Raw genomic sequence first — 135,077 nt, 5'->3', positions numbered from 1 at the left:
CAATATTTATTTGGATTAATATATTAATGAATTCAATATAATCCGAATCATTTTATAAATTTATATTTAATAAATTTTAAATGATTACAAATGCCCCCTGCTTCAAGTCTTGTCGAGATATTTTATCTTTTAGAGACTAGGCTTGAAGCATTAACTGATTACTAAATTCACCTTAGTTAAAAAATGAATTATAATTGAATTAACAATTGTAATCCTACTCAATTTCATATTCATATATATGTTTTATTGTCCAAGCCAAAAAGAAATTGTAATTGAACTAGGAGAAGGATTCTATCCCACCACATGACATCTATAAATAGATACACTGTCTCCATAATTTTATCTTCAATTACAGATTGTGAGCCTACGACGAAAAGGGCATACTCAAGGTAATTTTCCTTCTTTTTTATTTATTTTCGTCACTTTTTTTTACTGCTTGACATGTCTGTCGTAGAAAATTCATATCTCATTGTAGAAACATCGAAATCATGAACCGTTTGATTTTTCAGAAACTAGACTTTTAGATATCCAACATACCCGAAATTCAAAATTTAATACCTTCAGAATCTTTTTAGATGATTTTTTGAAGTTAGGTCTAGATTCTGTCATGCTAAAAATTCGTCACTTTTTTTTATAGCCTGACATGTTCATCGTAGAAAATTCATATCTCATTGTAGAAAAATCAAAATCATGAACCGTTTGATTTTTCAGAAACTAGACTTTTTGATCTCTAATATATCCAAAATTCAAAATTTAATACCTTCAGAATCATTCTAGATGATTTTTTGAAGTTAGCTCTAAATTCTGCCATGCTAAAAATTTTCAGATTTGTGTGACTTACTAAAAATCTCGTGTCTTGACGTTGGAACAGCGAAATCACAATCCACTTGGTGATTCCTAATCTAGACATAAAGGTCTACAACACATCCAAGATTCAAGATTTAATACCTTTCGAGTCTCAAACATCTTGACGGGTAACAATCTCTCCTTCACTTGTATTTCCCTTTTCTTTTCTTTTTTTGTAGATCAGCAAAAGGAATTTTATATTTTATGGAGGCTATATAATGGAAGGATTTATCACATAAAAATGTGCTTAACGTCCATGCCTTAACAAAATAAATAAATAAAACTCTCAAGGTGTTCCATGGCCCCGAATGCTTAACCAACTTGATGCTTTACTAGAATACCGTGTAATGCTCCCGCCTTGAAAATAACCTCAAGGTTTGTCCCGAATGCTTAACCAACTTGAAGCTTTTACTAGAATACCGTGTAACGCTCCCGCCTTGAAGATAACCTCAAGGTGTTACAAGGTCCTGAATGCTTAACCATGAAGCTTTACTAAAATACCGTGTAACGCTCCCGCCTTAAAGATAACCTCAAGGTGTTACAAGGTCCCGAATGCTTAACCAACTTGAAGTTTTAATAGGATACCATGTAACGCTCCCGCCTTGAAGATAACCTCAAGGTGTTACAAGGTCCTGAAGGTTTAACCATGAAGCTTTACTAAAATACCGTGTAACTCTCCCGCCTTGAAGATAACCTCAAGGTGTTACAAGGTCCCGAATGCTTAACCAACTTGAAGTTTTAATAGGATACCATGTAACGCTCCCGCCTTGAAGATAACCTCAAGGTGTTACAAGGTCCCGAATGCTTAACCATGAAGCTTTACTAAAATACTGTGTAATGCTCCCGCCTCGAAGATAACCTCAAGGTTTTACAAGGTCCCGAATGCTTAACCATGCTTTACTAAAATACCGTGTAACGCTCCCGCCTTGAAGATAACCTCAAGGTGTTACAAGGTCCCAAACGCTTGACCAACTTGAAGCTTTAATAGGATACCATGTAACACTCCCGCCTTGAAGATAACCTCAAGGTGTTACAGGTCCTGAATGTTTGACCATGAAGCTTTACTAGAATACCGTGTACTAAAATACCGTGTAACGCTCCCGCCTTGAAGATAACCTCAAGGTGTTACAATGTCCCGAATGCTTTAACCAACTTGAAGTTTTAATAGGATACCATGTAACGCTCCCGCCTTGAAGATAACCTCAAGGTGTTACAAGGTCCTGAATGTTTGACCAACTTGAGACAGGATAAACCCGTGAAAAGACCAGTTTAAGGTGCAAAAGGACAAATATTGTCCACCTTAAGACATGGAAATTTAAAGATCCTTTTAAAGATAAATCCGTCGAAACTCTATCTTAAGGTGCAAAGGGACAAGTTTGTCCACCTTAAGGTATAGAAATTTAAAGATTCGTTGAAGGATAAGCTCGCAACAAAGCTAGATTAAGGTGCAAACGGACAAATATCGTCCACCTTAAGGCATAAAAAATTTAAAGATCCTTTTAAATATACACTAGTGAAAAACTCAACTTAAGGTGCAAAGGGACAAGTTTGTCCACCTTAAGGCATGAAAAATTTAAAGATCCTTTTAAATATACACCAGTGAAAAAGTCAACTTAGCGTGCAACGGGACAAGTTTGTCCACCCTGAAACATAGAAATTCAATGATCTATTGAGGGATAATCCGCAACAAATCTAGCTTAAGGTGCAAAGGGACAAATCTCATGCACCTTTAGGCATGGAATTCAATTACATACGCATTTGGAGACTTCTACTTATATACTTGAAGTCTTACCTTCATACTTAGAGTATTTGAATACTTCAACCTGTATACTTAGAGAATTTGGATACTTCAAATAATAAACTCGAAGAATATAAAGACTCCAATTTTCATACTTGATCTAATTTAAAGACTTCCACCATACTAATAAGAGATTCATATTTTGTAAGGGTTTGCCCCTTTCATAGACCCATCAATACTTCGTGCAAGTCTTAAGTTTGATGAGACAAAAGATAAAAATAAAATATATATCGCTTTGACTTTCATGCAATAGATCAAGTGCGAACATTTTTTTTGACACTCATGCAACTGAACTTAGAATATGGTTCTAAGCGCCTATGTACCTCAATAAAGAGGATCAAGTCACAACGTAGTTCTGGGGATTTGAGTGATTATTCTTTTTTTTAGTTGTGCCATACACAGTTTATACTCTTGCGGGCCAGGAGTGACATGCAGTTTAGGCTCGTACCTTAAGGAGCATCATCTTCCTTCAAGGATAGTGTCTCTTTAGAAATTTGGCATTAATAGGACTGATCCTTAAGCCATCAGCATCAACAAGCTTGTAAGCACCATTTGAATATGCTTCTTGTACGACATATGGTCCATCCCACTTTGAGGTAAATTTGCCCCCAGACTTGTGCGAAGTAACGATTGGTCTTCTTACCGCGTGAAGTTGATCTCCAACTTGAAAGCACCTCAAGCGAACCTTCTTATTAAAAGCACGAGATAGACGAGCTTGATAACATTCAAGGTTTTGTTGGGCTTCTAACCTCTTTTCCATCAAGTGTTTCTAACTCAGCAAGACGCAATCGAGCATTTTCTTTCTCAGTGAGACCTTATTGAATAGCAAGTCTTAAGGAGGGTATTTGATGCTCGAGTGGCAGGACTGCTTCAACTCTTAAAGCAAGTGAATATGGTGTTGCTTGAGTTGGTGTGCGATATGTTGTCCTATATGCCCACAAAGCTTCTTCCATTCTTTCATGCCAATCCCGTTTGGATTTGGAGACAACTTTCTTGAGCAGGTTGCATAGAGTCTTATTGAATGCTTCAGCAAGACCATTAGCAGCAGCATGGTACATAGAAGATTTATGCTGCTTAAAGTCAAAAAGATCACAAATCTTGTTCATTAGCTTGTTATCAAATGGTTTGCCATTGTCTGTTATTATATATCGAGGGATGCCAAAGCGATACATAATATTTACTCGGATAAAATTTGCAACATTCTCTTTGAAGACTTTGGTAATAGTCCTACAATATCCAGTCCCCAAGCGTCAAATGGCCAAGATGCGATGGTTGGGTGCAATACTTCGGGTGGCTGATGAATGAAATTCGCATGAAATTGACAAGCATCACATTTTCTAGCATAATATAAGCAATCTTTCACCATGGTTGGCCAGTAATACCCCATCCTCTTTATGTGAAAATGAAGTTTTGGTCCAGATTGATGTGATCCACATACTCCTAAGTATGCTTCTTGCAGAGCTTGAATCGCTTCTTCCTCTCCCAAACATCGTAATAACATACCCTCAAATGATCTTCTATATGATGTATCCTTGTAGTAAAGGAAACGAGGTGCACGACGACGTATATTAGTTCTTCTTCTTGGATTTTCTGGAAGTATCCCATAACATAGGTAGTCAATGATGGGTTGTCTCCAATCTTCCTTCGCAGCTTCAACAATGGCGACGATATGATCAAGCTTATTTTCGATATATTCTTCCTCATTTGACGGTGGTACTATCCATTTTTGACAGACAGTTACTTGCGTTTGATCAGGAAGGGTTAGCGTTGAAGCTAAAGTAGCCAATGCATCAGCTTTCTTATTCTCTGTTCGACGCACATGTTGAAGGGTTACATCTCGAAGCCATCTTATCAACTTTTGAGCATAATCATGATAAGGTCGCAATTCAGGCTTTTTTACCTCATAACTTCCTAAGAGTTGATTAATCACCAATTGAGAGTCACCAAAGACCTCTAAATGTAATTGTTTCATGTCAACGGCCATTTCAAGTCCAAGTATCAGTGCTTGATATTCAGCGACATTATTGGAGCAACATTGTTTTAGAGTAAAAGAGAATGGTAGAATCTCTTCTTGTGAAGTGATGAACACCACACCAGCACCAGCTCCGCCGCGATGTGCAGCCCCGTCAAAGTACATTTTCCAAGGAGGTTGAACTTCAATTAACATTGCATCTTCATCAGGAAACTCATCAGTTAACTCCCAATCATTTGGTATAGGATGGTCTGCTAAGAAATCCGCTAGTGCTTGTCCCTTCACGGATTTTTGAGGGATGTACACAATCTCAAATTGTTGGAATTGGAGGTACCATCTTGCTAGTCGGTCACTAAGGACAGGTTTTGACATAACAAACTTGATGGGATTTGCTCTAGAAATAAGGCGGACAACATGAGCTTGAAAATAATGCTTCATCTTTTGAATTGAGAAGACCAGTGCCAAGCATAACTTTTTAATTGGCGAATAATTTAGCTCATTTGGTGTCATCGTTCTACTTAAGTAATAAAGAGCATTTTCTTTGCCTTCACTATTCTCTTGAGCTAACAGGGCTCCTACAGACCTTTCTTGTGCTGCAATGTAGAGTATCAATGGTTTTTCAGGTATAGGGGCTGTCAAAATCGGAGGTTTCGCTAGATACGATTTGATACTTTTAAAGGCTTCGCTACATGTTTGGTCCCAATTAAAAGGAGCACCTTTCTTCATAAGATGACTGAATGGTTGACATCTCCCCGCTAGATTTGAAATGAACCTTCTCAAGTAGGCTAACTTTCCTTGGAGACTTTTTAACTCATGAATATCTCGAGGTTCAGGCATCTTTGATATTGCATCGACTTTGGCTTGATCAATTTCAATTCCTCGATGTCTCACAATAAAGCCAAGGAACTTGCCGGAAATAACTCCGAAGGCACATTTCAATGGATTCATCCTTAGTTGATATCTTCTGAGTAACTCAAACACCATCCTTAAGTCTTTCAAATGATCACCCATCTTTCTCGACTTTACTACCAAATCATCAACATAACATTCAACATTTTTATGGATCAAGTCGTCAAAGATATTTTGCATAGCCCTTTGATATGTGGCGCCATCATTCTTTAAACCAAATGGCATCACTTTGTAACAATAAATACCTTTTGGCGTGCGAAATGCAGTGAGTTCTTCATCTTTTGGTGACATGCGGATTTGATTATATCCAGAAGAACCATCCATGAACAATATTGCCTTCTAACCAGTGGTGGCATCAATCATCAACTCTGGAATGGGAAGAGGAAACTCATCTTTAGGGCATGCATTATTGAGATCTCTAAAGTCAACGCAAACTCGAATTTGACCATTCTTCTTCCTCACAGGAACAATACTTGAAATCCATGTAGGATATTTGACCTCACGAATAAAGCCTGCCTCAATGAGTTTGTTAACTTCATTTTCTATCAACGGAATCAAGTCTGGTCTAAAACGTCTTTGAGCTTTTTTAACTGGACGAGAACCATTTTTGACTGCTAATTGGTGGACCGCTACTCTAGGATTTAATCCAAGCATTTCTTTGTAACTCCAAGCGGATACATCTCTATACTCTTTGAGTATATTCATGTAAGCGACTTCTTCATCAATTTCTAGAAACACACTCAAGTAAGTTGGCTTCGGATCTTCATTAGTGCCAAGGTTAACTTCCTTCAAAGGATGTATTGTGATCTTTACTCCTTCTTCAAGTTCTGGTGGAGCATCTTTAGCATCTTCCTCTTCCACAGGATCATTGTCATTGACTGATATATGACAACACGAGACAATATCTTCTATCTCTTCTTCAATCTTCTTTTGAGGCAAAGAATCATACTCATTTTGGATTGTAACATGATTTAAGGAACCTACACTTTCTTCATCTTCCTCGGGCTCTTTGGTGTAAACCACAGTATGAACCTTTGCCTTGAGTTCCTCCTTACAGGAAACCATAAGTTCCACTCGTCGCGTCATCCTAGAAGAAATCAAACTTCTGAAATCCTTTCGAATCAAATGTGAAGTAGGCTTTGTAACTTTCAAATAACTTCTCAGGTTCTTGTTATTCGTCTTCAGAGGACCTAACCTCTCAAACACAGAAATTCTTGTTGTTGCTTCACCAAGTTGATCAAAGACAGAAGGACTTTTATTGGGAGCAGTGACGTCATCTTCAAAAGTTATATGATTATTACTGGCCCTTTTTATGGAAATGCGAATTGGCGGCGGTTGGCTATAACCTAGGCCTTCACGCGCTTTCCTAGTTGTATCTTCTGATGGGAGTTTCCCTAGCGCTGATGGCTCACTAGGGTTGTATCCTATATTCACAAATAACTTGTAGGCATTGGGATCAAAACCTTCTCTTGTGCGCTTTGTAGGGAGAGCCATATCTAGCACTTGATCTTGAGCGACCGAATTCTCTGGCAACTTTGAAGACAAGTTTATTGCATCAATCTGTCTGATAGGAAGAGCTAGCCCTCTTAATGCATTTTCTTCAAGGTTAGATGGTTGATCTTGTTCTTTCTTCGCTTTTAGAACATAGCAAATCCTAGAAGTCTGCTTTTTCTTTGAAGACAGGATCTTCCCTTCATTAAGAATGGGACAAGAGTCTTTGGTGTCAATTTTCACCTTTTCGATAGCTACATCAATTCTTTTGCTTATGATATTATCAATCTTGATTGATTTGACGTCATTGGATTTGACCCCTTTAACAACATAACTTCTCATATCGAATTTCGCATCCGCAAAGTGTGTCTCCACTTCGGTGAAAGGATTATCATCTGCAACTATCTTTCTTTCAATTCCACCTTTTTTCAAACATTGATAGTAAGAAGATGAGACAATTCTATTCTCATGTACCCAAGGCCTACCAAGTAATATATTGTATGATGTCTTTGCGTCAATCACATGCATCCATGCGCTTGATCGCAAGTCTCCCATGTGGATCTCTAATTTAATAGAGCCTATGGACCTCTGCCCGCCTTGATTAAATCCTTGTATCAACAGACGACTTTCACTGAGTTCCCCAGTCGTGATGCCAAGTTCCTTCAATGTGTGGATAGGCAAAATGTTGACTCCAGATCCTTCATCTATTAAGATTCTATTTATTTTCTTCTCTAGCACATGGCCCACCATATACAAAGGACGATTGTGTAGTGCTTCACCAAATAGAAGATCGTTATCTGTAAATGTGATTTTAGTATCACAGACATGTGCTTCTTGGAAAGAAAGTTCAATAGATTTTTCAGAAGATGAAAGAGATATCATTTCTGAGATTTCCCTTGTTTTTTTTTCTTCTTCCCCAGGAGACACTTTTGGTGAGGATTCACTCGTTGTTCCTTTTTTTACAGTAGGAGGCACCTTCATTGTTTTTCCTTTATCCACATTGAAACATGATGCCTCGACATTGCCTTGAGTAGACTTTGTGTCGAACGAGCTTGGCAAGAATTCCTCTAGAGTCACAAGACGTCGAGGTTTTTGGTAGTGATGCACTTCAACCTTTTCCCTTTTGGGGCGCTTGATTGATTTTTTCTTCTCTAATTTCTTCACCATTTTTCCTCTAACCGGTTGCTCGGATATTTCTTTTCGTAAGCTTGACTTGTTGCGTCTTCGCCTAGTTACAAAAATCCAACCCTCATCACCATCTATGTCAACGTCCTGGTCTACTGGCTCTTCTTTATGGTTTTCAGATATATATATTTGGACCGGATCCAGTGACCTAAACGTGATAGAGGTATGGTTAGAACTAGCCTTCTCATCATCAAGGATAATTTTATTTTCGTTAGCCAATCACATCACTCTATCCTTAAAGACAAAACATTTTTCAAGAGGATGACTCACAAGTCTATGATACTTGCAATAATTTGGGTCATCAGTTTTTCCAGCTTCATTGGGTCGCTTCATCTCTTGCAAGTCAATGAGCTTTAACTCAAGCAATTCATCAAAAATTTCAGAAACGTCAGAATCCAAGAAGGGATACTTTTTTCCTTGCATCTCCCTTAGCATCGACTTTTGATTTGAACGTGCTTGGAAAGTTGTTCTCACATTTTGTTTTACGCCCTCATTCGTGGTGAACTTTGCGGGTGACACATTTACACTCATGGATTCTTTATTGCCATTTCTGGGCAGAAACTTGCTCCATCTTTTGGGTTCCTGCTTGTCCCTTCCTTTGCGAGGATCATGGACAATAGTCATATCTTTTCCGGCAGATGTCATGCTCAACTCCATATCATGAGCGCGAGTAGCTAAATCCTCGAAAGATTTTGGTTTTATTCCTTGCAAGATGTAAAGAAGCTCCTAGTGCATTCCTTGAATACACATTTCGATTGCAGAAGCTTCACTAAGCCTGTCCTTTCAATTTAGGCTCGCGTTCCTCCATCGATTTATGAAATCTATGACCGGTTCATCCTTCCTTTGGCGAGTACTCGTGAGTTCTACCATGCTCACTGTGCGCCTTGTGGCATAGAAGCGATTGAGAAACTCATGTTCTAGTTGCTCCCAACTATCAATAGAGTTAGGTTCAAGATCCGTGTACCAATCAAAGACATTTCCTTTTAGAGAGCGGACAAACTGTTTGACAAGATAGTCTCTATATGTTCCAGCATTATTACATGTCTCCACGAAGTGCGCGACATGTTGTTTCGGATTTCCTTTTCCTTCAAATTGTTGAAATTTGGGAGGTTGATAACCAGCAGGCATTTTAAAGTTATCAATCCTAGCAGTGTATGGCTTAGCATACATATGAGAAGACTTGGTGGAGACTTCATACTTATCTTTGATAGTTCCTTCAATAAACTCCTTCAAGCGATCGAGTGGGATCATTCCTTCAGAAGAAACTGGCATCTCTTTAACAAACGGGGCTTTCATAGCAGAATCTTCGATTTCTTGAACTTCAATGCCCTTTCCAGGTGCATGGCTCACATCTCCATCTAAAAGTCCTTCTATCTGTCTATCAACTTGTCAATTCGAGATTCTTGGTGTTGTACATGCTTCGTTAAACCTTCAACCAACTTCGTCAGATTTGCGAGTTGTTCCTCGGGAAAGGAAGCAGCAGTCACCATCGTTTGCATGATCATCAGAGATGCAAGAGAGTAACATGGATTGTCGCGTAAGTTAATTTTCAGTGGACTCACATTACGCAATATACGTGGAGATGATTCACAAGTTGAATCACAGTTCTCCCTTGTGGTAGAGTTCTTGGAACCAGATTGCTCAAGTAGAGCCAATGTCTTCTTGATCATTTCAGCAACACTACTTCCTCCTTCTAGAGAATTTGTGGAGGAACTTGCTCCTTTTGGAGTCGAAGACCCAAAAATAGGAGTTGACGCACACGACATTGAAGCGTTTGTTGTCCTAGTGTAGCAGCCTTGCTTCTCGTAACAACTACAAAACTTCCAAAGGTAACACCAAGGATGTCTTCAACTTCAGTAGAGAACTTGGAGCTAGTGACCTTAGAGGCGGTTGATCGAGAGTTGTTGTTCATGGAAGTCATCTTGATATTCTTTGACGTTTGAAAAGTTGATATGAGAGGTAGAGATTGTCCCACTGGGCGTGCCAGAATTTGTAGACAATAAAATTCGCGTCGAGAAAACAATAATTAAGAGTGGAAAATTATAGCAACAATCAATTTTATTATTTCAAATGTGAGTGTTACAATCTCTATAATTCCTCTGAATTCGCCTTTTCAAATATAAATTCAAGGGCTTTAAAGTTTGTTCTTGAATCTACGATGAACTTGAACTTGAACTTTATCTTGATCTTGACTTTTATTTGAACTCAAGGGCTTCGAGCTTGTTCTTGAATTCGGTGGTCTTGATCTTGATCGTTCTTGAACTTGAATGCTTGAATTCTTAAACTTGTAGCTTTGTAGAGAATTAAATGGCGTTTGTACCAGAGTTTCTCTAGCTTCTTGTTTAGAATTTTCTGTCTCTTTTCTGAATTATGAGGACCCCTATTTATAGTTTTAGGATAGAGGAGTTGCGATTAGAATAGGATTCCATTCAGCCAATCAGATTAAAGTGACATGGCATTTGGGCTTTATGGAGCGGGCTTGTCATCTTTGACACATGTCATGATTCTATTGGTTTTCTTAATTGACTTGGCATGCCACATCATCTGCACACGTGGCGCCAAGATGGGCTCTAGAATGAGATGAGATTGGGTTTAACAAATTGGGTTCATCCAATGTAGCCCAAATCAATTAATTTAGACTTTAATTAAATCCATATTTATTGGACTTAATATTTAACTCAATTATATCAATCCACAATATTTATTTGGATTAATATATTAATGAATTCAATATAATCCGAATCATTTTATAAATTTATATTTAATAAATTTTAAATGATTACACTCACCATAAGTATACATTTTAAATAGTTAAAGCAAAATTTTAGTAGGTGTTCGGACATGATCTCAAATAACACTGATTTGAAGTTGAAATGTTGTTTGGAGATACAATTTGGCCTAAAAAAATATATACTTTTCTCATAAACATGAAAAATTTGCAGTGAAAATTATCAAAACTTTTCAAATTCTTATTATCTTTAAAAATAAATCATAGTTCATAAATATACTCTCTTCGTTCCTTTTTAGTTGTCATAATTTTCTTTTTTAGATGATATGAATTTCGATTAGCTTCTTAAGATATATTTTTCATCATATTGATATGAAAAAAATATAATTTATAATATTTTTTGTATAATTTTTAAATATCTAAAATTTTATTTAAAAATATCTAATTATTCTAATCTAATTTAATTTTATTAATTAATCAAATTGACTTTCAAACAACACAACATAATAACTTGAAAAAACGAATTAAATAAATCAAAATATAAGATGTCTCACTGGTACATAACATATGCATCCGTATTTCTTTTATAATATAAATAAGGGCAACTTTCACATATAGCAAACAAAAAAATCATATTTGTATAATATAGCAAACTTTGCATAATTGCGCTCCATAGCAAACATAAAAACTGAATAATTCGCTATACATATAAAAGTGTATAATTCGCTGGCCTAAATTGTATAATTCGTTGGCCTATTTCGCTGCAATTGTATAATTAGCTTTGCATACAGTTGAATCGAATTAAAATGTATGTATATTGCATAATTATAAGTGTATAGCAAGAAGATATATGTTTTTCTCGCTTTATACAAAAACAGAAACACAATATATACACTTCTGTTGTATAAAGCTAGAAAAAATTGTATTTCACTGCAATTGTATAATTCTCAATTGTATAATTCTTTGGCCTTTTTCTCTGCAATATTTGAAGTAAAATGTTTGTAAATTATATAATTAAGTGTATAACACGAAGATGTACATTTTTGCATGTGTATATAATTTTCTCTCGCTTTATACAAAACAGAAACAGAAATTATACACTTCTGTGTATAAAGCGAGAGAGGCGAGAATGGGAGAGTGGCGAGCGAGACTTTTGGGAGAGAGACGCCTGGCAAATTTTTGCCAACGTTTGCTATGGAGCACAATTAAATCAAACCCTAGCTATTCCATTTAATTTAGGTTATTAGTTTGCTATTTTATACAATTTTCCCAATAAATAAACTTATAATTACAAACTTTTTCTTTTTCTTTTTATAAAAGAAATACGATTTGCAATTACCGCCCATTATAAACTTTGCATATTAATATTCCATCCCAATAATTTGTATTAATTTGAGTCTACAAATAAAAATATTAAACATAAGATGACAATCGAGCGGTATGAAACGGATTATGCTTAGCTTATAAAATTTTTAATTTAATCTGTTATACCTCTCTTAATAACTTTTTTTTTTATTTTCAAGCCGCCAATCACATAATTATTTAAATATTTTTTTTCTAGTTAAGTTTGATATTAAAAATAAATTTATTTTCATAAAATTGTATTAATCTTTAATAGATTATGACTTAAAAATTTATTTTGTGTTAATTGAAAAATATATAAGAAATTGCGTTTTTTTTTATATTGTCATTTTCATTTAATATTTTAAATAGTTTAGTTATTTTAAAGAAATTATCTTAACAAATAATGACTTATCAGTCGTATAAAAAATTAAAACTAAATTTAAACTCACGTAAAATTTTAAAAATCCTACTTCAATCCAGTCCATCTCCCACATGCTGAGCACAACCTTAAACCCGCCGCGCCCTATTTTCATCGCGAAATAAATGATATTGGACTTTTTCTTCTCAATAGGTAAAAATTAAAACGACATTGTTTAGAGCTTACTACATAAGTTTGAACCGGGTTACCCCATTTAGCTACATTCGCGAGAGGAAAATCCCAATTTAAGAACCCTACACTTCCCCCCAAAACCCCAATAGACACAGAAAGAGCACTTCACAGATCCATCGGACGCTGAATCAAGATGTATTACAGAGGGTAAGCACCTAATTCTTCTTGTAATGTTCCGTTTTTTTGTTGGGTATCTGTAATTTTGATGGAATTTCTCTTTAAGGTTGTATTTTTTTGTGATTTTTGATTGTTTTCTGTAAGTGGGTTGGGAAGTGTAGGATTCACTCTTGATGCATTCTAGTAAATGAAGGGCAACCATGAGATACCCACTTTGAAATTTCCCTTCTTTTTTTGGTTTTGTTTGTGAATTTACGTTAACATAGTTGGCTAAAATGAAATTGAACGCTTACCCACCAAAAAAAGAGATACTTTTTGATGCTTTTGGTTGTAAAAGAGAAGCTTATATATGCTTTTTGTATGTATACACCTTTAGAGGTGGATAGAGTGGTAACTGATTGATACATGTAGTATGATAGTGGGTGAAGGGTTTGGGTTTTTAAGTGAAGGGAAATCAATTTTATCTTGTGATGCTTGTTTGACTTTTTTTTTTGGTCTATCTGCTATGTTGATTGGTCTATCTTTTTTATTTTTTAAAAATGGATAGGATAATGCCTGTTTTTATTGATTTTGAGTTGGATACTGACAAAAGGGTTGCTTTCATTTTGATTTGATGAAGAAACTACATGGACAGTGGTGATGCCCGTGAAATGGGCTTCAAAAGGCAACGCATAATGGATCAAGGTTCCTCTTATTATGCTACTCCTCCAGGGTCAAGTTATATGTACAATCCTCCTCCTCCTCCACCTCCACCGTCATACTCTTACCATGGACAGCCTCCACCATTCCCTGTTGTTCGACTCCGTGGCCTCCCATTTGATTGCTCAGAGACTGAGATTGCTGATTTCTTGCATGGTTTGGACGTAGTTGATGTGCTTCTTGTCCACAAAGGTGGAAGATTTACAGGGGAAGCATACTGTGTTTTGGGGTACCCTCTTCAAGTTGATTTTGCTCTTCAGAGAAACAGGCAGAATATTGGAAGAAGATATGTTGAGGTTTTCAGAAGCAAGAAGGATGAATACTATAAGGCTATAGCCAATGAAGTTTATGATTCTCGCGGTGGTTCAGTTCCGAGGGCTAGATCTATTGATGAAAGCAAAGACCCTGCAGAACACACTGGCGTATTATGGCTGAGGGGATTGCCATTCTCAGCTACCAAGGAAGATATTATTGATTTCTTTAAAGATTTTGAACTTGAAGAAAAATCAATCCATATAACAGCTACTTTTGAGGGTAGACCTACAGGGGAAGCATTTGTTGAATTTGCTAGTGCAGATGATTCAAGAGCTGCAATGGCGAAGGACAGGATGACAATAGGGAATCGCTACATAGAGCTTTTCGCTTCATCGTCTGAGGAGTTGGAGGAAGCAGTTTCAAGGGGCAGGTGAGTACTCAATTGTGCATTTTAGATTAGAATTTAATATGCTTTATCCTCTCCATCTGGTAATGTCATGTCTATTACCATAATCACTGGTTTAGTTGCGGGATTTCTCTTCCTTGCCCCCCCCCCCCCCCCACCCAAATACTGGTAGGAAAAGTAGAGCAAGAGTCATTGTTCTACCATGTAGTGTAATGCAGATCAAAACCTCCACATCCATTTGCTTTATTTTTACTGTACCAATTATAGTTTCACTACCACAAGATGAAATGGTAATCAAAATGTTACACTTGTTGACAGGTGTTTCCTTAAACTTTGTTGGATGTCAAGAATGTTGTCAGTTGCATGTTTTTTGAAAAATTCACAGTTAAGTAGGCCAATAGGAAAAATAAATTGTACGTCTTTGTTTGAATGGAAGTGAAGTTAAACAAAAGACATTATCTTCCTTAAAAATTTCTGCAAGTTTTGTAGTACCTATTTTTAAAGAAAGACTTTTTTGGTGGAAAGTGGAGCATGTCTTCTAGAATTTTCTAACTTCCTATAAAGGAAAAACAATTACATGGAAGTTAGATGATTGGTATTTCCCTATGAAATGGTGCCAAATTCAATATTTTTAATTGTTTTAGTTGGAACATAGTGGATTGAGAAATGCATGAGGATGCTTGAAGAGTACATCTGCATCACTCCATTTTATACGGCACTCTTTCCATTTTGGTTCAGTTAAATTTTTTTGGCAACTTTCTCATTATATAGTAAAAAGGGAAGAACGAAAGAACAGCAAAAATAAAGAAAAAGAAAGCCTGATTGTCTCCTTTCTATTGACCTACTTTTACAAACTCTTCATTTTAGCGTTCACATTTTTTGCCTAATGACACTTCTTATATGGATGACTTGTGATGTTGAAGAACACAAGATTCTCATGGTACATTCAGTAGGTTTGGTAAATTTTTTTAGCTTATATGTTGAATTCTTTCTTCATTTTTTTAGATCCAGGAAAACACTGCCATATAAGATGAACTGGGGGAATACATTTTGTGCTTTTATAATTGGAGTACCCTTTTTCCTTCACTTGTCACTTCACCTAGTCAGTTGCTCTGGTTTACAATAAGGAAAGATAAATACTCTTCACCATGAGTGAATTGTCTAGTAGTTCTCATAATTATTAGTTTTCCTGGATGTCAACCCGTACATTTATTCTTCTTAGATAATGGAGTATCAGCTGTCACATGATTCGAAATTCGGTGGATAATGAGTCCATCCTATCCTTGTCCACTTAAATACCTGTATTTTGTTTGTTGAGCGTTCAAACTTGTGACATGCGCCATAGTACACATCACACACTGCCTTCCTACTACTTGAACAAATCCTTGGGGACTCTGCCTTTTCTTTTCTATTAGTGCAACTCTCTAAAATTTTAAAAATGTTCTTGATAGCTGGAATGGGTATATGTGAAGAAGACATCTCTGAAGTTTGTGTCTTGATGGAGGACTAAGTAAATGAGACTAATAAGTTTAAGCATTGGGTCAATGGCATTCTCAACCAGTCACAACCAACAGTCAACACTAGGACAGTCAAGTAACCGATTGCAGTTACCAGTAGACTTAATGTTGAGCTTAAATTTCTTGTAGTTGGTGCCAACTTTTGTATCTCTCTGTTGATTAATGTCCCTTTGTATCTAGTGTTACATTTTACAGAGACTATCAATATAGTAGAGTGCTATAATAAACAAATTGCTAATATTATAACTAATTTAAACTTTTCATATCCAGAATTCTAATATTAATTCAGCTCCTCAAATTGAGATTCAAAGAATATGTTGCTTTTTGTTTGGATCATTTTTGCATTGTTATTCGGAAGGCACACTCTTTGAAGTGCAACATTCTCCACTCATGAAGTGTTAACCCCTTATTTTGCATGGCTTCATTGCTTTTAGCATGAAATGATAACGCTATTAACAGTGTTCTCAAGGGCACAATTTTTTGTAGAATCAATACAAGGACTCCAAACCCAAGTGCATAAGGCGTTACTTTTCTTGATATCAGTGTTATGCATCATAAGTATTCTATTGCAGTGTTACTAGCATCAAGCAATAAATTGAGTGGCAAGCCCTCTAGTTCTCTTCTACTATTTCTTGCATTTGCTGGGATGAACAAAAGAAGAGTCTCTTGACATTAGCAGTTAAAGAGACTTTGCTTCATTGGCCCTGCTGTATCGAATTAACTTTTTCATTGTTCCCATGTTTTATTCACTAACAAGCACTAAGGAAGTACAACACAAGTTACTCATGTTATAGCTCCAAGGAGCATAACTAAAAGGACCTCTCATATTTATCTTTTCCTTTGATATCTTGTACTTTAACCAAAAATTCAGAATGTTAAACAAGAAGAATTTGTATAGTCAAGTGTTTTTTTTTGTCCTTTAAAGCATCTTCCTTTTCTGTCTTTCCTCAACGTCGAAGTTATACACTACACTCTATAAGGTAGCTGCACAAAACTTATTTACTTTCTTGTTGATGGAAATTATATCCCAAACAGGAGACTCTACTGATCATAAATTGACCCATTTTACTGAACAGTGAAACAAAAATTGTCCATACTTCTCGGCTCCAATGATGAAATAGGTGTTCAGTTGTTGATTTTTTTTTGGGTAGGGGGTAAACTGCCCTCGAACCCTTAGGTTCCTATGTGTGTGTTCCCTCTTTCTCCTTTTGGTGACTCCATCGCCCAGCCTTACGGATGCACTAGCAGAGCTCTCATCCCTAGAACATTTTTTTTTTGAAATAGATGACTTTGTATTCACACAAAAGAGCTCATCAAGGAATTGATGAGGAGGGATTCGCAAACCCCCAGGGGTTGCCGTCATTCTCGAATCCAAAAACAATTCAAAAAATTTACAGTTGGCCTATAAACTCCTCTAAACTATCTACTTCCCCCACTAAATCTTGCTTACACCAAAAAAATAGAAGGCTAAGACATCTCATCTTGATCATCTGGGAACTACTAGTCCTCCCTTCAAAGCACCTTTCGTTCCTTTCTTTCCATAGTGACCACCAAATGCAAGCAGGTACATATTTCCACCAATCTTCCTTTGATCCTCTTTTCCCAATTCCTTGCCATTGTGTTAGTACCTCAAAAGGGGTTTTGGGCATTGACCAATTGACCCTGTAGCATACAAATGAACATGTTCCACAGATCTGTAGCTATCCTGCAATGCAAAAATAAGTGGCCATTTACTTCAGCCTCTTCTTCACACATATAGCACCTCGAGCAGATCTGTATACCTCCTCTTTGTAGTACTTTTGGGTTAGACAAGCTCTTCTAATTACCAACCAAGTGAAGCAAGCAACTTTTAAAGGAATCTTAATCTTCCATATTAATTTCTAGGGCCAAACTCTCACCCCTAGAACATCTCTCTCTTGTCAGTGATTCATTCAATCTTCAACAACCTAGATACCTAAATTTTATTATTTATTGGTAGTCCTATGTCACTACAACATTGCTTTGTTTTAGAGGATTTAGGTTGATGTACACACCTTGTGAATGCAAAGAATTGATTGTTGAGTGGTGAATGATTGACCCATTTTAACTCTCTCAAGTTCAGCCCAACCCACTCATTTGACGCCTGTGGTCTGTCGGAGCCCTTTAATCCTTTGCTAAACTTCTAAACCTTTTGGACAGTAATCATTTTTTATGTAATCCGAGGTTCTTTTCCTCCAATGCCCCTTCTGACACTCCTCTCTAATCCCCTTCCTTTTCTAATTGATCCATTGTTTACTTTTAACGACCCAACCAAATAATGTTTTGGTTTATCCATTCCCTCCATCTTGCCTAAAGAAATTGCTCTTTATTTGTCATATGTTTCGCACATTAGAAGGAATGGGAGAACAAACACAAAATTTGGTAACATGAGAGTTCATCTCTACAAATAGTTCATTATGTTGTTTGTTTGAGGTGAGTCTCCTAAGTTTAGGTTAAAGATTAGGGGTTTGAAAGTTTCTAGTTATTAGTGTGATGAAGCGAGTTGAGAAGGAGCAGAGTGGATATAGATTATTCATACAACCTATTTCAACTAGTTTAGGATTGAGCATTATATCCGCAGTCCTCAACCCATGGCAAGGGCCAATAGTGCCTTTTCCCTACCATCTTGGTCACTCAAATTCTTAACCTCATGGTTGGAGGAGAAGGGTCCTTTCCCGTAGGTTCTCTCTCCTCTCTTGGTTCCATTTTTAATTTATTTTTAACCATCTTTGGGTGGACAAGATACAAAGTTATATCTGATAACTCTTCTAGTTTATGTATCTGATAGGGTTTGTCATCAAGCCGTCCCCTTCTGTATTTACTGTTAGCATGTTCTTTATGCAGATGCTTTTTGAAGCTTTATTTTAGTTGCAATGATACATATATTAGTAGTGATACTCCATTTTGTTCATGGTCAAAACCTTGGTCTGTAGACTGTATGTACAATTCCACCGAAATAGTTGATAATTTAATTGATAAACTACCCTCGTGAAAAAGGGGATTAGCCATGTTGATTTTCTTGTTTTATCATGTCTGCAAACATATACATGACTTCGATGATCTTTTAGCTGTTTGCTTTCCCTGACGAATGCACATCTTGTGATGGAATTCATTAGGGAGAAAACTTCAGAAGTGAATACCATGACAAACAGGAAGATACCTCTTAGCTCTGGTTGATGGGGATATGGGTTTCTGTAAATTTGGTTGACCACCCATCGCTTATGATGCTAGTTAGGTTGTATAATCTTCCTAGCGCGGACCTGCTGCATTGCAATAGTGAAGACATGTCTATTTATAATGTGTCCTACGACTTTGGAGAGCACTTTTCTTAAGAAACGGTGGGAAACTTTATGAAATTTGTATGTATGAACTTGGAATATTTTAGTAGCATCTATCTGCATTTTTTTCTGGCGTTAAGAAATTGATGACAACTTTGAAGGTAGGAGTTAAGACCCTTCACCAAATCTATCTGAACCACAATATAGGCGTAGCTAAGGGAAACCATGTGAGACTTTGAACAGTGAGGAAGGAAATGGATCCATTTCTGAGAGCAATTGGTGGATGATGCTCCATCTACATGTTGCTCACGTTTTCCCCCTTCTGTACAGCGTGATGGTTGTGCATGTGGAAACAAACAGACTTATCTCCTTTGGAGCTCATTAATGAGTTGGCATGTCGGAAAAATTGAGAGAGCGCTCAACATGCTTGAGCCTCCTTTTTGTTTGATTTTTGTCTTGCATTTTGCATTTCTCAACTCTTTAGAATTCCTGGAAGTGGATAAATTCATTTTTATCCAATCGTCATTTCTCGGGTTAGCCCCCTCCAACGCACATCAATTTTGAAGATTGGTCTTGGGGTTTTCTGAATTATTTATTGACCGTTTCTTTTTTTGAAAAGGTAACAAAGAATTTTTTTTTTTTTGACAAGGGAAACCCGCAGCCGCTACCCTTTTGGGTGCGCACAGGGTACAATCCCGCTCCTATGCAATAGCTCGCAAACCACATAGGAAGGTAACCGCACCAGGCAAGCCTGGTGCGACGAGCTTGATCCAGAAGGCAAACCCGTTGCTTTTGCTGGCAAGAGGTTTCGAACTTGAGACCTCCAACATGGAAGTCCCAAGCTCAAACCACTGGGCCACCCCGAAGGTAACAAGGAATTATTGTCACTTTTGACTCTATTTGGAGTCTCTGCTGCTTATCTGTTCCCCAAGTTTTACCCTCCTTGCGCTGAACTTCCAAAAATGTAGTTTGTGATTTCTGACAAGTGTGTGCATGTAATCTTTTCAAATATCTCAAGACATCTTTTTGCACAGTATCAGAATCAATACCTGCATATTTTAATGAAAGCATCAGAAATGCTATTTCACTCTACAGGCAGAAAGTTTATGAGTTCTGAATGATTGGGATCAGAGATGACTCAGCCAACTTGTCAACTTTCCCAGTCCTTGCTTTTGTTGTACCTAACCTTCTCCACACATTCACCATATGTTCAAGGCTTCAAGCATATTTCTTGGTGGTTTTACTGATATTGTGCTGTTGGAAGTAAATGAGAGATTATATAACCTCTTGTAACATGCATATGTGTTGATATGACTATGTGTTTAACATGCAAATGTATTGATATGACTACGTGTTTATCAGAGTACTGGACAAACCAGTGGATGGGAGAGACCCGAATGAAGTCACGTCTATTTTGCGGATGAGGGGTTTGCCATTTTCTGCTGGCAAGGATGACATCTTGGATTTCTTCAAAGATTTTGCGTTGAATGAGGATGCAATTCATGTTACATTTCTTTCTGATGGAAGGCCAACTGGAGAAGCTTTTGTAGAGTTCGCAAGCACCGATGATGCAAAAGCAGCCCTGGCAAAGGATAGGATGACACTTGGAAGTCGTTACGTTGAGCTTTTCCCATCTTCAATCGAGGATATGAATCACGCTGTATCAAGGGGGCGGTAATAAACTTTATTTTTCCTTGGTTAATAATCATAATGTTGTAACTTGGGGATTTCGTGGTAGTTTTCTGCGAGAAGGACTCTTTATTTTTCACTACAGGAGATAGAAAGAACTTCAGGGAACTTCTGCAGTCATCATCTGTTTGCTCTTAGTTTCATGAGTTTATGGTGTTACTATTTGTGGAAAGTACTCATTAAACCTTAAACAAGAATATGTTTGCTGCTTGGTACTCTCATGAGTCTTTTTTGATTCATATTTTTTTTAGTGTCCCACTATTTTTGCCTGAAACTCTCTGATTTGACAAGAATAGGTTGCTGGAAAAATCAAATTATCAGTTCTCTTTTCTGCAGATGCTATTGAGAAGTTGATGAAATGAAAGAACTCAACAATATTGGACATTCTAGTTTTGAACTTTTCTAGTGCCTATTGGGCAACTTTAGGAAGTGTTTAGGATGTCATGGAATAAGTTGCAAACCTATAATCTATATTTCAATAAAAATGCTTTTAGAAAATTAGTAGCAATGGGGAAACTTTTAAAATAGTGATAGTATGATGCAATTACCTAGCATAATGATAGATTAGATAATTACCAAATATAGCAATAGTTTTCAAAATTTAATCTATAGTAGTGTTACAATAATTTACTCTGTCTCAGTGATACATCAACAAATATGCTAACTATGGGTCCAGAAGTAGGAATCAGTATGTAAAAAAATTTTAGGGTTACAAATTTCTTATACTACCATCAATCAATAAAGCGGAATGACCAGAAAAGAAGTTAAACTAGAAAATTGTATGAATGGTGGTAACTATCTTGTAGGTTCAGTGGATAAGGATGGAAGTGATCAACACTTATTGCATGACACGTCAGTCAATTGCGTTGGACATGTTCTAATGGTCAGCTTCCTTCTTCTTCAACAGTTCAATGATTCAATAGAAAAATGACGTAATTAAGGTATATGAAGGAAAAAATTCAATAAATTTAGGAATCTATTTGTAAATTCGATATATTCAATTTTACACATGTTTTACCCAAGCCCATTGATCACAACCTTGGATGCTATTTTGACAATTCAAAAAAATAATAATAATAATGTATTAAGAATTTGTGTGTTAGCATAAAGACAATGAAATCTAAACACTTGCATGCATACAGTTGTGGAAAAAAACAAAAACATGAGACATAGAATGGTATCAATTTAATTAAACTTAGTATCCCAAAGTTTCAAATAATTCAGTGAAATGCACGTGTGCCTACATTTTTAACATTACAAAGTAAACCTAAGATTAGCCTGACATTAAGGGGTATCCTAAGTAAAATCTGTCCTTTCTAAATCATTAATTAATTTAAATAGTGGCTGACAAATTAATAAGTGTTCTTTTATTTCATTATTATTCCTTCTTTCATATTATTTGATCTCTATTAATATGATCGATACCCCATTAAGAAAAGCTCTAATCAAAGGTATTTTTATTAATAAAAAAATAGTTTTTTTTTAAAATAAGAAAAAGAAGCTCTTTTGATTTGCTAAAATAAAAAATAAAACGAAATATGTATTTTGATATAAAGGTCAATTAAAATGAAATCAGATGATCAAAGGATTAATGATTTAAAATTGAAAACATGCCTTCAACGGTCGATTTAATATAATTTCATAAGTAGAAAAATTTAAAGATAATAAAGTATAATAAAATAGAAAATAAAACGAAATATACATTTTAGATATAGAGGTCAATTAAAATGAAATCAAAGGATAAGTAATTTAAAATTGAAAACATGCCTTCAAATGTCGATTTAATATAATCTCATAAGTAGAATTTGAAAATAATAGAATATAACAAACCTTATAACTATTCTATTAATTAATTATCTATCATAATTTTCATTTCCTACACTTTTTATTTAAGATCATATTTTCGATGAGTTAAAAAAATGTACTTGTCCTTTCAAAATAAATTAATTCAATAGTGGCTGACTAAGTTAATTTTAAATTTAAAAAATTCCTCCAAATTTCACCGACAAAGATAATTACTGCCACTTTAGCTACTTGTATGATATATAGTAATATAATACAATTTGTTATCTTATAATAAAAATATTTTTGTCTTTTTGTGTTTAATTAATTTCTATTACATATTATTGTATGTAATATCTATGGATATGAACGAATTGCCAGCAATTGTCCTATAGAAAATTGGACACACTTGTCAGTGACCTTATCAATATCATAGGGACTTTATTTTATGGATATAAACAAATTACTTTTAAATAATGTCTTTCCAACTTTTTAAATATATATATATATATATATGTCAAAATAGAATGATTCATTTTCAAAAGAGTATAATACTTGAGTTTTTGAATTCCAAAATTTAAAAGATTATTTCAAAATATACTATTTTTTTAATTGTTTTCCTTTACTATTTTGGTTTCACAGTGGATTAAACAAATTATTTATTTATTATTGATAAGAACATGGGAAAGCTTAAATTTTGGCTAATAAATAATACTCTATTCACTCTGAAAATCATTAATTTCTTTAAAAAAAGGTTTAGTAGCTATTTTTATTGATATTTTAATTGAATTTTACACGAATAAACTAGAAAGCTTATAAGTATTTTAGTAAAAATATATTTTCTACCATTCGTTTTATCAATAAATTAATTCGATAAATACATGAAAAAAATTATATTTTATAACATAAATTTCTAATTAATTTATGGTAAAAAAAAATCTTACTTTCTACTCATGTAAATTCCTTAAAATAAAGTTGTGTAGTGTTAGGGAAATAAAACCTCCTAAACATACGTTTCGAATTTAAATACTAAAAATAAAAAGGTTTTTGATTTTAACAAACACTTATTTTTACTTATTCGCTGTAAATCTAAATTAATTAGAGTTCAATATAAGTCGAGCATAAAAAAAAAAAAGCAAACATCCAAGTACATATATATTCTCTTCTTAGAATTTAATTTAAAAACAAAAAAAATTTTACACTATTAAATTCTAAAAATTAATTATAAGTAACAGTTTTTGCATGATCATTTCTTGGTTACTACTTCAATTAATTTTTTAATAACCTAGAAATGAGAATGAGAATGTAAAAGGAGTTGGTTATGGGATCATGGGCTTACTTCAACATGCACTATTTTAGAGAAACAATATTGAGATTAACGAGGAACAAATAAAATTAACTAAATTTACTCACACTAATCATAATTATTTTAGCTAAATCAATGACCTTTTCATTAAAGTATGTTAACTTAACCGTTTGACTCATCATTAGTAACATTAATTATCATATACACATATAGTAGTAACCAAATTAATGTTTATCTTGTTAATTAGAGCAGTACTCATTATTTTTCTATTTATTTTGAATCTTGAGTCAAATACATTGAACATGACGTAATAAATTTAGTTTCAATTTATGTGACATTGTTACACTCCTGAACTTTGATTTCGAATTCAAATATAAGAAATTTAAATTTTTTAACATAGAATTTGTATATTTAAAAAATTATACAAAAAGTATTTTAAATTATAATAATTAACATATTAAAATATGTTAAAAAAAACATATAAGCAAGACTCAATTAAAAACACTACTTGATTAACTCTCAAAATTTTATTTGTGAATCAAAAATTAAAATGGAACGAGTATTTTTTTTTAATTACTATTATCTAGAGAAAAGTAGAATTAATTTGAATATTTAGTTTTTTTTTTCGATTTATTTATATATTAAGCTTGGGATTCTTTGATAAAGGGAAAGAAAAAGTGTTTCTAATTTGAAAATTTGCTTAATTTAAGGTTTCATAACCATCAACTACCACCATGGGCAACGGGCAGCCTGCCCCAACGTCACCTTAATTTGAAAGTTCACATTTTGCTTGTGTATATAATATAATCATCAAATTCATTTAAAGTGAATAATAAATTAAAAATAAATTGATGTGTATATATATATATATATATATATATATATTATTATCGAATTTATTTAAAGTGAATAAATTAAAAGTAGATCGAAAGAGTATCATTTATCAACTATTTAGAGTCAAAGGAGTGATTTCTTAGGGTTTAATTGGTATGAAGGATTTTTATTCATTCTTAGAAATCACATTTTTTTTTTAATTTGGTAATTAGTCAATAGTTATTAAAAGTATTTTCTTTATAAAATTCTTTTCAAAACAAGTAATTTTTCTGATGAAAGTAGAAAAAACAAATTTACTAAGTAAAATTTTTCTCTTTCCAAAGTCTAACGCCCTCCGCATTGCCACCTCTATCACCTCAAACCCCTGTTAGCACTCTGGTCATTATAACGTTTGTCTAGATTGTATATAAATATTTTTCGTAAAAATAATTTTTCCTTTGATAGTATCAAACACACCTTTAATACTCAATCACCAATATGGGCAACGGGCAGTCTGCCCGAATCTTACCATAATCAATATATAAAACCCTAATCAAAATCACATGTAAATAAATTCAAATTCATTTTTATCTCCTTCTTCCACATTTCTTCATTAGGGTTTTCTTTTCAACTTCTTCAAAACTCATTGCAACTCCATTTCATTCTACTTAGTTTTTTTTTTCTTTTTTATCATATATAAATATTTATACTAGCTAGGTATAATATAAATGAAATTTGATTTCATCAACTCAAGTATTATAGTGCAAGTTTTCCTTTTGTTGAGTACTTAGTGTTCCTAAAAAAGATAATTTCCTTCCAAAGAGGTATCCATCATCCCACTAGTCTTTTCTTTACTTTTTCAGTCAAAAATTTTAAGTGTCTCTTTATAAAGTATAGTTTTCCCAATCTTTATATATATATATATATATATATATATATATATATATATATATATATTAGTGGTGGTAGTTGTGCTCTAACTAAAGCACTATACAACTTCCCTTTGTATTACAAATTGAATCCACCCTTCATATATAACCACCAACCATTATATCTACGTTTATGATCTCGTATATTTAATTCTACCTCATGATCTATTCGTATATTTTGCTTCTCTGACATTTCTACCTCTAATCGAATATCATTTTTCATACAAATAAATATATCCTCCCTCCAATGGGTCCTTCTAGTACTAGAAGAACAAGAAGTAGAAGAAATTCAACAACGACAACGACAACAACAACGAGAAGTTTAAAAAAGAAGCAACAAGAGAAGAAAAAGAAGAAGAATAAAGAAGTGATGATTAAATCATCATCTATTATTAATAATTCTTCTTGTAAATCTCCAAGTAAAGAATCAACAAATTCATTGAAGAGATCATCATCATCATCGTTATCGTTATCATTATCATACGACGATGATAATATTTGTTCAACTCCAAAAGCTGAAAGATTTCGAATTCCAGAAATAAAAACATGTCCACCAGCCCCAAAAAAAAGAAGAATATTAAATATTGATTCAACAACATCATCATCATGTCATCATTCATTGAGAAGAAATCCAGTTACTTTTTTTGCTCCACCAGATTTAGACTTATTTTTCTTCTTAGCACTTGGTGATATTCCAGTTTGAATTAAAGTAAAGTTTGTGTAGTCATCATCATAATACATGTAATATGGAGAAAAAAGAGAAAAGATATCAACTTTATGTTGATTACTTTTTTTTATATTTGGTTTTCATATGATCTAAGAAGTATGTAACTTTGGTTAGATCATCAAATATGGTGAGTTTTGAATTATTTTTGAGTGACTATAGTGTCTAGTTAGGTAGCACCTAGGTTTTTTAATTTTAATTTAAACCCTTTGTGCTAATTATTATAAGTTTGGTATTGTTTTGTTTGTGTTATTTTGTAATGCAAGGCATGCTAATGAATAGTTAAATATAGTTATGGTTTTGTACTATATTTATTTGTTCTTTTTATAATTATGTAGTTAGTTTGTTGTTAATTAATTAGTCAAAGATTTAAAGTTAATAATGGTGGTGTACTAACTTTATTTAATTTGTTGTTGAATTATGTATTGCTGACTTTTTTTGGGGTTTTCAAAAAAGTGGAATTATAATTGTGTGTGTATGAATATAGTTTTTTTTTTTAACTAGAAGCCTAGGATTCTTTACTTTTTGTTGTAAAGTCAGCCAAGAACATAAAGGGGCCGTTTACCTTTGCCAATTTCTTATAATATTGAATATAATTGTAGTTTTCAAAATGTTAAAAAAAGTCAAGTTTAAATGAAGTAATTTCATATTTTTAAAAATTTATACACAACAAGTTAAATCCATATGATAATAGTAGTACACTTTTCCTACATTTATAGCCCTAACTATTATACACCGGAGATTTACTTAGTACGTACAAAATACTCGTCGTATAATATTCACCCGAAAGATAAAAGTTGTAATAGAAATTATAGCAGTAGCAAGTTATTCTGGGATTTAAAGAATAATTAAAAGTTTAACTTTCATGTACAAATTTTATGATCTGGTCACTACTAGAAAATAAGATGTTAGCGACAGATAAATTTTATAGTTGAACAATAAAAATCTCATGCTAATTTTCTTTTAACCATGTTTTTTTTATATAAAAAATTTAATTAGCTAGGAGCAATTTTAGCGACGAATTATCAATAAATTCCATAACTAATTTCATATTTTCTAACATTAATATGATTAATGATCTCTTATTATCACTTTGAAATTAAATAAAAAAAATCCTTTTCGAATCTACTATATATAAAGAATAAGAATTTCTTAAAATTTGAAAAAACAAAATCTATAATAAAAAGACATAAAATAAAAACTAAATTTATTTGGCATTACAATTTGAGGGTGTTAAGATAGGAAATGACGAAAATCCAAAAGGCACACTATTTCTTCTCTGAATTTCATCATCTATTTTTTTTTTTTTGAAGTACGTACCCCATATCATATGCACGATTTTAATTTGAGTAGTCAGACCATTATTATCAAAAAAAAAAAAAAACTAAGATTTTACATATTTTTTAATTAATATTTATTTGACATTATTTCTAAACAATATTGACTCATTATACATACATATTAAATTTGGATATGATGAGTTATTTTTTTTTCTTTATTATAATATATAAGCAAATGCTTTAGGATATCTTTGAAAAGATTTCTATAAAAGGGTCTCTTACCATATTCACTTTTAGAACAATCAGTAATAATAAAAATAAAATACTTCTAAGGTAAGGTATCTCATAAATATTTATATATACATTCTTGAAATTAACTTCTTTATTTGAGACATGATTTAGGAGACAACATATATAATAATAATTAAAAAAAAAGGAACTGTGAAAGTAAAACTGAATTAATTGGCTTCTTTAAAGTACTTTTAATCAAATCAGAAGAGTAGCTAAGAATCAAAATGTTCCATATTTTCAACATTTTGATCAAACAATGTCTTTCAATTTTTAATTGGTCCTACCATTAATTATAAATCCTTTTTAATTCTAAAATTATTTGATAAATTTAGTGTCTTTTAATTATGTTTAAATTTCACATTCAAAAACAGTACAAGGAAATTATATAAACAATACTTTTTTATACGAATAAAAAAGAAAATTATGTCATATCATTACAATAAAAATGATCATTAGCGACATTTAATTTTTAATTGCTGCTAAATATGTATTTTTAGAGGCAATTGTCATTCTTTGTATATGTCCCTAAAGTCTTTAGCGACATTGATTTTAATGATACTTGACTAATGTCGATAAAGATTTTAACACTTTTTATTAGTGTCAATATTTAATATTACTAAAAGTTGTTTTTGTTGTTGCGTATAAATTATTGAGACAATGAAAATATTAAATAAATAAAAAAGGATATGATTGTGTCAGATTTGTGGGTATCTGTGTGTCTGAGCTTAGCCAACACCATTTAAGGGAATCCAATGAAAATTACTCGTGCGGCTTGTCATTATTGTTATTCCCTAAGAGAATCATATTTATTCTATGCTATGCTTTCATATTTTATTTTTTAACGTAAAATATAAAAAAAAAATTAGCTTAAACATTCACTAAAAATGCATAAAAATATCATCCCTTTTGAAATTAACCAAAAAAAAAACTATCATAATCCTATAAATTGAGTTAGAACAAGGCAAAATATTTTTTTATTAATTTAAGTAATTTTATGTTTCAAGTATTAGACCGTTAAAATAAAATCTTTTGATTTTTATTGAGTTTAACTAAAACTCAAATTATATTTATATATATATCATGATGACGACAACTTGATGAAAATTTATAATTTCCTTGTTATTATGTTATGCATGTAATCATTTATCAAGCTTGATGATAGAAAATTGAGTGCATATATATTAAGACCAAATAATTGTTTTTGCTGATTTGCTATCACACAAGACTATATTCTATATATTCAGGTGCTTTGAATCATATGTGAGTTGTTTCATCATAACAAGATTGTGTTTTGGAATCTTTTGATTAATATCATTTTAAACATTACTATAAGTTTATACTTCTTTTATCAAAAACATATATATAATACAAATTTTATCGATGAATAATATATTTTAATATTGTTATAAAATATTGTGTCAATTTCTTATCAAATAAATATTGGTCAAATACATAAACAGATCCCTAAACTTGTTGCGTGTTTCCCCTCAAGTACCTCAACTATGATATTTTCCTATGAACCACTCTTAATTCGAGAATAATTGTGTTTTATTCTCGCATCTCAGAAACATACTTATATTACCCCTGAACTTATTTTATAAATAATTTTGTGACACTATCTTGTGGCCCAACGCGTGTTGACATTTTTTTCAGGCTAGTGTCACATAAGCCAAAAAGGGATTGAAAATTATTTATAAAATAAGTTCAGAGGTTATATAAGTGTGTCTGTGAAATTTCGATCAGCTTAGTCAGCCTTTATACAATATATAAGGAAATTTTTAGGATGAATGAATAAGCCTTTCCAACCAAGAATTTCTCCATTCTCAAAAATTTAAACCTAAAATCATTCATTAATAAAGAGATCTCATCTATTAAGATAGTTGTTGTCTTTCTTTTTTTCTTAATGTGTTTTAGATTTTCTTATTGCAAGACACATGGATAATTGAAGTGGTTGAGTCATGGACCATTATCTCAGGCTTTAGTTCACTCTTATCAGTTTACCAATCAATTACAATTACAACATTCAAACTCATCAACAACTAGAATCATTACAAAGGATCAAAGTTAGTTTTGCCATTGATATAAGATGATCCTGAAAAAGGGATAAATCATTGTCCCACACTAAATAAAAAGATGAGATGATACAAGGAAAAAAACAATGAAGCATAGCATCTAAATTATACATAAAAAATAAAAAATAAATGCTTTTTTTTTTTTTAGAATTTATGATTACAGACAGAATATGTCATGAGGGGATTGTACTTAATAATTACATCTTTCTTCTTATTAATTGATGTACATCCCTCCCTCCCTTATCTTCTCTTTCCACATTGTTGTGGACCCTAAAATTTGTTGAACATAATCCATTGCTAGCTTGTGTGCCCCCCCCCCCCCCACACACCACCACCACCACAACAATTGGTTGGCGTAGGGGGGTGGGGTGTATTATTGAGTTCATTAAAGATAGAATATAATGGAAGTTTGATTAAGAATATCAAATTAAATGCAAGAAAGAATAATATTGAAGTACAAGATCAGTGTTTATGATGTGATCATATACTTTATTTTGTCTAATTTAATGTTTGGTTATTTTTTAAAAAGAATATTAAATTTTACAATAATTATTTTATTATTAAATAAGATAATTTATAACTATACAAATAACTTTGACTTAGTTTAAATTACAAAATATATATAAAAAAATCTTTCTTTCTATTTTTAACTTTGTATTAATTAAATTTTATGTGTTATAAAAAATCTTTCTTCCTATTTTTAGTTTTGTGTTAATTAAATATCATGATATGAATTGAGATTGTCACGGTATATTTCAAGATTGAATAACAAAAGTTGAAGCAAATGATATAAAACTAATTATAACAATGCAATAAATTGACAATTGTATTTTTAAACTACTAGAACAACAATACTATAAACAAAAAAATTTCCCAAAAGTTCAAATGAATTACCATAGTTTTAGTTGAGAGAGATAAAAAGATTATCAATATCTATTCATTTATGCTCATTTAGACTGTTTAAAATTATTACTTCCACTAATTATACGAGTTCAAAGGTTGGCTAATCAAGAATTCATATATTAGAGAATGAAAATAGTGGAAATAAAAATATTCAGATAAATGTGTGAGAATATTAGGTGAAACGTGATTAAGAAAGAAGACACTATTAAAGCAATAGATTTATCAAATACAATCTCTCTATCTTCACGAAATAAGAACAAAATTGCTACAATCATTTTCTATGTATCCACTTATAAAATACTACTAAATATGTTGTCGTAATTTCTACTTCCACAAGCCAATATTTTCTTCTTGTGCTTTAGAAAAAATGTCATTTTATTATTATGAAATATTAACCAAATTTACTTTCTATTTATAATTAATAAGTAAAATTATATCCATTTTAACAGAAGTTTTTATGACTTACTAGAAAAAATCACAGATTTAAATTTTTTATTTTCTTAAACATCAGATTCAGTCAAAATACCTAATATAAATTGAGAGGAGGAAGTAATAAAGAAAAAAATGGATAAATTTACACTTTTTTCTCAAACGGATTGGTTCTACCAAAAAGAGAAATAATTATGAAATAAATAAATAAATGAATTTAAAACTATCACAAGGACAAAACAAAAAGTAAAAGCAACAAACAAAAACGGAGTCAAAAAAATAAACGCGTTAAATATGATTGTTAAAATTGTTGATTACATGAAGTTAAAAAATTGATTGAAAAAAAGTATTAATCATGAGAAGCAACTTAATTACTGTATTTGATTGCATAATTCAATTATTATTATTATTATTATAATAAAATGTTTTATTTACTTTCGAATTTCCCAAGGTAAACAAACTCACCCACCCCACCATACCTCATAACAGATAAATATTATGCTTTTATATATTGATTCTTTAATAAGATAATTAACTATCAATCAGAGTTATTGTGGGGTAATAAATATTTTTGTATTTTTAATTAAAAAAATTTGAGTTTAAATCGCCATTTGTTAAAGAGTATTTTACCTTTAATATTAGGCTTCTCAGTGCGAATTCAAATTAAATTGAGTTTTTCTTTTTTTTAATTTTACATATAATGACACTAAATATATAAAGAATTTGAGAGAAATTATTAATTGAAAATTAAAATTATCACTATTCTTAATTTTTATACTTCACAATTTCATCATAAGAGTGTGAAGTACATATAAATGGATTTGTGGTCCATGGGATTTTTTTTAAAAATTAAAAAAAAATATTTTTTATATTTATTTACCTTGATTGATTTTCAAGGATTTTTTTGGATCAATTACTAAAAACAATGTTGGCTAAAACTTCGCTTTTTTGGGTAAAAACTGATAATATTTGGCTAAAGATTATCAAATTAAAGCCAAATGTTTTATAAATAATGTCTTGAAAGAAAAAATACATTGTTGAAATAAATAGTTATTATAATTAAAGTAAACATAAAAAGAAATAGACAGTTATAATTCTATTGTTATGGTTAAAAAACATTTTATTTGACTAAAGATAATGAAAACTCTGAGTTTTCTTTTAGTGACTTTGAAGCAAAAAAATTACACAATTAAAAAGGAATTAATCTCACCCCTCACTTTGAACAACTACTAAATTACCCCCTTTATTCTAATTAAGTTTTTAAAATATTCATTTTATCCTTTTAACATCAACTTTCTTTCTACTTTTTTTTGGATGGTTTTTTCTACTTTTTTTTTTAAAAAATCATGATATTTTCAATTTTTTTGGAATTAAGTAACAAATCTTTCATAAAAGCATAAACATTATCTTTTAAAAAAACATGAGAATTATTAATTAAGTATATAAGCTAATGATGTTCTTAATTAAATTAGCATAATGAGAAAATGATTTTATTAACAATAATTGAAACTTTAATATTTATTTCTACAATTGAAAGTAACGGAAAATAATAACCATACAAATATATATCAATGTAGAAAATACAAAATAACTAGTTTAATTAAGGTCAAAATTCTAAAAAATTGTATTTATTTACGTTTTAAATTACTATGAACTGTGTAGTAAATACCCCCATGAATAGATTAGAGGTTTACCATGTTTAATATGAGCAACTGTTACAATAAGGAATTAAGTATATACGCATTCATAGATATTCTGTTCTTTAATTTATGAAATATGTTAATTTAATGTTACGGTATCAACTTTTTAATTTGGAAGATAAAATTTGAAAATAAATGATATGGAACAAACTAAAGTACTTATCCGTACGAATTTTCTCAAGATATAACGCTTAAATTCTGCCTCTAGAGCTCCAAATATGATAAAAATGACAAAAATAAAAAAAAATTCGAAATAAGAGATGTTTCAATAAAAAATAGCATGTTAACTGCGCATTGATCGTGTATATTATTATTTAATTAACCCTAATCCCAAAAGATAATTATTTTAATTTACTTATTCAATTTATAAAATCAGAAAAAAAAATTAATATTTTTTATTTCTACCCTTTAGTATTAAATAACAGGATAAAAGATAGTAGCAGTTGAATTAAAAATTTCAAAGCATTATAAATAATGTTAGTTTGGTAAAATCCACGTCTACTTAAATTTTTGTAAGAGAGTTCAGAAAGACAAAAATAAAAACATGCATACATATACACATGCTTAATACATATTATATTAAATTTTGTGACAACGTCATAAAAATATTATTTTAATTACGGAAAAAAATCAAAAATATTCTTAAAATATTAAAAATGATATAAAGTTATTCTCCATTCATATGTTGACTTTAAAATGCCTTTTTCATCCATTTATTGGCTCCAAAATACCCTTGTAATTCATCTATGGGTTCAAAATTGACCAATTATCTAACGGTTTTAAAATTAAACTATTTAAATATTTTTTAAAAATACTTGGCGCTCAACTATATATTGATTATAATTTAGTTTATTAATATCATTTATAAACCACCCCACTACCCACTCATTACTAATTAAATCTCACCCAATTAATAAATCAATTATAATATTAAAATCGCCCTAAGCACTACTAAAACATGATGAAATTACAGATTTTTAAAAATGACATCCAAAATTATCCGAGTTTGAATCGAAGCCCCAATTAAATTCCGGTTGATCCACTTATTGAGGAGGACACTTCCAAAAGGATTCTCTTTCAAGCTTGAATTCAAAATTTATTATTAAAGGTAAAGAAATAGTACATCCGAATTAATTCATGCACTTTTTAATACAATTTTATAAATATTTATGATTTGTAAAACTTTAATATATTATTTTTAAAAAAAATTATCTATAAGTTACATCACATAATTGACACGAAGGAATAATTAAGATGACTATAGCCAGCCTTTTAAGTTTATCGATAATTTTATTTAAACCCTTGAATTACGATAATTTTATTTAAACACTTGAATTATACTATGTTTTGATTGAGGACTTGAATGTATAATGTACTTTTATAGATATTTTCATCTCAATAGTTTTTCTGTTGTTGTATTAGTAAATAGGCGGGTTTATTATTATTAATTAAGTGGGGTTTGATTAGTAATTGATAGGCAGTGGATTGATTTATAAATTATAAATATTAATAAGTTAAATTATAACAAATAGTTGAGCGTCACATATTTAAAAAATATTTAAATAATTTAAATTTAAAATCGTTAAATAAGTGGTCAACTTTGAACCCAGAGTTAGATGACAAGGGTATTTTGAAACCAATAGATGGGTGAGAAGGATATTTTGGAGCCAATAGATGGATGAGTGGAAATTTTGTACCATATTGATACTTCAAATATATTTTAGGTACTTTTTTATTATAATTATAATGTTAATAAACTAAAAGAAAAAAGTTATCAATACCTAATTAAAAAATAAGTTATATGTAAAATAAAGAGCTATCACATATATGTGATATAACAAAAATAAAATGGTCAATGTATAAGTTAAAGAGGAGAGTTTGATTATTAAAGTATTAAATTTTGAGGGGAAGTTTAATTTTTAAAACAAAGTTGGTCAGAATTGAAAACAAATAAACTCGTTGAGAAAGATGAACTACCATAATATATAAATATGGTATAAACACTGTTTATTAATGTATATAAATCATTGATATATAGTTATACATTAAATATATATACCATACAATATTATTTATGCCATATCGATACATTATATAATTTATTATATAATATCATCATAATATATATATATATGGTCAAATACTTGATTTATTCGGAAAAAATGTGTAGGATAGCAAATATTTAGTCTATATTAAGTATTATAGCTACATTTTAAGAAAATTGTAATTTGTGATTTAAAAATTATTAATTTTTATTATTCGCCTGATTTGTATAATTCGTTTGATTTGTATAAATTCAGAATTTGTATAATTTAATTCTTGATTGTATAAATTCAAAATTTTGTATATGCTTACCCTAGATATTTATATACAATTTATAAAAATATCATAACAAATTAACCTGCTTGTATATTGACAAGCGAAATATATAACGAAGTTGTAAAAAAATTTCTAAATGTATAAATATAAAATTTGTGTATACGTATTTTATTTGTATATTTCCAAGCGAAATATAGAAACGGACATAAATATACATATTAAAGCCTCCATATATAGAAAAAATATTATAGATATGGAATCAAAACTAAGTTATATATAAAGGGTGAGCGTTCGATTCTTCAGTTTGATTTTATCTAACTTTGATTTGATTTTTTGGTTCTTCAGTAGAAAAGTATGGGTTGTACGTGGAACCAAACTATCCAGTTTGGTTTGGTTTAATTTATTTTGGTGTTTCTAAATTGATTTTTTGTACAAATAAAAAATAAAATAAGAATAAAATCAAAGTGTAAGATACTTAAAAATTTCTAAGTATGTTAAGGAATGATGTATCTCGGCATAAAACACTTATTGTGTTAACTAAAAGAGTATATTGAATTGCACATTTGCTACTATTTGTCCAATGATTAAATTCTTAGTTAACTCTTTCTTTTTAGTTAAGAGAAAACACACACATACACACATATATATATACTTATTTATTTATTTTTTTAAATTTTATTTTTTAATAAAAATTCAGCTTTTCGGTGCACCAAAATTCTGATATCCTAAAACCAAACACCGAATCAAAAAATTAAACTTTTAAAAAATAACACCGATATCAAATCAAAAAACTTCAACTCAATGTTTTGATTTTATAATATTTGCGCCCACCTACCTCATTGTGTCTATTATATTTGCTATTAATAATTTTTTTCCTTTTTTCACTTGAACAATTATATAAGAATCCCAAACAAATATACAAAACAGAATACGATAAATGTAAATATGGATTGCATCAAATATTATATATTATATTATTTAATAATCTGAAGTTTAAAAGCAAGATACTAATTAGAATTACTATAAAAACAAAGAAAATAATTGCATAATAATAAGCACAAACATCCAAACAAGCTGAGGTTTTAAATTTTTCTCAATATTTTTATATGACAATTGTAATCAAATTTTTGAGTATTTTGGATAATTAAAAGGAAGGGTTCTGATACTACATATAATGAAAAACAAAGTGGTAAATGAGAAATTATATTTCAGTTGGGAAGTGGGAAATTCTTGGAATGAGGATTGGTTTCTTTTGTCTATAAAGAAAGCTGCATATGGATTGATGTCTTTTTAGTAAAGTTTTTCAATTCCAATGATGTCAAAAGTAAGTAATATATATCAATTAAATATTTTTTTAAAATAAACTACATTATAACAAATAATATATTTAATGTAATTTCATAAAATAAATTGAAAAGGATAAAATATACATAGATCTTATTACTATCTTAAAAGTAGAAATGTTGTTTCTGAAGACCTTCGGCTAAAAAAAAAAACAATTCATAATAGTATGAGGAATAAAATAATGTAAATAATAGTAATCATAACAAAACACTACAAACAACCCGACAAATCATTCTAAAAAAATACAATGATAATCAAAATGTAAAAATCACAAATAATAATTAATTAAACTCAAAGGACAAAGACATAAGAGTAATACATCGCTCAACTAACTTACCACCCTAATATGTCCTCTATAACCTTCTATCTAATGTCACATGGTCATTAAGTTAAAGTTGCGTTCTGCATGTATAATCACCTTTACCTTTCTTGAAATCATCCGTACATTTTCTTTACACATGTCCGAACAATCTCAACCTCGACTCATTATTAGATACATTACTCTAAAACAAATTACATTATCAATAATTTAACTTGCAATAATAAACAAATTAATTATTTTTTATATCAAATTACCAATTGAAGTGATTAATATTTATCATAAGGATTTCCTTGACCTAATTATGTGAATAATTTTTACACTATACTATCTAACATCAATATACATTTGAAATGTAATCTTATCGTAACTGATAAATTTATTATCTTGTGACTAAGAAATTACGAGTTCATATTGTTATACATTCTCTTGAAGAAAATGTAGAATAAACGCCGCAAGAGTGCATTAATATAACAGACCTTTGTGGTTTAAGGGCCCGTTTGGATGAGCTTAATAAAAACAGCTTTAAAAAAGTACTTTTGAAAGTGCTGAAACTTATTTTTAAAATAAGCAGTTATGTGTTTGGATAAAAGTGCTGAAGTTGCTATGTCAAACGTGACAATGGAAAAATGGAAGAAAGAGATGTTAGGTTATGTTGGTAATTTGGAGATTTTATAAAAATATTAAGGGCAAAAATATAAAAATGTGGTCAACTTAAAACAGCTTATAAGCTAAAAAAAAAAAGCACCCCTACCCCAGCTTTTAACTTTTGGCTTAAAATAAGTTTTTTTTAACTTAAAATAAGTTATTCTGTGTATTGCCAAACAGCTAAATAAGTCAAAAATCAGCTTTTAAATCAATTTGACCGGCTTTTAAGCTGAGCCAAACTGGCTCTAACTCTTTTCCAAACCCCATAAAATGAGAGATGAATACACCATACTTTTTTTTTTGTTCAACATTAGTATCTTTAGACTATTTAGTTTTAATATGATTGTTTTTATATATATATATTTAATATATATATATATATATATATATATATTTAATATATATATATATATATATATATATTAGAAAAGAAAGAAAAATAAGTATTTTTCTCACTGTGGCAAACAAAGTACTTTTCTAGAATCCGAGGTTGCCTCTTCTTTCACAAAAGCTTCAACTGTTTAATTTCTTTAGCTTTTAGGTCAAACTATTAAGACAACAACATTTTTTTTTTCATATATAGATGTTTTGATGAATTTATTCTTCAAATTATAAGGAAAATTAATCTAATTATATTTCATATTTTTATTTTATATCCGTTATATTTTTCTTACACTCCTACTTTGAGTGTTCGTTTGAGTTGAGATCTGAAGATCTATCAAAAATATTATTTTTTTTACTCTGCAAAGATAAAAATAAAATATGTGTGTATCTTACACGGAATATGTTATTATTGCTTATTTTATTATCTCATGTATTTTGCTTATTTAAGTCTTTTTATTAGACTTCTTGGAAATTATTTATTTATAAATCCTTTGAAAATCTGAAAATTTAATACATTAGATTTTAATTTTGAAACATTGTTCTTTTATACTATTATATTATTATGATAAAATTGATACTTATACTTTCTCCCCCATCAATTCTATTTACACAACGAAATAAATTTAGCTTTTTGATGAGAAAAAAAGAAAAGAGCATATTTCTCTTTTTCAATGAACTAAACATAAGACAAAAAGTGTATCAAAAGGAAAATATTATACACCTTTGGTGGGGGGTGGGAGATCTAAAAAGTATATGCATTAAAAGAATAATTTTCATTTGTTTGGTGTATTTTTAGAATACAAATTAAAGAGCTTTACCATCTAAAGGAAAAGTGTTTTATTATAATAAGTCTTTCGAATGAAAAGAAAATGTCCTGCGGTAATCTTTACTGTCACAAATTAAATATATTTATTATTTAAGAAGTGCCAAAACAAAAAAAAAACCTCATTTTACTTGATTGTAATTGTTTTTAAAGATTATAAACATCTCAATTATATAACATAAATAGAATAAATATTAGATAAGTAAAGATTATTCTTAAAACATAAATAAGGTTCAATAATAATAACAACAACAATAATAATATCATGTTTAGTGAAATTTGATAAGTGAGTTTCAGAAAGATCAAAATATATACATATCTTATTTTTACCTCGCGAAGATAGAAAAATTATTTCCGAAAGATCCTCAAAAGAAAAAACCTACTTACTAGAATAAGACTAATACTATAACAAACACCACCAATTTATAGCCCAAATCAATGGACTGGTCCAATGAAATTGGACTTTAATAAACTAAATTCATATTTATTGCGCTTACTTAAAGATTATAATTAGTCAAACTATACAAATTCACAATATTTATTTGAATGAGTATATCTTAATTTTAATATGACCCATTTATGAATTTGTATCAAATAAATTTTAAATGATTACTTAATCATAAGAAATACCATATAATTTTAGTCATGGTAAAAAAAAGATTTTGATATCGATATATTTTTGTATCTATCATGTACCATGCCCACCCCTAATTGGTACACAATAAAATCTACAAATATTGAAATTAAACTTTTTTTGCATTATTTTCTTTTTGTTGTTCGAGAGAATGTACTTTCATAAGCACAATTGGATGTGTACATAATCTGATTGGTTCAGATTTTTCAAATATCATATTAAATTATTTGTGTAAAATATTTAAAATTTATAAGTTAAACCAAACTAATAAAGTTGAATTTTTTTAGAGTTTTTCAACCTCGAGTTGGTTCGGGTTTTTCAAATACCAAATCATTGTGTCGAATTTGTAAATTTTTAAATCAAAGCAAACCAATAAACCTTGGATTTTTTTTCAGGTTTTTGGATTTTTCTGATAAAGTATGCATACAAACATATAATTGACTTGTGCTACAAATATTTCTTTAGTCAAACTAAAATATAACTATCTAAGGTGTTTTTTAAGAAAATAACACAAAATATGAGATGAATGATAACACTAAAACATTCAATAAAAAAATAATGAAGTCATCATATAAAATAAATATTGCAAAGTCATAATGAAAATGATCATAATTTAAAAGTACTAAATATTGCTAAAATAAGTCCAATAAGTATTAGTTACATGATTAAACATTAAAGAAAAATTAAAAACTAGATTATATATTTTAAATGTCTAAATCAATGTAAAAAGAACAAATATTCAACATTATTGTCATTCTTGTTGTTGAATTGATTTATTTTGTTAGCATAATATTGATTTGATTTCGAATTGAGATTTATTAGAGTTACTAATATCTATGGATTATAACTTTTATTGGACCATTCAAAATTTAAAGTTTCAAAAAAATTTAAAAATATGTTAAAAGATAAAGATTGTGAAAACTTATAAGTAATAATTAGAAATCACATCAAAGTAAAAATTTTTATGTATAAAATAAATTTAAAAAATTATACATATAATGTCAGATTGATTTGGTCTAGAATTGACTTTAGTTAAAATCACAACCCAAGTATAATCGATTTACATAGCTACATGTAAATGTAAATATGTAATATATATTCATATATTATGAATAACTTATAATTGTGTATGTATAACGTATAACTGTGTATCAGAAATGTATATATATAATATATACATTGTTGTACAATATTCATTTTTCTTTCTTATTCTTCCATGGCTGCTTTTCTATTTCTTATTTTTTCTCTCCATATTATGCTTCACTCAGCGAAACCCACAAATAAGATTAGGTAGTAACATTTATGGTGAAAAATTAGGAAATAGAAAGGTATACAATACCGACAAGTTATATATGTCAATATTGCTTAGGAGCGGATTATTAGACATATTCTAGTTTGTAATATCATAAAATCTATCAAATTTTGGTGCGTCCAAATACATGTATCACGGGATACACAATGTCAAAATTAGGTGTAGTTTATTCTAGATACACTATGTCCAAGTGCATTCACGTGTATCATGGATACATAAACAAACTCGCTCGTATACCTCTCTTCTTGCTTGCTTCTCTCTTATGTATACGAATCATACTAGATATATACGTATACATGTATCTAATGTGTATGTATTTGAGATACATGATTATCTCTCTCGTGTATCTGGTATTAAACATGCATGTATCTATGTATCTTGCTCAATATGAAATATAAAACTCTTAATTAATGGTAAGATATGTAATTATACAAACTATAAATATAATTAGTATATACGATAGGAATGTACATCTAACAAGGTAATTTATAATTAAGTTATTTTGGATAAGAAATTTTGAACAAATAAATATTGTATCTGATTTTCCATTGACATACAAGTAACCAACAATTCAAGTTGGTTTGTGATAGCCTAGTTGCAAATGTGAAACATATAATGCAACTTTATAATTAATTCAAATACAATAATTATGCCCCAATATCAAATTTTTCTAGTTATTTCACTTTTCAACACGAGCCCAATACTCTTTAACAAGCATTCTAAATAATGATCCCTCTTTGTTTATCAACTTCTTTGGTTCATCAAACTCAACTAATCTCCCTGGAAAATAAAAAATGTGGGAATTGTAAGTTTCAACATATTATGAAGTAGATACTTTCTTTGTATCATCGAGGTTATAGCGAGATAGTTAGAATCCTTTCATTTTAATCAAGTATCTCGGAATTTGTAATATTGGTGCAAAAATTTCATTGTGGCACCACTGGAATTTTGAGATTCATACTTTTAAATATCGACCGTGAATCCGGAAATAGATGTCCCATATTATTATTTTGGAGTGTGACATAATTGTGACAAAGGAAGTGTGATATTATTGTTTGAATAAACATAAGTAACTCACCATCACTTATTGCCAAAACTTTAGTGTAATCCATAACTGTTGGAATTCTGTGAGCAACTGTTATGACTGTGCAGTCTGCAAATTCTAGCCTGATTGTTTTCTGCAGAATTGCATCTGTAGCATTGTCAATGGAAGCAGTGGCTTCATCTAACACTAGAATTCGACTCCTCTTCAACAACGCGCGTCCCAGACAGAACAATTGTCTCTGTCCCATGCTCCAGTTTGATCCATCTTGTACAACTGAAAGTATTGCACAAAACAGGAGTTGTAAAGGGTGATGTTGAATTTATAAAATGAGCTATATATATATGTTTACCTGAGGAATCTAGTCCCCCTTCTTTTTCTTGGACAGCCTCTCTAAGCTGACACTTATCAAGAACCTTAAAACAACAAAACTCTGTTAGAAACATTAGCTATGAGACAACATATATATATGTATATGTATAATGAACTTACATTCCATATCTGTTCATCACTATATTTTGATAAGGGGTCTAAATTGTATCTTACAGAACCTGTAAAGAGTGTAGGATCTTGTGGAATAATTCCAATACGCGACCTAAGGTCATGAAGCCTAATCGTTGAAATATCACATTCATCGATGATGATCTTGCCATCTGTAGGCTCAACTAGTCGAAACAATGCACTGATAAGAGTTGTTTTCCCACTGCCTGTTCTACCTACAACTCCAATCTTTTGTCCCCCTTCAAATGTACAACGAATACCTTGAAGAACTAATGGAGCATTTGGCCTGTACCTCACCTGTTTCAAAACAAACTTCCAATAGATTAGCATTGTTTTTGAACAGATTGACGCTTCTTGCTACTGATGAAAACACACCTTTAGGTCGCGAATTTCCACTTTGCCACAGGTAGGCCAACCAGGTAGAGGGTGGTTTGTTTGCACTAGTTCAGATTCTTCACTAGGTATTCTCATGTATTGTTCTAGCCTTTCTACAGAGATTATAGAATTTTCTAATGTGCATTGACATTGAACACACCAAACAAGTATTGCATTTAGTGATAGGCCATAGGAGAATGCCATTCCAGTAAGTCCTGTTCAGCAACAAGGTAATTCAATCTGTGATTTTCTGATACGCACAATTAGGCCTTAGATAATGTCATATATCAAAGCATAAATGGAACAAACCAGAGCTCCCGCTATGAAGAGATGTCATGCCAAGCATCCATGAGGACATGATAATCGTGCATATTGTCTCCAAACGTAGAATTAACCATTCAGTTGCTGAAAATGTATGGAATATTGGCCTAGCATTTTTATCGATAAACTCCAAGTTCTTCAAAAAGAAACGGCCTTCCTGTCCAAAAGCTCGAATAGTCATTATCCCAGAAATGCTTTCAGCTAAATGATTGGCGACTAAAGACTTTGTCGTTCCACTTAATCTCATCAGTTCTTTAGCAGAAGCATTATAGTACCTCTGCGAGATAAAATTACACATTTGAAGTAACTACTAACATTTGAAAGCTACAAGAACTTAAAAGTTATTACAATGTCTATTACCTGAACTGATATTGTTACGTAAATCATAAGCACGATGATCAGCAGGACCTCTGGAGCGAAAAAACACAGGATGGCATAGGTAGAGTATGAAATAATGATTGATCCAACAGTGTAGTTCAGTAAGAAAGGCAACTCAATGTCAACAATGCTCAAATCTGAAGATACCTGCATAAAAAACAAATAGATCAACCAAGTAAAACTAAGATCAGACATAGGATGATTGATCCAACAGTTTAGTTCTTACCCGACTAAGCATTCTTCCAAAAGGCGTCGAGTCAAAAAAGGACATTGGTGCAAAGAAAAGAGAGCTTGACAGTGTAGTGTAAACTGATTTTGATGCACCAAGCCCCAGCTTTACCGCTAATACGGATCTTAAAATCAGAAAGAGTATTACACTAAGGCCAATGACTGTGTAGACCCTGATTAACTTTAATCTGCTAACACTAGAATCTTGAAGGTCAATAGCCAACTTGTAGCTCTGTATATATTGCCCAACTACAAACATTGAGTGAACAATGACTGCCAAGGAGAAATACAAGAATCCTTTGTTATGCTTTAGATATTGTATGTATGGCTTCAATCCAGCGTCTCCTACTTCTCGTTCTTCTGCTTTGATTAATTGATCTCCTTTTAGAAAAACTACATCATCTCGTTCCTCGGAGGAAACATTATTATCAAACTCTATCTCAGCTTCCATAGGCCTTTTATTAGTAGCATGAACTTCTTGACATTTAGGATCAGAAGTAGTTTTTTGTGCATTAACTAGGTCCTGAAATTCTTCACTCTTTGTCAGCAACTCATCAAATGTACCGGATTCCATGATCTTCCCACTAGATATTAGCTATTAAAATGGGGATCGATTATTAACCTTTTTCATAAAACTAAAATTAACAGAGTTCTTCATGGAGGTTACTAACCAAAATAGAATCAAATGCTGGAAGAAATTCAACTTGGTGTGTTACCAGCAGCACAGTTTTTCCTGATAGAGCACCCATGACGTAATCCTGCCAAATCAAAACGCGGGATGTTGAGGATAATTTTCAATACTGAATATACTTTTCAATGAAGACAAATGGAGAAAACTTGATATAAAGTACATTAAACAGATTGGTCGAGGTATGTGCGTCTACAGCACTAAATGGATCATCCAAGAGGTAAATATCTGCATCCTGATAGAGGGCACGAGCAAGTTGAACCCTTTGCTTTTGCCCTCCACTCAAATTGTTACCTCTTTCTCCTATCTCAGTAAGATCACCAAATGGAAGCATCTCCAAGTCTTTCACTAGTGAACTCCTTTCTATAGCTTGCCGATATCTTTTTGGTTCCATATTTGATCCAAATAGGATGTTTTCTTGTATGGTCCCTGTCTGAATCCATGCTGTCTGTGAAACATAAGCTATCTTTCCATAAACATCAACCTGCAAAAAACAAAAAGAAGAAACAGTAACCTATTCTGATTACGCCGATACAGTAAGTATTCTCTACCAATACAACAAAGACTTACTGTGCCATTGATGTATGGAACTTCTCCAAGAATCAGAGACAAGAGGGTAGATTTCCCTGAGCCAACTTCACCGCATACGGCTAGTTTTTCACCATTTTTAATATCGAGATTTATGTCGTTTAACGTAGGCTTTAAAGTATTCATCTCCCAAGAAACATCAGTGCAGTTTATACAAATGTTCACATCATCTTGCCTTTTCTTCTTCATATCCCTTGTATGCATGTCAGGTTCCTCAAGAAATTTCACAATCCTCGACAGCGAAACCTTTGCTTCAATAAATGCCCCAACAACATCAGGGAGATTTCTAATAGGCTGCTGAACAAGGTTTATAGAGGCTAGAAATGTGAAAACATTGGTGACATGAAGAGGAACTCCAAACAAGTAACAAGCTACAAAAGTTGCAGATGAGACCAGAATAGGAGATGACCAAAACAGGACGAGGTAGTATCCTTTTTGTGTTTGTACAAATGAAAGCCACTTGGTTTCTTCTGATCTCAACTTGCTTATCGCGTCCATGAAATGTTTCTCCCAAGAATATAGCTTGAGAACCTTCATATGCGCGAGTGCTTCCGTGATTGCCTTTAGCCTTTTATCTTGTGCTATCATGAGGTTAGTCTGATACTTAAGCTGCAACTTGGATAACGGGGAATTCGCTACTACAGTTACTATTACAATCACTAATGCTGCTGATGCAGCTACCCCTATAGAATAGTACATTACACATAACACTAGGACGAGCTGAAGAAATGTCGTCCATATCTGATGAAACCAAAAGGGGAATTCACCTATTTTATGAGCATCCACAGTGACATAGTTCATTACCTGGCCAGGGGAATGAGTTTTCTTTGCAGCATTTAAGACATGGAGTTGTTTGTGAAATATAGCTGCAGTGAGTGAAGATTTTACTTGTAGTCCAATCAGTCTACTTCTGAAGAGCCATTGCCTCTCCGCTAAAGATTCCAAGCATTTGGCAAGGAAAAAGCCAGCTGTTAGAGCAAATCCTTCATACTTAAAGGATTCTCTTCCTTCAGCAACCTCGATGAACGTATGAAGAAACAACGGTCCTGTTGTCAGCGTTAAGACCTTAATTAGAGCAAACACCCCCGATATCAGGATAGATTTTTTGTGGCAGAGGAGTATTGCCATTAATATAGAAGGTTTTCCTAAAGGGTCTTTTCTTTTAAGCATATCCACTTTCTCATTGAACTGATCAAAACATGTTCCTGCTCCATCGGCTGATCTTAGATGAGGAACGTCTTCGTCCTCAAGAATCTTATTCTTACCTTTCTTCATTAGTGGATTCAACCACCAAAATGACAAATTCCCAAGAAATCCAGCATTTGCAAATGGAGTAATTCCATCTTGTAAAGGCTTATAACATGTCTCATCACATTCACTTCCCTTAATAAATCCAATGCAGAGCAAAAGTATTGCTCCAACAAAAGATAGTCCATTTAATAAATCTGTTACATTGCCATGATCATATTTAAATTTCCACATAGATGTTATGCAAAGAAACACTGCTAACAAGAATGCAGTGATTGAATAAATCTTCACTATAAGGAAAGTTTGTTTCTTGCATAAGCTAATGAATAAACTTACAAATAACCATGTAATGCCATGGACAACAAGTTCATATTCTTGGTGTTGCTCTTTAAGCTTCCATACTCCAAATACTATGTATCCTAAGCTCAAACATCCATTAAAAATGGTTGAAGAAATTGACAACTTAGTAATTCCACAAGATAATAAATTCCTCAATGATATCTTAAAAACTAGGAGAACTAACAAGAGGAACAATAGGAGGAAGTCAAGAGATAACAGAAAAATATGATTGAGATATGTATGTGAATTGAGCATTTCAAGAAAAGATTCAAGCAACATCAATAATCTTTACTTTGGCTCTTTGAAGAAACTCTCAACAAATCCTCCTCAGTCTAAGTTTATTTTTTCGTGAATCCATTAGTTTTTTCGTAGGCTCTATATTTATATTAGAAAATTAAATTTTTATTATTTATATCAACATGTGTTCTTATGGAGGTGTGTTTGGAATGAAGAAAAATATTCTCCATAAATAAAAGTCGGTTTGGCTCAGTTTAAAAGCTGATCAAACTGACTTAAAAGCTGGTTTTTGATTTGTTTAGCTGTTTGGCAATACTCAAAACAACTTATTTTAAGTTAAAAAAACTTATTTTAAGCCAAAAGTTAAAAGTTGGGGTAGGAGTGCTTTTTGTTTTCCCCAACTTATAAGCTGTTTTAAGTTGACCACATTTTTACCTTTTTGCCCTTAATATTTTTATACAATCTCCAAATTACCCACATAACCCTAACATCTCTTTCTTCTATTTTTCCCTTTTCACATGTAGATGATAAACAATTACTATTACTAATGAATGAAAATAAAATAAATCTTAAATCTTTCAAGTTCAAATTATATATTATCAAAATGTAAAATAAGTTGCACTAACTTAAATAAAAAATTATATTCCTCTTATAAATAATTTGTGATAATAAAGAAATATGTGAATGTTAGACAATTATTATTATCTATGGATGAAATTAAAATAAAATCTTAAATCATTCTTTAATCTATTCAAATTATATTTTAAAGTTGCTTTTATTAAGCCTATCCAAACGGGCCTTAAATATTATATCTTAAAAATATTTATATATAATCTAGGCAGATATTTAGAAGGCCGGAGTAGGAACGTGGAGTCCATTATAAAACTTCTTTTTATTTCTTATTTTTTAAAAATATATTTTGCTCCGGACAAATATATTAAAAAACAAATATTATTTTTTTCTAAAAGTAGATGAAATTTAGATGGTTGTTTTTGTTTTGGGGCATATGAATAAAATGATACACTCAGATAATTGACCTTGTGGTACACTCAAATGTTTTCACGTCACAAGCAGTAAGGAACTTCAATATAAAATGTTTAGAACATTAAATGAGCATTTAGTGATGAATCTTTAGGATATTTTATTTTATTTACACTATAGTAAAAGAGGCTAGAGCGCACTTGTCAACGAGGACATGTTTGCTTCTTTGAAATTACGTAAAAATATTATAAATTACTATAATTAATAATTTGTTATAAAATCAAGCTCATGACAATATAAATATAAAGAGATGAAGACAAGAGGAGTAAGATGGAAGATAAGACTTTCTTTTATTCAAGTGTATGTAAATCTCATATGTATCTGTATTACAATAGTGAATGAACAACCCTATTTATAAAGTGAGAAATCACTCCAAAGGTTACCATATTAAGTATCATAATAAATAGATACATTCTTATCCAAAAAGGTTCATGTCACCTAGTGAATATGAATGGTTGTTCATGTACCAACCTTATGGACTATCCACTTAATTCAATGTATTTATAACACTCCCCCTTGGATGTCCATAGATAATGTGCCTCGTTAAAACCTTACTAGGAAAAACCCTGTGGGAAAAAATTCTAGTGAAGAAAAAAGAGTACACATATCTTTTGATACGCACCATTTGTTGCCTCATTAAAAACCTTGCCATGAAAATCCAGTGGGAAAAAACCTCGATCAAGGGAAAAAGAGTGCCACGCGTATTGTACTCCCCCTGATTTAAACATCACTTAATTTCTTGTGATGATGTCTCCAATCTTCGTATATTGTGGTTGGTATATTCTTTTTTAAAGAAAAACCACACATTTCTTGAATATGGTGTGTCATTTATCTCAACCAAACACACTTTCAACTTGCTTCATGGAGGACTTTCATTTCTGCATAGCAACATTTGTTTGCTTCATTGATCACCGGGATATTATTGTGCCTCCACATGAATACACATAGCGTGGTTGAGATAGAGCTTTATGCGGATCAGATAAATATTCTGCATCTGCGTAACCAATCAATTTTGTTTTGGATTCCTCGGAATAGAATAAGCCCATAACTATGGTCCTTTGAGGATATTCAATCATGTGTTCAACACCATTTCAATGTCCTTTATCGGGGAGAAACTGAATCTTGCCAGTAAATTTACTGCAAAACAAATATCTAGTCAAATATTGTTAGTAAGATGCACTAGTGCCCTGATTGCACCAAGATAGAGTTTCATCACCAAGAAACTCTTCATCCTTCTTTTGAGATCAAACTGAATCATCATTTATGCCAAGTGATCTCATAATCATTGGGGTACTCAATGAATGCGATATATCCACATAAAATTGCATCAAAATTTTTCAGTGTATGTGCACTGTTAGACAGATATATTATTTGTCAAATTAACAATCTGTAGGTCAAGACAAAATTTTGTCTTACCAAGACCTTTTCATAAAAATACAAGGACAATTAGGGTCATTCTTTTGTACCCTTTTTCTTCCTTGACTATTTCAATCCATATAAGGATTCTTGAAGCTTTATTGGAAAAGTTTCTTTCAAACTCTTATATGCTTCAGACACCTCGATTGTTTCAAGGATTTTCATATAACCTTCATTGTCTAGCTAGACATTAAAATTATTCATTTACATGCATTCAAGTTTTCATATGTTGCCAGATCAAAACAAACCTCATTTCATCCACCAAAGGAGAAAACATCTCCACTAATGTCAGGATTTTGCGATAAACCTTTATGCCCCAAGGCACAAATCGTATTTGATATCTTACAGTTATACTATCGCATAATAATATATTTGTACCCCACTGACATTATACCTTGATTTATGGACTACCAGTCCAAAATGTCACTTTTCTAAGTGAAACAAAATATACTTGAATTGTGCATTTTACTTGGCCAACCATTTATCTGTTCACACTATATGACAGATTTGAATTCAAGATCCTCATCACAATTTATATCATTGAGCGCTATCTTATATCAAAGATACCGTCGACGGTTATTTGATATCGATTCCAACAAGACATAACTTATCGAGATCTCTTCATTTTATCAATAGAACAAGCAACACAAGAGAATTCTTGAAGAATCTTTATTTCTTCATCATATAAGTCACCTGAATTCTCAATCATGTTTGCATCACATTTAATCGGAATGGTCAATCAGTCATGCCAACTGATCTTTATTTTAGTACACTTATAATTTACTTTTACATGTGATTTCATCAGCATGTACATGTTTGTATGGAACAAACAAGAGGAAAAGTGGGGTAATCTTTTACATAAACATTTATAACCCTCTTCGGTTGTAGTGATTTATAGTCTCAATATTTATTTTCAATTCATCCGAAACTTAAAAAGTTTCTTTTGAGACTTACTACAACCCCAATATTATTCCTCTGATAATAGCACAACTCGTTAGAGCTTGCAATTAATTTTATGTACTATTTCATATTGCATGACACCATCTCTATGTTGAGCATCTCCTTCAAGGAGGAAATTATATTATTATTGTCATGGTCAAAATCATTACGAGCAAGACGTCTTTCTTGCTTTACTTTTGTTGTACCATAGGTACACAACCAATGACAAATTTGTATTGCCACACAATAATGACCACAATCCTTATAGGCAAGAACTATTTCTTTCTTTTGCCCTTTCGGTAGTTCATACCATAGTGACGTATAAAACATACAATACAATTAGCCATTTCTGCCAAATAAAATTTATTTCCTCTCAAATCTCCCGTAGAGATGAGAAGTGACATGTATCATTTTTTCTCAAACCTTCCATAGAGGTGAGTTGTGACATATATCCAACCCATAATGATTTTATCACATCTGGACCCATTCTCTTATAGAATGGTCGAGTATTCACGATACTCATTACAAGTCACATTCTTTTCAAGGAATGAAGCAAATTCAATAGAACGAATTTCAAGACTTTTCATCAAAGCCTAGTCATCATTATATCATCATTATGGTGCATTGACTCAAACTCAATGTCTTATCCATATAAGGCGTTTTACGTCATAATTCTATGGGACTTGAACCCAATCACGGTGCATCAAAACTCAAATTGATGTCTTACCTTTTTGGTGCGATAGAACTTGAATCTATCGTCTTATCCCCAAATATTTTTATTATGATGCATCCGGACTTTAACCTGATGTCTTACCCTTTTGGTGCGATGAAACTTGAATCCATCGTCTTACCCTTAACCAACGGTATAATAAATCGAAGTACAACATGACTCATCCTTTGAGTCTTTCAAAACAATCAAAATAACATTCAAATTCATGCTGTTAAAATTTTATACCTTCTTCTATTTAAGAAATTTTGTATAGCATGTCATATTCAACCAATAGTAGTATATGTCTTCGGTTCCTGATAATTGTTAGTGACTGAATACTATTTTATTCTAAATCATAAAAATATTCTAGAAAATACATACCTGATTTTATGCATATAATACTTTGATCTTCATAACGAGATCAACCAAAATATGAGTTAAAGAAAAAGTAAAACTCAATCTTAATTGGCTAGAGACTCGTGCTGATAACGTGTTATAAAATCAAGCTCATGACAATATAAATATAAAGAGATGAAGACAAGAGGAGTAAGATGGAAGATAAGACTTTCTTTTATTCAAGTGTATGTAAATCTCATATGTATCTGTATTACAATAGTGAATGAACAACCCTATTTATAGAGTGAGAAATCACTCCAAAGGTTACCATATTAAGTATCATAATAAATAGATACATTCTTATCCAAAAAGGTTCATGTCACCTAGTGAATATGAATGGTTGTTTATGTACCAACCTTATGGACTATCCACTTAATTCAATGTATTTATAACATAATTATAAATATATAAAATTAATATTACATGTTATATACATTGAGATAAAGAAACTTAGAGATATTAAAGTGTTATATATAATGATAATTAACCATTCAAAGTTTTAAAAGACAAAAAAATTTAATAGACTCTTATCTATCAGTGTCACGTAAATTACGATATGAGGAGTAATATATCTTATTTGAAAATAACATAAAAAGTATTATCAATCACAATAATTGACTCCTACAAATTTTTAAATGATACTAAAATTTTAGTTAAATCTTGAGATTTTATTGGTGCCACAATTGAGACAAATTTTTTTATAGGTGCCACAATTGAGACAAAAATATTACATGTATTATTTGAAAATAATATAAATTATAAATCATAATAAAATAATTATCTAAAATATTTAAAAATTACAGAAAAAAATATTTGACTCTCAAATTTCAACTGTAACTTATAAATTGAGATAAAAATATATATTAAATCCGTAATAACATAGGCTTCCTCTCCCTGTAACTCGAGCGGAATTACATCCAATATATATATATATAGATCGTCGAAAAAGAGTAGTAGGTATACTTTACTAGAGGCAATTCACATGCTCAGCAATCAGAAAAGAGAATATATTTTTTTTGTTTTTTTCTCCCTATAATTTCTATAATGATTATAATGTGGCACTTTTCACTAAATAAGAAAATTTGATTAATTTAAAACAATTTCAAATACTCAGTTATGAGTCATAAAATTTGGGATAATTTCAAATTTGACTATCGTTTGGGCATAATTATTATAACTATATTTTGGATATTTATAATTCATATTTACGATTTCATTTCAGATATTAAATAATAAAAAAAAGATCTCGCATCTCTCTCTGTCTCTCATCTCTCTCTCCCTCTTTGTATTGTATGTTTTCATATTTCTCTCTATAATTTCATCTCTTTGTATTTTTATAATTTTTGAGGTATTAGACAATTGTATTGTTTTATTAAAATGGAGTATTTAAGTTGCGTCGTGTATTTTCACATCTTTCGTTCTTATATCATTTGTATTTATTTGTTCTTATATTATTTATATTAATTTGCTCTTCTATCACGTATATTCATTTACTCTTTTATCACTTGTATTCAGAACTCTCGTAGCACTTGTATTTGAACTCTTTGTATTTTATTTTGTTCAAATGCTTTGCAAGATATACTTCAAGATTTTAGATATTTAGCAGGTCCAAAGCACAAGGTATACACATATATACATTTTCATATACAAGATATACTCTATCATTGTCACGATCCAAAATGAGTCGTGAGTGACACCCACACTTAATCTCCTAGGTGGACAAACCAAGGAATCCAAACCCCAACATTTACCAATAATTCAACTACGAATAACAAATGTGGAAGCTCCAACACTTATCAAAGTAACTAAATTCTAGAGTCTGTTACATATGATCTCCAAAACCTGAAAGTCATCACATCAAGGACATCTAATCTCCAAACACTAAGTCTAAGAGTATCAAAATGTACCAAAATACAAGAATAAAACGGTATGTGTCAGAAAACAAAGGACATCATGTCATGACCGAGAGAATCCAATACGAGTTTGAATGAATGGCTCACCCTGGGACCTGATATGCTGGAGATTGACTAGAGCTGAGGGCCAGTCAAAGTCGTTGGTATGCTCGCTGCACTCCATAAAAGGAAAAAGAAAACACAAGTAGGGCTCAATATAAGGTGACATGTACTGAGTAGGTATCATCGGCCAACCCAAAATAGAAACTAATATACAATGAACAATAGTATGAACTCAACTATAACACTTAACAGGTGATAAGCTACAAACAACGTGAGCCAGTGTCAAGAACACTAAAGTAAGTATGTAATAAAAGTCGACAATATCGAGATCATCCATGAGGACTCATGCCTCCAACTAAACCACTTGGGGAATTGAGTTCTTTGAGATTGAGTACATTCTGTTAATTCCATATCTTTTTCTTTTAATGTTACCGTGTCGGAACATGACACTTCGATCCAATTATACTGTGTCGGAACGTGACACTCCGATCAAAGAATATCGTGTCAGAAGGTGACACTCCAATCCAAGAATACCGTGTCGAAATGTGACACTCCGATTCAAGAATACCATTGATTTATCATTTATTATCACCACTTTCAATTCATTGTTATACTATTTCATCAAGCCTTCTTTATTCAAGGCATCACATCGATAAATAGGGTTCAAGAATATAAATCACACGGTCTCAGAATTTCAGACCAATCACAAAATACACAATCACACAATCAAGTACATAGAAAAATTCACAATATCATTCAATGCGTATCAATCATTATTAAGAGTTTACTATCAAATAGCTTAAATCATAACCTACCTCCATCGAAGAATCGAAGTCAAGCAAGTTATTTCTTCAATGTTTTTCCTTTTCTCAATGCCTCCAAATATTTCCAATCTACAAAGTATATATATGCATAATTTGTAAGTTAACGAGTCGATAAGCACTCATATTATTCTATGCCTATCCTAGAATAACCAAAAACTCACCTAATTCTATAATCAATTTCCTAAAATTCAAACCTAAAAAGTAAGTCTTAATTTTTCCAATTAGCATAACTTAAATGATATTTTAATAATTTGATACACCTAATATTTAATTACTTATCTTATTATATCAAAACCTGAATTATAATGTAAAAAAAATAATAATCTTAAACATCGAAGATGAATGTAAAGTCAGTAGCGTTAATATATCACTAAACAAATATGCATAATCAACCTATTCTACCAATTTAATATTACTATATTGTCATCCCCTCATAATGCCCATCATCCTGCCAATTTATTAGCCACTAATATTTGTCTCCCCAAAATTCTAAAGTCGAAATCATTAACAGAACCTCAATTGTTTTGTATCTTCAACCATTCACTGTCTAAACTTTGCCAACACCCCTTTTAGACTTTAATTTCTCTTATTATATTTATTCTTCGATATCGTGACACTAAGTAGTATATGTAAAGCTATAATTAGGCCCCCCACCCAACATTAAAACAATGCGGCTAGTTGAACACTTACCTCAAGGCACAATCGCATCCTCACGTCTTATGTAAGGCTAGTTACGAACAATTCAAATATCAATTTAGAATCTATCGAAAAATATTTTATCAAATAAAAAGTTTTAGTACTCAAAACGATTAAATGGGTCGTTACAATTATTTTCATATTCCATAAATTTAAGTTACTATTCAAATTTAAGCTAAAATTATATTTTCATTATATGTGTATTCAGAAAATACATATTATATTTTACAATATATGTTATTAACCACATATTATTATATATATAATCTCCCATCTACTACCCTATTTTTTTAATATCTTAATTTTATTTTACATATAAACTAAGTCACAAGCTCTCATATACTTTAAATTTACACCTATACCTAGTTTACTTTACAACAAATCAGATTCAGGGGCGGAGCTACAATAGCTGATGGGATAAAGTCGAACTCGCTGATTTTTTCATTTTATATTTGTATTATATTAAATTGTTGAATGTCTATATAAATTTCTTGTGAACCCATATTAACACTGACACATTTAGCCCAGTGATCACAACCCACCCAGCGAAATCCTTTGTCCTGCTTTATTTGGATAATTTTTAAATGTGTTATATATATATATATATATATATATATATATATTTATATAAAAAATAGAATGCATGTTTATATATTAAAAAAATTATAAAAATAGTTTGGCTAATTTCTAAATGCATCTTGTATATTAAGAAAAAACAGAATGCGTGTTTATATATAATTTTATTTTTTTAAAAAAAGTAGAATATCAGTATAGGTGTGTTTTATACAAAAAAAAAAAAATTGTAATAGCCGGGTTTATAAAAAAATTGCATTTTATACATATAAAAAAAAGAATGTGATGTTTATATATATAAAAATTAATAATTAAAAGTAGTTTGGATAATTTCTAAATGCGTTTACATATATATAAAAAAAATAGAATACGTGTTTATATATATTTTTTTTTAAAAAAAATAGAATATTGGTAAAGGTAGGTTTATAAAAAAAAAATGCATGTTTTTTTAGCTAAATGCAACATGGGCATTTTAAGCGTTGACTCTTTCAAGACATCTAAAATTACTGGGATACAACAACTTGTTCTATTAAAGATATTCAAAATATGTTATTTAATCACTTTACATATTATTTTACTTATATATATTATATTATTTTCCTACAAAAGATGTTTAATTGGACATCCTAACTATAACATAACTAGGCCTCTGTTGAGGAGGAACCAACTTCCTTTGCATAAGCTTGTTATGACCGTAGATGATGTTTTACATTGAAAATTGAAATGATCAATCTTCTCAAAAAAGCTATTTCTAGTTTTTGAAAAAATATCTTTTAGAAATATTAGAGAATGTTTAATAGTGCCTATAAAAATAGCGTTGAATAAAGTGAAATGCCAACATTAATAATAATGATGGCAATAGTTATGCTTTGGGAATGCTCCTTCATTTTCTATCTTTTCATTTGCCTTTGTTTTTTTTATCGTTTTTGTTGTCTTATTTGGGCCATTTGGGCTCATTTCTTCTTGTTTGTACAGATTTAAGTTGGAAAAATTACTTGGATTGGTAGATTTTAATACAAGGAAATTTTTAAAATGTAAATATTTTAATATTTAATAAAATTCATTAGCAAATACTTTTAATATTTAGTAAAAATATCAAAATTTTAGTTTATTAAGTATCTTGTTTAAGTTTTTATTTAAAGAATATAATTGTTAACTAACAAAAAGGATAAATTCAGGAGAGAGAATTTATTAAAAAAGGAACAATTGCTTAAAAGTCTCATATGCTATAAAAATTTAAAGGGAAAAGGGTTTGATATACCCTTCAACTTTGTCATATGAAGCTGTTATATCTCTCGTTATAAAAGTGACTCATATATGCCTTTACCGTTATACAACCGGCTCACATATACCCCTGCCGTTACAAAATGGCTCACATATACCCTTCATTTAACGGAAATTAAAAAATTAGTTTTAAATTTAAATTTATTACTTCTAATTTTTTTTAAAAAATTATTTAGGGGTATATATGATTCTTCTATCAAAGTTCAAGGTATATATTTAATTTTTTTCATACATAAATTATTTTTTGACTTCTTTTATTATAATTATTTGAGTTTCTTATTCTTATTTTGTTTGTTCTTTCATTTCTTAGTTTAAAGAAAAAAAATTTAAACTATTTCTTTTGTGTGTATTGTAATTTAATTTCGTATTCGAAAAAAAAAATTGGTCATCTACAATAAGTTTTTACAAGAATATTAGTGAAACATGAATAAATTTGATTATCAAAATAATAATTATGAATAAGTCATTGAAATTAAAAAAAAAGTCAAAAAAAAAATATGTTTGACGAGGATTAAATTTACTCATATGGGATTATATTTTTTAGAAAAAAATAATAAAAATTTAGATTAAAATTATTTTTTTTCCATTTCCGTTAGAGGAAAAGGGTATATGTGAGTCATTTGTTTACAAGTAGGGATATATATGAGCAACTTTCATAACAAGGGTATATCAGCTCTAAATGACAAAGTTGAGGGGTATATCAGACCCTTTTTCCAAAATTAAAAGTAAACACAAATTCAAAAAAATAAACAAAGAGAACTCATCCCACTTGTTCATCAAATTTCTAATATCGATTTTTAAATTTTCATTGATGATATTTATGTTGAAATGAATTCGATTAAATCACGTTTTTCAAATTTGTACTTTAGAATATTGTATCAACCTCAACAGATTGTAGTATTTTCATTATGCATGCTATTCTTTTTCTAGAATCATGTATCTTTCTTTAATCATATTCATATGTAATGACTAGATTATATTGAAATACAATTCGTAAATTTTTTGTAATACAAATAAAAGAAAATATATTTGGCAGTTATGTAATACAATTTTGATCACTAGGATACGATTTTAGTTTTACTATGAAAGTAAAATACCTATTTTAATTTAAATGGTAAAGTGAGCACATAAAATACAAAATTTGTTGATATACAATTATGATGAAAACATAATAAAAAGAAATACAAACTTGATGTCATTGAAATTGAGACTTAAATATGAAATGAGCACAATAAATACTCACATCAGTTGGAATACAAAATTGACTTTGTTGGTATATCATTATGGTGAACACAAAAAATACAAATTTTTCTGAATACAATGTGAGAGTTAAATACAAAATGATCACAGTAAAATACTCACCACAATTTGATATTCAATTTTAATTTGAATTGTAAAGTGAACACATGAAATATAAAAGTTGTTGGTATAAAATATTGACGAAAACATAATAAAAAAGAAATATAAACTTGTTGTCATCGAAAATTAAGATTGAAATACAAAATGAGCACAATAAATACTCACTTCAGTTGAAATACAAATGTGACTTTATTGGTATACCATTATGATGAGTACAAAATAAAAAAAATAGAACTTATTTGTATACAAAGTGATATAGAAATACAAAATAAACAAATTAAAATAAAAAATTATCGTCATTTGTGTTCTAAGTTTCAATTGTGATATTTGGAAAATAGAACATTGTTGATTAAGTTGAATACCTCTAGTAATTCTCTTAAATTCTGTCATTGGAGAGTGATCTAGAGGTTATCAAATCCCAAAAGTGATTTCAACTACAAACAACAATTTTGAACGATTTCAACAAAAATAAAATCATAAAACAAATATTGAAAAATGGATAAAGACTCATATTTTAATAGAAGGGCATTGTGTGAATATCTTTATAAAATATATTTTTCTTTATAAAAAGAAGAAGAAGAAGAGAGTCAGATTTTGAAATGGAGAACATTTGGAAGATGAAAATATGAGAGAGATAAAACTATTTCATTTTCAAAAAAACATATGAGAGAGGATTAATCGAAAAATTTATAATTAAAATGAGATAAAATAGGAAGTAAATAAGAATACACATTCTTTTTTAAAATAATGACGTTTTGACAATATTACTAATATTTATAAAGTATGGAGATTTTTCTAATTAAGTTAAGTTATTTGAGTAGTTTGCTAATTTTTTTAAGGGTTTAATAAATAATTATTGATTTTAGTGATAATTTTTATTTATTACCATCTATAAAAATATATAATAATTTTATGTTAAATTTGTAATATGTATTAAAAACGAATTATGTTTGCAATATATATGTATTATAACTGTTTTTTAAAAACATATTGTGCTTGTTTGGTAAGAAATTGACACATTGAGTTTTAAGTGTATTAAAATGTGTGACAAAGTGTTATTCATCAATAAAACTCGTATTATATGTGAATAACAAACTGTTCTTTGTAATATTTATTAAAATTGATTAAATGAAAAAAAATATTATTGTTATAAATGATAATATTTTCTTAATATAATATATTTACGTAAATTTCCTTTTTTATTCTTCAAATAGATGGACTACAAGCCAACTTCTAATTTATTTATTTATTTAAAAAAAAAGGAAAGAAGAGGAAGTTAATTTTTTTGAAAAAATATCTTTGGAGATTAAGAAAATTAAAGAGAAGAAAAATAAAATATTTGATTAAACTAAAAGTGCTTATAATTTTTTTTTAAAAATTTATAAATTAAGAATGACTAAGTTATAACCTTAAACTTATTAAACATTTTCTTATTAACAAAATGCATAAATAGATTAAAAATAATACTTATAACCGATTTTGATGAATTTACAAACTTACATAAACACTATCTAAAGTATATATTATATTAAGGGAAAATAGTGTGAAGAATACTTTAACTTTGATCGAAATTGTTGTTACTATACCAAATTTTATGGAGGACATTTTATCCCTGTAGTTCTGCACTACTTAATAGTGTATTTTAAAGGTATATATGTGCCCACGTGAACATATTACACTATTTAAAATGATGCAATTTTTTTAATGTCCACATGAACACATATATACCTTTGAAACATACTATTAAATAGTGCATGTGTAAAAGGTTATTTCCAAAGTTATAATAATTCCGATCAAAATTTGAATATATTTCAAATCTTAATATCAACATTGCAAATTTTCTTAGAAGTAATTATTTCGACTTTAGCTCGATAATACTTATTGAGTTTTATACTCACTCCATTTAAAGTAATTATTTCTACTTTAGATTGTTTATACTCACTCGATTTTATTTTTTAATGCTAACAGGTCCACACGTTGTTAAGACCAAAAAGGAAATTAAAAAAAAAATCCCATGGTTATATCTCAATTTGTTATAAAATCAAGCTCATAAGAATATAATCATAAAGAGAAGAAGACAAGAGAAGTAGATAGAAGAAGAGGAATTTTCTTCTTATTCAAGTGTATTCAAGTCTCATATGTGTATATTACAATAGTGAATGAACAACCCTATTTATAGAGTGAGAAATCACTCCAAAGGTCACCATATTAAGTATCATAATAAATAGATACATTTTTATCCAAAAAGGTTCATGTAACCTAGTGAATATGAATGGTTGTTCATGTACCAACTTTATGGACTATCCACTCATTCAATGAATTTATAACACTCCCCCTTGGATGTCCATAGATAATGTGTCTCGTTAAAACCTTACTAGGAAAAACCCTGTGGGAAAAAATTCTAGTGAAGGAAAAAGAGTACACATATCTTTGATACGCACCATTTGTTGCCTCATTAAAAACCTTGCCAGGAAAACCGAGTGAGAAAAAAACCTCGATCAAGGGAAAAAGAGTGCAACGCGTATTGTACTCCCCCTGATTAAAACATCACTTAATTTCTTGTGATGATGTCTCAAATCTTCGTACATTGTGGTTGGTATATTCTTTTTTTAAAGAAAAATCACACATTTCTTGAATATGGTGTGTCATTTATCTCAACCAGACGCACTTTTGACTTGCTTCATGGAGGACTTTTATTTCTGTAGAGCAACATTTGCTTCATTGATCCCCAGGATATTATTGTGCCTCCACATGCAAGCACATAGCGTGCTTGAGATAGAGCTTTATGCGGATCAGATAAATATTCTGCATCTGCGTAATCAATCAATTTTGTCTTGGATTCCTCGGGATAGAATAAACCCATAACTATGGTCCTTCGAGGATATTCAATCATGTGTTCAACACCATTTCAATGTCCTTTTATCGGGGAGAAACTGAATCTTGCCAGTAAATTTACTGCAAAACAAATATCTAGTCAAATATTGTTAGTAAGATGCACTAGTGCCCTGATTGCACCAAGATAGAGTTTCATCACCAAGAAACTCATCATCCTTCTTTTGAGATCAAACTGAATCATCATTTATGTCAAGTGATCTCATAATCATTGGGGTATTCTTCAAGCTTTATTGGAAAAGTTTCTTTTAAACTCTTATATGCTTCAGACACCTCGATTGTTTCAAGGATTTTCATATAACCTTCATTGTCTAGCTAGACATTACAATTATTCATTACATGCATTCAAGTTTTCATATGTTGCCAGATTAAAACAAACCTCATTGCATCCACCAAAATAGGAAATATCCCCAATAATGTCAGGATTTTTGCGATAAACCTTTATGCCCCAAGGCACAAATCGTATTTGATATCTTACGGTTATACTATCGCATAATAATATATTTGTACCCCACTGACATTATACCTTGATTTATGGACTACCAGTCCAAAATGTCACTTTTCTAAGTGAAACAAAATATACTTGAATTGTGCATTTTACTTGGCCAACCATTTATCTGTCCACATTATATGACAGATTTGAATTCAAGATCCTCATCACAATTTATATCATTGAGCGCTATCTCATATCAAAGATACCGTCGACGGTTATTTGATATCGATTCCAACAAGACATAACTTATCGAGATCTCTTCATTTTTCATTATTTCAGGTACCTGAACCTTTTTCAAGATTTTATGAATTGTTATGTCAATGTGCTCTTTTATAGCACTTGCCTCATTATCATGACCATATTGATCATTTGCTCCTTCCTTCTTCAAGGAATTTTATATTTGGAATCGATTGGTCTATTACGCTTCCGGCGTATCATAGACTCTGTCCTTCAAGGACTTCACATTGGAGCATTTGCAGCTGAATTATATCATAGGGTCAGTGTATTCATCTGGCAACTGATTTGCAACATTATGCAACTGAATTATCCCTTGAACTTTAAGTTCACATATTTATTTTAACGAGGATCTAGATAATTCATAATTAACCTCACACATAATTTTCAGCTGTTAATCATCTCCCCCCCTAATGTTAGAAAATCTAACATTCATTCCAACCTTATTTGGAAGTTCATCTTTGTGCGTGGTGGAGTAATTAAAATCATAACCGCACATTCAACATTTTAGATGAAAATTATATGGTTCCTGACCCTGAACCAATTTTAATGGGGAAACCTTGTTGGTTTGATGCATACATGTGTTGCTACATGTTAAACAAAATTATCTCATACCAAATCTTATTTGGGAGTTTTGTTCTCATAACCATGATTTAGCTATAATTGGAGGCATACAATTTCTGCTAAATCCACCAGCATTATCAATATAATTTCATAATTTGGAACTATTTCACCTTACAAAAACCAATTTGTAAGTTGACAACAAAATACATGTGACCATCGCATAGATGCATTAATCATACAGTTGCAAATGATCCACATGACAGGTGAACGGGCCCATATTCACCCTTTTATATGTTCCAAAAATTTTAGGGGATTACAGTCCCGATCTTAGCTGGTACAATGATCATTTTATCAAGAGAACAAACAACACAAGAGAATTCTTGAAGAATCTTTATTTCTTCATCATATAAATCACCTGAATTCTCAATCACGTTTGCATTACATTTAATGGGAATGGTCAACCAGTCATGCCAACTGATCTTTATTTTAGTACACTTATAATTTACTTTTACATGTGATTTCATCAGTATGTACATGTTTGTATGGAACAAACAAGAGGAAAAGTGGGGTAATCTTTTACATAAACATTATAACCCTCTTCGGTTGTAGTGATTTATAGTCTCAATATTTATTTTCATTTCATCCGAAACTTAAAAAGTTTCTTTTGAGATTTACTACAACCCCAATATTATTCCTCTGATAATAGCACAACTTGTTAGAGCTTGCAATTAATTTTGTGTACTATCACATATTGTATGACACCATCCCTATGGTGAGCATCTCCTTCAAGGAGGAAATTGTATTATTATTGTCATGGTCAAAAATCATTACGAACAAGACGTCTTTCTTGCTTTACTTTTGTTGTACCATAGGTACACAACCAGTGACAAATTTGTATCGTCACACAACGTATTTGATCATGGCCACAACCTTTATAGACAAGACTTATTTATTTCTTTTTGCACTTTCGGTAGTTCATAACAAACATACCATAATATTCATGACGTATAAACGTACACGATCATTGACCATTCATGTCAAATAAAATTTATTTATTTCTCTCAAACCTTCCGTAGTGTTGAGATGTGACATATACCATTTTCTTTTCTCAAATCTTCGATAGAGGTGAGTTATGACATATATTCAACCCATAATGATTATCACATCTTGACTCATTCTCTTATAGAATGGTCGAGCATTCACGATACTCATCACAAGTCACATTCTCTTCAAGGAATGGACTAATTATTTATATGTACTTCATAAATTTGCATTATAAGCACATTGTCATGGCTTTAAAATTCAACATATTTCCATGACACACCTCAACATCACTATGAAAGTTTAAGTGTACCATCACTTTATCTTCTTGTATCATGATAGAGGATTTATAAACTTGTCAAATTATTGGATTGACAACATTCACAAGTCTAATGACCTTTCATACCATTTTGATATTAAAAATTGCCTTCATATTTTGAAGGACTATTTGAAGTTTTCATAGTGTTCTTCCTTTTATCATTACCACAATGATGACTATTACAATTCTATCCCTCCACGCCCTTATTCATATCATTAATTATTTTTCATCTTTCAGACTAATCATTCGTTGCTACCACATTCATTTGATTGAATGGAGCAAGTCAACAGGCGGATTTTAGAGTTATCATATGTTGCTACCACATTCTTTTCAAGGAATGAAGCAAATTCAATATGATCAATTTCAAGACATTTTGTCAAAAATATATTATTTTTCTTAGTCATCATTTTATCATCGCTATGGTGCATTGGCTCAAACTCAATGTCTTACCCATATAAGGCGTGTTACGCCATAATTCTAAGGTCTTGAACCCAATCACGGTGCATCAAAAAATCTAATTGATGTCTTATCCTTTTGGTGCAATAGAACTTGAATCTATCGTCTTATCCTCAAATATTTTTCATTATGGTGCATCCGGACTTTAACCTGATGTCTTACCCTTTTGGTGCGATGAAACTTGAATCCATCGTCTTACCCTTAACCAACGGTATAATAAACCGAAGTACAACATGATTTATTTTTTGAGTCTTTTTCAAAACAATCTAAATAATATTCAAACTCATGCTATTAAAATTTTATTCTTCTTCAATTTAAGAAGTTTTGTATAGCATGTCATATTCAACCAATAATAGTATATGTCTTCAGTTCATGATAATTGTTAGTGACTGAATACTATTTTTATTCTAAATCATAAAAATATTCTAGAAAATACATACCTGATTTTATGCATATAATACTTTGATCTTCATAACGAGATCAACCAAAATATGAGCTAAAGAAAAACAAGAACTCACTCTCAATTAGATAGAGACTCGTGCTGATAACGTGTTATAAAATCAAGCTCATAAGAATATAATCATAAAGAGAAGAAGACAAGAGAAGTAGATAGAAGAAGAGGAATTTTCTTCTTATTCAAGTGTATTCAAGTCTCATATGTGTATATTACAATAGTGAATGAACAACCCTATTTATAGAGTGAGAAATCACTCCAAAGGTCACCATATTAAGTATCATAATAAATAAATATATTCTTATCCAAAAAGGTTCATGTAACCTAGTGAATATGAATGGTTGTTCATGTACCAACCTTATGGACTATCCACTCATTCAATGAATTTATAACACAATTATTATTTTATATTTCTTTGATATATTTGGCTTAAGGGATTAGGCTAGTCTGGTGCCAATATGGCCAACAATATATATTATTATACCTACGTTTAAGGTGTAAGGTGTTAATATGTATAATTTTTTCTTATTTTCCTTATTATTAATAGCAAAAACAATTTTAATAATTTAGTTAATTGACTATAGAAAGGAAAATGAGAGAGGAAATTACAAGATGGAAAATCGTATTATCAACAAAATAAAAATTCTTATCAAATTATTAAGATTCTTCTCTCTTCTCAAGTCATTTTGTTGATCATAAGGTAAAATACTTCTTCATGCTTCATAGATAATTCAAAAAAAAAATAATCTATCTATTTATATATATCATAGCACTAATTAAACATGACAAAGACACATAAAAAAAAAATAATTGAGTTTTAATTGAAATCCTGCTTCTATACTCATGGATATAATTTAGCATTAAAAATTAAGTGAAAGTGGCTGGAAAATAAGTATCATCGACCTCTTCTAGAAGTTCGAAACAAATCCTTTTAAAGAAATTTGCAAAGTTGATATACTTGATATAATATAGTTAGAGGGTGTTTAGCTAAGTATAAGGGCGAAAAAAAAGAGAAGAAAGAATCGAATCAAACTAATTTGATTTCTCGATTTTGATTTTAGTTTTTTAGTTTTATGTTGGTGTTATTTTTTTCGAAAGTTTAATTCTTCGATTCGGTGTAAAAGGGTCACAAAATTTTGGTGCATCGAAGAATCAAATATATATAATGCATGCGTGCACGCGCAATACAAGTATTTAACTCAACAATTGGATCATTCATGAACAAATCAAAATACCAATAAATATACAATTCAATAGTTAACTTCAAATATTCATTCTCAAGAGGACAAATATATTTTTATCATTATGTAAAGGAACTCATCTTTGTACTTGTTTTTTTTAGAAGTAGATGGAGGTACACTGTTTTTGATAAAGATAAATATAGTCTTTAGTTAGCACAATAAATGTTTCGCGGTTAGAGACGTCATTCGTTTATATCATTTCAAAATTTTAAGTATCTTGTACTTTGATTTGCCTTCATTTCATTTTTCATTCACACTGAAAAACTAATAAAAATCAAACCAAAGTAAAATAAAATCAAATCGAACCGAACCAAGTTTATTTGATTTGATATACAATACACATTTTTTTAAAATAAAAAATTAAAGAATCTAACTAAAAAAACGTACGTCCACCCAAAAAAGCTAACCAAATTTCTTTTACAATTATTTTTTAAACTTATTTACGTGTTTTGATAACATTAAAGTGCTTATAAGATATAATCAACTTGTGACTTTTTTAAGCTCATAATTGATTGATAAGTTAACATATTATAAGGATAAATATGTTTCCAAACTTGAATGGTAAAGATAAATATGTCAAAAAAATATAGCGAAAGATAAAGATGATTATTTTCTAGATAAATGTGATTCTTTTATGTTCTAACAACAACAACAACAACAATATTAATACTAACACTAACACTAACAACAACAACAACAGTAACACTACCACTATCAATAACAACAACTTATCTATACTTTTTACGAAATACATAAACTATTTAGCAATTTTCAGCATTTTTATTCAAACATGTAACTATGCATCCATAACCGTGCCACATAATACCACCTTGCTCTATTCAGTCACCACCCTTACTGCCAAGTAATACCATCTTCAAACTTCCTACAATGTATCTCAAAACATGCACCCCACTTCTTTGTGCTACCAACTCCACCATCTAGGCCCTTCACCTTCCTCTTATCTCGTATCATAATCTAACCCTTCTATTTCATAGGCTTGGTATTAGAGCCAACTTTTAGTAAATCAGTATCAGCCTGATATTTGAGCTAACCAATATGATATTCCATATTAGGCGTGATACTCGACTCAATCATTAATCACACAAGTGCATAAATTACACTCACGCTGAAATTCAAAGTAATACAAGTGTTTCTTTGCATAACATCTATGTGGAAATTTAAATATGATCATGGCAATGTAACAGATTTATTAAATGGACTATCTTTTGTTGGAGCAATACTTTTGCTCTGCATTGGATTTATTAAGGGAAGTGAATGTGATGAGACATGTTATAAGCCTTTACAAGATGGAATTACTCCATTTGCAAATGCTGGATTTCTTGGGAATTTGTCATTTTGGTGGTTGAATCCACTAATGAAGAAAGGTAAGAATAAGATTCTTGAGGACGAAGACGTTCCTCATCTAAGATCAGCCGATGGAGCAGGAACATGTTTTGATCAGTTCAATGAGAAAGTGGATATGCTTAAAAGAAAAGACCCTTTAGGAAAACCTTCTATATTAATGGCAATACTCCTCTGCCACAAAAAATCTATCCTGATATCGGGGGTGTTTGCTCTAATTAAGGTCTTAACGCTGACAACAGGACCGTTGTTTCTTCATACGTTCATCGAGGTTGCTGAAGGAAGAGAATCCTTTAAGTATGAAGGATTTGCTCTAACAGCTGGCTTTTTCCTTGCCAAATGCTTGGAATCTTTAGCGGAGAGGCAATGGCTCTTCAGAAGTAGACTGATTGGACTACAAGTAAAATCTTCACTCACTGCAGCTATATTTCACAAACAACTCCATGTCTTAAATGCTGCAAAGAAAACTCATTCCCCTGGCCAGGTAATGAACTATGTCACTGTGGATGCTCATAAAATAGGTGAATTCCCCTTTTGGTTTCATCAGATATGGACGACATTTCTTCAGCTCGTCCTAGTGTTATGTGTAATGTACTATTCTATAGGGGTAGCTGCATCAGCAGCATTAGTGATTGTAATAGTAACTGTAGTAGCGAATTCCCCGTTATCCAAGTTGCAGCTTAAGTATCAGACTAACCTCATGATAGCACAAGATAAAAGGCTAAAGGCAATCACGGAAGCACTCGCGCATATGAAGGTTCTCAAGCTATATTCTTGGGAGAAACATTTCATGGACGCGATAAGCAAGTTGAGATCAGAAGAAACCAAGTGGCTTTCATTTGTACAAACACAAAAAGGATACTACCTCGTCCTGTTTTGGTCATCTCCTATTCTGGTCTCATCTGCAACTTTTGTAGCTTGTTACTTGTTTGGAGTTCCTCTTCATGTCACCAATGTTTTCACATTTCTAGCCTCTATAAACCTTGTTCAGCAGCCTATTAGAAATCTCCCTGATGTTGTTGGGGCATTTATTGAAGCAAAGGTTTCGCTGTCGAGGATTGTGAAATTTCTTGAGGAACCTGACATGCATACAAGGGATATGAAGAAGAAAAGGCAAGATGATGTGAACATTTGTATAAACTGCACTGATGTTTCTTGGGAGATGAATACTTTAAAGCCTACGTTAAACGACATAAATCTCGATATTAAAAATGGTGAAAAACTAGCCGTATGCGGTGAAGTTGGCTCAGGGAAATCTACCCTCTTGTCTCTGATTCTTGGAGAAGTTCCATACATCAATGGCACAGTAAGTCTTTGTTGTATTGGTAGAGAATACTTACTGTATCGGCGTAATCAGAATAGGTTACTGTTTCTTCTTTTTGTTTTTTGCAGGTTGATGTTTATGGAAAGATAGCTTATGTTTCACAGACAGCATGGATTCAGACAGGGACCATACAAGAAAACATCCTATTTGGATCAAATATGGAACCAAAAAGATATCGGCAAGCTATAGAAAGGAGTTCACTGGTGAAAGACTTGGAGATGCTTCCATTTGGTGATCTTACTGAGATAGGAGAAAGAGGTAACAATTTGAGTGGAGGGCAAAAGCAAAGGGTTCAACTTGCTCGTGCCCTCTATCAGGATGCACATATTTACCTCTTGGATGATCCATTTAGTGCTGTAGACGCACATACCTCGACCAATCTGTTTAATGTACTTTATATCAAGTTTTCTCCATTTGTCTTCATTGAAAAGTATATTCAGTATTGAAAATTATCCTCAACATCCCGCGTTTTGATTTGGCAGGATTACGTCATGGGTGCTCTATCAGGAAAAACTGTGCTGCTGGTAACACACCAAGTTGAATTTCTTCCAGCATTTGATTCTATTTTGGTTAGTAACCTCCATGAAGAACTCTGTTAATTTTAGTTTTATGAAAAAGGTTTATAATCGATCCCCATTTTAATAGCTAATATCTAGTGGGAAGATCATGGAATCCGGTACATTTGATGAGTTGCTGACAAAGAGTGAAGAATTTCAGGACCTTGTTAATGCACAAAAAACTACTTCTGATCCTAAATGTCAAGAAGTTCATGCTACTAAAAGGCCTATAGAAGCTGAGATAGAGTTTGATGATAATGTTTCCTCCGAGGAACGAGATCATGTAGTTTCTCTAAAAGGAGATCAATTAATCAAAGCAGAAGAACGAGAAGTAGGAGACGCTGGATTGAAGCCATACATACAATATCTAAAGCATAACAAAGGATTCTTGTATTTCTCTGATAGAATCGATAATTCATGTTTTAATGATAGACAAGAAGCGCAAAGAACAGTAGCAACTGTACGCAGCAAAAGAAGCCAAGCTATAGTCCAAGATCGAGTAAAATGGAGTTATTTGTCAAAGCCAAAAATAATATATTAAAGGAATCCTTGTTTAACAATAACTTCCTTAACTTATCTGATAAGGATTGTACAAGGCAAAAGAATCTCTATAAGAAGAGCACGATGCAGATGAAGATTCCGACGACTTCACATAGAGAGAAAAGGGAGAATTATTCATCAAACTGAAGTCTTCAAGATTGATAGGTTTACCACGTCTAAAACATTCTTGAGTGAGAAGGTTTTTAACGTGTAGAACTGTTTTATTGTTTTGTTCTTGATTGTAATTTACAGTTTATTGTACAAAGGGTGGGTTTGGCTCTTTGTAGGGTTGAGTGTTAGTAAGAGTTGTAACAAAAGGTGGGTTTGGCCTTTTGGAGAGATCGATTGGAGTCAATCGAGGGAGGTAGTAATGATAAGACTTTTGATTATTGAGTTGTAATCACAAAATCTTATAGTTGAATTAATAAAACGAGGTTTTTCCTTCCTTGAGTGAGGAAGGTTTTTAATTCAATAAGTGTTTGTGTCTTTACGTAAAAGCAACTTACAAGAACCTGGTTCTTATTCTGCGGTGAGGTTTCTTCAATTGGTATCAGAGCAGATCTTTTCGATAAAAGATTCACACCTTGAAAAGACTCAATGGCAGCACCACCTACCCCACAAGAAGGAGCTTCACAAACACGACCACTACTGTTCAATGACAAATATTATGGATGGTGGAAAAATTGTATGATGGACCATCTTATTGGCGAAAACCCTGATCTATGAAAACCGCAACTGATGGAATCACCAAAATCCCAAAGGAAAGAAAAGAATGGAATGCTGAAGACAAGCTTGCAATTCATAACAATGCCAAAGCCAAGAAAATTCTGATATGTGGCATAGGACCAGACGAATACAATCGAATCTCGTCTTGTCAGGATGCCAAAGCCACATGGGAAACACTGCAAATCGCTCATGAGGGAACAACACAAGTCAAGAAGTCTAAAATTGATAACTTGAACAGGCAAAATGAGCTGTTCAGGATGGTAGAAGGGAAGACTATTCAAGACATGCACACCAGGTTCACCTCCATCATTAATGAGATGTACTCTTTAGGAGAGATAGTGCCTAATGGAAAGGCAGTAAGGAAACTGTTGAGTGTCCTTCCTGAAACCTGGGAAAACAAAGTTGAGGCTATCACTAAAGCCCATGACCTAGACTCACTGGCAATGGATGAGTTAATTGGTAATCTCATCACATACGAACTCAAGAAAAACCAAGAAAAGGAAATTGGAGGAAAAAGAAAGGAAAGGAACCTGTTTCTAAAAGCTACTGCATCAGATGATTTTGAAGGTGAAAATATTGCCTTCATAACCAAAAGGTTCACCAGAATGCTAAAGAGAGGGCAGACCTTTTAAAAGAAAGCTTCTCAAAAACCATCTGAAAACACTAAAGACCAGGTTTGTCATAAGTGTGGGAGCCCAGATCACTTCATTAAATTCTGTCCACTTTGGGCCTTAGAGCAGAAAAAGGCAAACTTTGAGAAGGGCAAAGACATCAAAAAGGATAAGTTTGTCCCCTCAAACAGAAGAATGACAACTCAAGAGGACGATATGTCATTACCCAGAATGTGATGAATGCTGCAAAACAATATCAAAACATAGCTATTACAATTCACATTTTATAAAAAAAATTTCTTTGACTTATCGACAACAACATCTTTATTATTAACAACAACCTCCTCACTCTTGGGAACGGTAATTTCATCTAGACAGACATTCACAATTTTCTTCAATTTTAAATGCCAAATACTTTTCAAGATCAGTCATCCTCGTCTTCAAACTTTTTTTTTTCACGATGAAGATCATTGTTTTCCTTCTTTAAATTGTGGATGAGATTCATAACTCTACAATAGAGCGGATCATCAATCCATTTCGGATAATCATGTTTATAACCTTGTACAATTATGAGCTTGATATCAATACTCGCTAAACATATAAAAATTAATGAAATTGTATGATAAATTTACATTAGGCTTACAACACATATATAAACATTTCCAGCATTAGTTGAAGTGAAAGACGTTAAAATCCTTGTTGATATACCACATTGACATTCCACTATCGACATACTTGAAATACTCGAATTTTGACTGTTAGTTTGAAGCTGAGTTAAGATGATAGCTCGAACTTGATATGAAGTTTTGATGATTTAACAAACTTATCGATCTAACAAGGAACCAAATCCTTGTTATTGGAACTGCTGACAATAAGATGAATGATAAACTCAGTGTGAGGTATATTTGTGTGCTATCATCAAAAAGGGGGAAAATGTTATATTCTAGGTGTTTTGATGATCCTCACAAATGCGGGGACCTGGTTCCTGCCAGAGTGCTCTCGTCCAGATACAAATGGGGTACAGTCATAAAAGTTGTCATGTCAGGTGGTAGGTGAAAAGTGCAGTATCCTACACCAATAAGAAGAGCGGACGAGATTGTATGTTTCAGTATCTCACAAATGCAGGGACCTGGTACCAGACAGAGTTTCCTCCATCAGATACATAATTAGTTACAGCTGTAAAGCTGTCATGTCAGAGGTTGGTAAGGCGTCAGTGTACTACACCAATCAGAATGGAGGAGGGTGTTTGTCCAACGGATAATAACTCTTTATGTTTGATACTTTTAGCATGACAAACACCATATTATATTCATTCATCCAAAGAAGGAAGTCAGCCAGTAAGCCTTTTCAAGAACTCATATAGAAGTTTGCAAGGGACCTGGTTCCCCCAAGCAAGGGACCTGGTACCTGCAAGACAGCGACGTGAAAAGGACGAAAAGACACCTGTCAGAAAAGTTGTCATCTCTGATGCGGTAGGTGCACAGCTTTTCCAACAGCAGGCCTTCAGCCAATGGGATGACTTCAACGAATTTGTGGGAAATGATATTATCTCTTTCCAACAAATACAAATTCAAGACTTGGCAAATTAAATTTGGATTTTCTCTGAAAATTCACAAGCTTGAACAGAAGGCCATCTTCAAGGAAGAACATTGCTCAACTCAACAGAAGGACCTGATAGAGTAAAGAGGAATCTTTGTTGTATTTAGAGCTTTGTGTCTATGTACTTACATTGTAAATTTGTTCCTAATCTATAAAGGATTCAGATATTTGTTTTTGGTTTGTAAAAGTCTAAATCAGTTAAGGTTAACTGATTTAGTGGGAAACATTGTTTTGTTGCTTAGTCAAATTCTAAGTCATCTAGAGTTAGGTGGTTTGGTGGGCGGTGTGGTATCCGCTTAGGCTCTTCAAGTAATAGGTAGATTACTTTATCGTGAGATTAATAACTTTTTCTCACATTGATTGTAACTGGGTTTCACTTTTGCTTGAGAAGATTAGTGAAGAAGGTTGTAAATCCTGTGCAACAGGTCGTGGTTTTACTCCGTTGAGCAAGGAGGTTTCCACGTAAACTGCTTGTGTTGTGTTCTTCATATTGTTTAATCTTCTGCACTGTTTTTGCTGTGTCAAGGGGCCTGGTCCATTGACTGGTAGTGGACGCACATATTTCAACAAGACTATTCATCAGTTCCCTCTATCAAAAAGAATTCTTGGGGTGACTGGAGTTTAATCATACCTAAAGTTTGTCAAATCATCAAAACATCAACATATCATCTTCCCCCTTTTTGATGATGACAAACATCTTCTTCCGCCTATCGACAGGACCAGGTCCTCATCAGGTAGCAAGCATTTATTCCCCCTGTCAGCATGACCATATCTCTTCAAGTAGCTACCATTGATTCCTCCTATCGATGTGACCATGTCTTCTTCAAGCAGTTATAACACTATTGATCTCATACCTTACCTTAACAACTTTCCCCCTTTTGACATCATAAAAAAGGGTTAAAGCAGTAAACCAAGTTGACAGAAATATAGTTCTTGCAAATTCATGGCCACTTGGGCAACACAGAGCATGAGCAAAAAGGCATAAAAGTAATGAGACAAGTCAGTAGAAACAAGACATTTAACATCCATAAACAAAAGATCAGTCATCAAAGCATTGCATGTATGATTACAGATGAAAACCAGAACAATGCCCAAGAGATAAATGAGGACTGACATAGAGAGGTAGGAAGAGAATGAATGATTTAGAGGCAAGGGATTGAAAGAATAGAATTAGTTGAGCATATCCCTAGCATAAGATTTCAAGAATTTTCTCTTAGCGTACAACATGATGTGCAGCCCAACCTGTATGTTTAACCTTTAGGGCTGCCAATTTTTTTTTGGGCACCTGGTCCCTCTGATAGTGTTGTTTCAGAAGCTGACTTTTAAACAACCCATTTGAGTATTCCAGTTAACACGAGCAACTGTCATAGCTTCCAACATCAGCCTGAGTTTTTCATAACAGAAAGATTGGTAACACAAACAACTCAAGGCCTCCGAGATGAATAGATCAACAATTGAGGAACCAAGAAGATTTTCTTTCTTTCTTTCTTTTGGTTTTTTTTACACACCTTCCTCTTCAGAAAACTTTGAGTTCTCAGAATATCAACTTCTCCTTTTTTTTAGCATCATCTTTTCCACTTCTTCATTTTTCATGGAGGACCAGATCCCTCTTCACACTTGAAACATTTTCATCAAAGAATTCTCCAGTAAGAATCAAGGGGTTAACAATTTGAAGTGTGTTTGAAAAGAAGAGAAAAGAAAATTTCGAAGCACCTTGATATTTGGAAGGCAACTTGATTTTTCTGGGGAAATAGAAAGAAATATGGAATATAAAGAAAGATAAAATAAGGTATTATTTTGGCACTCAAAAGATCAGACAACAGTCAGATTCTTGAAGGACAGACATGTGGCAATTTTAATGGCTCTCATACATAATTCAAACTGCAATGTTAAGATTTCTAACCTTCGAGAAAAGACCAGGTCCCTCTCTGTTGTTTGAATGTCATTGCCTAGATCTATCCTGACCTCCCTTTTTCTTCATCCCCTTTTCCATGTGTGTATACCTACAAAAGGTATGAAACTGAATTTGCTAAAACATACATAACCGAAAAACAAGGATACCTTCTCCCTTTTCATAGTCATTGAAAGAGTTGATTGCTTCAGGTAGGATCCATTCAAGAAGGTTTTAGCATTTCCATCATCATCTTGATTTATTCAGTCAGATTTTTATGAGCTTCAAGATGTTTCCTGATCCACAAGAGTTGAACCCATCAAGCTGCACTTGCCACATTTATTGCCTTAGTTGATGAAAGAGCAATTGAATCTTGCCTTTTAACAAAGCTTCTATTCACACAACACCTCAAAGATTGCCTCAAAGATGACATCATCAATATGTGCCTGAATGATCAGCAGTTCCTTGCATATTGAATTCAAAGAGAAAAGTTTTTGACATTTTTACCTCTCTTGAATATATTGTTGAGGAGCAACTTGGACAACCGATCAACTTGTTGAGGAACTGACTATCAGAGTTTCTTCTTCATTCTCACCTTCAAAATTCACATTATCAGTTTGAACTGCATCATCTTTGTTCAACACTGTCTAGAAAACCAGGTCCCTTATCAGGTTCATCATCTGCATCATCCTTTTTGAGATTGTTGGATTCATGAAGAGGATGTTCTTCAGCAAACTTACTATTTAAACCATCTCTCTGATTTTGAAGCAACTCTTCTATCTCAAAAACTTTTTTCCTTGAGCCTTCTAAAATCTTCTAGACTCATCAATAAACACATGACCATTTTTACTATATCCCTGATAAGCCTTTCTGGAGGAAGAGTGTACCACAATTATTCTTTTATCAATGTTGAGATATAACTTCTCATTATCATCGTTTTGGTCACAAACATGTACCATATATCACTTCAGTCGAAAGTTTCTTGAAAGATTCAAAGTCTGCATATTTCACATGAAGGAGGTCTGATCTGCTTCTCCTTAACATCATCATCACAACCTTTGTCATTTGCAAATATTATTTTATGCAGACTGGACCAAGTCCTCTGACACAGGTTTGTGCAGCAAAGCAACACTCATGAGCACGTCTCCTTAATTATACCTCAGCATTCATACCTTGAGCATTAAGTTCAGTGAGACTATCACAATGAGCAGTAAACAGATCAGCAATATACATGTTCTTGCATCTCTTTTGTATCAAAAATCATCACTCGAGAGAGCAAGTTTGTGACAAAATAGTTATCTGATAAGAGCTTAGATTCATTTCATTCATCATAAATCTACACCAAGAATGTAGTGTTTCTTGCCATTCGCCAAAAGAGACACCTCCACCTTGAAGTGTCTTGAGAGAGAGGAAGTTTTGTAACCTTCTTAGTCATGTGTTTTGAGCATCTGCTATTTATAAACCCACACTGACAGCTTCCTCTCTTCTGCACCAGAATTACTTGTTAGACTTAGGAACCTACTTCAAACAGAGTTCCCAATAACTGTTAAAAGTCTTAACAAGAATCCTTCCTGTCCAAGGGGGCAAAGTTTTCTTGCTAAAATGATAGCGAGGACCAGGTCCCTTATGCTCCGTTTCCACATTACTATCGGATCTGAAAAATTTTGCATGAAGACCAGGTTTCCTTTCTTTCTTTTCTTGATTACTTTCAGATCGGACAAACTTCACATGCCTTTCTTTAGCTCTTTTCAGCTGTTTGGAATAATTTGACGAACCTCCTTCAAATTTTTCCAAAATTGGACAATCTTTCTTATGATTTCCATCTCGACAACAATTCTCAGACAACAGATTGTCAGCATCAGGAACACTTTTTCTTCGAGGATTGTAGGAGGATTTTATCTTGTCACAGCCTAACCCTCTTCTACTGTTGTTGTCTTGACCGATCAGATTTGTAAGAATCTTAGAGGAATTGGTCCATTTGAGAGATTTTTCCAGTTCCTCTTTTACACGGACCAGGTCCCTCTCTAACTCAAGATTTCTTTCTAATGCAATTTTGGTCTTCATTTCAGCAGTGTGCAGCTTATTTTCAAGCTCAAGCTGCAAGCTGCTTGCCTCATTCTTTCCTTTGAAAGTTTTATTAGTTACCCCTTTCATCCTTTTCTTCAATTCTAGATTTTCAGCTTCTAGAACAAGCATTTGACTTTTAATATCAGATATTTGGGCAACTAATGCAATTTTTCCATCTTGAGAGATATATAGGTTGTTGTTTACGAGATCCTTCTCATCTTTTATCTCACTTATCAAATCAAGTAATACAACAGCCAACTTTCTCAACTTACTAGTAGAAAAGGTATTCAAGTTTTGCTTGAAATAAGATAGAGTTACCTTTTCATCAGAATCTTCCTCGTCTGACTTTGCCATAAAACCATTATCTGTGTTTTCAGAATCATCTGAATCACTTGAGGATTTTTCCCATGCAGTCATTTCTCTTTTTACTGCCCTGAAGAAAACTTCTCTTCTGCTTATCTCGGAACAGACCTGGTCCCCTTCTTTGTCTTCACCATCTGCAGTCTTGACAATAGGAACAGGTTCTTCAAGGAACATGAGCTCATCTATGATGTTGGAGAATCTAGTGCGCACTTCATGAATGAGTTCACCATCATTCATGGTGAAATCTTCAAACTGAGTAGAAAAGAGATCTAGCTTAGATTTCCTTATTTTCTCAGTGCCCTCATAAGTTGTTTTTAACAGATCCCAAATTTCCTTGGCTGATTCACAAGATGAAATCAGATCGTATTCATTTATACTAAGGCCACACATCAAGAGCTTTCTTGCTTTATGATTTTTCTGGATTAATAGTCTGTCAGAGTCATTATATTATTTTCTAGTTTTGGGAATGACTCTTGTGACCTCTCCATCTTTAACCTCCATGCTTGGCACATAAGGACCTTTACATATGACATCCCATACTTCACTATCCTCAGCCATGAGATAGTCTCTCATCCGAATCTTCCAATATTTATATAGCTTACTATCAAACAGAGAAGGTCTTGCGGGAGACTGATTTCTTTGCTTATCCAGTAGTGACGCCATTTCTCGCAGGAACTTCTCTCTTGGTGTTAACCAGATAGAGAGCACCTGCTCTGATACCACTTGTTGAAATATGTGCGTCCACTACCAGTCAATGGACCAGGTCCCTTGACACAGCAAAAACAGTGCAGAAGATTAAACAATATGAAGAACACAACACAAGCAGTTTACATGGAAACCTCCTTTCTCAACGGAGTAAAACCACGACCTGTTGCACAGGATTTACAACCTTCTTCACTAATCTTCTCAAGCAAAAGTGAAACCCGGTTACAATCAATGTGAGAAAAAGTTATTAATCTCACGATCAAGTAATCTACCTATTACTTGAAGAGCCTAAGCGGATACCACACCGCCCACTAAACCACCTAACTCTAGATGACTTAGAATTTGACTAAGCAACAAAACAATGTTGCCCACTAAATCAGTTAACCTTAACTGATTTAGACTTTTACAAACCAAAAATAAATATCTGAATCCTTTATAGATTAGGAACAGATTTACAATGTAAGTACATAGACACAAAGCTCTAAATACAACAAAGATTCTTCTTTAAGGTATCAGAGCACTCTGGTAGGATACTGCACTTTTTACCTACCACCTGACATGACAACTTTTATGACTGTACCCTATTTGTACCTGGACGAGAGCATCTGGCAGGAACCAGGTCCCCGCATTTGTGAGGATCATCAAAACACCTAGAATATAACATTTTCCCCCTTTTTGATGATAGCACACAAATATACCTCACACTGAGTTTATCATTCATCTTATTGTCAGCAGTTCCAATAACAAGGATTTGGTTCCTTGTTAGATCGATAAGTTTGTTAAATCATCAAAACTTCATATCAAGTTCGATCTATCATCTTAACTCAGCTTCGAACTAACATTTTCCCCCTTTTTGATGATAACATACTTATTCACCAGTTCCCTCTATCAAAAAGAATTCTTAGGATAACTTGAGTTCATCATCTCAAAGTTTGTCAACTCATCAAAATATCAACATAGCATTTTCCTCCTTTTTGATGATGACATACTTATTCATCAGTTCCCCCTATCAAAAAGAATTCTTGGGGTGACTGGAGTTTAATCATAACTAAAGTTTGTCAAATCATCAAAACATCAACATATCACTGACTCATTTTTTAAACACTTGAATGGTGGAAAATGACTACAAAACTCTTTTATTCTCGTACGAGCTTCTCAAAATGAAATCGATTGAGGTAATGAGGGATCTTAAGAATCCTAGTGTTGAATGAAATCGTGCTACTTTGATAGTAATCAAGAAGGGCTTTGATACAAGTTGAGCATATTATTTTAAAGAGGGGTTGAGTTATAGATCTGATTAGGTGTTTATGGGCCTAAATATTTTAGGGGCATAATTAATATCTTTCCATTTTCATATAAATGTCATGTGGTAAGATCAAAATGATGTGGCGATTCTAATTGACATTTAAAGAAATGGAAAATGAGCTGGATACTTCCAGCAGACCAACTAACGCCTATAAAGACATATCTATACGAAAAGTTGGACGACGAAGACAAGAATGAGTCAAACTTTAAACGACAATATATCTAAATCTTTTCGAATAATTTAGAAGCATTTTTGACCTTTTTCTCTTCAAAGAAAAAAAAGACAACATGCCAACTAGTTTGTGAAAAATTTTAAAATGGTAGAAGCCCAATGATATACCGTGGTTTCACAGTATAATTAATACCTTTTCCTTAAGTTTATTGTGTCCGAAAGCCTTTTTGTGCTAATTTTGATATAAGTTTTTCTTTGTTTTGCAGGAAATCTGTCTAAAGCTGAATGCAGAGATTTTGAGCGAAAAATGAAGAAGAGACCACCTACGAAGCTTATGACGGTCCGTCGTGCTTGTGACGGTCCGTAGGTGGCTATTTTCCTCGTGGGAACGATCCCAACCTCACTAGTTGGGTTATTTACTTGACGCGACCGCTTTACTTCTCATTTGAGAAGTAAGTTTGAGCGTATCAAATTTTGGCGCCGTTGCCGGGGAATTTAGCTTTTAGATTAACTTGAACTTCTTACTATAGTTTAGTTGATATTTTCTTGATTTTACTTTGTTTTATTGTTTTTGATTCCTTTTCAGAATTATCCTCCTTGTATGCCAAATACACGGAGAGGAAGAGAACCGTTGTTCCCCTACGATCACGAGCTAGAACGTACACTGCGAAACATGAATCGTAACTTGGAAATCAATGATGAGGATCCAAACCAGAACATCCCAGCTCCGGCTGATGTTCATGGTCAGATGTTACCCGATGCTCCGGGTGAACATCAACAGAGGGGACAGAATCCCGCTCCACGGCCCCAAGCATACTACAGAGGCTATGATAACATAGCAGATTCGGATGGGCCACTGGTTTTGCCTCCTCTACCTACAGGCCACACTTTTGTGGTAACTAGTAGTCTGATGCAAATGCTCACTGCCAGAGGTTTGTTTTCAGGGCTACCTTCTGAGGATCCACATGCCCATATAGCTAAGGTAAGGGCAGTGTGTAAGAGTTGTGTGGGGAGGCCTGATTTTGATCTAGATGTAATAGGTCTCAGAGTGTTTCCTCTCTCACTGACGGGAGAGGCTGCTATGTGGTTTACTGAGCTCCCATACAACTCTATTTTTACTTGGAACCAACTACGGGATGTCTTCTTAGCACGCTACTATCCAGTCTCCAAGAAATTAAACCACAAAGACAGGGTGAATAACTTTGTGGCACTACCAGGAGAGTCAGTTAGTAGTTCTTGGGATAGATTCACCTCATTCTTGAGAAGTGTCCCAAATCACTGTATTGATGATGAGTCACTAAAGGAATACTTCTATAGGGGACAGGATGATAACAATAAAGCGGTGTTGGACACTATAGCAGGTGGATCTTATGTATGCTGAGATTGCTGAGAAATTAGAGAAAATCTCCCGTAACAACAAAGCTTGGAGTACTAGGAAGTCCAATACAGGGAGAAACACCTTCGCAGTGCAGTCCACTCACAACCCAGCCACAGATGATATTCGGGAAGAAATGGCTCAGATGAGAACTGAGCTTGGGTTGGTACTAAAACATGTCACTGGGGGTGCAGAAAAGATTAATGCAGTCAACTACTTGGCTAAACCACCACCCCCTAACGGTGAATGTTACTATGAGGAGGATTCCTATGCAGTCAATGAACAAATGGGGGGTTTCCGACCAAGCGCCCAAGGCTCAAATCAGGATAATTGGCGCCAAAGTCAAGGTAACCAAGGTCGGAACTATGGTAACTACAACCGTGAGGGTCATTATGTTCGAGATGGTAACTACAACCGCGACAACAACTTCAACAGGAGTAACTATGGTAATAGAAACGACAGGAGTGGACCCTATGTTCCTCTTCAAAATCGTGAAGTTACTCCTAGGGATGGTGGAGATAGTATGGCGCGAGTTAAGGATATGTTGCACAAAATGATGAGGAGGTTCGATGCTAATGATGAGCACATTAAAGAATTAAGGGGTGATTTAGCTAGTATTGGGCAAAAAGTGGACACACACGCAATTTCGATTAAACAGATCGAATTGCAAGTGGCCCAATTATCTGCGACAGTGAACACACGGCAACCGGGCACTCTTCCTAGCAACACTGTCCAAAATCCAAAGAATGATGCACACTGTATGACAATTACTACTCGGGGTGGTAGGCAAACCATTGACCCACCCATGCCATCTGCTGAGAAAAATGTAAGAAAGGATAATGATAAGGTGGTAAAGGGTAGTGGTGAAACAGATGAAAGTAATGGAACAGATGCAGAAGTACCCATCAAGGTAATCCCCATGCCTAGGCCACCACCACCCTTCCCTCAGAGATTAGTGAAAAAGACTGAGGATGGAAAATACCGACGCTTCATAACAATGTTGAAGCAGCTCTCTATCAATATCCCTTTGGTAGAAGCTCTAGAACAAATGCCCGGTTATGCCAAATTTACGAAAGATCTGGTCACCAAGAAAAGATCGGTCACGTTTGAGGATGATGATAGATTGCAGCATTGTAGTGCTATCGCTACAAGATCCCTAGTACAAAAGAAAGAAGATCCGGGTGCGTTCACTATTCCTTGCACAGTTGGGTCATTACATTTTGTGAAAGCATTATGTGATCTGGGGGCAAGCATAAATCTAATGCCCCTCTCAATTTACAAGAAGTTGGGTTTGGGGGATCCAAAACCCACTACGATGTGGCTACTGATGGCCGATCGGACTGTGAAAAAGCCTATAGGGATACTCCATGATGTGCTAGTAAAAGTGGAGTCATTCATCTTTCCAGCAGATTTTGTTATTCTTGATTGCGAAGTCGATTTCGAGGTGCCCATTATTCTTGGGAGGCCATTTCTTGCTACAGGTAGAGCCTTAGTTGACATGGAGAAGGGACAGATGACATTTCGGTTGAATAATGAAGAAGCAACCTTCAACATTTGTAGGACCATGAGGCAGAGTGGTGAGCTCCAATCGGTATCTGCCATATCCCACAAAGAAAAGATGAAGAAGGGGACTGAACAAAAATTTGCAAAACAAGAGTTTGTGGTTGGGGATTTTGTACTTGTAGACAGTTCTGGGGTGCCTTGTCTTCCAGGTAGGCTCAAGTCCAAATGGACTGGCCCTTACTTGATTACCCAAGTATTCCCTCATGGGGCAGTTGAGTTAAAAGCTAAGGAGGGAGTGCGGTTTCAGAAGAATAGAGATAGAATAAAACTCTATTTTGGGCATAAAGCATCGGGGAATAAAGTGATAGAGGCATGTCATCTTGATGAAGTCTGAGTAATCAAGTGGCCCCAGTCGTGCCGCGACGTTAAATCTGGCGCTTGTTGGGAGGCAACCCAATACTTATCGTCTTTTTAATAATGGTAGCATTTTTCTATAAATGGGTTTTAAATTTGCAGGCACATCACCATGAAATTCTGCAGAAAACTACTCCGCAGTAGCCACTGACGGATACAACGACGTACAGTCTCGACTGAAACGGACCGTCGTATGCACCGTCACACCAGGTACGTATTTCTGTCATTTTTGAAATTAGGGCACACACGACGGACACCACGATGGGGCGTCGCATGTGAGACGGACCGTCGTCGTGGAACCGTCGTGCGATTAATGAAATTAACCCGACCCGACCCGGCTGGACCTTTTTAAAACATTTGACCGTTTATACTCCCCACCCCTCCATATTCCACCCCATTACTTCCAACTTCCTCTCATCTCCCCTCTCTTTTCCACTTCCCCCACTGATCATTACTCCCATAATATCCCCAAACCTTATTACTTTCAGTTACTTGTCGGTGCTGCTGCTTTTGGGTATCTACCTTGCCACCTGAATCATTCCCCACTTGTGTTTTCTCCATCTCCAAGGTATGTGTCTCTAAATTTATACTCATTTTTCTTATATTTTTGTTTATTAATTAGTATTAGATTCGTTCCTAGTCGTATCTTGTTCCCTTGATATGATTATGTCTAGACCTAGGCTCTAAATATTTGACTTTGCCATGTTAATAACCCCAGACATAGGTGATTTCACATTAATAGTTTCCTAGGTAGTTGGGATAGACACATAGAGGTCCACAACACTACAAGACCATGTGTGTTCATTGGGGTTGCTTAGGGTACCTACAGTTCGGTCTCTGATATTCAGAACGAGACCCCGATGACGGTCCGTCGTATACACGACGGACCGTCATAGGGTCCATCGCATAAGCCCTAGCACCCTCCCAACCGACGCCTGTGACGGACCGTCACACCCACGACGGTCCGTCCTGCACGATCGTCATGATGGTCAGAGACCCCTATGATAAGGGTCTCCAAAAATTTTCCAAGTGTCCAACGACGGACACTTACGACGGTTCGTCACACCCACGACGGTCCGTCCTGCACGACCGTCATGATGGTCAGAGACCCCTATGATAAGGGTCTCCAAAAATTTTCCAAGTGTCCAACGACGGACACTTACGACGGTTCGTCACACCCACGACGGTCCGTCCTGCACGACCGTCATGATGGTCAGAGACCCCTATGATAAGGGTCTCCAAAAATTTTCCAAGTGTCCAACGACGGACACTCTCGACGGACCGTCATACCCACGACGGTCCGTCCTGCACGACCGTCATGATGGTCAGAGAACCCTCTTCTGAGGGTCTCCCATCATTTTCTAAGTGTCCAACGACGGACACTTACGATGGACCGTCATACCCACGACGGTCCGTCCTGCTTAACCGTCATGATGGTCAGCGACCCCTCCTTCAGGGTTCCTTATATATACATATACCAAGTATAACACGACGGACCTCATGACGGTCCGTCATAGTCACGACGAGCCGTCATAGGTCCCGTCGTGTGGTACAGTTTCAATATTACTAACACACTTTTTTTTAAAGTTTCATGTCATATGATCTTGCCTGATTTGATTGCCAATACTCATACTAATATTGCCTCTTTACAGGTACTATCGACTATGGCACCCAAGCAAGACCGCACTTATGCACGCGGGCGATCTAAGTCTGTCACCCTGTCTGCATGCTTGATCATCAGGTCTGATGATGAGCGGGACCCTGAATACATGCCCCCAGGCACCTCCGCCCCTTCCCGTGCTACACGTGCCCCCAGAGCCACACCCAAGACGGTGGCGTCCGGCGTAGTCACTGCCTCCCAGTCTGATGAGGAGCGCACACTGACCGGCACACCCTCTGGGTCGACCACAAACAAGGAAGGAGCGTCTGGCTCCTTGGGAGCATCCTGGTCCGAGGAAGCTTCAGGATCTGCTGAGGTTCCCGCACCCGCCACTGCTGCAGCGTCGGCCTCGTCTGATGAGGCTGACAGTTCAGACTCCACATCCGGCGCACCAGCCCCGGTCCCCACCCCAGCCTCTGACCAGCCAAACCGGTGGTGCGTTGAAGGCCAGTTTCAGGTTTACTCCGACGTGAAGTTCTTGACCGATAAAGGAGTAATGACTCGAACACTCACCCTGGAGCGGCGGGTACTTACAGGGAGTCTCCCCTCGATGCCGAAGATCCACAACATATTCACCAGGCATCACCTAGAGTGGACAGCCCGTCCCTTGGGACGATACAGTGAGGAGATGGTTCGAGAGTTCTACGCGTCCTACGTAGCAACTCTCCGATCACAGATCGACAGGCGGGCTGCTCCCGCGAAACAGGCCCCATTGGAGCAGGTTCTAGTCCGGGGCGTGCAGGTTGACATTTCCCTGCCCGCCATCCGCCGGTTCCTATACGGTGAAAGTGCAGATGCTACTCGGACCCCCATCACTGCCGAGTTTGACTACCGCTGGCAGGTAGTGAAGGATGGACAGTTTCTGCGAGAGCCAGCACTGAGGGAGACCACCAAGCGGTGGATGGCCCTACACTTATCAGTCGACGGAGAGGGTGCAGATTGGGTCACCGAGCCGAAGGGGGCCATCAAGAAGGCCAACCTCACGTTCGTCGCCAAGTTCTTGTGGCTGCTCGTGCGTCACTGCCTTTCCCCCACAGCTGCTGATAACATAGTCACCTGGGATCGAGCAGTGCTGATGGCGGCGATGATAGCCGGCTTCGAGGTGGACTATGCATGGCTTCTCCAGGCAGTCATGCACGAGAGGGCATTCAAGGTCACCACCACCTACCCCTTTCCGTGCATGATCTTTGCCCTTTGCAGGTCTGCAGGTGTGCCCATATGACACATAGATCAGTTGAGGACCCCGCCGAGTACCGTTGACGTCGGCCTCATCAGAGACGAGGCCAATGAGTTGGCCCCACGTCGAGGGCCCCGTCAAGAGCTGCCACCACTATCTGATGACCTTGCGGATACGGTGGCCTAGGCTCGCACAGCTACACAGGCATCCACGGACACTACCCCGGTCTAGTCTATCCCGGGTAGCAACACAGCCCCTCTACCGACACCGGCCCCGCTTGCCCGAGTCCAAAAACTGGAGGCACAAATGGCCACTCTTCTGCATCATATCCAGCCGTGGATGCAGAAGTCTATTGCTGAGTCTAAGGCGCGTATGGAGAGGCAGATGCAGCAGAAGATTGCTGAGGTTAAGCAGCGCCTCTATGCCTTTGAATTGAGAGTATTAGCTCGACCAGCCCCTCCGATAGATGTGTCGACTCTCCAGGCTGCAGTCGCCAGTCTTCGTGCAGACATCGACACGATCCTAGCGACAAGAGTGTCAGAGTCTGTTGAGCCTGCTGAGGATACTGTATTGGCGGCCCTGTTTCCTACTCCAGACATTCCCCCAACTTCCCCTCGAGAGAGTGCCAAGAGACATAGGGGTCGATCAGAGGATGAGGCGCGAGTAAGGAAGAAAGAGCGTCGAGAGATGGAGGCCGCGAGGAGAGCCTCACTTGCTGAGGCGGAGGCACACCATATCAGAGCATCACAGATAGCGGCTGGGGCGTCTAGCTCCCGCACTGTAGAGACGGCAGGAGGCACTACTGAGGGTGCAGTTTTTGCTGAGGACATCACTGAGGGTGTCCAGATTGCAGAGGATGTGGGTTCTGGGAAACCATACCCACCAGCTTGTTGATCGACGGCGCTATGCGCCACAGGTTTGCTTCACCTACCCCTCTAGTCTTTAGATTTTTTTTTATGCATTGGGGACAATTGCATGCTTTTTTGTTGGGGGTGGGGTAAATGGAAAGTGAGTGTTAGGGTGAAGTCTGAGTAGCCCAACTCACTATCCTCTTTTGGGGTTTTCTTGCCTGTGTTCTTTTTCCCCAAAAGACTGATTACTTTTTCTGTTGAACCGGCACGTTATATCTTTTGTACATAGTTTAACTCTGAAGCATGATGGCTGAAATGATATCCCGATAAAACTGGAAAAGGTTGTATGAAAAGGCGTAGTAACTGATAATTGTGTGGATCTAAACATGAAATAGAGTTACACCATTGCACTACCCTAAACCTTCAAGTCGAACTAGGTGTCTGATAATCTGGTATAGTGATGAGATGTCAAGTGAGTGTGAGGAAAGTTGAATAGTCCACTACTGATACTGAGCTAGAACTTGCCTGGTTAGTCCTGCTAAAAGTAAGCTGTAACATACAATTAGGAAAGGATCATAGGCCCTTATTCAATATAGCCCATTTCTAGCCTAAATAAAAAAAACCAAATGAAAGTTATCCTTCGTTGATCCAAATAATTTGAGCTTAAAATTAGACCTTTCTTTTTCACCCCAACTGATCTTTTCTGGGAACAATATGTTGGCCCTGGTCCCTCCTTGGACATGTGCACCTCAGCTTATGCCAAAAGCATAAGTTGAGGGTGGCTAATGTATAAACAACCTTCGTTATGGCCCTGACCCGATTTTGGGTATTGTGTACCTTGACTCATGGCAAAGCCATGAGTTGAGGGTGTCTGTTTTGAGGAATGCTTTGGAAAGTGGGGTTGAAAGAACAAAGAGAGAGAAAGAACAAAAGTAAAGTGACTCAAGAACTCGTTGAAAAAAAAAAAGAAATATTCAAGAATTACAAACAAGAAAAGAAAAGAGTCACTTACACAAATGAAGAAAGAAGGGAAACAGCAAGGTGAAAGAATAGGAGAAACTGGTCGAGATAAAATGATATAGAGCGAAAGGTTTAGCCGATATGTCAAGGAGGGCAAAAAGTCACTAAAGTATACCTAAATATACCCTACCTGAATCTGAGCCTACGTTACAAGCTAAAAAGTCCTATCGTGATCCTAAGGGTTGTATAGCGAACTTAAGGCAGTGAAAATAAGGGCAAGCTTATGGCAATAGGTATGAATGAGTGTGACTTTGTTCTGAGAGCGAGTGTTGAAATGTAATCCTTATACTCAAACTGAAATCATTGTGTGAAAAATGAGGATTTTGTTCTAAAGTGAGGACACTAGTTGCAATACCGGAATTATTAGCACCTCGGTGAGAAATTGAAGAGGATAGGTGTTAGTGCATGGTGAGTCTGTGTCATGTTCGAATCCCACAAAAGTCAAGCCTAATAGCGATAGCATGCATAGATTTGATGGGATTAGTCGGGATTGATAGTCAAATGATTGCAAAGGATAAAACATGAATACTATTGTACAAAGATTGTGTAGTGAGTCATAGTGCGTCGCTTGAGGACAAACAACGAATTTAAGTTGAGGGTGTTGATATACCGTGGTTTCACGGTATAATTAATACCTTTTCCTTAAATTTATTGTGTCCGAAAGCCTTTTTGTGCTAATTTTGATATAAGTTTTTCTTTGTTTTGCAGGAAATCTTTCTAAAGCTGAATGCAGAGATTTTGAGCGAAAAATGAAGAAGAGACCACCTACGGAGCTTATGACGGTCCGTCGTGCTTGTGACGGTCCGTAGGTGGCAGCGTAGAGAAGCTGCTGAAGGAAGATGGGGAAGTCTGACCAAGTGTGGGATTACGAAGCTTGTGACGGTCCGTCATGGATATGACGGCCCGTCCTGCAGGTTCGTCGCGAAGATCAGAGAAGTGATCCCAGTACCCAGATTCCAAGAGTTGAAGTATTTGGTAACGAAGACCCTCGACGGACCGTCGTGACTGTGACGGTCCGTCACACTTGCCGTCGAGGGGAATGAAGAAAGCAGCAGAAGAATTGCACCAAGTATGGGGCGACGGAGCCCACGACGGTCCGTCATGACCACGACGTTCCGTCGCGTGGTCCGTCGACCCAGCCGCGTTTTGACAGATTTCCAGTAATTAGAATCCTTGTTTAATTAGGTTTTTATTTTTTTTATAAATAGTTCGAAAAACCTCGTTTTTGAGGTTAGACTCTTGGAGATTAAACATCTATTATTAGACTTTGTTTTTCTGAGTTTTTGATTGTTGGAGATTCTTACAAGTAACTCTTGTTGATTAATCAAGCAAATTTTCAGACTTTATTCTTTCTCATTAAAGTAAGTACATGACTTCTTGTTTAATATATTTGAATATTGTGTTTATGAATATGAGGAACTAAACTCTATAACTAGGGTTGTGGGAACCATAGGCAAATAATGAGATAAACCCTAGCTAAAATAACAATTCTAGAATAGTGTCTTGCATGTATTAATAATTCTTTCGCTTAGAAATCTTTTTAACGGATGATCAACGTTAGAACTCGCCTTAATGCTACTTGTCGGACCAAGGAGGTAGATAATAGGAAAAGAATTATTAACATAGATTTAGTGTATACTATCTAATAGGCTAGTATTGATTGGTACGAGGTAATAACTGAGTCAAATATCGAATATGATGCTTAATATGAGGTAAGGATAAGGGTTAGGAAAGCAACACACGTAGCCGGACCAAGGTGCGGAGTGAGATTTTCTAGATGCCGGACCAAGGATTTAGAAATACATAGCTTATCACTTTGCATGCAAGATACTAGGAAAGAATTGTTATAGCTAGAATTATCATGTTACGAACCTGTGGGGAACACGTAAACCCTAGTTCCTTTAATTACTTGATTAAAACTCAACATTAAAAGCTGTTAAGTGTCTCTGTCAAGTTCGTTAGTTATTTTTTTATTTTATTAGGAAGTACAAAAACCCCCTTTTATGCTTTTACTTTTTAAGGAAGTCATCAACCGAACAATAGTAATAACAAGTTGGAGTTAAGTCTAGACTATTTTCCTCGTGGGAACGATCCCAACCTCACTAGTTGGGTTATTTACTTGACGCGATCGCTTTACTTCTCATTTGAGAAGTAAGTTTGAGCGTATCACCCAACCAACAATAATTGTGTGTGAGGTTCCATTCTTCTTTTGACATTTGGATAGTGGATTCATTTTTTTAGTTGTTATCCACCACTTCTTTTCTACTCACTCCTCTTTTTTCTTTACTCCTAATAAAATCTAATTTTTAAATGCACAATCAAATAATTATTACATCTGATAAAAAGAATATAGATGAACATATTTTCTGTTAATTTATTTAAAAACTTTTAGAGTTGTTAATTTTAAAAATAAACTTATTGCTCAATATTTTATAAGCAAATCAATTTTTGATCTTGTGTTTTTTAATAAAATAAGCCAATTTCTGATCTTGTTTAAAAATTATAGATAATTTTTTCATCTTAATTATATTATAATTTAAAATAAACACACTAACGAGATAAACAGGCCAAATAAGACAAATTTATAAGCGAATTAAAAAAGTTATGCAGGGTAAAGCAAATATCACATAGTGAAATTTTAGTCTTTTGAATTAAAATTTTAAATACTTAATTTATTCTTCGAGAATCAATTGGTTTCGACAACGTTTAAGTTAACTATTCATTATTATCATTATTATTATTATTATTATTATTGTTATTATTATTATACGAATTCTACGTAAAAAGATTTAAAAAAATTAACTGATATTTTATGTTAAGATAATGACGGCACATATATAAACTAAAGGCTAAGACAAAACAAAAAGAGCTATCAAATAATAAATTTGAATAAATTTAATTTTTGAAAAAATGCTAATAATTAAGAAACTTGATTTTGTTAGTTAATCTTATGCCATTAACAAAATTGAATAATAAGATTTTTCTTAATATTCAGTCATGAGCATGTTTTCATTGACAAAAACAATTTATAAGTATTTTCATTAATTATATTATTGTTACTTATATAGTTGGGAGTTAGATATTTATTACATTAGTAAAAAAAAATTGAAAAAATGAAAGAAAATGAGTAAAAAAGTAAAAAATAAATATTACCATTCAAGTGTTGAAACGAAAAATAAAGCCTCACGCAATTATTGTTTATGGGAGCATTCTATCATTGTAATGTTTCATATATAATAAATGACGTTTTTTTCTTTTTAGTTTATTTCAAGTCAAGAAAAATAATATTTATTTTTTATATGGCATATTTAAAATTATAAAATTAAAGAACGATTTAATATAATTTTAATTTAAAATTATAATATTTAAAAATCTTCTTTATTTTTTTAAAAAAATAAATCAAGTCAAATTAAATTATTTTTTATTAAACGGAACGGGTACTTAAAAGGAATTTACTATAAAAAGAAGATTCGAAATTACAAAGCTTTTTTGTTTTTTGTAGAAAAATATTATTCCAACAAAATTTGTACGTGGCTAAAGAGGCAACCATAAATAGGAGTGGGACCACGTAAGACTTGTGGGAACCACAAAAGTGCCACGCGTCAATCACAGCTTGTGTGTTTAGGTTAGGTGTCATGTAAATTTTATATTTTTATTTTTCTTATTTCAAAGAGAGTAGTGATAAGGTCACCGTTGTGAATTGAAAATACTACGGATATTGATGTGTTATAATTTTTATTTATTAATATAATATTTATTAAATATTGAATTTATGAATAAAATTGTGGCATGTGTTTTATTTAGTTTTTTATTAAAGTGTGAGAATATATATATTTTAGTTTTTGAATAGCAGAGATATTATTATCTTACACAGAGGATATTTGCATATTTTTTAAGCCCTTAAATTAATATTACTTCTTTCTAAAAACCTTATTTATTTTTATGTTTAATTTTTTTTAAAAAAACTTTTTTTCACTTCTTACTTACTTGTTATTCCTTGATTAGGAGTTCTTTTTTTTTAATATATATACTTTTTGATGATTCGAAACTTATAAATTTAAAACTAAAAATAATTATAAAATTTTATCTTTTAGAAAGTGCTTAAATCATCCATCATATGAATTTTTCTTTGAAATTCTAATATACTCAAGCCACAATATGTGTATCAAAGACGAAGTAAAAATCAATAAATAAAAATATTCAACCTTAACCTGATCGTCTGTTCTCCCTTCCCTTAGATCATGAATTAATTTTAAAAGGAAAAAGGAAAAATAAACCTTTTTTTTACGTTATTGAATTAAATGATTTGAAAAATATCTTTATAGTGTTAAATGACATCCCAAGATAAAGTAAGAAAACACTCTACAAAAATCTTTTTCGATCTTACTATCTAATCAGACTCAAACTCAAAAGTGGACCTTAACTCGAGACATGATTCTCAATCATAATTTCGGACCCGACCTCAACTCAAAACCTGACTCCAAAATAAAGGTTGAGAGTTAAGTCCCAGCGTAGGGTTGGGTATTAATTCGGGGTTGAGAGTTAAGTCCAAGGCCGAGGTTAGGATTTCAGTTTTGAGGCTTGAATCTTGGGTCGGAGTTGAGGTTGGATCTCAAATTGAGGTTGGGAGTTGGGGTTTAATTGGGTTTGAGAGTTTGAACTTATTTGGATAGGCCGAAGAAAGTAGCTTTAAATCAAAAAATAAAAAACAAACTTTAAATGATTTTTAAGTAAAAAAATAAAAAGTATGAGATCTACTTTTGATTTTTAACTTTGTACTCTCAAAAGCTAAAAATGACTAAGAAGTAACTTTGACCGTTTGTAATTAATCCAAACAGGCCCTTAGAGTACTCATGTTAAGGTAGAATATCGAGTTTTGGATCGAGAGTCAGGCCAGGGATCGAGGTTGGATCTTGGGTCCTAATTGGGAGCCGGGAGTTTAATTTGATCAAGGGAAAGATCGAGAGTTAAATCCTAAGTCGTGGTTGAATCTTGGGCCCAATTGGGAGTTGGGAGTTAGGTTCAAGGGCAAGATCAAGAGTCAAGTCCCAAGTCGTGGTTGGATCTTGGGTCTTGAGTGTTTAGTAATGATTGTAGTCAAAAGTCGAGTTTCTAACCGGGAATCTGATTTTGGATTGGGACCAAAAGCAGAGGCTTGGGTCAGGATCTCGAGTTGAGTCAATAATCAAGTCTTGGGGTTGAGAGTTGGTTTCCGATAGGGTTCAAGAGTATGTCTCAAGTGAGATCTAGATCGAGTGTCAGGTTTTAGGTTGGGGTCGTAGATGAAAGTCAAGTCTCCACTCGAGGTTAGATCCCGGGTGGGGGGTGGAAAATCAAGTTTAGGTTGTGGTCGAGACCCAAAGTTGAGGTCTTGGTCGAACTCAAAAATCAGAGTGGAACCTGAATCCTGCGCAACTTAGGATTTGATACTCGAACTAGACCATAAGCATGACTCAATTATGGACTCTTGATCCCAAGCACGAGACCTTGACTCTCGACCTTAGCTTAGGAACCGACACTCGTCGTTTACTCAAGACTCAACTCCTAACTCGAGATTTGACTCGATATCCAAATCCAACTCTATATCCGACTTGATAATCCAACTTTGACTCGAGACTCAAATCTCGACCTTAATTTCTTACCTGATATTTGACTCTAGACTATGACTTTCGATAATTGTATTTTCAAATCTCGTGTCATAGTATTTTCCTATATTATAGTTAAGATGAAGAGCAAAAAGAACCCAAAGGAGTAGAAGAAAGAGAAAAGGAAGTTTATAAAGTCTTGGACATGCGTAGATGAGAGGTACACATTCTAGATCTTTCCACATGTGACTTTATCACATCAACTCTGTACCGATCTCTTTGAATCATCAATTTTACGTACTACGTAATATAATAGTATCGCATAATAATAGTAATAATAATAAAATTTTGTCAAAAAAAGCTCATTGACTGCTCAATTTTGCCCTCTTTTTTCTACCCAAAATTCTAGGGCTTGTGTTTTTTTTATCAATCACTAATCACTCATCACTTCTCTCTTCTCTCTTCTCTCTCATACCTCCTACGTGCAGGTAAGTTTCTTTGAATTGGGTGTTTTTTATTTTCTTCAATTCTCATGATTTCAGCTTTTTCATGAAATGGGTATCGAATTTTCTTCAAAAAGATACAATCTTTATGTGTTTCTGTTGAAATCCATGTTTTATCTTTGTTGTTGTTGTTGTTATTGGAAAAAGGGTAACTCTAATTTCTTGAAAAGTTACAATCTTTATGTGTGTTTCGATATGATGTTGTTTCTGTATTCCCTTTTTGATTAAATGGGTATTTCTGAATTCTTGAAAAAGGAAATATACTGATTATGGGATTGGTGTTAGAAGTTGTGGGTTTAGGTTTTTCTAATCCATTTTTTCTCATGGGTGGTTCAATCTTTTTTGATGACAACGGAAAATTGCAGCCGCTACCCCCTTTATGTGCGCACAAGGCAAAACCCCTCTCCTATGCAATAGCTCGCAAACCACATAGGTTAGGTAACCCGCATTAGGCGCAGCAAGTTTGGTGCGACGAGCTTGACCCAGAAGGCAAACCCCTTGCTTTCAAAGGGATATTGAACTCGAGACCTCCCACATGGAAGTCTCAAACTCAATTGGGCCACTCCGAAGTAAAGAATAATCATAGTTGTTCTTTGATAGCTATTGTGCATGAAGCTGCTCTATATGAAAGCTCCTACGGAGGTGCAGATTCTCATTCGATTAGTCCCTTTTATTATAGATAATTCTTGAATTTCGAGATGAGGTAGGGAGAATGTGTGATGTTTCATTTTATCAATAGGGGAAATTAATTCTTTACTAGTTGCAAGCAGTGTTGTCAAAAGCAAAAAGCATAAGAAAGTGCCGAAAGCTCGTAGGGGTTTAAATTGTAATCAAAGATTGTTTGATAAAGATATAGGCAATGAAGAAGAACAATTCCAGAAACGCACAAGCACGAACATGTAATGCAAGAAAAAGTGACTAAATAAGTGAAATATGTCAAATAAAGCATTTAAAGTAAGTTCAAGGCCATTTGATCTTGATTTAGGTTTGAATATTCAGTTTTAGATTTCTAATTCAGGTTACAGGACTAGTATTGTATTTATTTTTTAAAGCATGTAAAGTAAGTTCAAAACCATTTCTTTGACAATTGATGTTATTTTGCCAAGATATATATTGTCTAGTACCACTATTTTCAAGGTGGGATTTGGGGATGATGAGGTACACCTTAGTGAATCGAACCTGTGCTAAAGTGCTGCTTAAGTGAGATGAGTGTTCAGTTTGAAATTCACGTAGCTTCAAGGTCTAACCACTCCTCAAATCAACCTCTAACAATATTGTCTTTGGAGCTGGGTTTTGCTGGGAGCACCGAAAATTTTACTTTTGATTTTCCCTTGGGTGAATTTGCCAGGATTAAGGTATCTGAGGGTCTAAGAGTCAATAATATGAGATGAAAACTATGGAGACGTTTCAAGTCTCAACAGAGACGAGAGACAAAACATGCCAGGTAACTTCTTCTTATTTACCTAAGCCTTGGAGGTGGGCAGGTGTTACCTAGTAGTTACATTGGTGGAAGGTAGTAGGTACCCGTGTAATAGTCGATGTGTGAATAAGCTGGTTCAATCACCACTTGTTCAAAAAATAAAAACCATGGTGTCTTTTTTCTCCGTTAGTTAATCTTGTGAAGTATGCCGAGATTCCTTGAAGTTCTAGTTACTTACGTACACTAGATTTGAAAAGGTCAAAGCATTTTCTTCAAGTGAAGATGAAGGCCATTGTTAAACGCTAGTCAGTGAATCCCATGTACCCTCCATTAAAGTGTAGATTTAGAAGACATCTGCATGTGTGGTTTCAGTAGCTAGAACTGCATATGGAGGTGCTTTTCTTTAAATAAATTCCCTGAACTGGTTATTTGTCTTTGTAATTAGGACACTCATATTGTGGAACTCTGAGAGTAAAACTACAGCAGTATGCCATCAAATTCCAAAAGCACAAATCGGGAGGAAACCAATGCATATAATGTTCCACGTTCCACTGTATATCCTGAACCTTGGTGGAATGGTGCTGTTTATACTCCTGTTTCCCCTGGGTTGATGCGGGAAAATGCATCAGATTCATCATCATTGGAACAATCCGTGGATGGCCAATCTCAGTCTGATGGTGGAATCAATGAGGAAGATGATGATGCTCCTGAAAAATCACAAAGTGTCGTACCTTTGCATGCAGGTACATCTTTAATTTTTAATGTTTCTTGTGATAAAATAATCATGATCATTGATAGAGAGACAGAGTCTGACTTTTTTACCTTTTGTGAGAAGTACCAAGTAATTGTCCTTTGTTGTCCGCCCAAATTGTATTGCTTAATCCATTTTTTGAAGAGCAATCTTATTAATACTATTATACATGCTAAATATCTTGGTGTACATGACAAGCATTTCACTGACCTTTTTACTTTTTTGAAAATATTTTCTTTTTGCTAATTGCATCTAGTAAAATATGTTATTGATCTTATTATTACTTTGGTATCATATGGTTTCCAGGTAAGCAAAGTGCCTGAAATACACTTCCTTGTGGAGTTTTTGTGTCTTTTTCTTAGTGATTTAGAATTGCACAAGCAATCATAAAGAAGTTGGTTAAAAGTTTAAACTCTCACATAAGAAAACCTATGTTTCTTGTTTGCAAGCAATTGATATGGGTGAAGATCTAGAATCGGATTCGTCATTATAGTAGTTGAGGGTGATGGATCGGAGTATGGGTACAAGCACCAGGAAACCGCTAATAGATGCGTGGGTATAATATAATATGTAACAAATAATATTTTTTTTTCATGAATGTGCTGTTCGGGCCAGCTTTCACACACCAGTTACTCATGACCGTAAATTCTTGATTGTGTAAACCATCCTCTGTTGCATGGAGTCTTCAATTTTCTTTGACGACCAGTATCATGTTGACACAGTACATCTAGGGAATTTCGTAGCATATTCAATCAACATTCCGTGGAGTTTCATTGATCAATGAAGGTGAAAGTGAAACAGGGAATAAAAAGAAGAAGAAGAAGAAGAAGAGGTGGCAGACAAAACAGAACACAGAGAAGGAAAAAGGAGAAGATGGGTACCTGATTTAAACTATCACATATTATGAAGAACAAAAACCGTTTTTTCCTGCTTCCATCAAGCAAACACAGATTTATGAAGCTACTCCTTTTTAATTTAGAGACAGAGTTCTGTAGGTTGGCAGGAAGTTTGAAGAAACCGAGTAGGGAGGCTAGCATTTCCTTGCTTTTTCCTGTTGGTAGTAACTAATAACTAACTGTTAAGGGTGGATGCTAGGGGTTTCGTGCTAGTTGCAGATGGATTGAGCTTCTAAAATGTGATGGAACATGCTTGTTTATTTGATAGGGTCATTAGTAAGTGTAAGCCACATGTAGAGTTCCTTTTTTTGTTATAGCAAGATCTAGAAGAACAAAAGAATCTGCCAGTTTTTTACCACAACTTAAACTAAAGCTTATTTGGCATACTCATAAAAATGTGTGTGAGCAAAATAAAAATAAAAATTGAAAACTGAGTTAGTGTGGCCCTTTGGATCCCCTCCAGTATAAATGGGTTTTAACAAAAAAAATTAATTGAAAACTGGATTGCTATAGCCCTTTGAATCCCCTCCAGTAATGATCAATGGAGTCTTTGATTTAGGACAGGTGTCTATCTATAAATTATAGGCTTACGTTTCAATTCCATATTCCACCGTCATGAATTTCCAAATCTTGTTTTTCTTTCATTAAATATGTCATTCCGTCTCTCTAAAAGTGCAGGTTTTACTGCAATTCCAGTACCATTCCTTACCTCCAATATTATCTATTTATATATTTCTGTGCAATTTCAGAAAAGCTTTCTTCTTTCTTCCCTAGAATTTCACTGCCCTAAACCCATTTGCAACTGAGTCCTCTTTCTTATCATAGCAGCTTCAACTTCATTGCGCAAAAGCAATTTCTGTATGTATGTGGACAGGGAGATGATAAGGGTTTGGTTTGCTCTTTTGTTTATAGATTTATTTATTTTTTGAAATTGACAAAAAAAAGGCTTTGGTAGGTGAGGTAGCCTCTGCGGCTCTGCCACTGAAACCAAATTCTGGCAGCCAGATATAGTGAAACTCCGTCGTTATGTTCATTGGGGTATCTTAAGACTAGAAGAGAATTGTACATAAAGATGTAAGTAAATTAATGTTGGGAAGTGGGTGATAATGAGGGAGAACAAAAAAGAGGATTACAGTCCAAACCTTTAATTTGTAGACAGACAAGTGCCATAAATCAACAACTGCATTGATCTTACTGGAGGGGATCCCATCCCTATTACTTGTTATTTATTATGCATATATGGTATTGTATGTCTAACCATATTTACACATTTTTTCATGCTGTACTGAAACTCCTATCCATGTTACTGAATCCTAAAATTTCTGAGATGAAGAAAAAAATACACCCTGCATCTTAAAGTTCAAACTTCTGGAGAAAGGTTACGTTTTATCCACTTACATTAGGTATGCAATAAATGTCCTAATGTATGGATTATGTGACTGGTACTAATGAGATCTATTTTCAAGATCAGATGGGAGTTATGGGAAGGCGGATCAGAATTTTCAGCCAGCTGCTCCAGCCATACCTCCAAGACTTGATGGAAGCCTAGCACAGCCCCAGCAGCTTGAACTTGTTGGACACTCTATTGTATGTTTGACCATTTTTATGGGTTTTGAGATCTGTTATAATTATCATTTTTGGTGAGTTGCTTCATTGATAATGTCTTATGACTCATGTGGAAGTGATTCTGTTTGATTGGCTACCAGGCGTGTGCTCCAAACCCATATGTTGATCCATACTATGGCGGGATGATGACAGCTTTTGGCCAGCCTTTGGTATACACATTTAAATATTTCAAGTCAAATTTTATTCTTTGATTTGTGTATTAAAATCTTTTACCTAAGCTCTTAAAAGAGAGAGGTTATCTCATGTTTCGTTCAATATTATTGTTCTTGCTGCTAATGTGAGCGACTTTAGTATAATATCTTTCTGGACCAGAACACATCAGTGCTTGAAAATTGTGAAATCAGATTTGTCTTGGTCCTCTCTTGAGCCTCTACTAGCTTCTTGCCACTTTAGTGATGCTTTAGAAACACTCTTCTTCTCGGCGCTACTTGCTTCCAGGAGTTTGTTGTATATACTTTCATCATTATTGTTCAGGAAGACTGGGATGACCTATTTCTTGTGCAAGTTTTTTGGTCCAAAGTTGTACATCACCTTAATGGTGCTACTGATGCACAATTCCAGCACAATTATTGGATATTGCGGACACCATCATTTGAGTGGTTCATTAAAGTTCCAACCAGAGCGATTGAGATAGATTTACCCAAGTTCAATATAATATAATAAATCTAAGAATTTCTGGTGGCATTCGATGCCAAAATGGTTTAATAGAGGGAGCTTGTGCTATTGGGCAGAAGGGGAATCTAAAAAAGAAGAGAACGTTACAACTCATTGCGTAAAAAAGGGTGTTTGGATCTCTTGGTTTCTGGGTGGGAAGGCTTTGGTACCATATTTAAGTCAACAACTTGGTCAACTGTAATCTATATAGTACTTCTTTACAGGACCCCAGTTCATCCTAATTAATAGACGTGAAGATTCATATGAAAATCATTGTTGGCCCCCTCTGGTTTTCAGTATAGAAACCTGAATCTCATTGGAACTAGATACCTCTTAACTTGATCGTTGCTTGTTGAATGACTCTACTCCTATGACATGTTAGAATTATGCCTTTCTGAAAAAGTGAACTTACGGCCCTTGCGTAACAATTGTCCATTAAGCATACTGTACAAAAAAGCTCTAGTGTGCATTATGACATGTCTTTACATTGCTCAACATATTGAGGCTCGCAAAATGAATTCTCCAATATTCTTATTGCTTCATGTTTATTAAAAGAACAAAATAGAACATATAAAGACAACTGAAACATGATATGGAAAGACATCATGATGTCAGTTGTGCCAAGGTATTATCTGGTTGGTGGGCAAACTCGACATGCTCATTAGCCAGATTACTTAGTGTTTGCTCTAAATCTATGGTGAGTTTTTCTTTAGAAGTCCTTACCAACTGTTGCACTATTCAGGTTCCTCCTCATGTACTTGATATGCACTATGCAAGGATGCCCTTGCCACAAGAAATGGCTCAAGAACCAGTTTATGTTAATGCTAAGCAGTATCGAAGGATCCTGCAGCGAAGACAGTCACGTGCTAAAGCAGAACTTGAAAAGAAGCAAATAAAGGGTAGAAAGGTTAGTACGTGCTCTCTCATGGGGTCACTCTTTCAATTTTCTTCTCCTCGTTTTCCGGAATTCGTTGCCACCGTTTTACTAGGACTTACTACATGAAATTAGTCTTCTGGAGATATATGGAACTTTGGCCAAGTTCTTGTACCTATTCCAAATGGTGCAGAGGCAGATGGCAGATGTGTCTAAAGTCTGAATGGATTTCCATATTATCTGACTGGTTTGCCTGTGGGCATGCAAGGGAACTCTGCATGTATGAAGAATTTTATATTTTAGCCGGGGAGGGGGAGGGGGGAGTGTAAGAACTGATGTTTTTCTCTACTTCAAGCAAAATAAATAGTGTTTAGCAGTTAGTGCCCCTTAATCCACCCCACTTCTCTAGGAGAAATAAGAAAGGCTATCTACAACACTTTTTTCCACTGTTTGTTTTAAAAAATATGATCTGAGATGCAATACTTTTGCTCACAGTTGGCTATCGTTCCCCTCCGCTTTCTTATTCCAGCTTTTGCATGAGTTTGTATCGTTGAAGTGAAGACTTGTACCATTAGTTCCGCATAAATATTTTTTACTTGTATCCTCGCTATAACTATATCAGGATGTCAGTAATACTGAACGGAGTCACAACTTTTAGGGTTGATATTTGTTATTTTAGTAGGTCCCTCGTGTCGTATATAATGTGATGACATTAGTAGTCATTTCTGAAGTTTGATGATCTGCTGCATTCTCAAAGTTTTTTACACATCCTCCTTTCCCTGTGTTACAGCCATATCTTCACGAGTCTCGACATCAGCATGCACTGAGGAGGGTAAGGGCCTCGGGTGGACGTTTTGCCAAAAAGACAGATGCTTCTAAGGGTACTGGTTCTGTGAGTTCATCGGGTTCTGAACCTTTGCAGTTCAATGCTGCTGATATTCAAAAGAGGAATGAAAATGGAAGGTTGGCCGAGCTTCAGCAGTCTTATTCAAATGGTAGCAGTTATGGCAATCAAAGTAGCTTTCAAGAATCAAAGGATGAGTACCAGTCTGCTGAAAGCAGGGAAGGAGGTTTTTCTGTCAAGTAATTGGAGATACGTTCATGTCTAAACTAGCTCTTGCACTGCAACGAGGCTAGAGTATGAACAAGAGGAGTTTACAGGTATTGTTTCATTTCTTGGCTTTTCAAGCTAGGCGGCAATTCATTCTTGGCTTTTTACTTTAGTGTTAATGGGAGCAACAGAGGTGACGAGCGTATCAGTGTTGCAGCATTTGCTTGGAGATTACATCTTCCCTTATGTACAGAGATGGATGAACTTAGAACTAGGATTAGAAAGTTTTTCAGTAAGTTTATGTTTGGCCAGTTACTGTAGTTTTAGTTTAGGAGACCATGTAAAAAGGTTGTTAGTTTTGCATACGTATCTTTTTTCTTTCCCTAATTGTTGCATTAATTTCTGAGTTTGGTTTGTTTTGATGTGATTTGATCTGTTATCATAGATACAGTAGGATGAAATGACATATTTGAGGTTAAAGTGTGCAAATATGTCCAGTCAGTCCATATTATAACAGTGAAGGTCAATGCTATTGTACAGAATGGATGATACAGTTTTGAGCACATCCGCTTCTTTGTCCTCCTTTCGGATTCTAACCCAATCACCATAACATTGAACCCTCGACGTGATATTAAGGTGTGCTCAAGCGCGTCCCTCTTTATGAATAATATTTGAAGAGCTTGTAGGTCTTAATGCAACTTGGTTTTTGCATTATAAGGGTCAAGTTGGGCTGCAACCTATTATTTATCTTATTTTGATCAACCCCATCTTGATCCAGATGAACTCTGAAACAGGTTTGGGCATTAATTTATTTATTTGTTCTACCCATCGTAATTCATCAATGGGGCGAGGTGGGGTGGGTTTAAGGCTATGTATTTTATTTGATTGCTATGTTTGGGATAATTTTATCATTGTGATGGAATAAGAGCCTGTTTGGCTCAGCTTAAAAGCTGGTCAAACTGACTTAAAAGCTGATTTTTGACTTATTTAGCTGTTTGGCAATACTCAAAACAGCTTATTTTAAGTTAAAAAAAAACTTATTTTAAGCCAAAAGTTAAAAGCTGGGGTAGGGGTAGGGGTGCTTTTTTTTTTTTTAGCTTATAAGCTGTTTTAAGTTGACCACATTTTTATCTTTTTGTGCTTAATATTTTTATACAATCTCCAAATTACCCATATAACCCTAACATTTCTTTCTTCCATTTTTCCCTTTTCACGTTTGACATAACAACTTCAGCACTTTTATTCAAACACATAACTGCTTATTTTAAAAATAAGTTTCAGCACTTTTAAAAGTACTTTTTTAAAGCTGCTTTTATTAAGCCCATTCAAACGGGCCCTAAGTTATTACATATATATATGGATGGATAAGTTATTCAAGAAAAGTAAACCCCAGTCTTAGGGTAACTAATTCTGGAATAATTTATTCTCAATCAAACGATTCCAAGTGATCAAGGGTGTGTTTAGCAACATTCTCCAATTTTTTCATATCATATATTTTGAAAAATAACTTTGATAGTTAAACCATACTACAGCTCTTTGTTGTACTGACCTAAAAAAATTAAAGAAAAAAAACAAATTTGTTTCTTTTTCCAGAAAACAAACACAGCCTGAATATCAAATGTTGAAGAACATTGGTATTTGAAAATGATTTTATAGTTAAGGCGTTCACGTTTTTGCAGACACATCTTTGGAATTAATAATATACAGTGGACAACTGTTGTTTGACGGAGGAGTATTACTTTCTTCATTTTTTTTATGTGTCGCAGTATTTTATTTTATTTGTGTTAAGAAACTATGTTAATTCGTGGTTCCATCGCTTATTTAATGTCTTTTTAAAGTCAAATTTTAAAAAATGATAAATAAATTCATCTTTTACTTTTAATTTGTTTCTTGAGATTTCTTTTTCAAAATCAGATTTTATAGAGTAATGCAATTGGGAGAGTAATTACTCAATGTATAAGTAATTACAATGAACATTAATTACTTATCAGTTGTTCTAGGTTGATTAAATATTTATTTTTAAGACTAATTAACTATCAAGGGTATAATAGCAAAAATATTGTAATTTGTGGGTTGATTTGACAAAATGACACGTATTATGGATCAACTATTAATATTTAGGATGATCTATTAAAATAGTAAATTAACAGAGTATATACCAACTTTTTTTAATAAAAATATTCATCTAATATGAGACCAAAGTAACACGAGTTATAAGTAATTCTGTTATTAACCAAATGCATATAATTTTAGAAGGACCTTTCAAGATCTAAAAATTTAGGACATGTTCGTTGTATATTTATTTTTCATTCAACTAACACAGCAATCTTGATCACAAGTAACACAATTTCCCTTGTGCACAAGAATATTGTAATTTGTAGGTTGATTTGATGAAATGACACGTATTATGGATAAACTATTAATATTTAGAATGATCTATTAAAAATAGTAAATCAACAGAGTATATACCAACTATTTTTAATAAAGATATTCATCTAATATGAGACGAACGTAACACGAGTTATAAGTAATTTTGTTATTAACCAAATGCATATAATCTTATCTTAGAAGGACCTTTGAAGATCTAAAATTTTAGGACATGTTCGTTGTATATTTATTTTTCATTCAACTAACAACAGCAATCTTGATCACAAGTAACACAATTTTCCTTGTGCACAAGAATAATAACACACTCTTTCTCATTTTATTTCACGTGATACTTTTTGAATTTTTAAATTTAAACAAATTTTTTTACAATGTATAATATTAAAGGTGTACATATTAGAACTAGTTTATTAAGTATTAGAATTTTCTAAAGTAGACACTCCAATAATTACATGAAACTAATAATATCTACTATTAAAAAAGAATCCACATTCTATAAATAATTACATCAAACTAATCCTATCGATATACATTAAGAAAAGTCTCAAAATATTCCATCACTTCTGCATATTACAAAAAGTTCCTTTCGATCTTTTATATATCATATCATGTATGCACATTTTAAAAATTTGAAGCCATCAGATATTCTAACCTTCAGATTATTACTAGTATTGCTGATATAGTAGAATACGGAACGGCCTTCACAGTAATAATATTACTAGTATATATTGGTCATCTAGTGGAATGCAAAGTTTCGTTTATATTATTACCAGTATTGCTCAATGCGAAGTTTGTTAATGAAATAATGACTATTATCATCTAATATCTCATAAATGAATTGGTGACTATCCTCATCTAATATCTCATAACTGATACTGTTCTGTTTGGATTTCCTGAAGAAAAAAAAACTTGAATCTTTAATTGAGATACTCAATTAAATTAAAGTTTGGATTTCCTGAAGAAAAAAATTGAATCTTTAATTGAGATACTCAATTAAATAAAAGTTTGGATTTCCTGAACAAAATGACTTGAATCTTTAATTGAAATACTCAATTAAATAAAAAGCTTAGAATTTTTTTCAAAATACAATATTTATAGAATAATGTTAATTGTAACAATCGTCTCAGCAGAAATAAAAGTTTTTCAAATTTAAAAATAATAAAATCTTATTTAAGATCAACAATGTCTAAAGAAAGATCGAGTTGTTTGGCTATATTATGATTGAAAAAGAATTATTAGAAGAGATTGACTATACAAAAATTATTAACAACTTGCATCTCAAAAATCTAGAAAAATAGATTTAAAATAAAAACTTTCATAATTTTTTTATTTTCTTAAAGCCCTCTAGTTTGATTTTGACCTTAGACCACAGGTTTGAGCGAGCTGTTGACATCAATCTTCGATGTATGATCCTTTTCGGCCAAAAGAAGCTTTAACTTTGTCTTTTTCTTTCAACTCATCGGCAACATCGTAATGACCAGAATGTCTCGACCAAGCTCGTTGATAAGGATATCGAACAATCTATGTATTAATATTCAGAGACTGAATTTCATCATCAATATGGTTAGAAGAACAATGTCATACATATATTGGAGACAAATAGTAATAAGAGATGAGCTTGTGCTGCAACAAGCAACAAAAAAGATGAGAAAAAAAACTAAAAACGATCACTTATCGTTCTCTTATATATTAACTATCCAATTTTTCACAAGAGTATCTTATATATTAACTATCCAATTTTTTTGACCCATGCCATAGAAGTTTTTCACAAGAGTGGCGACCCTTACTTTGGTTATAAACAATTTGTGGTAATGCGTTTGATCAATAAACTCAAAGTACTTCTAAATAGCAATTAGTATTTGATCAAACTTTTGAAAAATGCTTCTAAGTTAGCTCCCAAGGGTGTGGCCTAACACCATAAAGTCCATTCTAACCCGTTATATCTATTGATGTTAAGAGATAATAAGTATCTAGAGGAATTAGTCGAGGTGCAAACAAACTACCCCGCATAAATCACGTCTTTTTTCTCTAAAAAAAAAGAAAAAAATAAGAAGTTTCATCTTCGTCACTCTCACATGTTTTGCTTATCTCACACACTTTTGTCCCCAGCATATTGTAGCTGCAGACCAAAGAAGGGTTCAACAAGGGACCACAGGTTTAATCAATTTCTCTGAAGTCTGAACCATTATTTTGGAGATTGCAGCTCCTATCCACCCAAAATGCAGCACTGTATCATATCCAAAATATCAAATTTTACACCAATAGAGTTACTCACAATGACTTCATTGTGTTCGAGCTGCTACCTTGAAAACACATGTTCTAACAATTCATATCTTTGGGTACAACATGTTCTAACATTTATAAATTATATGTTTTGGTGATGATCACTGTCTTCTGTATTTTCAGTAACTTCCTCAACTTCTTCATTGGATATGGTTTCATCATCTAGATCACCCGAGGAAAATAGCTTCTCATCGCTACTCTTGCTATCAGTTACATTGTCAATAGGCTCGGTGATGTTCACCACAGGTTGCTTTTCTATCATGCCTGACAAAGCTAGACTTGGAGACCACTCGAGCACATCGTCTATAATGTTAGAAACCCGCTTTTGATACCTGCAAGAAAGGAAATCAGTTTCAGATACCATTGTGCAAACCATTCTTGTTTCCTTGGAAAACAAATCGACAGACTCTTGACGACATAAATGAGTGTATGGCACAATAAATAACAAATTTCATCAGAAGCTGACAGGCTGACCAGATCAATTTTAAAATTACAAAACCAAGTCCCAAAATATTAGCTGATATCAATTTTAAAATTACAAAACCAAGTCCCAAAATATTAGCTGATATAGCCGGCAGATATCGGTGTTGTAACTTATGAATACATCAAGTAACATAAGTTGAGCTGTTCATCTTTTATTTGTTCTTCATTTACTTTCATACTCATTGAAAATTCAAGATAATAATAAAATCGGACTCAATCCTGTTTTGTAGTTCAACTCAAAAAATTCAGTTAGATTACTTGAAATGAATTTGTGATCAATCTTTTCTTTTTCTTTTTTTTTGTTCGGAAGGAAAGACTAGGTTTTTCTTTTTAAATAAATAAATAAATACATAAACTGAAAAATGAGGCTGTGGAGGCCTTAAACGCACTATTACATGTGGAATTCCAGCACAAAACTTTTGGAAGAGAAGGTTTAGGTGTTAATTAAAGATTTACTCCATTTTTCTTGGCAAATTTATGAAACTAGGTTCGATAAATTAAACTTGCAGTTATGCTTAATATATTTAAACATGACTGCAAGTTTATATTGTAAAAATATTGTAACACATCTTTATATTAAAACTTCAGATCAAAGTTGACAAAGAAGAAAACAGAATTTCAACTTTATATAACTGGATCACATTTTCTCCCCACTAAATCTGAATTTCATAAATCATCATAAAGGCATTAGAGTACAAGTCAAGACAGCGAACCTGGCTCTTGCAGCCTCATCAGGAGCATGATGCCTTAGTATTGAAATAACCACCACACCTGCAATTGCATAGAAGAGCCTCGCAGTCCACTTAGGTCGCTCACCCTCATCTTTCTGGGGCCAAAACTGGAACAATTCTTTGAGTGTTGCCTCCTCGGCAAGAATGTTGGGGAATAACCAGAAACGTTTTCCAAGAAGAATCCAAAGAGCACCAAAGACCAAGCCTCTCACTGCAAGAATCAACATATTCTTTTCATAAGCAAAAGTATATATATGTTCATTCTCGACAACTGCAATCAATACACAGTATTCCGAAGATACAATAGACAAGGCTAGATCAGCATGACTTGATATCAAACAAAAACCAAATACTTTATCGTTTTGGGATGTTGGCTTGAGTGAACTTAGGGGTCATTTGGTTTATGGTCGAGTTATGCAGGGATTAATGCAGGACTGGTTTATGCACCTATACAGTGAATAATAACCAAGAAGGACTCAGAAACAACAACTGTTCGGCCCAACACATTGTGAAAAATGCCATCTACAGCCTTCACAACTCAATAATGGAGGATAGAAGATTGAGTTGAAGAACAAAAGAAGACGGTTACAATTTTATTGCCTTTTGTTTCTCTTACTTAGTGTAATACCCTGCACTTTCGCTCTGCTTTGCTGATTTGTATTCATCACTTGTGGCATTACAGGACTACACTGGGTATGTTGTTGTTCTGTATTTATCCTTTACTGCTATTATGTTTTTCTTTTAAATTGTATGTCATTGTTTTTTTGGCCTACACTTTGCTATATGTTTTTTTTGTTTGGGATGGTGGTGGTTGGAATTTGTAGCAATTTAGAGGTTTAATCAAGGATTACGCATTACAGAATGATTGCGATGTGCTTTTTTGCATTTTCTTCTTTACGAGTTCCTGATACTTGCTCCTTTTATTTAGTTCGAGACTTGTATGCGTTATACACAACCAAGTTTTTTTGCATTCAGAGTATCCAAAAGCGAAAGAGCCAAGTCCAACGTCTGTTAGGGCCTTACGCACAGAACATGGCTTTAACTGAGCTTAGGGCTTAAAAGCGGCTCAAATGAACCTTTAATAAATTTGTTTGCACTGTAATGAAATGAGCCTTTAATATCATTGTTTGCATTATAATGAAATGTGCCTAAATATGTGGTGGGGAAGGACCCATATATTCAGGAATAGTTCATTGATATTAATACTACTTGCAATGTTCTGTCAATTAATTAAGGTTGCTATAAATTACATATCTCAGATTAAATACTGTGCATCGCTATCTCCAATTCTGGTGTTCTCATGATGGTCTGACATGACACCGGTATCCTATATTTTTGCTACTTAGACCAATTCAATGCATTTTGAGAGTGAGCTGGATGTATTTAACACAAAAAAACATATTGTTGCTAGGATAAGAACACCAAAAAAAGAAACAAGGTACTTTTTCACTTCAATCTACTCATTATGCACTAGTAATTAAAAAAATGTGAACTGAATCACTTCAGACCACAAATATGTGCCACAATTTTCAAAAGGGCTGGTCAAAGAAACAACTTGACAACAGCAATATCAACAGATCAAGAAGCCAAAATAAAACTCTATAATGCAACCCTATCCTATATGTTCACTCAAGTCAACATCCTGAAATTGTTGTTTTAGTCATTCCAATAAAATACTTGGTTTTGGTATGATATATAAGAACAGCTAGCTACTTGTTAACACTTTATGAGAAAACAACACGTCATCATACTCCTCTTAACATCAAAAGAAAATAAAGAAATAACAGAAGATTTGTGAATAAAACTGTAAAGCACCAGAAACTTACACAAAAGTAGGCAAAGTATAAGGAGGAGGAGACCAGCACATGAGTAGAGGATAAGCAGTTTGACCTGATGAGGATACACAGGAAACAAGCAGATCGCTAGTGTCAAAATTGGCCAGCAGAATGAAAGAAGTGTTTGCCATAGGGGCCTTCTTTTGACAAATGTCCATGCGAAGAAGGCATCATTTTCAGAAAATACTTGATCCTGCATACATAGGTGAAAAAGCATAACCTCAAAAACTGCAAGAGAACCATGTAAAATGCATTACTCTAAGGGTACATATAAAAGACTACGTTTATCAAGTCTAGAACGTTTAAAGAGGATAAGGATAAGCTTCCCAAAGAGAATGCACCAAATACACCATAATCAGATGTCTAGCTTTTGATAGAGTGTAGACTTTGTTTTCCACTTTAGGGCAATAGAAATTGGAAATTGGCAGAAAGAGGAAAACTAACACAACCCTACAAGTCATCAGCAAATGATGGTGACCGTCAGCACAATAGCATATCTCTATTGAAGTAATCGCTCTTATTTCTGATTTATAAAAGGAAAAGATTTAGAATCAGAGTGGAAAATTACAGATTAAAGGATAGAGAATAAGACGTCTTTGGTTCCTTTTGGTTGTGATGATTCATTTGTTTATAAGGAAAGCCTCTGGTAATCAGTGGGAGATGATTAGCATGATTTATAAGCTAAATTTGCAGAAAGATCAATATTTATTCTTAGAGAAGCCCTAAAAGTAGTAACTATCAGGGTTTATGATACATTATTTAACTTTAGGATTTCAGTACATGTCTAGAGTTAGGGGATGTGAATAACAAAGGATTTAAGAGCACGGTGCATAATCGTGGCTTAGATGAACGTCATGGCCCCACTTCAGACAAACCTAAAATTCAAGTGGAGAATGGCAAGGTAAATGTCTGATCTTTCTTCTTTCTTTTGGAATCGCAATATTATGATCATAGTATTCGATTGAGATAATACACAAATTTCAAGGCCATTGTTAATCTATGATGTGACAAAAATACAGATATTTATAAGTGACTAGAAAGTAGAAACAAGGTTGAGAGGATGCCAGAAACTTCTCAAAATCACTAGTAATAATAGAGTGAATCCAGAAAGAAACTCACATGGTATATCTCTAAATGTGCTGGAAAGGTAGATAATTTCTTCTTGCCAGGACGGACAGTTTTTACCACACGATCACATCGGACCAAAAGGTTCTTCTTAAGCAGAATGTTGGCAATATCTTCAGCTTCCAAACTTCTGTCTGACTCGAGTATGTCTTTCAGTTCTAAATGATTTCTGACAAAACTAACAAAATCTTTTCCCCTGAAATACTCCACCCGTGTTTCCTGTAGGACAGCCCAACGAGACACCAAGTCCTTATGGTCTCTAGCTTTCTCAGCAAATGCCTGGAAGACATCCTTTGGCGCAGCTTGCTTCTGAAACTCAAAGTGAACAGCATGGATATGAACATCACAATCAAAAGGATAGAAAGAGTGGCAGGAGAAGGAAGGTAGAGGCTGGCCACATATCAATATATTCAATGACAAGAACTTCTATTTTTTTATCATTTTTTTCAAGGGTGCCAATATGGTTAAGTTATCTCTATAATCTGTGTAGTTAGCAAGATGGTCATAACAACCAAAAAAAAAAGAAGTCATTTCCCTCTTAAATGAGCAGATGAGAAAGTATGGAAGAGACAGAAAATAAAGGACTACCAGTGATGGAAAGCCTACATTCTGAACACATTTTAGAAGGTCCAGAAACATACACACAACACTCCCCTAGAAACATATGTGCCGAACTTCCCTAACACAACACTTCCCCTAAAACATATGTGCCGAACTTCCCTAACAACAGTTCAAGGGATCTGTGATGTCCTAGTACAAAGAGGAAAGTATCTTAATTCAGCATCATCACATGCTCGAGTACAAACTGATCCCTTTTGATGCAAGAATAAATTAATAACTAGCAAAGAGCAAACTCTATGAGATTTTGTCGGGCAAACAGAACAATTACGAGAGCAAAATAGAGTCAGATTCAGAGATGCTCTAAAATGCAGAGCCTTATAATTTCTTTGTTTAAAATCCTTTTATTGTAATCCCCCCCACCCCCCTCCCCCTCCCCCAAACACACACACACACCAAAAAAAAAAGATAAGTAGCCAATAGAGCTGGCCTTAGTTACTTCATTTCAAGGATCTAGTAAAATCCAATATAATTAGAAAGGTGAATTTCTTTGAATATCGAGATTAAGTCATTCTTTATCCTACAGGAAATCCTACTTTATTGATATCCTCTATATCAGAAAAATCCAACAGCTGTTGGTCTTATTCAATAGTTATTCTCAGGCTATTTAGAAAATATATTTACATATTCCTATAACTTTCCTTAAAGGAGCATAGTAGCATCTACTGTATAGAGAAGAACGATTTACCCATTAACTACGCAGATCTAAAGTGAATTCTGTCTACGCTATGAAAAACAATTCAAGACGCGTCAATTATCATACAATAGTTACTCCAATGCAAGTTTAGCAAATACCTTTCAAAATCCTCTCATCTCCACAAAAGGTCACAATATCATCCTCAATCCATTAATGTTAAAATGAACCAATAAACCAAAGGGTCCTTTTCAATCCTTGGAAATATATTTGCAACATTCATACCTCCAACTAACAGAAGTGGAACCACCCATAACACACTATTAGGGAGAACGCCAGCACTTTAGGTTCAAAAAAGTCTGTCAACGTGACTTAACCATAACAATCAAAATCACTATACAACTTTGTCTATTTTTCTCCTTTATATAAATTTCTAAAATGTACATATAAAATTTCACACAAAACCCTTAGTTCCTTACTTTGACAAGATCTTGAACCCAATACCTCAACCTCCCACGATATACAATTCATATTACTTCCTTAACAACAGAACATTTCCACAAATATAAAGCGATTCCTTAACAACAGAACATTTCCACAAATTTAAAGGGAAATTCAAGAAATTAACAGACCCATTTCCAAAAAAAAACATAACTTTAGAACCCTGCAATCCATATTACCTCAAGCAAGATCATTTGTGTGAAATTCAAGATAAATTCCAATAAAAAACCCCATCTTTTTATAAACCCTTGACCTTTTTGGGTCCCCTAAATACAATTAAAAATACTCCCATAAGCGATCGCCAAACCCAAATTATTTGTGGGCAAAGCAAGAGAAACTCCAATTAAACAAAACCCATTTCCCAAAAATCGAAATTAGGCAGAATTAAAAGTTTTAGATATAAAATCATAGAAAAATAAGTTAAAATTTGTGTATATTCATGGTGTAATTTCCATTAAATTAGAATAAATTACCCTAGGAGTATCAGTGTTGGATTGCAGACTTTGAGATCTCCTTACCTTCTTCTTCTCTGCTCCGCCTGGTTTCTTCATCCTTCTCCTCTCTGTGTGTGTTTTTGTCTTCCTGTGTTTGGGCGGTTTTCTTTGATTTCTTGTTTGTAGAGCGGGGTATTGCAGAAGAAGAAATACGAAGCACTTTTATCCTGTCGTAACGCTACTCGCCCGCGTGGGGGTGGGGGTTAGGGGGAATTAAAAATTTGGATAGTATGACAATATTTTTAGGTTAGTTGCTACAAAATTGGTTTCCTAGATTTTTTAAAATTTTTATAAGAGATTTTTATTTTTATAAAAGTTGTTCTTTGTAATTTGTATTATAAGAAGTTTTACAGGCTCATCAAGGCAAAGAAAAGAAAAGCTCGATATTTGGATTAAAGTGGTAGTTAAAACTATACATACTAGATGGAGATAACAAATAATGTACTTTCATAAATTCTTTAAGAAGTAGGGGTTGGAGACATCATGTTAGATGAATCGCAGAATTTACAGAGCTGACATAATTTTGAATATTGTAGGTCTATTAAAATTGACGAGGTTAATAAAGAGTGTTCTGTAATATGAGTAGGATATAGAGATCAGACTTGATGAGAATTTGATAGAATTCTGAAAGATCATAAATAAAGCAGGGCTAGAGTGGTTGATTGAGTTGTTTAATGTCATTTTTAAGTTTAAATTTCTATTGAACCATCATGTTTAGAATGTTTTCTGAATGTGAAAGAAGACTAGGAACGGTTATTAGAATTCATGACATGCTTTTTTTAAGTTGAAATGAAAAACAAAACCTTGTAAGTTTGATGTGTTGTGTTTGTTATTTTGATAATGTAACTATGTGGATCTTTACATGATATGATGTACGCTGATATGATGATCGTCACTTAAGCTAGAGCGTGAACCTGATAAGTTAGTGATTGATAGTGAGACTTTTTCTCTTGTATGAGTGAGACAGTCGAAATTATTCTTGTTGTGTGTGCCAATTCCGAACTTGACATGTTAATTTACTAAGATTATCAGACTGTTGTTAGGAAAGGATCATAGAGCATTTTCTGAAAGTAACTCACTTAGCCTAAAAATGATCAACCAAAGTGTTTATTCCTCGATCTAAAATTTTGAGCCTAAGCAGACCTTTTGTCGTATTACCATATTTTTTTTCCTTTTTCTCCATGTTAACCTTTTGTTTTGATTATGGTTCCTCCTTGAACATTGTGCATCTTAATTCAGATAAAATGCAAATAAAATACAATAATACAGTCCAATACATATATCAACAAGTCACCACATATAAAGATTCTCAGTCATCAATCTTTACTTAGCTAACACATGAAACGTGTCCCACGTGATCACAATTACATATATCGCTTCTCTCATGGAAGCTACACAAAAATTGTTAGTATACCAGCGTGGTATCCAAATCAACCATTGTTAGTGTACCGACGTTGTACATCAACCAATCATTGTTAGTGTACCACCGTGGTATTCGAGCTAACCGTAGTGTTACCGATGTGGTACTTGAGTCAACCATCAATCACAAAATAACATACACATTTACAATCATAATAAACAACCATTCTTGAAGCAACAAGTAAATTAAACAGGTTGGTTGCTTGAGAGTTAGTAATTGGATGTCATTCATATTCACACCTTATGGGTTTCTCGTATGAATTGTACAAGTAATATTATAAAGGAATTAACATGCAAACATTACATACATTGAAAATAAATAACTATCACCTACCTTGAATCAAGTCGTGAAAACTCTAAAGAACTCGAACTTTCTCATTTTCAATGTATTGACTTGCTCTTGATGTAAAACAATAATAAACACAACAATCAGTGACTAGTAATATTGTCGTAGCGGCTCACTTGTTATAAGCAGAAATTAAAGGCAAAAACTAAATGCACTGATGTAAATTAGTGTATTAGGCCATCTCTAGAGTAGTTTTCCAGATAGTCAATGTACAACTTCTATCAGCAATCACTTCTTTATAAAATGACATTTGCTAATGCAGTATTTGAATAAATTTCTTTTTACATATAAGTGATGAAGATATTTGTTAATGTACAACATCAATCTTCAATGTACAACTTCTAACAACAATCACTTCTATATAAATTTCTTTTGTTTGCAGCATTTGAATAAATTTCTTTTGAATAATTTTATAGAATTTTAGGAGGGTGAGAGAGGTGGTGGTATTGGTGTGGTGAAGGAGATCTTGGAGAGGGTGGTGATTTTGGTGGTGGTGGAAAAAATAAAGTTGATTTGGGTAAAAAAAAATGAGTTATATTATTAAGTGGGTTGGGTTGGATTAAAATTAGATAATTAAATAAAATCGAATAATTTTAATTGATTTAAGGTTTTTCATCCAAGTAGGGGTATATTTGTTAACTTTATTGATGGCATGAATAAAAAGAATCTACTTTGAACGACGAGAATAAAGTCAATCAATAAAAACAAAGTTGAAGAATAATTTTGATCCTTTTCCCTTAAGATTTTTTAAAAGAATATATTAAGTTGACAAAGGTCAAATAATATGAAATAGAGTATGAAATATGAATAACTTAATCCAAAAATAAAAATAAGTTCATTTAAAGTATCAACTTATTGCTAATGGACAACTTTTGAAGGTTGAATTAAGAACAAACTTAGGACATAAAAGAAGATAATTTCGAGACAAATTTTTAACATTTTTTAATTAATTAGAGTTTAGAAAGCTTATTGCATGATTAATAATTAGTATTGCTACAACTATCCTTAGCTTCTTGGCGGAATAATGATTTTGAGATAACTTATCTTGAGATAAAATAATTAAAATTATAAAAATATCTCTTCAAATTCCTTTTGTACATTAATTTCAATTTTCACATCTTTTACCTTTGTAAAGTGTATTTTTTATGAGCAACTTTTACATATAGCAACACATAATTCATATTTATATGTTATAACAAAGTTTGCATAGTACGCTCCATACCAAACATAATATGTATAATTAGCTATACATATACAAAAGAAAGCAGTTGTATACAAATCAATTGTATAGTTTCCGTATATATAAAATGAGAAAGAGAGAAAGACAAAAGAAAATTGCGCAGGAATATATTTATATTGTATAATTATAAGTGTATATGACGAAGATATATGTATTTGCAGGTGTATATACAATTTTCACTCGTTTTATACAAACAGAAACACAATTTATACATTTTATTCATATTTGTATAAGCTATAGAGGTGAGGGTGACGAGCGAGATCTGGAAGAGTGAAACGAAAATATATGTATATATACATTTTTTTCTCGTTTTATACAAACACAAACACATTTTATACATTTGTGTTTGTATAAAAGTGAGAGGGAGCGACCGAGAAAGAGAGAGTGACAAGCGAGAATTTGAGGAAAAGAGGTAACTGACAAACAGTTTGCTACATGACACAATTAAATCAAAGTATGACTATAACATTTAATTTGATTCAATAGTTTGCTATATACAATTTTCCCATTTTTTAATTAGTTGAATGACTATTAAAAAATGTGCCTTTAATTTGGTTTCAACTTGATAAATATGTCCTTTATTTTTTAGATGTACACAAATAAACAATTAAAATTATATAAAATCTAATAAATAGATATATGCATTCTTCATGACAAATTCACGTAAAAATTAAGATACATGTATTATCTTACCTGACAACTAATTTGTATTTATGCAAAAAAAAAATACATTTATTCTACTTATTTAATTTTATATAAATATTTTAAATTTAAATATCTATTCATAACAATTCAATCTATATGGTATGTTGTGATAGACAAAAATGACAAAGAAATTAGTGAGAGATGATAAACCAAACAAATTTATACTTTATCCATAACTATACTCTACACATAGTGAGTATCAAATGCTGCAATTTCATCATTGTCTCTCACTTCACACAAACCCTTTGAATAATCCCTCTATCTTCTTCTTCCTCACCCATCCAACTACCTCTGTTTCAACAAGATGGAGTTTATTCAACAACAACAGAAGAGGAAGAAGAAAAATTTGTTGGGTTGAAGCTGTGGAAAAAGATTCTGAATTTGAAATTGACCCTGATAAAGCCCGTGAAGCTTTGAGAAAACTTGATGAACAGCTTCAAACCCTTTCTCAGAAACAAATTGACCCTCCAAAGATTAGGGGTAATCCACTCTTCTTATCTCTATAAAAATTGTTTTGTACTCCTACCTGTATGGATATGAATGTGTATTTTCCGGTGAATAAATGGTTTTTTTTCTCTTTTTATATGAGGGAATAAAGTAGAAGGTGGGGGAATCGAATTCTCACCAACAAAACGAAATAAATATTTTTAAATGCATAATACATAAATATATGCTTTTAACTTGGCATCAGTTGTTATCTATGCTTTTCAATAAACACTTAAATTTGTATAAACTTGAACAACAAGTAGACACGCACTACGTAGGATATGAATTATCATTATCATATAGGACTATTGAACTTTATACAGGTTCAAATGTCTACATGCACATATTCAAAGCTGGAGCACATAGATGTCAGATGAGTCCAAGTTAAAAAACATGTTTGTGTATTATGCAATTTTTAAGCTATGGTTTCTAGATCATAATTTATTTTTTTTACATTATGGGTTTTGGATTGGTTATTGCTATGTATTAAATTAATTTTTTAAAACACAAATACAGAAGTTGAGCCAAAGTTATTACATTTTGCTGAAACTTGTATCTACTGTACTGTCTCTGCTGCTGTTGTATATGAGCTGTAGAAAATAGAGATATTCTTGATTGTGTGCGGCTCTTTGCTGAAATCGTGTGGTATTGGCCAAAAGAGGACAGCATAGCGATGTTAAGAGCGCAAATTATTGAAATCCGCGTGTTTTGTTACTTGCAATAATTTGCAAAGAAAAGTTTAAAGGGAAAAGTAGGAAAGTTTTGAATGGTTTGAGCTGACTTCTTCAAAATCAACACAGACGAATGTTCTATTCAAACTCACATTTGTTGCTGTTAAGTGCTTGGACTGACTCTATTTCGTTGAGACTTTTTTATTTGATCAATAGTTGGAGTGAAACATTGAAAATATTAACCTTGGCAACTATTAGTTAGGTAACTTGAGCTGGTAGTGAGGTCATAAAGTTCGGTGAAAAGAGTATATACAACTTGTTTCTTGGATGGTAGACTTTCATTGTTCATATTTCTCGTGGATCATACCAAGAAACAACAAATAGACACATATAGTCTATATTGAAAAGAAGCCTGTTTCAATCAATGATTATTTTAGTTGAGCAAATGCCTTGCCTGTTTTTCTTTTCCTGTATTTTGATGATCTTGCCCCATTCCAACTGCCTGCTTATGTTGATATTTTTGTACTTACCTTTCTTTGTGTTCATTTCTTATTCGTTTGATTGTCTTACCAATGCCATCTACTTTCAATTTGCAATACAAGATTTGTCGCCTCTTCTTCTTCCAGTTCAAGATCTTCCAGGAACACATTTAACTCTTTTAATCTCTGCCTATCTGATTTTGGCATTGTCATTTTTTTCTTTATAGTTCAAATTTGTCAAACGGTTAATTCAAGATTCGATATCAAAGTGGTCTCCTTTTGTTCTTCAAAGTTGGAAACAAGAGTATGAGTGGAGTCTCAAAAAATTTCTGTTTGTGATCTCTACTTTTCATCATAATACTAGCAACACAACATTGCCGGTCTGTTAGTGTTTTTTTAATCATTCTTGGTGGCTCTTCGGTCTCTTGGGGGAAGTCCATGGTTTTTCTTAAGGATTGAAATTATCATCTCGATAAGTTGTGGTTATAGCGGTGTCACTGGGGATAGGAGTACCATGAAGGTGAGAGATAGGTACATGAGAGGGATCCTGTTTCTCCTCCCTAAAATGCTTGTTAATTCAACTGAATAATGCTTGTTATAGCACGCTGGGATTGTATACGTCTTCTATGTAGGACGATAACATCTGAAAATGCTAATGCACAATGAACAATAATTCTGCTTCAAATGGAATCACTGAAAAGGTAAGCACATGAATAGCCTCAGTTTCTCATGTAATGGGAAAGAAGAAATATAGATATCGAAAGTAAAAAGTAGTCTTGCTTCCACAAGATATGAGGTTGATTCTATCTGTTTTCTCTGTAACTTATTGCCACAATTACGCAAATGGGATTTACGTTGATAAGTTAATTTGCATTGCCAATATTCCTGACTCGATATTTTCTTGAAACACTTGCAGCTACTGATGTGACCCGTGCTAGCAGCCAAGTAACAGAAGACACTCGCGATCCTGAAGGATCCTTTTTGACTTCCCTAGCGTTCGGTCTCTTACTCTTCACTATTTTCTATAATATACTCTTCACTACTGTAATCAAACCAGCAGTTGATGGACCAGAAACAGTTGCAGAAATAGACTTATATGCTTCAAACTCTTGAAGCAGCTCAGGTAAATCATATAGATGGAGTTCATACTGAGCTGTGAAATAACATTTTTATTGAGATTCAACTGTATTATGTTATTTCAGAGTAAAACCATATTTTCAAGAGGCCTGTTTTTCATAATTTTAGATCATGATCTAACGTTTTTTCAATTATTTTCAATTTTATAGAAGGGATATTTAGACGGTGGTTTATAGGTCCATAAGTTATAAGAAAAATAAAAAGATAACATTTATTAAATAGTCATTCCATTTTAAAGCAATTGATGAAAAATATTTCAAGAAAAAGTGAATGTTACGAATTAGTTAGAATAAGAGTTGTATACACTTTACGTGTGGAAATACACATTAGGTACGTTAGAACAAAAGTACCTACTGAAAATTGGCCATATCACCTAATTTATTATAAACTACTAAGATTAACATATTTTATCAACCTAAATTAAGATAACAAGGTCAATGAGTATTTATACAACAACATACTCAATATAGTCTTCCTACTTATCAGTACAATTTGAGAAGGATAAAATATACGCTAATCTTATTTTATCTTTGTGACGTGAACTTTTTTATTTCTGATAGATCCGTACATCATTATAACCAACTATCGTCCTAGGTCAAAGAAATTACCTACATGGAGCTACCTCTTACTTAGTTCGTTTTCCAATTCAAATTCGGATCAGTTGACAAATGGATTTCGCGCCTAGATAAGAAATCCATAATGAAAAATTCGATCATTCAAGTCGAATGAGAAATATAATACAAATATTGAGTACCAACTTCTAGTCTAGTGAAAGATGGACCTAACCTCTTTCTTTCTATTTAGGATGTGAAAGTCCTTTCAGTGTGACAATATGAGTAGATGATGCTCCACTCTTTTTCAGATTTATAATCGGTGCTATGAAATCTATCATAAGATATCATAATCTCTACTATTTTAAAAAAATTACTAGTTCTCTCGTATATCCCTTCCATTGAGTAATGCATCATTTGCAATGAATAGAGAACCAAGGAATGTATCCGAGAGTAGTGAATAATTTAAATTTTATAATTAGAGAAACTTCGAAATATGATTTAATTAGCCCATAAATGTACGGAATTTCTGGACTTTATACAACAATATATCTCTAATGGACTTGTAGGTAAACCAAAGGCCCAAATAATGAAATGACTGTTTACAAGCCCATTAAGCTCTGAAAAAACCCTAGGTTTATAACTCTAAATGTTTCTTCATTTCCATCAAAAAAAAGTTTAGCGTAAAAACCCTAGCACCGGTCTCATTTCCTTCACAACACTGCGAAAATGCCGCCAAAGTTCGATCCTTCTCAGGTCGTGGAAGTTTTCGTCCGAGTGACCGGAGGTGAAGTTGGAGCGGCGAGTTCACTCGCTCCAAAAATTGGTCCACTCGGTCTTTCTCCTAAGAAAATCGGTGAAGACATTGCTAAGGAAACTTCAAAGGACTGGAAGGGTCTCAGAGTCACCGTCAAGCTCACTGTCCAAAATCGTCAAGCTAAGGTATCAGTTGTACCTTCCGCTGCCGCACTTGTGATCAAAGCGTTGAAGGAACCTGAACGTGATAGGAAGAAAACGAAGAATATCAAGCATAATGGAAATATTTCGCTTGATGATGTTATCGAGATTGCTAAAGTTATGCAGCCTAGATCTATGGCTAAGGATTTGAGTGGAACTGTGAAGGAGATTTTAGGCACTTGTGTGTCTGTTGGTTGCACCGTTGATGGAAAAGATCCAAAGGATTTGCAGCAAGAGATTTCTGATGGCGATGTAGAGATTCCTGAGAATTGAAGAGCTGAAAAGAGGGGAATCGTGATTCCGTTTGCAGGAGAAGGTTAAATTCTGTATTTTTTTTCTCTCAATATAATAGTTCTAATGTTTGGATTTATCAGATGATACAGAATTTGATATAATGTTTGTTTCAATTTGCATTATTAGGATTTTGAATGTTCATTCATCTATATCTATTGGAATGCTTTTAGCTTGAACTTTTTTTCTCAAATGCATAGCCTCAAACTGCAGTTTGTATTTCCTATGCTATTTGTATCTATTGGGGATGACTGATGAGTTATTTTGTTTGCAATAATCTATAGAGTTTATATTTTAGATATTATACCTTTCTGTGCATGAACATGGTAAATCTTTTGAACCGTTGAAAAGTGCTGCTCAACCTGATGCTTCTTTCGCTTCTCCACTGCTCCTCATCGAAGACATGACCTTAGATAGAATGATATAGAGGCTAGTAGCTTCCCGTTTAGGGTACAAGGTCGTTGAGAGTGTTGTGTATGTCGTTGTATTAGCCTTGCTCCTATTGCTTCTTGCTTTCTAATATTTGTTATCATATGGCTTTATTGTTCCCTTTTTGTGCGTTTGATATTGCTTTCCCTTCCTTATTTTTTCTCATGTTTAGATTTGATGCACTTGAGTGTTAGTAGGATCTCTCAGAAATAGCCTCCTTACCCCCTCGAGTGTTTGTGTATACTTTTTACCCTCTTCAAACCCTGTTGTGAAGTATATTGTTGTACTAATGCAACTTCTCCTATTATCTTTGCTTGGGCTGTTTCGTCTTGTCAAGCCTTGAGATTGATTGAATTCATATGTTCAAGTAGATGTGTTGTTTTTAACATGTTATATGTATGGCGTGTTCGTTATTTTTACAAAAACACCATCTATGGCAGTTGTTTGCGTTGTGTTACATAATTTTTTATGCGAACACCAAACTAGTGATGAAATATGCAAGTGTGAACAATCGACTTAGGATAAAAAAAAAGTCATGTGTTTTGTTTACTTCACAATGTGTATTGAATGATGCTGATTGCACTCACTTCAAACTATCACATTATTCTAGTGTCATGGAGATTGCTTGTTATTTGTTGCAACGAAGATTCGATTGACTTGTAATATAAACTTATGATTATTTTTGGTAGCTTTTTGAACTTGTGCGTATAAATCATAATTTTTTAAAAAAGCGAAATATGTTTTTCAAATACTATGATCAAAACACATGGTCAAATTTCGCACTAGCTTTCATTCAGATAACGTTTACCCAAAAGTATTTGAAAATCTATGGCCAAAATGGCTTAGATCTTTCTTGCCCAGCAAAAAGTTTGCGTAGATCTCTATTAGAAGACATCCTTGTTCGCCAGACAGATTGTCGCAGCACTTCTCTTGGTGCAGTAGTTACAATAGCAACATAACCAATGTAATCCAATAAAAGTGAAGTTTTAACCAATGTAATTCAATAAAAGTGAAGTTTGAGAAAATTTTTATGGTGTAATCTTTTTGACATTTGTGGTCCTTTTCTCCTGTTGTCGCACTTTCTCTTTCATGCTTCCATTTTCTCAAATTTTATTCCTTTCTTTAATGCATCTTTTCCTTTGTAAAAATCCATTTTTTATTTTATTTTTGCATCTTCTAAAGCTTTTTTTAGTTCTACCTCTAAGTGAAAAAAAATAATATTAATGCAACTTTTTCTATGAGAGAATTCATTTTTTATTTTATCTTGCATCTTCTAAAGCTTTTTTTTAGTTCTACCTCTAAGTGAAAAAAAATAATTCATGCTACTATTATTTTGTGTTTCCACAAATTTGTTTGGTTAATTCTTATAACCCACAATAAAAAGATATTTATAAAAGTTTCGTTTCACATTTTAAGACATTATACATAAAGAATTTAATAAATATAGAAAAAAAAAGATAATTGAGTGCTTGATATCATTAAGACGTTATTATTAATACTAAACATTAAAAACATAAAATGGTTATAGAATAAATAAAAATAAAAATATATTTGACAATTAAGAATTGAGTGATTAAAATTGAAATCTCAAAAAAAAAGAAAGAAATTTAAATAACTAAGTAATTGAATGAATTTTAAATTCTTTGACGAGAGTTCAATTTTTTTTTAACTTTTATTATAGTCAGTGTCTTTGAATTCATCCAAAAAAATTAAATTTATATTTCTCTAATATATTACTTTAATTTCCCTCAAATATATATAAATTTTGAGGGTGAATTTTAAAGTTTTTTTTATCAAGATAAAATTACAATAAGAACAAGCAAAATAAAAAGTGGAAGAGAAAAAAATGAAGAAATGAACATGTACAACTGGCCCACATACAAATGGCAAGGCCTCGCACAAAATAAAAATTTTGATGAAGGTAACGTATACCTTTTGTTAAGATAGTCTCTCTTAAGGGCTCTTGGCCTTTTAATATCGCAAAGTGTATGTGTCAATTTATTTCTTTTAATAATTGTTGTACGTATAATAATTGTTGTACGTATTTGGTTCTTTTATTAAAAGATCTTTTCATCCATATTAAGTGATCATACCAACTTCCATTGCCAAATGCCACCAATATACAAGTTACTTCAACTATAGGATACATATTCCTTATCACTAGTTAATTTCATCGTGATTTTCTTTTTGTTTCTTTCTATATGATTAAATTTTAGTGGACAAAGTTACTGCTATTCAATTCAGTGATATTTTTGTCGGTATAAACATTAGTACTGTAGGAATTATTTATGAGTAAGTCTATGTATTATATCATGTAGGTAGTAGCAATGCATTTATTAGTTATTTATCTTTTATTTTTTACAAAATAATGTATAGATTCGCTCATAAATTAAACATGTATAAGTTATATGGGTATTTAAATAGTCAATCAAGCGTCATAGTAATTTTAATTAAGAATAATATTTTTCTATTTACTTGCCAAATGTCGTATACATCATATAAAAATAAATAAATAATTTATTTCTTATCCAACTATCAAACAGACCTTAATGGATGCTTTCTTAACACTCTATGGGGACGTTTGGTAGGATGTATTAAAAGAAATAATCCATGTATTAGATGTGGTATAATTTAATACTGTGTTTGGTAGGAATGTGAGCCTATGTATAACTAATCCATGGATTAGTTAATACATCCTACATGGTATTATGTGATGTATCACTAATACCTTCCATTTGGATGTATTAGCTCTAATACCATGGACTATTCTAGGTAAAGACAAAATACCCCTCAAATCCTTTTAAGATTTAATTTATTTTTTTGATTTTATATTTTATATTTATACTAATAAAGTTATTTAAATAAATTAGCTTACAACTTTTATTATTTAGATATAATTTTTTGTTTCTAAAATGTGAATTACTTAACTTATTTATTTTTAATTTAAAATATTATAATCCGATTAATATGTTAATGTTGATATATGAATTTAAGAACAATTTATAAGTAATATTGTCTCTTAATGAAAGTTCATTAAATATTACACAAGTAGTCTAAAACAAGAGTGTGTGTATTATATATATATATACACACACATCTCGAGTATAAAAATAGTTTAATTTATTTTTTTATATTTATTTTATATTTTTATTTTATTTTATGATAAAGAGTTTTTAAAATTTATTGATACAAAATAAACTTCAATAAATTTTCTCTATAATCATTATAGTTGTGTGACCTTTTGAGTTATCAACTCTAATTTATTAAAATGACAATTATTTACTCTCAAATAATTTAAGTGAGAAAATAGTGAACATGACAATAAAAATTTAATTCTCCTAACTAGTTAAAAATGTTATAAAAAATAATATTCTCCGTTAATTATTTACTTTGACTCAATTACATGAAATACAAAATCTCATTATAACTCTAGGGTATAATTAGAAAGATTTTTTTTTTAACTTTTAAACCACACACAAAATTAGATAAGAAACAATGAACCAAACACTTGATAAAAATAATCTCTGCATTACTAATCCCTGCATTACTAATCCATGCATTGCTAATCCCTGCATTACTAATTCCTACATTATTTATTTTTGTACCAAACGACCCCTATAAATGTTTAATCAACTATGCATTGCACTACTTATTTATTTATTATGACGATTCACCAAAGCTTCTTTTCTCCTTCCTTTTCTGCTTTTCGGTAAAGGCTAGAGTCTACTATTTGAATGTTATTTGATTAGTAAAAGAATCTTTTTGAAGTAATACATATTTTTTAAAAAAAATCAATGAAAATCATATTACAAAGGATATCACTCAACTTAGGATCTTCTTAATTTTTTAACAAAATAAAATAATTAAAAACTAATTATTTTAAATTATTTAAAATTAAAGAAGCTCGAAAATTAATTATCGCGGAGGAGGGTCGACAAAGTCGGCTTTGACATTTCAATCGATAGACCCATTCTCTAAGAAATCAACATGTGTTGGGTTGAGTAAACCAATCATTCACAAATCACAACAAGCCAAGTGGGTGCCTATTTGTTTATGACATTTTCTATACACGTGGAATTGCAATAAACCGTCCAATAATATTTTCGCTTCACATATTGGTCTATGATATTTTCTCATTCAAGAATCTTCTATTTTCATCTCCTATTTAAAACCCCAAAAACTTTTCTTCATCATAACCAATTCCTTCACACTCAAAGCAATACAACAAACTCTTATCAAAAGTACTTTCTAGATATTTTTGACAATCGTAGTGTTCGAGTCAACTTTCTGTCTGCGTAATAAATGTCTACCTTGGTTGAATTTCATGTCTCTCATGTTTTCCCATATCATAGTGTGAGAATGGCTAACAAGATGGTGAATGTGAAGCCATGGATTGAAGTTGTACCACCACTTGTTATTTTCCCAAAAAAGATTTCTCATTCACCAAATCTTGAGACAATCAAAGAAGAAGAAAAAAATGAAGATAACAAAAAAGATCACTCGTTTTAGCTTTTATTCAAGAATCTCTCCCTTTTAAGCATTTTTTTTTTGTAAGGGGAAGAAAGGTATTAGTTGCACTTAGTTGTTAGAGCAATGTGAGCTATCTTCAATATATGAGTGCGTGTATGTATAATGGAATGAAGATGTGATGAAATTCTTCATGTGTGTATATATGGGTGCTTAATGTCTCTATGCATTGTGTTAAGGATATGGTAGGTAAAAATGGTTTCATCTTAAAGTTCTATATATTAATAATGTAAATGTAAAAATACAACAAAACTTACCTATCTAATACTTAAAAAATCAATATGCACTATTACACACACAAAAACGTTCATAACCATTAATGCATGTTTCATGACTTCCAATGCCAAAAAAAGTGATATTTGACATGATGAGTATTCGTCACGAGGTCATTTTTGATGGTTTGATCAAATTTTAAATAAATTGAAGTTCGTCAATTAAATAAAAAAATTACTCAAAAAAAACTCTCGTCGCATAGATGAATATACAAAAAAAAAAAAAAGAACTTAATCATGAATCCATGACCTCAAATCAACTTTTTTTTTTTACATATACTAATACTCATAAAAAAAGGGCAACTTTCACATATAGCAAACAAAAAATTCATATTTGTATGTTATAGTAAATTTTGCATAATTGCGCTCCATAGCAAACATAAAACTGTATAATTTGCTATACATATACAATTGTATAATTCGCTGGCCTAAATTATATAATTCGCTGGCCTATTTCGCTACAATTGTATAATTTATTTTGCATACAGTTGAATCAAATTAAAATGTATGCATAATTATAAGTGTATAGCAAGAAGATATATGTTTTTCTCGCTTTATACAAAAACAGAAACACAATATATACACTTCTGTTGTATAAAGCTAGAGAAAATTGTATTTCACTGCAATTGTATAATTCGCAATTGTATAATTCGTTGGCCTTTTTCTCTGCAATATTTGAAGTAAAATATTTGTAAATTGTATAATTAAGTGTATAACACGAAGATATACATTTTTGCATGTGTATATACAATTTTCTCTCGCTTTATACAAAACAGAAGCAGAATTATACACTTCTGTGTATAAAGCGAGAGAGGCGAGCGAGAATGGAGAGTGGCGAGCGAGATTTTTGGGAGAGAGACACTGGCAAATTTTAGCTAATGTTTGCTATGGAGCACAATTAAATCAAACCCTAACTATTCCATTTAATTTAGGTTATTAGTTTGCTATTATATACAATTTTCCCTAAAAAACGCCCATTATCATAGATTCATGACCCCAAAATGTTAAAAATAACATTTTAACATGATCAATATTTATCACCAAATCATTTTATATGAACTTATAAAATTTCAGATTAATCAGAGTTTTGCAATTAAATTTTAAAAAATCGACAGGAATTAATAATACATGCATAACGATAAACATGAATTCTTTTCATGATTCAACAATGCCAAAAACCTGAAAGTAATTTTTATTTATATCAGGATAAACTATTTATATTATATTATTTTAGAGTGTAACCTTTCTTCAAACTCGTACGAAGGCGAGATGTATATTTTGCGACCAAACTATTTTTTACGATTGATAAATAAACTTTAAAGAATCTTTTATAAGATCATTTCATTTTATTAAACGTATAAATATAAATACTCAATGGTTAATGTTGATATACGTGTTTCCTTCTACAACGTTTCACGTAGGAACTTAAATATATACTCATTTCCTTCGACATGTCTCATCATTCTTATATATCTTTGACAATTACTATACATTCATCTTAATTTACAAATAATTGGAAAAATTAATATATGTAGCTTAAAGATTACTTTCTTTTCGAAATAATTAGGAGAGTTTTTTTTTAAAAAAAAATACGAAGTAATATAATAAAAATAACTTTTAGCAGCATTAAATATTGACACTAATAAAGAGTGTTAACGTCTTTATCGACATTAGTTTAGTGCCATTAGAACCAATATCGCTAAAGACTTTAAGAACACATGTAAAGAGTGACAATTGCTGCTAACGTTTTACTTTTAAAACATTATTTTCAGTAACGTTTTACTCCTAAAACGTTACTGTGAGTAACGTATATCAATCTGACGTCATCAACTTTTAAAAAATAAAATATATCCTAAAACGTTACTATGGAATACGTTTATACTAGTTTTGTAAAATTTTAGAAAAATATATTATTTTGGTGAATGACTTTATATAATGGCTTAATTTGGTTAAAACCTCTCATTATTTTTACCTCATTCCCCATCAACACCGTTGAAGCAACTTGAGACAATCATCAATGGTAACTTTTTACTCTTTTTTTTCTTTTTAAAATCTAGGCTAATTGATTTCATAAAAATACATTATTCATAACTTATTAAGTCTTCTTTCTAACATGATTTTTTTTTAATAGATGTTTCCATTGCTTCAACTTTTCTCTTCTTAGTTTTTTTTTTTCAATTCTCTTCTTAGTTCATCTTATCGATAATACAAAAATTAATTGAAAATAAACTTTAATCCATATACCTTCATATGTAATCCAATTTATTTAAGTAATACTCAAACCAATTTATTTAAGTAATACTCATAGTCGATAGTATAAAAATATTTGAATTTATTTTAAAAAAATCTTAAATTTATAGAGAATGTTTACAAAAAAAAGAAAAAGTGAAGCTAAAAAAATCATTAATCTTTAAATATGAAAATATGATAATTAAATTAAAAGAAATAAGTATTTCTAAATATGAGCTGATAGTGTAAATCTTTCTGTCCACCGTTAGTGGGTATAAGTTAATCGTATTCTGTCAATTTTACGTAAGACATAGTTTGCTTCTTTGAGTGATAGAAAAAAAATCATTCTTACTGCAACTCTCTACAGAACCTTACATGAGATTTTCACCTCATACGACTTCTCGCTGAATTCTTTTAAATTCATTGAATCCTTTTCCGCGTTCGAGAATCTTAGTCATACATGATATTGAACATAATATACTAAAGTTTGAATTTTTCAGATACATTTAAGTGTTGGAGCTACACAAAAGAATGGTGAATACTTCCCAAATCCTACAAAGTTTGATCCTTGTAGAATTGAAGGGAATGTATTGGTTCCTTACACATCAATTCCATTTGGTGGAGGACATAAAATGTGTCCTGGAAAAGAGTTTGCAAGATTATCTTCTAGTAAAGGTTGTATATACTTACACATCAATTCCTAATTATAAATATAGAGTTTATAAAGGTTGTCTTCTAGTAAAGATAACTCATTTTAATTTTACCTCAGAAAAATTGTATATAACAATAAATATCTAAATCATATTAATGCTATAGCTACTATTTAGGAAAATACTAATTTGCAGCTATAGTTTTGTCCAATCTTGCTATTAGTTTGATTTGTATAAATTTAAAACTTGTATATTTTGGTTCCTTATTGTATAAATTCATAATTTTGTATATATTTACCTTAGTTAGTTGTATACAATTTATGTTAAATTCATAATAAATTATCATTTTTGTATATATTGACTAGTGAAATATATAAACGAAGGCTTAAAAGATTCCTAATTATAAATATAGAGTTTGTATATACTTACCCTATTTGTATGATCACAAGCGAAATATACAAACAACCAGAAATATTCAACTGAAGCCTCCATAGCAAAAAAAACTATAGCTATGAAGCGCAATTATCGAAACTATAACTATAGATTCTTATTATGTCCATTGGCGGAGCCAAAATTTTCAATAAAGGGGGTTGAAAATTCGAAAAAATAGACAAAAGAAGTAGTTGAAGGGGTTCAACATATGCTATATATACCTAAAATATTATATTAATCATGTATAAATCATATAGTTTTTCGCTGAAGGGTTCAGATGAACCCCCTAATAAGGTGGCTCGACCAATGATTATGTCTATTATGTTTGCTATATCTGAAATTTTATCTGATATATTTGTCTTCTAACTTTGAGTGTGCATAAGTAGACATTTAAACTTGTATAAAGTTGAATAAGTAAACACATGAGTCCTACATGGCATAATACATGTAGGACACCCCATGTAGGATGCAAATTGTAATATAGGATGTCACGTAGGTTGTGTGTGTCTATTTGTTCAATTTTATATAAATTTTGTATACATTCAAAATCATTACCAATAAATGTGAGTTAATGTCAAGTTAAAAGACATATTTATGTATTATATTATTATATATTATTAAAAAATTAATGATTGTTATAATAAAAGCTCATACAGAAACTTATTGTTATTTGACTTTCAAATTTCAGTTTGAAATAGTAAAAAGTGTGGTGATATATTGAGTGTGCCTTATGAGCCGATCTCTATTAAAGATTCATGAGGTAATTTAATTATGCAGAAAAATAATTTGCAAAAAATAAGTTAAAAATGCACATTTCCTTTGAAGGTTGTGTTTATTAAAGATTTCTTGAAAACTTGTATGTCAAAGTTACTAAAATTTGTGTTAATTACTCACTAAATTAAATGGCACTAATTATTTATACAAGGATTAAACCTGAAAGTAGTGTTTCTAAACTAAATATAAAGAAAATAAATAATGAACTTCAATCAAGTCACAACAGATTTGCTGACACAATCCAAAAGTCGAGGTCATGATGACACACACTCCGAGAGCCCCATAAAAATGCTGTGTAAGTCGAAACAAGAACACATATGATATCCCGAATGGATGTCAGGCCACAAACAATAGAAAACATCAAAAACATTCACTGAAACTTGATAGCATAAGTATAAAGAGCATCTAATACATTTTTAAAATCTAAAATACATCTCAAGTCTTCGAGAGGAAACAAAGGGATAATGCCAAGTACCCCCTCAACCTATGTCTGAAATCTCAGAGACACACATATACTATACTAAGGTCCTATTACCCCCCTGAACTTATTTTATTAATAATTTTTTACCCCTTTTTAGCCGACGTGATACTATCTTGTGGGCCCAACGATGGTTGATTTTTTTTCAAACTAGTGCCACGTAGGCTAAAAAGGGGGAAAAATTACTTATAAAATAAGTTCAGAGGTAATAGGACCTTAGTATAGTATAAGTATGTCTCTGGGATTTCGGACATAGATTTAGGGGGTACTTGTGCATTTTCCCGGAAACAAATGATAAATGGAGATTAATGGTGACCCGGAAAGCAGGATCTCACCACAATTTCAAAAGAAAAAACTCTGTTGAATCCAATCAACTTCTAAAGGGATCACCTTAACTAGGATCTGCATCGAATGGATAAATAAATAGGAGGTGCGTACAATCCACATGTACTCAATAGACGATACCAATTGAGCATAAGCAACTAAACAGACTTAAAAATATAATCTATGAACGCAAAATGTCCTATTCCGACATTGGTGCTGCCAATTTATATAAAACAACAATAAGTAAAGTATATGCACAATAGTATAGATAATATTCAAATCAAAAACATAAATAAATTACACAACACAAATAAGCTGATCAATGTGATGCATTAACATGATGAAATGATTAAATGATGTGGTGGTACCAAAAATCGTCACACAACCTATTATATACACCTTATCAAGCCTCTAGCTCCTGGACAAGGACTCATGGGGACTCACAGTCCATTCCTTCATCATGTATTTATGTGGGAAGCTAAGGGTCCTTCGAAAAAAATATTATGCCCTTTTTTCTTAGGACTTGTCCCAGCAAATGGATATCCTGCCACCCTTTACAATGGGTAAGCTTCTTTGTTTTGAAGATATATATATATATATATTGTAATTATATTAATCTGTTAAAAGGTAATATAAATCAGATGCATAGTATATAGCTCGGATACATTACAGATACATAATATATAGTAATTATATTAATCTCTTAAAGGTAATACAAATCGGATAAATAGTATGTAGCTCGGCTACATTACAGATACACCAGATACATAATATGTAGTTTGGATACATTAAAAACTACCTTACATAATATGTAGCATGCGTACATTAAAAACTAGCTTGAATACATTATAAAATAAACCTGATACATAATATGTAGCTCAAATACATTAAAGAAATAAAAAATTAATTTTTTTTAAAAAATAAAAAGAAATATTAAAAATAAAGGAAAATAAAACGTATATTTTAGTAAATTTTTTTTCTTTTCTATAGTGATAATAATACTTGGTCATCAAGCATACTCTATACAATGCAATTCACCTAATTTTACAACAACTTTTTTGTTTTTTCCTTTCTAAAGCTGCTTCTACAAGTATTGACAAACTATAAATAGAAGTAGTTGGGATTGTGGGTCTAGTAAATTTTCAGTCATATGTCAATTTCTTTATAATGTTGTAGTATTTTTCTATTTGAACTTTGTTACTTCAATTATAAATTATACATGAACATTTTCTTTAGTATATTATTCCCTCCTATCCATTTTATTGTCGTGATTTTTAAAAATAATTGATTCCAAATAATTATAATTTTCGGAGCCTAGAGACCCTTGTTTAATAAATTACTCCCTTCGAACTATTTTATTGTCGTGCTTCCTAAAATTAACCAATTTAAAATAATTACATTTTAAAAAATTAATTATATTTGTGTTTTTATAAGTTTAGGGACCCTTGTGTGATGGTGTACTACAATCGCACAAGGCAAATAATTATGCTATTTCATCGGTCTTTTGCGGGGGCAGAGCCACCTTGGTACAAGGGGTTCAATTAAATCCCTTTCGACGAAAAATTATATTATTTATACATGATTAAATTAATATTTTATGTATGCATAGTAGATGTAGAACCCCCTTCTACTACTCCTGTTGTGCGGAATTTGATATAATACGAGAAAATATAAACGCGAAAAACAAGACAATAGATTTACGTGGTTCACCAATAAATTGGCTACGTCCACGGGAAGAGGGGGAGCAGTTTTATTATGGAGAGGCAAGAACAGAATTACGGAATAGGGTTTGACATAGCGTCTATATATAGTGCTAAACTACGCCCTAACAGGCTTGGGCCCAACATACAGAATTGACAGATAATTAAGGGCCCAATACAACAACATTGTATACGGGTTTGATTCAAGGCATTCAACAAATCTCCACCTTGACTTGAATTCTCCAAACAGATTCTTCAGACGCACTATGATAGTGCCAGGCCTCCCCCTCTTCCTCAGAATTGCCCCGTAGGGAAATTAACAGCTTCTGATGTTGAGCAAGTCCAAACAGTGTTGAAACTTGCTCTGTGAAACCGGCTTTGTGAACATATCAGCAGGATTATCTGCAATTCCTACTTTCTTCACCTTGATTCTCTTCTCACTTCATAGAAAATGATACCTCACGTCAATATGCTTGGTTCTCTCATGATGGACTTGATCCTTGGCTAGACAAATTGCGCTCAAACTGTCACAATACACCGTAGCCTGATCATGATGCAGACCAAGATCACTAACCAGCCCTTTCAGCCAAATCCCTTCTTTTGCAGCCTCTGTCAAGGCCATGTACTCCGCTTCCGTAGTAGACAAAGTCACTGTAGGTTGCAAAGTTGCCTTCCAACTGACGACAGATCCTCCAAGGGTAAACACATAGCCAGTCATCGATCTTCTTGTGTCAACATCTCCAGCATAGTCAGAATCAGAATAGCCAGTAACCAAGCACTGAGTATCACCTCCATAAATGAGACCAACGTCAGATGTACCTCTAAGGTACCGGAAAATTCTCTTCACAGCCTGCCAATGTTCTCTCCCTGGTTGTCCCATGAATCTGCTCACTACACTGACTGCATGTGCTAAATCTGGCCTTGTACAGACCATAGCATACATCAAACTTCCTACAACACTGCATAAGGGACTCGTGACATATACTCTTTCTCTTCTTCTGACTGTGGAGCGAACATGGCAGTGAGATGGATATTGACAGCACTGGGGGTATCAATAGGCTTAGATGAAGACATGCCAAACCTCGCCAAGACCTTCTGAATGTAGCTTCTCTGTGACAAGAAAAGTTTCCTTCTCTCTCTGTCTCTAATGATCTCCATCCCTAGAATCTTCCGAGCGGCTCCCAGATCCTTCATCTCAAACTCAGTACTAAGTAAACCCTTCAGCTTCTGAATGTCATACTTCTTCTTTGCAGCTATCAACATATCATCTATATAAAGCACCAGATAGATGAATGAATCATCCTTGAGCCTATTGTAGTAGACACAACAATCATATGAGCTCCGAGTATAGCCCAACTTCACCATATAGCTGTCAAACCTTTTGTACCACTGCCTTGGAGACTGCTTAAGTCCATATAAGGACTTCTTCAACTTGCAGACGTGATTTTCCTTCCCTGGAACTTGGAAACCATCCGGCTGAGTCATGTATATCTCTTCCTCCATCTCTCTGTCTTCACATCAAGTTGTTCAAGCTCAAGATTCTGATGTGTAACTATCGCTAGTAACACTCGGATGGAAGTATGTCTGACCACTGGTGAGAAGATCTCATTGTAGTCCACTCCCTCTCTTTGGTTGAAACCTCTGGCAACAACCTGGCTTTATACTTGACTCCTTCTGCTGGTGATATCCCTTCCTTCTTCTTGAAAACCCATTTGCAAGTAATAATCTTTCTCCCCGAAGGCTGTATGACCAGATCCCATGTCTGATTCTTGTGTAGGGACTCCATCTCATCTCCCATAGCAGCAAACCATTTTTCAGAATCAGGACTTAAAATGGCTTCTTTGTAAGTAGACGGCTCAGATGTATCTACCTCTTCAGCAACCTGCAGTGCATAACCCACCATGTCCTCAAAACCATACCTCGTAGGTGGCCGAACTCCAACCCTCCTTGGCTGATCTTGAGCTATACTCTGATGGATATCTGATGGCATAGATTCTGGGATATCAGTTTCTGTCTGTGGCTCTTGATCCTCATCTTCAGGTTCTTTTAAATCGCTCTCATTCTGAATGACTTGAAACTCCACCTATTTATCAAGACTCCCAGTTTCTGACGTAGTTGTAGGCTTCACAATGGTTCTAAGCAGAGAACTTTCATCAAAGACAACGTTCCTGCTCATAATAACCCTCTTTTCTGCTGGAGACCAGATTTTGAAACCTTTCACTCCATCTCCGTAGCCCACAAATACTCCCCTTTTAGCTCTTGGTTCTAACTTACCTTCACTGACGTGATAGTAAGCCGTACAACCAAAAGCTTTCAAATTTGAATAATCAGCAGCTTTTCCTGACCACATCTCCATAGGTGTTTTGCACTGTATGCCTGTATGTGGTCCGCAGTTAATCAAGTAGCAAGCTGTACTAACCGCTTCTGCCCAGAATCTTCTATCTAGCCCAGCATTAGAGAGCATGCACCTTGCTCTCTCCAGAAGTGTTTGATTCATCCGCTCAGCTACACCGTTCTGCTGTGGTGTATTTCTGACTGTATGATGTCGAGCAATCCCTTCATCCTTACAGAATTGATCAAATTCAGACCAGCAGAATTCCAGCCCATTATCAGTTCGCAACCTGTTGATATTCTTCCCTATTTGATTTTCCATCAAAATTTTCCACTCCTTGAACTTCTGGAAAGCTTCACTTTTATGCTTCATCATGTACACCCAAGTCATCCTTGAGTAGTCATCAATAATGGACACAAAGAATCTGCAGCCTCCCAAAGACTCAACACGGCATGGACCCCAGCAATCAGAATGGATATAATCAAGTGTGCCTTTTGTTCTGTGAATGGCCTTTGGAAACTTGTTGCGATGTAGTTTTCTAAAGACACAATGTTCACAAAACTCTAGGCTCTTAACCTTATGACCAGTAAGAAGATCCTCCTTTGACAGAATTTGCATCCCTCTTTCACCCATATGACCAAGTCTCATGTGCCATAACTTAGTCATATCCTTCTGGTGAACTTCTGACAATGCAACATGGGCTGAACCTGTAACCGTGGAACCTTGTAGAAAATACAAAGTACCACGCATGACACCTTTCAGAATCAGATTTGAACCCTTCCAGACCCGCAAGACTCCATCTTTTCCCGACCAGGTAAATCCCTTACTGTCCAAAAGACTGAGAGATATCAGATTTTTCGTCATCAATGGAACGTGCCTGACCTCGTTCAATGTGCAGAAGCTACCGTCATGTGTCCTTATCTTGATCGAGCCTGTCCCAACCACCTTGCAGACAGAGCTGTTGGCCATCGAGATGCTGCCTCCGTCTACCTGCTCATAAGTCGTGAACCACTCTCTCCTAGGACAGATGTGATAGGATGCCCCAGAATCGAGAACCCACACATCTGAATAATGAGTGTGCTCATCCGCGACTAGAGCAATGTCTTCTTCAGAATTGGTGTCTTCTTCAGCAACAGCAGCAGAAACTGATTGTTTTTCCGATTGCTTCTTCTTCTTTGGACAATCAAATTTCTAGTGTCCCTTCTCCTTACAATAATTACAAACATCATTTGGCTTTGCACCCTTCGACATCGGCTTCTTTTTCTTTCTGCC

At 33.1% G+C, this 135,077-nt stretch overlaps 8 protein-coding genes across 14 annotated transcripts; 5 read left to right on the top strand and 3 right to left on the bottom strand.

The window, feature by feature from the left end:
• Positions 1-12,741: 12,741 nt before the first annotated feature.
• LOC101249521 (uncharacterized) lies at positions 12,742-21,077 on the top strand. The gene is made up of 3 exons (XM_004250892.5): positions 12,742-13,030; positions 13,620-14,384; positions 20,536-21,077. The coding sequence occupies exons 1-3, from the start codon at positions 13,017-13,019 to the stop codon at positions 20,849-20,851; spliced, it is 1,095 nt and encodes a 364-aa protein (XP_004250940.1). The 5' UTR covers positions 12,742-13,016; the 3' UTR covers positions 20,852-21,077.
• Positions 21,078-41,359: 20,282 nt separating this feature from the next.
• On the bottom strand, positions 41,360-46,938 carry ABCC16 (ABC transporter C family member 16). Its single transcript, XM_069291432.1, has 11 exons — positions 44,978-46,938; positions 44,571-44,891; positions 44,391-44,477; positions 43,718-44,314; positions 43,474-43,638; positions 43,102-43,390; positions 42,793-43,007; positions 42,409-42,714; positions 42,269-42,332; positions 41,953-42,192; positions 41,360-41,654 (listed from the first exon to the last, which is right to left on the bottom strand). Exons 1-11 carry the CDS (start codon positions 46,859-46,861, stop codon positions 41,554-41,556), a joined length of 4,269 nt encoding a protein of 1,422 aa, XP_069147533.1. The 5' UTR covers positions 46,862-46,938; the 3' UTR covers positions 41,360-41,553.
• A 19,931-nt stretch (positions 46,939-66,869) lies between these two features.
• Positions 66,870-69,489, top strand: LOC101254291 (ABC transporter C family member 14). The gene is made up of 4 exons (XM_069291082.1): positions 66,870-68,373; positions 68,460-68,780; positions 68,874-68,960; positions 69,037-69,489. Exons 1-4 carry the CDS (start codon positions 66,874-66,876, stop codon positions 69,487-69,489), a joined length of 2,361 nt encoding a protein of 786 aa, XP_069147183.1. The 5' UTR covers positions 66,870-66,873.
• A 6,344-nt stretch (positions 69,490-75,833) lies between these two features.
• On the bottom strand, positions 75,834-77,408 carry LOC138339482 (uncharacterized). Its single transcript, XM_069291081.1, has 2 exons — positions 77,226-77,408; positions 75,834-77,162 (listed from the first exon to the last, which is right to left on the bottom strand). Exons 1-2 carry the CDS (start codon positions 77,406-77,408, stop codon positions 75,834-75,836), a joined length of 1,512 nt encoding a protein of 503 aa, XP_069147182.1.
• Positions 77,409-92,613: 15,205 nt separating this feature from the next.
• On the top strand, positions 92,614-100,850 carry LOC101248742 (nuclear transcription factor Y subunit A-1). 6 transcript variants are annotated; one of them, XR_011212434.1, is made up of 8 exons: positions 92,859-93,000; positions 94,364-94,459; positions 94,881-95,178; positions 97,554-97,669; positions 97,789-97,857; positions 99,105-99,269; positions 100,027-100,397; positions 100,461-100,850. XR_011212434.1 is itself a non-coding variant. In XM_010314971.4 (7 exons), the coding sequence occupies exons 3-7, from the start codon at positions 94,923-94,925 to the stop codon at positions 100,321-100,323; spliced, it is 903 nt and encodes a 300-aa protein (XP_010313273.1). In that variant the 5' UTR covers positions 92,884-93,000; positions 94,364-94,459; positions 94,881-94,922; the 3' UTR covers positions 100,324-100,850. The 6 variants fall into 6 exon arrangements, 4 of the variants coding, with proteins under 4 accessions (XP_010313274.1, XP_025883888.1, XP_069147502.1 ...); XR_738617.4 differs by lacking the exon at positions 94,364-94,459 and having other exon boundaries at positions 92,735-93,000; XM_010314971.4 differs by having other exon boundaries at positions 92,884-93,000; positions 100,027-100,850.
• A 4,031-nt stretch (positions 100,851-104,881) lies between these two features.
• On the bottom strand, positions 104,882-111,634 carry LOC101248267 (translocation protein sec62). Of its 2 annotated transcripts, none has more exons than XM_004250887.5 (5): positions 111,356-111,634; positions 109,124-109,438; positions 107,996-108,197; positions 106,152-106,380; positions 104,882-105,287 (listed from the first exon to the last, which is right to left on the bottom strand). In XM_004250887.5, exons 1-5 carry the CDS (start codon positions 111,431-111,433, stop codon positions 105,038-105,040), a joined length of 1,074 nt encoding a protein of 357 aa, XP_004250935.1. In that variant the 5' UTR covers positions 111,434-111,634; the 3' UTR covers positions 104,882-105,037. The 2 variants fall into 2 exon arrangements, with proteins under 2 accessions (XP_004250935.1, XP_004250936.1); XM_004250888.5 differs by having other exon boundaries at positions 111,401-111,634.
• Positions 111,635-115,165: 3,531 nt separating this feature from the next.
• LOC101247982 (uncharacterized) lies at positions 115,166-119,851 on the top strand. Its single transcript, XM_004250886.4, has 2 exons — positions 115,166-115,566; positions 117,639-119,851. Exons 1-2 carry the CDS (start codon positions 115,290-115,292, stop codon positions 117,833-117,835), a joined length of 474 nt encoding a protein of 157 aa, XP_004250934.1. The 5' UTR covers positions 115,166-115,289; the 3' UTR covers positions 117,836-119,851.
• On the top strand, positions 117,979-119,851 carry LOC101247691 (large ribosomal subunit protein uL11). Its single transcript, XM_004250885.5, has one exon. It carries the CDS (start codon positions 119,140-119,142, stop codon positions 119,638-119,640), a length of 501 nt encoding a protein of 166 aa, XP_004250933.1. The 5' UTR covers positions 117,979-119,139; the 3' UTR covers positions 119,641-119,851.
• Positions 119,852-135,077: the final 15,226 nt, after the last annotated feature.

The sequence above is a fragment of the Solanum lycopersicum genome, chromosome 11 (genome assembly GCF_036512215.1).
Source record: "Solanum lycopersicum chromosome 11, SLM_r2.1".
NCBI lineage: Eukaryota > Viridiplantae > Streptophyta > Magnoliopsida > Solanales > Solanaceae > Solanum > Solanum lycopersicum.
The sequence above is the reverse complement of the archived record's forward strand: the minus strand, read 5'-3'. Positions and strand labels throughout refer to the sequence as shown.

Coding starts and splice junctions, on each gene's coding strand:
- LOC101248267 (XM_004250887.5), bottom strand. CDS start 111,433: ATGAAGAAACCAGGCGGAGCAGAGAAGAAGAAGGTAAGGAGATCTCAA. Junction 106,381..107,995: donor TATACTTTGCCTACTTTTGT/GTAAGTTTCTGG, acceptor TGATTCTTGCAG/TGAGAGGCTTGGTCTTTGGT. Junction 105,288..106,151: donor GATGAGGCTGCAAGAGCCAG/GTTCGCTGTCTT, acceptor CCTTTCTTGCAG/GTATCAAAAGCGGGTTTCTA.
- ABCC16 (XM_069291432.1), bottom strand. CDS start 46,861: ATGTTGCTTGAATCTTTTCTTGAAATGCTCAATTCACATACATATCTC. Junction 43,639..43,717: donor TTGGAAGAATGCTTAGTCGG/GTAAGAACTAAA, acceptor TTTTTTATGCAG/GTATCTTCAGATTTGAGCAT. Junction 43,391..43,473: donor ACGTAACAATATCAGTTCAG/GTAATAGACATT, acceptor TTTATCTCGCAG/AGGTACTATAATGCTTCTGC.
- LOC101247982 (XM_004250886.4), top strand. CDS start 115,290: ATGCTGCAATTTCATCATTGTCTCTCACTTCACACAAACCCTTTGAAT. Junction 115,567..117,638: donor TGACCCTCCAAAGATTAGGG/GTAATCCACTCT, acceptor AAACACTTGCAG/CTACTGATGTGACCCGTGCT.
- LOC101247691 (XM_004250885.5), top strand. CDS start 119,140: ATGCCGCCAAAGTTCGATCCTTCTCAGGTCGTGGAAGTTTTCGTCCGA.
- LOC138339482 (XM_069291081.1), bottom strand. CDS start 77,408: ATGGCGTCACTACTGGATAAGCAAAGAAATCAGTCTCCCGCAAGACCT. Junction 77,163..77,225: donor TGGAGGTTAAAGATGGAGAG/GTCACAAGAGTC, acceptor CTATTAATCCAG/AAAAATCATAAAGCAAGAAA.
- LOC101249521 (XM_004250892.5), top strand. Junction 14,385..20,535: donor GAAGCAGTTTCAAGGGGCAG/GTGAGTACTCAA, acceptor CGTGTTTATCAG/AGTACTGGACAAACCAGTGG.
- LOC101248742 (XM_010314972.4), top strand. CDS start 94,923: ATGCCATCAAATTCCAAAAGCACAAATCGGGAGGAAACCAATGCATAT. Junction 95,179..97,553: donor TGTCGTACCTTTGCATGCAG/GTACATCTTTAA, acceptor TTTCAAGATCAG/ATGGGAGTTATGGGAAGGCG. Junction 97,858..99,104: donor CAGCTTTTGGCCAGCCTTTG/GTATACACATTT, acceptor TGCACTATTCAG/GTTCCTCCTCATGTACTTGA.
- LOC101254291 (XM_069291082.1), top strand. CDS start 66,874: ATGTGGAAATTTAAATATGATCATGGCAATGTAACAGATTTATTAAAT. Junction 68,781..68,873: donor CCTCGACCAATCTGTTTAAT/GTACTTTATATC, acceptor TTGATTTGGCAG/GATTACGTCATGGGTGCTCT. Junction 68,961..69,036: donor CAGCATTTGATTCTATTTTG/GTTAGTAACCTC, acceptor CCATTTTAATAG/CTAATATCTAGTGGGAAGAT.